This window comes from Rosa rugosa, chromosome 1, assembly GCF_958449725.1.
Source record: "Rosa rugosa chromosome 1, drRosRugo1.1, whole genome shotgun sequence".
In the NCBI taxonomy this organism is placed as follows: Eukaryota; Viridiplantae; Streptophyta; class Magnoliopsida; order Rosales; family Rosaceae; genus Rosa; species Rosa rugosa.
Window position 1 is genome coordinate 58079470 of NC_084820.1, and position 139265 is coordinate 58218734.

Below are 139265 nucleotides of genomic sequence, written 5' to 3' on the forward strand. Positions count from 1 at the left end.
CTTCCACCCAAAATTCCTTTTTACTCCATTGGATCGAGTGCATCTCGACATGGGAAAGCCAAAATCAATACCATATTGGGTTTCCAATCCACCGACCTTCACTAGTTTCATGATGGTTCCGACGTGGGAGAAACCGCCGGCCAAAGCTGATAGGGTCGGGGAGAGAGAAACAGAGAGGAGAGAGAGAGTGGTAGAATTGATCTACTACGGTAAATTTTTGAATATATACTAATTTACCATGAACAGTAACTTTACCTTTTCACTTATAATTTTCACATACGAACTCCGATTTTTACGTACAACATATGCACACGTTCGGTTTAACGTCCTCTACGATTTTCATGAAGAAAATTTTTTCAAATTTTGACCCGAACAAAAAGTCAACTTTTAGGGCCCCCTAAAAGGTCGAAACGGAGCCGAAAATAAAAATAACTCTCGTTTACCGTCCAAAAGACTAGTAAAACGGTAACTTGGATCCGGTACATAACAATGATTTTCTTGCGTCATCATCTTGACCAGAGCCTAAAAGATGAGTACCTTACGGTGAAAGACCCGCTTGAGCTTTTTCAAGCATTGGCTGAACTATTGTTCTATCTAGAACACAGTATGAATGGACGCATTTGCGTCTTCAAGACTTCAGCTCCGCCACTGATTTCAATTTCGCTATGCATTGGATGACCTCCCAATTAAAATTTTGTGGAGAACTTGTCAGTGAAGATAGCAAGCTCAACGTCTCTAATTTTTTTGTGGACAATAGACAACATGCTGACGACATGATCAGCGGCGGTGTTTTTGGCACCGATTAAATTTTCAGCCTATGTTTTGACATTTTTTTCAGTCTCCCTTAATTTTGTTTCATCAATTTCCTTTTCTCATCCAATTTTTTCCTTAGGTATGTTTTCTCAATCTAGAGTTGAATAAAGGATTTTTTTTTATGCTCATATTAATTATATTGATTACCTTATATGATTATGTTTGACTACTTGATTACATTTGATGAAGTATAATAATTATATTTAATTACGTACATTGATTATGTTTATATAAATTTGCTGTTATATGTGTAATCATTATATTTAATGACCATTATTTGTTTGACGGAGCATAGGGCATATATTAGAGTAATCGAATAGGGTTTTTTCTCCCTTTCTGTACCTAGTTGACTTCTGCCGTTCCCAATCCAGATTCGTCCGGTGGTGGCCGACAACAGTGTTGACCTTTGGTCGCGTTGCTGTCCTATGGCTGCTGCTAGACGGGTGATGATGGTTCCTAAGGCTAGGTTCCCAAGATGGCTATGCTCGGAGGACTAACAGTGGTGTTCCGTCTTGAATATATTTTTGCTGCTCTGTGGTAAGTAAAGTCCGGTGTGTTGGTTTTCGATTCGTAACGCGCTTGGGCGAGGCTTTTCCAGGCGTTAGCAGCGGAGCTCCTCTGTTGGTGGCGTCAAGGTGGAGGACGGTGGGGCGCCTTGTTCTGACAGCGGTGACGGCGGATGTAGTCTGGTGTTCTTGACATAGCTGCACGGAGGGTTGAGGCAGGGATAGTTGGGCTTGTTGTTGGGCTTCATTGGGTCTGGGTTGTCCATTGGGCCATTTTGGGCTGCTATTTAGATAGATTTTTTCTTTCTTTCTAACAATTCCCTACTTTTTTAGCGGATAGGCTTGCTTTTTCTAAGTGAGCACTGGTTGCATAATGAGTGGTCTATCCCTATGTATCATTGTGGTACCACAACAACTTCTTGTTTGTCTAACGAATGACAACGGAAGGATATGTAATGGTCATTCTGACTTGAGATCAATATATTGGCTATGCCTTCATTCAAACAAAAAATGACAACAGATTTTTGATTATTTTGTTATAGTGTTATATTAATGCATGTATCAATTATTGGCTCTAAATGAATATCTCTCTGTTTTGGCATACGGTACTCACAAATTGGTATCAACAATATTAATTATGTTTCCAACAGAATCGAGGTATGTATTTTCATGAGTTTGACGACTTCAATTTAATTTCCTCTTATTATCTTATCTGATAATTTGATATAAAATTGTCAATTTATAATGAGATTGAAACTACATGTTTCTTGATTCAATTACATAAGGACTTAACATTCCTTCACTAATTGTTATACAATCAAATAGATCGAAACCTCGTGTTTCTAGATCTCCATTTATGTCAGTATCTTTGTCAATTCTCTTTAGGAGTACATGTGAACCTCTATTCACCCCACTTTTGGAATAAGTTTCTAATTGTGAAGACTCGAGTCCAATGCTTTGAGTACAATATGAAATTTGATGAGGCTGTGATCCTCCATTGTTTTATTATTGGAGTATACGTTTATACCTATATGGACAACTGTCCCAGACTCGAAATTTGAGTATATCATTTTGACATTTTTCAATGTCAAACAATAATGTGAACCACGTGTTCATCAATAATCACTTTGAACTATGAATTTTCATGATAACCATAGTGACAAAAATAGTTGTCTTGTATGCATATAATGCAATTATGGACATGATCCATTGCAATTGTTGATAATTTTTCACAATTGATGCTTCAGAAAGCTAAGGTAACAATCATTTCAAGAGCTGCAGATCTTGATTGATGGCTCCAACTGAGCTCATATTATGTTACCTATATGGAATACCATTGCATATGTTGGTGATGAAATTTCCACCTAATTTAAGTTGTATTAATCAACTATGAGTATACTATTGTATACTATATCATGAACTAAAATTTTCTTTGAGCCAAATAAAATTATTTTGGCATGACCAATGTGTCATTATTTTATACATTATGTCATATAGAGTTATCTACATACTTTACATGGTTTACATTGTTGTATAATACAACAACAGTTGCAAACCTTCCTAACAAGGAAATTATAATTTATCGCATAGTTGCAAGTTGTCACTATAATGGGACAATCCTCCTGCCATTAGGGGGAGACATATCGTATATGAAAAATGTGAATTGGTGTGAGATTTTATCTACCATGTCTCATTTTAATTTTGAGAAAAAATCTCAATTCATTATATTTTTTACCTAAAAATTGGTTTGGGCCTGCCACCCACCATTGGATTTTCAATTCAATATTAATAAACACATATTTTGTGTGGTCAAATCTAATAGTATTGCCGCCGGGGGAGGAAAGACTAATGTAATGACGTGAATTATGTGAAATATATCCACTAAGGGAAGATTATACAAGCCATATATATAACGCTCTTCATGAGGTTATAAGAAGATCCACATTCTTTAATTAATTTGTCCCTTAGAGACAATAGATGCCCTAAAAGAGGCATGGGTACCTAATATGAATAAGCTTATTATATCTATTGCATGCATATATGAATGTGTGGGATCAAAAATTGATGATACATTTTATCTATAGTAGCTACTAAATATCATCAATGGCTGTATACTACCACGTTTCACTATGTCGACAATTTATAAATATTGGCCAAATTGGAAAGAGGCAATTCCAATGAATTTGAATATTATAAACGTGATGATATATTTGGACTTTATAAACCATTAAACCCTAAAAATTACAAAAGGGTGTACTAAAGTTAATTGAGATCACTATGACACAAGTCTCTCTATAGAGACATGGGGGATTACATTCTTCTCAAAGCGACAATTTTTCTATAAATACAGTGTTACATATAGGTGTTATATTGACGAGAGGCTTATGGTATGTTGTCTTGGTTAATATGAAGATCTTAAAGGCAAATTGCTAAATGCAAATCCCCAAATCCTATGTGTCATTATAAGCATATTACTTAACCAAATCCTTAATGGATTCATATTGCCAAAGGCAAGTCCATGAATGAATGAAAGAGCTTAAAGCTCACTCATGGAATCAAAAAGTCTAAAGTTCATATATACTTATTCATTTACGGTCAACCTCATTGAGTATTATGACAAGACTAAGAAATTGAATTCGAATCATGCTCACAATGTTGCAACATATTTTAACTTCCACGAAGTTAAAAAGTTATCTAGAGCTCATATTGAGCGTATATGAAATTATCAATTACACAAATTGATATTTATGGCTAAGTATGCTACCTAAATTTCAATGCTCGGAATATTGTATAAAGGTAAATGTGTCAATTATTTTTCCTTTATATTGTTATTCTTTAACTAATATCTTTATCTATAATTTGAGCATATGAAATTGGTTTTACTGTTATCATTTCAGGTAAGATTCATAATTACGAATATCATAGTTTTATTGGTATTACCCTAACATTTGCAGGAATTGCAATTCATGATGAGTCCCCTTTATGCAAAGCACACATGGTCTCACGTATGTGATTGACACACCATATCCAATATACATGGTGCATGTATTTTGTTACATACATGATTGAAGTTTGTAACAATCAGGGGGACATTCTCATCAGGGGGAGCATTCAAAATTATGCTACATAGGACATATGCGCGTTGCACTCTTTTTCTCCTTCGACCAGGGTTGTTTTTATCTCACTGGGTTTTTGTTACCTGGCAAGGTTTTTGATGAGACAACATTAAGCGCGTCCAACACCATATCATTTAGTGGTGGACATCCAAGGGGGAGTGTTGTAATTATTATATAGGACTAAATACTGTTTAGTCCTTGAGCTTTTGACCATAAAACACTTCAGTCCCTGGCCTTCTAATTTCACACGTTTAGTCCTTGTACTTCAAAATTTCGGACCAATAGATCCTTGCCGTCTAAAACCTCCGTTAAGTCGTGGCGAAATGTCTATTATGCCCTCAGTTTTTTTTTAATTAATTAATTATTTTATTTTTTTAGAAAATGAATTTTTTTTTTCCCTTTCTTTCTTTCTTTCTGTTTGTTTCTTCATCATTCCTTGTAGGGGGTGGAGGAGAAGAGATAAAAAGAAAGAAAAAGAAAAAAAACAATAAAATAAAGAAAAAAGAATAAATAAAAAAAAAGAGAAAGGAATAAATTTATTAAAACAAAAAAAAACTGAGGGCATAATAGACATTTCGCTGCGACTTAACTGAGGTTTTAGATGGCAAAGACCTATTGGTCCGAAATTTTGAAGTACAATGACTAAACGTGTGAAATTAGAAGGCCAAGGACTGAAGTGTTTTATGGTCAAAAGCTCAAGGACTAAACAGTATTTAGTCCTATTATATATATGTGGCTATCCACTGTAAACACTCATTAGTTATGTCCTCATGATGTAAACACTACTCCTATATAAAGGGGTCTAATGAGAATGAAACAGACACTTCTACCTCCTCCTATATTCTGTATTTGTATTCTATCTCCCTTATTCTCTAGTTTATAACATGATAAAAATACATGTGATTGGATATGATTCTTTTAATTATATGTTTAACAGGTGGACTTTGTTGACGACTATTTCGTCGGTAAATGTCTGTTTTTATAGTGATGAAAACTCGTTGTGTAAGATATGTTCCTTTTTAATTTTTGTTTTATAGGAGGTCTTCTCCAACGGATCTTCAATCGGCATTTATTTTATGGCTACAAAAATTCGTCAAATGGTCGAGATGTATTCCTTTTAAATTTTTGTCTTATTGGAGGACTTTGACGACAAAACATATATATATCAACAAAACTTTGAATATCAAAGCAATTTACACTTTTTATCTTTTATTAGAAGATCGATAGCCTGATTAGATATAACGACAATCTGTAATCTCTAGTACGTAGTCAACATTTGGTATTGTCATAACTCGCAAACAAAACAAAACCTATATACAGTATGTACGTACATCATATCAGAGTCTCCGAAGAGGAATTATGGCACACCACTGCTAAAGATGGTGATTGAGATTTCAATAGAAAGCTAAGAGAATGGTTGATTCAATAGAAAGCAACAATAACAGTAAGGTTCTTCTCCAAGTAGAACAAAAGGAAGTGATTTTTCAAGACCGGTACGTCGTTGCTTTATGCTTCAGAAATAGATTACATCCATGCATTCTTCTTATATAAGTCTTCAGTTCATTAGTATATGGATCTGACATTATCTTATCACAGAGCTCCTCAAGTTGAAAGCTTATTATCTAATGGTTAATATTTTTGGTAGCACTTTAGTTAATGGCTTCCCTTTCTCATGTTTTCTCGATTTAGAGATTGAACTCAGTCTATAAATAGTAGCGATTGAACCGTTACTTTTGTATGGGTATTGAATTTGACTTTAGCATCATGTGTAATTTAGTCATTATACATTGTAAAAGTATTTTTACACAATGAATTTACCAAACACATTTAAAATGCTTTTTATATCACACAATTTACCAAACAATTACGTGTGTTATCTTACAACTACTTATTTTGACAGTTTAGTTTTCCCACTGCGATACCGAACTCAGCCTAATATGTGTGCCAAGTTTAATCTGGTTCTAATTTTTCTTTCGAAGAAAATGCCAAAGTTTTTTTAATATTTTAATGTTTCAATGAGTCATTAACAAATGCAATTGAAAATTTCATTTTATTCATCTAGGTCCAGAACAAGTGAATTTTATAAGGATTTCTCTCTGTCCCAGTTGTTCAACTCTCTTTTTCAAGAATTAATAGAAGAAGATAGGGATCAATGAAAAAGAATAAAATGTGGTGTAGATAGAAATAAAAAGGGACAAAATCGGAAGTTAGGGGTAAAAAAAATCAACGGAGGTCCGATATGCGATATCAATTAGGTAGGCAGGGCTAGAATCACCTTGAGAAAAAGTTACATCTGTCGGTCTTTCACTGTTTCAAACTTTGCAGCACAATTAAAATAGCAATTGAAATTATTCTAAAAAAAAAAAAAAACTGAACCCCACTGACGATCTGACACATAATAAACAAAGATTAAACATCACTGGTTTTAGACAGGGTTACAGGTTACTCTAAACATCATTCTAATTAAAAGTCACTATCCCAAGTTCCCAACAACACATTCAAGCTGTAAAATTAAAAAGAACAATGATTCAACCTCCTCCTATGTTCTCTCATATACAAATTTTCTCAGAGACGCATTTTCATCAAAACCCTCATATGTAAAATTGAAACAACTAATGAATTTCATAAAAGCTAATATTTGACTTGGATCATCTTTTTTCTCTGAAGTTTGACCAAGCCCTTCCAGCAAATCTTGAAAATTGAGTGTGTGTATCTCTACATTAGTCGGCCATTTATGATTTTCAAATGAGCTGAACAACAAAAAAAATTCAATCAACAATCAAATAATGTAAAGTTTTGTTGAACCTCAGTAAGAAAATTAAGGAAACCAAGCAACAATAATTGCAACTTACCTCAGATTGCTCTTTGTTCCCTTTGCCTCATCATTCTTTGTGCCCTTTGGTATTCTAACTCCACCGAAGCTCGAAAACACTCCAACAAGTGAGCGTTTGTTGCATCCCAAGTTAATGCTTCACCAAAATATAGCCGAGCAACTTCAAATTCCTGCCCAAAAAACAAGAATTATACTTTGAAAACAATCTACTCAGCTAACAAAAACAAAACAGAAATAATGACTACCTCATTCATGAAAGCTGACATTCCAGGTTGGTAGAAAACTCTGGCATTCTGGTTTACCACACGTTGAACTCCATGATACACTGGATATTGCTGTGCCAAGTTACTAATCCATAATTGATGAGTATAACTGGATGCTGAGGCCCGAAAACCATTGAGAAGTTGCTCATTATTACGATCCATAATGTGGCCCAGGGCAAAGAACCTCATTGCTAGTATATAGCTCTGTACGAAGATTAATAACCATTACAAAAAGTAAACCAAGCAATAAGAACATAGATAAAACATCAGCCAAAAGACTATCTAACCTCAGCATCGAAGCGTTGCTTCCCTAACTGCAAACATTGGGCTGCGCTTAACCATTCCATTTTTCCAAATCCAAAATGCTTTCTCCTACAGAGAAAAGATGAAAGCCACAGATGCAAATATTAAACAAATATCCAAAAAACTTATTCTAGTAAGATGAGGTGGATGTTGCTATTTATGGATGAAACTAGAAGAAAAGGATGAAGCAGGCAGAGAAGAAAAAGATGCTACAAGAAATTAGAAAATGGATGAAACTGAACAATATTGAAAACACAAAATCAAGAACCTTTAAATGGAATTTGAAAATGGATGAAACTTAACAATATTGGAAGACACGATGATAGCACATTACTAACCCAGAGAAAACTGGAAAAAAAAAAAAAAAAAACATGATAGAAATGATCTTAAACCTAGAACTGATCTGATAGAAATGATCTTAAACCCAGAACCCAAGGAATTCTTACCCAGAAAATTATCTTAAACTTATTCTAGTAAGATGAAGTGGATGCTGCTATTTATGGATGAAAGTAGAAGAAAAAGATGAAGCAGGCAGAGAAGAAAAAGATGCTACAAGAAATTAGAAAATGGATGAAACTGAACAATATTGAAAACACAAAATCAAGAACCTTCACCAATGTGAAAAAAGATTGAAGCAATGGAAGATTGGTTTTCTGGAGGATTACCTTTAAGCAGTGAGCACAAGATGACCAGAGAACCCAGAAGAAAAAAGCCAATGTGATGACAGGTGAAAGCCCCTCTGAGAAAGAAACATGATATTGAATGAGAACCCATTCGTAAACACATACCATACCAGAGACCACTCTGTGAAAAAAGATTGAAGCAATGGAAGATTGGTTTTCTTGAGGATTACCTTTAAGCAGTGAGCACAAGATGACCAGAGAACACAGAAGACAAAAGCCAATGTGATGAAAGGTGAAAGCCCTCTGAGGAAGATACGCAGTTGAATGAGAAGTATACAAGACTGCAACAAATGTAAATGAAAATCAAAAAGAAAAAAAATGTAGGAGAACCCAAGCTGCAATCAAAAAATGGAATTCTTACCCAGAAATGATCTTTAACCCAGAACACAGAACACCACCCAGAAAGAAATTCTTAACAGAAATGGAGAGTTTGATCGGGGAGAGAGAGAGAGAGAGGTTTGCAATCTTGATTGAGCGGGAGAGTTTGTTTCAACAGTATATAAAAATTATAATAAAAACGTTTATTTATAGGAATTAGGAAAAGAAAAGGGTTAAAAAAAATCTGGGTTAAAATGTAAATTTACACAAGTCAACAAACTTACCGCCGGACGACCCCGTTTCGCACGGATGAGTGAAGTAAAATTGGGAATTTGGCATGTGTGGTGGATCTGAGTCATCTGACGGTTGAAAATCGTCGCTAGGTCGGGGATCGAAGGAATTAGGGTAGTCCGACGGCGGTTTGGTGGAGGGTGTTTGGCTGCCATTTTAGGGTTTTGGGTGTTTGGTGAATGTAGTGGTGGACTGTGCTCGAAGGATTGAACGATTGAACCGGACAGTCGTGGTTTGGCTGCCATGGCCGGAATTGAATTTGGGGACTTAGGGCTTCGAGGAATGGAGTTGGGGATTCGGATAAAGGAGACGAGAGAGTAAACAATTGAACTGGACAGTCGCGGTTTGGCTGCCATGGCCGGAATTGAAGTTGGGGAGTTAGGACTTGGAGGAATGGAATTGGGGATTCGAAGGAGGGAGACTAGAGAGTAAGCGATTGAACTGGACAGTCGTGGTTTGGCTGCCATGGCCGGAATTGAGGAATTGGGGATTCGGAGGAGGAAGACGAGAGAGTAACAGTAACTCTGATAGTGGGTTTTTTTTTTTCCCTCAAAGGATCTAATCGTGGTTTTATAGGAGACGGGAGAGTGGGTACAAAGCGACGTCGTGTTGCTACAGTGGTTTTGATTAAAAAATATCACTTATTTCAAAATTTTCTTTTCATTTTTGTTTTAAAAAATAGATTGAGCTAGAATTAAAGATAAAGTACTAAAATTCAATCAAAAAGGATAAAAAGGTGGCTATAAAAATTCAAGAGAGGAGATAATCAATTAGTTCTTGAAATGGGCTCTTTTTTTTTTTTTTTTTTTTTTTTTTTTTGTGGAGGATTGGATCGAGATTGTAGAGGACGATCTAGTGACGTGGGTGGAAGTAAATGGACAGCGCAGATGGAGTTCGTACGATTGGAAAACGGCGTGATTAGGCGGGGACTGGGTTTGTCACAGGTGGAGACTAGAGAGTTTGAGAGAAAAGTGGGAGAGACTGAAATAACTAGATAGGCGTGAAGTGAGGAAGATTGAGGAGGTGAAGAAGGAGAGATAAACAGAGAGAGTAGAAAAAAAAAAAAAAGAGGAGGAAAACTGACACGTCATCCAGCTACCAGAAGAATTTGAGGGAATGAACTAGTTTGGACAAAAGTTGTGAGTTCAAGGACTTTTGGGATTAAATTAGAAAGGCAGGGACTGAAACGAGGACGAAGACATACTTCAGGGACTAAACAGTAGTTTATTTGTCATTGACCCAAAACATCAAAATTGGCCAAAATTATCCCACTTACCTCATCAATAGATTTTTTTTTTCCACTAACCCAATTTAGAGAGAAATGACAAATTTACCCTCAGTATAATTAAACAGTTACATCTAATGCCACTTTCCCCTCTCTCTCTCCAGCACGATGCAGGAACTTTGCCTATATACTATGTCTTACTTTTTCATAGTTATAGGCTCGCTTTTAAATAAGTGAGCGATAAGTTCAAATATAGTTGGTCTATCCTATGTATCACTGTGGCTCCCCCACGAATCCTTATTATGTCCATTGTTATGTGACAGCGGGTGGGTATGTAATGGCATTCTTGACATGCGTTCTATATCAATGAAATTATCATTAGTTCAAAATTACAATATATTATATTTTCTTCAAAAAAAGTACTACATTACTCATAAATGTTAACTTGTCTCTTCAACGCGCGCTGTAGTTTGCACATTTTTCCTTTATACTTTATTTTTACTATAGAGCTAATTGCATTTGAAACATAGAAGGCTTCTTGAAAGGCTCTATTTTTCTTCTTTGTTACTTGGTAATAACTCACAGAGAAACGTTGGCAATCAAAAGGTAACTTGTATTATATATAGATATCCAAAATTACATGTTCTTTTTTTTTATTGCATATAAAAATTACAATACTTAATAGACATTCCAGATATATGAAGCAATTTCAAATCTCCTTATCTCAAAATAGCCAGACTAAAACCAATATTCCCAACTAGGGAAATTATCCTAGGTATATATATCATAGAATGTTAGAAATGAATTGCACGCCTACTTCGGGTCGGTACTTTGCCCATAAATCCATAATGGCGCATCATGCTCTTTTTATAAGTGATCTTCTATTTGGCCTGGGTTTAAACCTTTACTTGCATATGTTTGGTCGCAGTGGCGGAGCTAGAAACTTAGGGTTATTGGGGCACAAAAATAAAATAATAATATCAAAACATAAAAAATCTTGAAAAATAACAAGAAATTTTTGATTGAGTTGAGAGTTGCAACTATACTTTTCTATTTTACAAGAGTTTTTCAAATCACTAAAAAATAACAATGAGTGACAGAACTATAACTTCATCCTAGATGAGGATGTTTAGAAACTGAAAAGAAAAAATTTAGAACTCAAATTATATATCAAAATTTTAATGAAGATTCCGATACAAAAATTTGATATATAGAAATATTATAATTTAGAAATACGATTAATTTAAGATAAGAATATTGTTAAAATTATCTCAAGTTTATAATAGCCAGCAACATGAAAAAAATAGTACGCATTAATAATATTTAGTGCTGCAAGCAAGCTAGAATTAAACTTTAAACTTTGGAAAAAACGTAATCAAAAATTACTGTAGTTCGCCAGATTCGAATTCTGGACCTATAATGTAACAATAACATGGGAGACCACTGCACTATAACCATAATAGATGGAACGTATTGCCATCACCATAAGTAGTATCTTCCGCGTAACCTAAGCAGAACACTACAATAATAAGAGCGCAAAATGTGACAGCCATGAATAATAGTATTGTAACAACAAGTAACTTTCTGCAGCTGATTACATGAATAAAATTAGTCAAACAAAGTGTCCCGTATAAATCTTTGAGGTCAGCAACACAAACTGTACCTGAAAATGAAAGACGATTTTTAATCCTTACCGGTAACAGAAAGTAATGGGAACCCAAGACCAAGGTTCAAGAGACATTCCACAAGATAAGTATAAGCAGCTGCAGCACATATCTTACCCAGATTAACCAACTGTAGCTTTCCAGAATGGCCTACTGAGCTATCAGGTCTTTCCAGTGAGCTTGCCCAGCAGACCGCAAGTAGAATAGAATCTTGTTGTTTGTGGGATCAAGGCGCAGAGCTCTAGAAAATGAATGCATGCTGGGGAAGAATTCCTACAAGAATGGAGCATATGTCACTACACCATAAAGCTGCAGTATGTGTATTAAGAGCATTTAATAAACACTATATATTGTTCAATAATAGCGTTTCTGACTCACTATTGAATCGTATACAATAGCGTTTCTGAATCACTATTGAATCGTAGTCTGGTGAAGAAGTACGTTGATCTGTTGATGTGAGAACTAGTAAGAGAGAGTGACGACTATTTACATTTTGGTTCGGGTCGGGTACATGGGGCTTCGGGTTTGTCAACTTCACCGTTTGAAAAAATAGCGGGAATCTTAAAAAGCCCATTCAAAAAAAGGACCAATCAAAGCCTCACATCACCGGTTTTTGTTTTCTGTGTCATGTTGGACATCATCTTATAAGTTCTCCTAGTTCATCTAGGAATTTATTTCGGGGTGACTTTTTCCTGGTGCGATCAGGAAGCTCAAAATGTAGAGAAAACAACGACGCTAAACTTTCATCATCGACATCATTTTTCAATTGGTTCCTCCATCTATGTGAAGTACAATGTAGTTGCATTGGTAAGTTTCGCTATAATTCTGGTGTTAGTAACGAACAAGGCCGAAACTTTCTAAATGCAACTATTCTAGTTGATGGGGATGAAGCTTATACTTCTATTGAGGGATCATCTGTCATCATAATCGAACAATTTAGGTTTTTAATTTTTATTTTATTTTTTATTAATGGTCAAAAAGTTGCATAAATTTCCAGTACTAGAATTATGAAATCACCATATGCAGCTACGTAACCAAATGTGTAAAGTAAATAACCAGGACCCCGTGGACAATGTTTCCAAAAGAATGTTTTTATCCTACTATCTCATCATCCAACACATCAATACCATCTCAAGCAGAGCAATATATCTTCTCAAAAAAAAAAAAAAAAAAAGCAGAGCAATTTAAGGGAACTAGGAAAGTATTATATAAGCAGTGCTAATATAAAAAAATTAAGCATTTATGGCACGTTTACTTACTTGGAATGGAAAATAATCATGAATCGGAGACAAGTGGAATGGGAGAAGAAAGGAATCAGTATTGATTCCGGAGGAATGATTCCTAAACCCATCTCCCCCCTTCGTAATCGAATTCCTGAGTATTCAGGAATCGATTCCTGATAAGGAGGTGGGACCTACATCCATTCCGATTCCTTCATGTGTTAGTAAATGCAGGATTTCTTTTACCCGGAATCATTCCGATTCCTTTATGTGTTAGTAAACGCAGGAATGTTTTTACCCCGTAATTATTCCATTTCCTTCCAAGTAAGTAAACGTGCCCTTAGAAGAGATCATTAGAACCCTTATTTTCATATATATAACACTTTGACTAGTAAAAGATAGTCATTATAAGAAGGTACTTAGGTCAAGGAAACTCATATTTATATCATACTAAATCCATATACACACATACATTAGATCAAAAAACTCTTTTGACAAACAACAATATGTGCTGATGCAATTAGTTAGGCATTCAACATATATAAGAACAACAGTATATGCTGATGCAATTAGTTAGGCATTCAGCAAATATAAGAGCACCACTCTTTCAAGCACATTTCAACCTCCACTGACTAGTAGAACTAAGGACTTCGAGAACCTACATAATCCAGGTTTGCTAGATTTCAAGATGAAAAATCTTAAGCCCTTTCATAGGAGTGAAATGTAGCACAATCCTTGTACCAACGTACGATAGACTCGCGGTAACCGCTTAGGAGATGCTTGTTATCCCTGTCCAACTTCAAGGCCTCAGCATAGTATGTCATTGCTTTTGAGTAATCCTACAAATAAACATTTGTAAAGAGGCTGGGAGAATTCTTTGAATTCTTGGTAGGAACGGAGGAGGAGTATGAAAATATAAACGGAAAAATGTCATTCTCTTTATACTTATATATAAATATAAAGAAAGTAAAAAAGTAAAGTAAAGAGTAAAAAGTAAAAAGGTAAAAAAGTAAAAAATGACAATAACTTACCGACGCTGATCGTTTTGGAGTGTGTCACGAACGATGTCGTTCGGGACACTCCCAAACGACATTGTTTTGAGACCCATCCCAAACTCATCGAATTGGTTCTTCCCAAACGGCGGCGTCCAGCCCTCCAAAACCCTAGAGTCCGCCGTGGACGACCATCCCATACTCATCGAACTGGTCTTCCCAAACAGCGGTGTATAGCCCTCCAAAACCCTAGAGCCCGCCGTGGATGACCAAGGGCCCCAGCTCCTCATTCCGGTGATGGCCATCCCAAACTCATCGAACTGGTCTTCCCAAACGGCGGCGTATAGCCCTCCAAAACCCTAGAGACCGCCGTGGACGGCCAAGGGGGGCCCAGCTCCTCATTCCGGTGATAAGCTTCTCGGCGATGACTGGAGAGAAGGGAGTCGCCGGTGGAGTCTGGAACCATTTTACTCTCTGCAACTGTAAATGCAAATTGAGATCTGAAGAGGACGACTATTTTACATTTGACTTCGGGTCGGGCACATGCTATGTGGAGCTTCAAGTGGCCAAACCCGACCGGTGCATCATTTTTTCTTTTTTTTCTTTTTTATTAGAAGAAAAATTGAACATGGAAATAGTTTAGATGGTTAAACTATTTTTTGGTTCTTTTGACAAAAAAAAATAAAAAAATAAAAAACTATTTTTGGGGTTTTTTTCTTGATAGATTTGGTGTAGTTGATGATTTAGATGGTTGTATTATATACAAGTCTAGCCATGGATTGTATGGGAAATCGATTTTAAGATTATTTGAACTCTAGATATAACGTCTTTCTTTGGCCTTTTTTGTGTTCTTTCTTGTCATAGTGTGATACTAAAGTTAATCTAATATTGACTTGTGCAGTTTTCCGCTTACTAATGTGTTATTTACGATTTTGATTAATAAATTGGTGATACATAACTGATAATCGAGTTGGTATATGGGTCGGGTTGAGTTGAAGCAACATTTGACTACTCAAAATATTTAACCAGTTTTGTAATTGAGATTTGAGAGAAAAATAAATTATAATGTCCTGCTGTGTGTTGACTGGTGAACAACCTCTAGCCAAAAATTTTATCTTAGGTTGGTAAATGACAACTTATTTATGCGACCCACTCTAAAACTAGTCTTGACTGTATGACCATACGAGGTCAGGCTAGACTAGAGTAAGCACATCACCAGAACAGACTAGTTGACGGAGGTGTGGTGAATTACTGAATTACTGAATTTTTATATTTTTTTTAAAGAATTTATTTTTTTTGGATAAATATGAACAAGTATATATGGAAGACGGCTAATGCTAACGTGCGCTTCGGATACCAAGTTGCTTTTTCTCCTGGGATAACAAATGATATCTTTACCAAGGTAAAGCCGTAAACTTTTCTCACAAATCTTACTAATGTGAATTCTCATTTTTAGGTGAATTCAAAATTAAAAAATTGAGACCCATAACATAATTAAATATCATGATTCATGCGTCAATGACCACCGCATTGTTTTTATTTTTCATCAACTTGTGAAATTAGAAGGACTTATATATTTTTTTGGTTCTAGGTTTTTTTTTTCAGGTACGAAATGAGATTGAGAGATGTATCTCAGAGGGTACCTAGAAGGACTCATATTTTGCACAAAAGAATTGGAAGGTTTGCAACAGGGAAAAAAAAAAAGAAATTAACTGTGATCATGCGCCAACGCAAGTAGATCTCATGAAGCATTATCAAAGCTTCTTATATATCCCACAATAGACAAACTATAGTCCCATACAACTCGGGTACGTAATAATCCTAGCTATCGTTTTGAAATGAATTGAACTCATAGCTAGGATGACAGTTGGTCAGTGACTGATATACTAATTCAATTTGGGTAATGATTTTAGAGCCATAGAAAACGGCAGCGAAACGTTTCATCAGAGATGAGAGAGAACCAACTTAATTATCCACACACTTGCAGTGAAAACCAAATTTAGTGTGAGGAAGTCGACAAAGGATTTCAACCAATATAAAGTCGGAGAGATATTAGTGTTCGTCTTGCTTGGCCATGTTGTTTCTGGTTATCTTTTTTATTTTTTTAAGTTGGACTGAGAGTAATCTTTTTGTAGCAGTATCACAACGACTCATGGCAGATGTAGAAACCTGGGGCAAAGAACTGATTGCAGAAAGCATATGCATTGCCCGTATTGGACAATGATTGAAAGAGTAATTTTTTTCTTTTTCTAGTGAGTAATTATACATACATACTTGTTTCGATCGATATAGTCATTTGTTTCGATATAGAGGTCAGAGTGGAGGAATCAACAAACTAATCATAAATCCAAACATTAGACGGTTCCTTTGTCATAAACAAAAATTAGCACATTCTAATTTCTTAATACAGCCAGGAAACAAATATCTGGTTAGGAAAGACACGCTGAAAGGCTCAAAACAACTCATAGACAACACAATGGTTATTAAAAGATGACTTGTATTATATGCCAGCCAAAGAGTAGGGAAAAAAAAACTTGTATAATAGATATCCAAAATTACATGATTTTTTTTTATTGCATATAAAAAATTACAATACTTGATGTGACCTTCTAGATATATGAAGCAATTTCAAAGCTCCTTATCTCACAATAGCCAGACTAAAACCAATATTCCCAACCCATGAAATTATCCTAGTTATCATATCATAGAAATGAATTGCACTAATAGGATGACACAAGGGAAATGACTAAAATGACACGAGGACAGTGACTAAAATGACAACATGCAGTAATTCATGCCCTAATAACCAGGGAAAAGAATAAAGATATGCATAAATTATGAAATAATTATGAAATGGTAATGAGGTGTAGAGGTTCATCAAACACTTAAATGACTTAATTTGCTGCTCCACCAGCAAATGTTTTCTTGTTGGGCTCAAAGACGTATTTAATCAGCGACTCCTTGATTGGCAATAGTTCAGGGAACTCTTTCTTCAACTTAGATGCATCCATCTCATTGTTACTTCTTGGGGCCACAATAACCTTGGCTTGTTCTTCCAATGTAAAATTAACCCACTTGAAACTGGGGTCTATGTACTTCTTGTACATCTCCAGGATCTCATTGTGACTCACAACACCAGGGTTTGTGAAGTTCCAAATGCCCTTCAAGTTCCTCTTGGCCATCTCAACTGAAATCGGTAGAAGTTCATCCAAGATAGTCATGCTGTTTGGAATATCAACCACTTTGTTGTACTTGGAGATCTTTGTGATGAAGTTGCGTGGATTGCTGAGATCAGATGATATAGGCATTCGAACTCTAAGAGTGCAGACATTGTCATATTCTTTCAAAAGCTCTTCCACCTGCAACAAAAAAATGGAAAGTCAGATATTAGTTGGCGGCTATGCTGAAACCTTCTCAAAAGATAACAATAGATAGACACATACCATGGCTTTGGTTTTGGAGTAAAATGAACCAGTGAAATTTGGTGTATCTTCCTCCTTGAACCCAATTCCTGATCTTGATGGATGAGCTGCATCGTACTCGAAGATACAACCAGTAGCATAATTCATCATTAGGAGGTTGTGCTCTCTGCAGACATCAGCCAAGGTCAATGTACCCACAACATTGGTCCGAATTGTTTCTGGTTTATGAGATTCACACCAATCCACATTGGGTCTGCCAGTCACTCCAGCAGCATTGAAAACATGGGTTGGCTTAACCCTCTGAATATCAGCCAAGAGCTGAGAACGTTCCTGGAGCCGCCCTCGTCCATACTCAAACGGTATCCCTTGTTTCTCACAAATCTTCCCAAGAAGGCCTCCAATCCACCCTGTTCTCCCATAAATCAGGAACTTCAGAGATGGCTTCTGAGTAGATGGAATGCCCCTAGGAGCTGGAACAACCACTTGGCTTTGACTAGAATCAGTTGCTGGCACAGGGGAATCAGAATTGCTTGTATCAGGCCCATCAAAGTTTCTTTCAATTCCAGGAACCATGAGCATTCTTGGATGAGGGAGCAGTGCTCCAGAAACATCTCCCCACCAATGAGGATTCTTGACGTACCATTCCATTGTCTTCCTCAAACCTTCCTCCCATGAAGTACTTTCAGACCATCCCAAGTTTTTAAGCTTTTGGTCATCCAGAAAATACCTCTGATCATTAAAAGGTCTATTCTCAACAAAGTTTATATATGTATCTGGGTTCAACGAGAACAGTTGGCAAATTTCCCTAGCGACATCAACTACCCTCCTCTCTTTCTTTGTCCCAATGTTGTAGACATGGCCTACCTCACCCTTATGGAGAATGACCTCAAATGCCTCGGCTACATCCTCACAATAGAGATAACTCCTGACATTTGATCCATCACCGTGAATCGGAAGAGTCTTCCCTTTCATAGCCAAGAGCATGAACTTTGGAATCATCTTTTCAGGGAACTGATTGGGGCCATAAACATTGTTTCCCCTGGTAGTTATCACAGGAAGCCCATATGAACGTCCATATGCCATAACAAGCATCTCTGCTCCAGCTTTAGTCGCAGAGTAGGGGTTTGTGGGAAGAAGCTGAGAAGCCTCATGATTTCCCACCACAGCATCCTCATCTGTCTCCCCATAAACTTCATCTGTGCTAACATGGATGAACCTTTTGATTTGGCCAGTGACTTTGCATGCTTCTAGAAGAACATGCGTGCCATATATGTTGTTTTTAGTGAACTCAAAGCTGTTACCAAATGAGTTGTCAACATGGGTCTGGGCAGCGAAGTGCATTATTGTATCAATGGACTCGGTGAGAAGGATGAAGTTGACAAGGTCAGCGCTTCCAATGTCTCCCTTGATAAATTTGAAGTTTGAGGATGACCTTGAGGGGTGAAGGTTCTTCAAATTTGAACAGTAATCAAGCTTGTCAAGGACGACAATCTTGTATTCAGGGTAGTTCCTGATAAGCCGATTGCAAACATGGGATGCGATGAAGCCAGCAGCTCCAGTAATGAGGATGTTCTTCGGTTTATAGGCGGTACCCATATCTGAAAGAGCTCTGCAGAATCCAGCATATAAATTTTAACAATGAGTCTCCAAATTTCAATTACAAGGAAGAATGGTAAATATGCAGGATAAAGGTAATATGAGTTTCATGCATGCAAGTTTCTAACTAATAGATAAAATTTAGGGAACTGACATATAAGTAGTAGGTAATATGTAGCTCATTAAATCATCAAACAATAGAAATAATAAACAGAAGGAACTGAAATTCAAAATAAATAAATAAATAAAAAACTGAAATTCATGGAAAAAATAATAAACCTCTTACCCAGAGTTTCATCCGTTGTAAGTTGTAACTAATAGTTAAGATTTAGAAGGAACTAAAATGTAACTCATTAAATGATTAAACGATACACACGGTCAACAGAAAGAACTGAAATTCAAAATAAAAAACAGAAATTCATGGGAAAAACAAACCTCTTACTAGGAGTTTCAAGCGTTGTAACTAATGGTAAAGATTTAGGTGACCTTTATCAAGACATTTCATTTTCTAATTCAAAGCTAAAAAGACATATTCCCACGCAGATGAGTAAAGCTGGTTGCTTTGTAAATGCCAATCTAAACTTTAATCTAAAGAGTCTAGCTAAATCAGAATTATCAAATTTGAAGAAACAAAATCTATCCCACCTGATATTCAATTATTCATGTCTTCATGTACAATGTGATACAGTAGAAGCTGTAAAAGATATCTAATCATGATAAAAAGCGAAAATTGACAGACCACCTAATTAATTAAGATAACGGCAGACCAGTTTTTACACCATTCACATTGCTTGTCCTGACTCCATTTTCACAGGGAAACCAAACAGTTCACATTTTCTTAACTTCAAAATTTTCAAAAACAACAAGAACCCAAAATGCAAAAGCACCCAAATCTACCGGATCTATGAAAATGCAGCACAGAACGGACCCAGATCTTACTCCCTCTACCCAAAAATTGAAAAAAGGTTCAAACTTTGCACAGAAGTAAAACCATTATGCATAAGCAGCAAAACCCACATTGACCATAAAACTAAAGGCTTTAATGGGTAAGCAGGAGATCTGGGTCTACAATGAGGGACCAATTCCTTGATCAACAACTGAGATCAAAGAAATTACACAACTTTAAACTCCAAAAATCACAGAAAGACAGAAACTTTACCAGTTACAAGTTCTGGGTGGGGAGTGGATCTTGGTGCCCAAATTGGTTGCAGCCTTTTTGGTTTTTATGGTGGTAAAAATTTTAGGACAATGAAGAAGAAGAAGAGGAGACTAGAAAAGAAGGGATTTGAGTGTGAGGAGGGAAGGTGGTTGGAGTTGGGTATTTATAAATATATCAGAGAGAATTGGAATTTGGGTTTATAAAAATGCTTGGGAATATTTGATGGGGTTTGAGCTAGCAGTGATTGGACGGCTGTAGCACTCAGATTTGGCCGCGTACAAATTGTGGGTTTCTGTTAAATGTGTGAAACTGACCACCCCTGTGACTTACGCGATTAGATTAAGGGGAACACAGATCTAATCAGGGGACTAGTAATTTTCATTAGCAGTTGTTACAATAGGGAGTGACAATCTACCATGGTAAATATTGAATCCGCATGTTTTGGCTAGAATTTAGGGATAATAAAATGGAAAACCGCCGGTAATAAAGTGATTAGAAAAATCCTAACATGCATTCACGTATGGCAGCTGTGGAAAAAATATGTAATATTTTCGGTTATAAAATGATCTCACATTTTCTTTCAAAAGAAACTAAATTGTAAGAAAAATAATGCGCCGGTCAGGAATTAGGTTAGGTGGAATCTTGAAATTGGTTCACTTCTAGATACTATAGAAAGCATGATGATGATATTTAAGGGAGTAATTGGAATGCTCCACAGTTCTTGTTGGGAAGAAAATTAGGTTGGAGATCGGTGCAATGTTCTATATTAATATTATGAAAGATGACGGTGATGTTTACAACAGTAGTATTCCCCTGGTCAGCAGCTGATCATGGGAAATTTAGTCACTCACCGTCCGATTGAAATCGGACGGTTGACAGCTCTCATCTCAGATTTCATCACTTAGCTGTCAACCGTCCGATTTCAATCGGACGGTGAGTGACCAAATTTCCCATGGTCAGCTGCTGACCAGGGGAACACGGCTGTGTTTACAAATGTCATGAAAGTCAAATGTGGTCGATTTTTTTTTTTCTGTTATATTGGATGAGATTGAATTTCGGACTCGTATAATTCTATTCATGTTTTTTTGTAGAGAAAAATGCACCATCAGTGCCTCAACTCTTGTGCACCGGCCAAGTTGATACCCAGACTCTCAGTGCTACCAATGTGATACCTGAACCCATATTTCGCTATCGATGAGATACTTCCGTCAGATTTTGCTAAATGCTCCGTTAAAAAAGTCACGTGTCATGCACGTGGGCTAAAAAATGCCATGAAATGACTTAAATGACCCCATAATTTTTTGAGAAAAATGCACCATTAGTGCCTCAACTTTTGTGCACCAGCCAAGTTGATACCCAGACTCTCAGTGCTACCAATGTGATACCTGAACCCATATTTTGCTATCGAAGAGGTACTTCTGTCAGATTTCACTGACGGCTCAGTTAAAAAGTCACATGTCAAGCACGTGGGCCCCCCAAAAAAGGGCAAACACATCTTTTTGCCTAAAATTCATCCCTAATCGATCAAAACCTCCACTTTTCCTCCATTCTCAGAATCATCCAAAGCAACCAAGTCTTCCAATACCTCCCTACACCAGCAAATCAAAAACCTTAGCAAGCCCATCAGCAATGGCTCTTAGTCTTTTTGGCACCGGCCGACGCAGCAACGCTTCGACCTATTTTCCCTCAACATTTGGGATCCCTTCCAAGGTATAGGCTCGCTGTATGTGACTTGTGGGAGGGTGGGGGATAAACAGAAGGTGTTCGATGAAATATCTAAAAGAGATGTGATTGTTTGGAATTTGATGATTTGTGGGTTTTGCAAGAGTGGCAATGTCGATACTGGGTTGTATTTGTTTAGGAAGATGGGTGAGAGGAATGTTATTTCGTGGAACTCGATGATTTATTGCTTAGCGCACTGTGGGAGGGACAATGAAGCTTTGGGGTTTTTTAATGAGATGCGGGAGCAGGGTTTTGAACCGAATGAGGCTACTGTGGTGTAGGTTTTGCCTGCGTACGCTTGGTTAGGGGATGTTGATGATGGGAAATGGATACGCTCTTATGTACATTCTAAATGGCTTCTGTAAGAAGTTGTGTCTGTGGGGAACCCGCATCTCATTTTTTAATGAGATGCGGGAGCAGGGTTTTGAACCGAATGAGGCTACTGTGGTGTAGGTTTTGCCTGCGTACGCTTGGTTAGGGGATGTTGATGATGAGAAATGGATACGCTCTTATGTAGATTCTAAATGGCTTCTGTAAGAAGTTGTGTCTGTGGGGAACTCGCTTGTGAGTTTTTACTATAAATGTGGAGATTTGGATGCTGCGTCTAGTGTTTTTGAATGAATGGCCTGGAAGAATATTATTTTCTGGAACTCTTTGATTTCGGGGTATGCGTTCAATGAGAGAGGTGTACTTGGGATGTTCGAGGAGATGATGCACATTATGCATCATGGAACAATATTTATTTTGATGGAGAGGGTACTTAACCAATTTGATCAGATTCTTTAATTACTGGAAAATGGACTAATGTGATATTATGTTACTAAAGTTAATTTGGAGGGAAAGTTGTATGGCAAATAAATTTTGGAGGGAAGTCAATTGCTAGGAGAAGCAAAGGGTCATTTAGGTCATTTGCTCTTTTTTTGGGGGCCCACGTGTTTGGCATGTGACTTTTTAACTGAGCCGTCAGCGAAATCTGACAGAAGTACCTCTTCGATAACAAAATATGGGTTCAGGTATCACATTGGTAGCACTGAGAGTCTGGGTATCAACTTGGCCGGTGCACAAAAGTTGAGGCACTGATGGTGCATTTTTCTCAAAAAAATATGGGGTCATTTAAGTCATTTCATGGCATTTTTTAGCCCACGTGCATGACACGTGACTTTTTTAACGGAGTCGTTAGCAAAATCTGACGGAAGTATCTCATCGATAGCGAAATATGAGTTTAGGTATCACGTTGGTAGCACTAAGAGTCTGGGTATCAAATTGGCCGGTGCACAAGAGTTGAGGCACTGATGGTGCATTTTTCTCTTTTTTGTATCATTCCTCACTACTTTTGCTAATTCCAAAGAGTTTAAATGAGATTAACTTATGTATAAGTATATTTTTAGTTTAATTAGTATTTGTACATGAAGTGATGAAACTAACCAGATTCCTTTGGGATCTTAAACAAGGCCTTACCAAAACATAATAAGAAATATATATTTTTTTCTCTTGACAGAGGGTATTTGTGAGTTGTAAAGCTTACTAGGAAGAACTAAAATTGGGACGTGTATGTTACTTGCGATAATAACACAAACTATTAATTATTCCTTTTTAGGACAAACTGCTTCCTCTAGGTATTGCTAGACTTTAAAGAATTGGGAATTTGGGGGAGTACTCTTTCACCTTCAACCTTATTTTCTGTTGGGTACCAATATAGTACTGCACGTTCTCTACACATCGAAGCCATTAGCACACCTAACAAGAGCATCTATTATATGCTGTGCATTTCCTTTTGCTGATTAAATCAATCAAGATCCTCCTTCATCAACTGGGTTGCATTTTTCTTGTGTGATTCATATAATGACCGGTTCGAGTCGATCACATGGAATATGCAGGGATGTCTTTGTTCTGCTCATGAATGCTGTCATTTTCTTTTGGCTGGAGAGAAAGAAAGGAATTAAACGGCAAAAAAGACCCAGGTCCACATGATTCATTCATTTTCTGTAATTATTATATGTGATCGATGCTCAATTTGCTCCTGATTTCATCATAAACTTAAAGAGAAACATAAATAGACCAAACAGAGGAAGGTCCACCGGTCCCTAAAAGTAAATATGTTGAAGCAAATGAGTTGGTGAGGAAAAAAGAGGGGGAAATAGAGCCTGAAAGGTGTTAATATTCTAAGACACCACATCCCAAGTGTATACTTACAATACCTTGTACAGCTATTGGAACAGATGACCTATTTATAATGCTCTTGAAAACACATCAACAAATAATTTTTGAACTTAATGTCTCTTTTGATGAGATGTTTGCGTTCTATATCTTCTATTCTTCCACATTGGGAGTGCTTTTGATTGTGATAATCAATTTTCTTTTTCTGTATTACTAATAAGGTTATTCTCCAGAGTCCACACTTGATGAAGAAATGTGTATCCCGTAAGGGTTGGTGTGAGGGTGAAAGAAGGAGCATCGGTGTCACGCCCCGAATTTTGAATAACAAATTCAAATCCGAAACATGAATTAAACAACTTAAACAAATAAACGTTCTGAATTTTTTTTTCTCAAACAACCTCGCCACTCACGCTCAAATTCAAAACTCGAAGACCTCGAGTTAATTATTACAACTCACTCGTACAAAGTAAATTGTAAAGCTCTAATGAGCATAACAAACCTCACAACTGAAAATCAGAGTATTACAAAGCAGCTACTCTACACGGTTCGATCACCTTCCTGAATTCTCCAGTCCTGTAGGATTATCCGCTACACCGTTTGAATAGTGTACCGGGATTGCAACAACACAAAACCCGGTAAGCTTTTGACAGCCAGTATGAGTAAAAGAAAGAATGGTTGATTTATTATAACACAGTACTTTTAACTCAAGTAACAACCAACAATTTCAACATCCACAAAGAAAACCACAATCTCGATAATCGATCACCAAAATCATTAACTCCAAATCATTTGAAATCACACACAAAGAAATCAAATGAATCACTCATCTCTACTCTTAACAAGATGTCTTTATCCCCACAATACGGAATAATATTTCTCAACTTTCTACAAGTCTCATCCATCACTGCACTTCCCAATTAAACTAATAAGAACATTAATCATGCATAGAAAATTAATTCAGGAAATAACCAACACGCATAAAATCAGAAGTCATAGTAATCCCTGCATATAATTTAGTTCAGGAGATTACATTAAAATCAAACAATAAAATGAAAACGAGAAATAAACGGGAAATCGAACCATAGAAATGATCAAGGAAATAAATAGAGATAATAAACAATATAACCGAAAAAGAAGAAAAGAGAAAAAGAATAGAAATTTAAACAAAAGAATTAACAAGGAAATTAATTAAAAACATCATCAACTCACACTAATAAATCCATCCAAAACTCAACACCTTTTACCAAAAGGACTCTTACAAGTCACATCGTGACAAAATCATAGGAAATGTTAACCTAACAAATCATTATGAAAATCCGGTCCAACCTGGACACGTTGGCAGACAGACTAGAGCTCTAACTGATCGAAATCACTAACCGGGCCAAAGGCGTAATTACGATATATTGCCTGAGGATGCAACCTGCAAACCCCGGATCTTTAGGCCAACCTGACCCTTAGATCAAAACATTTAAGCGAGTCGCACTGGACCCAAAATGTTAAAACAAATCAAACGGAGAAATCACAACCTGTGACTCTCAAATCCTCAGACCACCGGTCGTCAGATTAAAACATTTAAAATGGTCATACCGGACCTGAAAATGTTTCCCAACCCAAAAGGAGAAATCACAACCTGCAACTCCCCAAATCCTCAAACACTTTTCAAAACAATAGAAATACCATTTCCCACGACATATTGTTTCCCGAAAAGTCATACCCAAAAACAATATATGAACTCACTCACAAATATTGTTTGCATCACAACAATTCTACCAATACATATATGTTTCCGACATATGTAAATATTCAATTCAATAATCCACATACCACAATGCCACACCATCCATATATATATTCCACATAAATATATATATACGTAATTATCCGCTCAGGGATAATCACTAATACCAACTATAGTCCACACAATAAAATCGTGAAATTCATTTTTATAGTTTAAATACATTTTACTTACCTATGGACCGTAGTTGATCAAGCCCATATGATTTAAAACAAATATTTATTTCATAAATATTTTCACACAATTACGACAAAATAAAGTAATTAAATTTATTCGGTTCGTAATATGAACCACGTGAGGTTTACTCACCTCTAATCCCGCTGCGTCTTCTTAACAGCTCAAAATACGATTCACAATCGTCCGCCAACTCAAACCGTCAATCACCTAATCAAACATGACCTTAACTTAGCCAATAACTCAAAAACATAATCAAACGACAATCCAATGGTCGGATTGAAATTAAATGATGATCCAACGGTCGGATCCTCACGGATCGCCTTCCTAATCACTGTTTTGCATTTATACGAAGATCCAACGGTCGGATCTTCGCCCATGACCACACAAAGCCACTGGGACAGTCATAAGATCATCATATCAAAACTACAAGTCCATCTGACGGTCCTAACTTCACAGATCACAAATCTAACGATCGAAATCGATCTAAACTTAAAAATTCATAACTTAATCATACGATATCCAAAAATAGCGTATAATATATCGAAATGATCGTATTGAAATATAGAATCTGAAAATGTACAGAAACCATATTTTTGATCCCCGGAGGTGGCCGGAAAGGGCCGCCGGAGTTAGTGGCAGAGCCGCCGCCGACCACCGCCAATGGTGTCGGGGCCGGGCTGCTCTTCTTCCTCTCATCATGCTTAACAATTTTCATAACTACCATGTAAGCTGAAAATGACCGGAAGTGGTTGAAATTACCTAAAACAGTCGAGGTGGCCGGAATTTTTCCAGAAACCGGCGAGAATTTGCAGAAACTGGCGAAGCTCCGATCAACGTAAAAATGTCCTCCTTTCGCTTCGATTCCTTCAGGAGACGTGTTCAGAACTTAAAGACGAACTCACTGGTTCAAGAATCACTCAAAACGAAGCTCTACAGCTCGAGATATCTTGATCGAAAGCGTCGGTGGCCGGAAAATTTCCAGAATCCGGCGAGCTTGAATTCCGACGTAAAAACTTCAATTTCTCGCTTCGATCCCTTCATGAAAGTTGTTCATAACTTTAATCTGAGTTCACCAGCTCAAGAATCACAAGAAATGATGGTCTGTAGCTCGAGATATCCGGATCGATAGCTCCGGTTTCGTTCTTGGTTGGGTTTGACTTGCAGCCACTGCTACGGGCCACGCCGCCGTGTGAGGCTGCTTCTGGGAGCTTCAGGAAGTTGAGGCGAGCTTGTGGATGGATTTTGGTGAGGATTGGTGACCGGTAGCTTGAGATATCAAGCTTGGTTCCAAAACGAGCTCAAACCGGGCGGAGTTTCCCGCCGCCGCTGGTGGCCGTGTCACGGTGCAAGGCTGCCTCTGGCAGCTGCGCAAGGCTGAGACGAAGCAAAAGGAAGTGGTTCGACGCCGTTTGGTGGCCGGTGGAGGTAGAGAGAGACCGAAGAGCCTTTGCTCTGTTCTTCGGTTTCGGTCGAGCGAGAGAGAGAGAGAGAGAATTGTCTGCTTCTTTCAATTATGCAGACATGTATGATGATTAGAACAACCGGCCTTGAATAAAGGTGTTTGCCACCAAATTGTTTTGAATAAAAAAAACAGGTTATTACAATCGGAAACACTAATTTAGGGTCACAAATTTTAGAACCTAGTGGGATGTTATAAAAACTAGTAGCAAGTCGTAAACAAGAGGCTCTCGACTTGAGAGATATATTGTTCATCATATAATAAAGTCAAGCATCTTTTGGTATCAAAAGATTCATCAAATTTTGAAATGGGTAACATCACAAGCATGATTTGAACCTATCACGATCTTTTGGTAACATCACAAGCAAAAAATGGGTATTCAAGAGGTTAGGCTAAATAAACATGAGATGATGAGATGCTCAAAATTCTCTGTGTCATTCATTCTTTACATTTTTTTTTTGGCAAAATAACATTCAATATTTCAGTTTATGCAACGAAATTAAATGATTTACTTATAATGAGTAAATTAATATATCGATGCATCAAGTATATTAGCTATTACGTAATTTCATTATAATCTCAATATTTCAGACTAGCTCAATATAAATTTAGACTAATTCGAGATCAAGTAAATTAGTCTACTAATGTATGGAGTCAGTCTACCTCCATATCATACATAATTTACTTAATGTACCGGTACATTCAAAAAAATCTACTTAATGTATCGTTAAAAAATTAAAAATAGCAACTCAAATTGATAATTCAAAAAAAAAAACACAGAGAAAAGAAAAAAAGTTATGCAAATCGGACGGTTATTTTATTTCAATTTTTTTTTTCCAAGAAAAATAGAAAAACTCAACGGCGCGTACTTCTACGCTACAACTGAAAAGGCCACAGCAAGTTCTGAGAGCTCAGAAATCTGAAAGCTTCGTTCCAGAACTGGATCTAAAGCTATTACAAGTAAGTTTTAGCTCTTCGTATTCTGAATTTGATAATTCCTTCATAAATTGTTTGGATTTTGAATTTCTGAGAAAGAAAACAGAGGAAATCTAAACATAGAACTAAGCTGTTTTGTATTTCTGGGTTCGAATCAAATTAATGATCCCTGTTATCCCCTCCATTTGGTTAAAGGGCTCATTTTGTTATTAAATTTTGAATCTTTATACATCAATGGTACACGTTTAGCCAAGTGTTAGGTAGATTATGTTGAAAATGTAAAATTTCCTCTTATCTATTTTTATTCAGTTGAGACCGGAATTCTGGAATTAGAAGCGTAAATTTTGTATCAGTAACAATTTGATTTACTTTAAAAAATTTACTCTTTAATGGCTTGTATCAGTGGACGTTTATCTGTGGTTAAATGTATGTTCTCCATTTTATTTTATATTTTTTTGATGCTGTGCCATTGAGTTTGGGTCAGCTGGTTGCAATTTTTGTATTATCTGATAATGGAGATGTAAATTTAAGGTTTGAAGGTAACAGAACTGGAACTTTTGAACCTAGTATTCTGAGCAACTGAATGTGGGATGTGTAGAACCTTTTTGAAACACACTTGGTTCATGTTCAACATATATTGTACAACTGCAGTTTCACTTTGCACATTGTCAAATTTCTGTACTATAGAGAGAACTAATCGAAAGATGTTTGATATTTTCACTTTGGTGTTCAGTAATGTGGAATCGTGGAAACAAATCGAAGGCATATAATGGGCCTCAGAACCGTTTCGTTGCATTTCTGGTTGTGTCTGTGACATTAGTTACTCTTGTTTTCATAATGTTGTTTCACAACACTGATCAAAAGCCAAGTTCAGTACTGGGACTTCGGATGGAAAAGTGGAATAGCTTTGAGTCATTGGTGCAACTATCTCCGACCGTAGATTTCCGGAATGGAACAGATGTAATATGGCAAATACCAGATTCACCTAAAGCAGTCCTCTTTCTAGCTCATGGTTGTGATGGTAGAGCTGCTAACTTTTGGGACAAGTCCTCTACCTGCCCAAACTGCGTTGGTTTGCCAGAAGAAAGACTAATTGCTCTTCACGCTCTTGCTCGAAAGTTTGCTGTTCTTACCATATCAAGTAAAGAGAGATGCTGGACTTTTGGGAAGGAAATAGTTATTGTTAAGGATATTCTAACATGGTTGGTTAAGAAAAACAAGCTTGAAAAACTTCCTCTTGTGGCTTTGGGTGCCTCTTCTGGGGGATACTTTGTCTCTGTGCTTGCCACTGAGTTGAAGTTCAGTAGTATTACACTTATGATTGCTGAAGGGATGTTTGATCATATAGATATAAAGGAGAACTATCCGCCTACCCTATTTGTGCACATGCCTAAAGATCTATTTAGGCAGAAAAAGATAGCTGACTATATGGAAGTTTTGAAAAATAATGGTGTTGATGTTGAAGAGATCGAGTGCATGGAGTTTCCCTTGTCACCACATCTCTTAGCCAATAGAATCCCAGGTCTTGATCAGTCTGTTTCTGCTAAGCTCTTTGATCTCTTCCGCCATGAGGGGTTTATTGATGAGAATGGATATATGAAGAATGATGGCCGCAGAACGCATTGGAAAGAGGCTGTGAGAAAGAGTAATATCATTTTTCCAGACAAGCAGCTAGCCCATTACATTCAGGAGGAGTTAAATCTTGCATTCGCGGTCCATGAAATGACAAGCTTACACTCTGACAGGATCTTCAAATGGTTTGAATCTCATATGAGGTGACTGATTGTCAAATTTTCTTGTCCTCTGCCTTGACCAGTTTTGTGGATTGGCCAGAATCTGCAGTAAATGACATGTACGACTTATTTCTAACTCTTCGTTCAAGGTGGGAAGGGACTTGAAACAACAACTCATTTAAGTTTTCTATTGGATCAATTAGCAATGAATTCTGGCTTGAAGAAAAAGGTGCCTTGCAGCAGCTGATGTAGCTCATCAAGCTTGAAAGGTCACATACTGAAGACTATGCCATGGATATACATCTGGTTTAGGTAAATTTGACTGTCCTTGAAAAGAAGAACAATATCATGTGCAAATGAATTTTTCTCCTCTCTTTACATGAAGTGGAAGGAAGAAAGATATAAAAAAGTGGTTTCCTGTTCAATATGATCTTGGTCTTTTGCTTTGTAAGAATGCCAACATAGTATTTTTCAGCTTATGGTAATCCTGCGCTGAATCATAATGAATATGGCAGCTTCATACCCGACTTCTTGTCCTCGTATCTCAAACATATGACCAGTGGAAAAGTAATGACATCAAAACTAAATACTTATTCTACACTTCTATATCGTGTTTGGATACTTGTACAGTTGTACGTACATTTACAAAATGTGACTGAGCATGTAATTGCATCCCACTTAAAATTATTCATTCTGTTTGTTGTATATTCATCTGAAAGTAATATGAAGCATATTTCAGCCCTGAGACTAGCTTCATTACTTGATCCTTCACAATTTTGTTTATAAAAGCTAACAGAGTTGTTCTCTCCTATCACCTTCCAACACCTGAAGCTAGGTTTTCTCCTTATCCCTGCCTTCAGGCATCTTGGAGCTCTGGCCTTAGACAAGAGGTCTTTTTCCGTCATCTTTTTAGCCTCAAGTCGGGGCTATTGACCCCTTGCTTGGGCTGCTCTTTTTGAGGATGGGCTATATCGTTTGTTGTACAGTGTATACCGTGGTCATTGTTTGATAATGGCGGTGTACTTGGTGTTTTTTTGGGTCGATCAGAGCTAGATGGTGGAAGGTTGGATTTAAATCTTAATCAAATGTGTAAGTTGAGTCGTATAGTGCGGCATCTTTTACATATTTTTCTTACTCGAATGAAAATGGTGTGACATCGTAATAGAATTTGCAGTTTATATATATATTTATGTACATTGGCAGGAGTGATGGGGGCTTCAAGTAATCTCATGACCCTATCTTATCATGAATTTTAGTCAACTTTGATTTCTTTATACAAGACCTCTTTTCTTAAAAATATAGATCGAAAATTAGGAAGTAAAAAATGTTATTTTAGCCCTTAAAATATTGTTTAGTACTATGTGGTTTGAGCCCAACATCAATTCAGTTCCTCGATTTTCAATTTCGTCAAAAACACCCTCACACTAATATTTCTCGTTTAGTAGATCCATGAATTCATCCGTCAAATTTAGCCGTTAACCTGCTGACATGGCATTTCCAACTCAGCAAAGTGGGGTCCACATGAAAGCCAATTTCCCAAAGTGACCCTCACTCTATTCTAACCCAAACAACAGCCCCAAATCCTATTACGTCTCCCTCATTGCGAAGCCGGTGACTCTGACGCGGAATCTGACTCTGATGGCTTGCCGGGATAACATCGGAGCTAGACTGCAGTAAATTGGGGTCAGAGAAGTTGAGGTGGAGCGAGGAGAGCCGAGGGAGGCGACGAACAGAGGCCACACTCTCCGGAGTCGGCGGGGTGGGGTAGGTTGCGGCGGTGTCGAACGAGGTAGTTGCGGTGAGGAGGGTGAGAAGAAAGACAGTGGAGATAGAGAGAAGTGGGAAGCCATGTATTTGGGGAATCGGATTATAACAAATCCGATTGGGTTCGTTCGTTCATTGAACTTGGCTTGCGACAAGTTAAGGCCAGCCACCACATCTTCCGGAGACGCTCGGAATCGCACTCAAGCATCATCGCCGCCGTCAGCTAATCAACACTCTTTGGGTTTGGGTTCACTAACCAAAGCTTTAATCCAATTGTCGAGAAATGGTGAAAATTGTAGATTAGATTGATTGATTTAGTTCTAGCCCAGAAGAAGATCTTTATGCTGGAGGTGAGTGATTCAAGACTCAACTGAATTTTGGTTTTCTGTTTGTATGTTGTGATGCAATTTGGGTTTGAATTGTTGGGAATTCCGCGTTGTTTCGATCAATGATAGATGGGTCTATTGATCGAAAGGGTTTTAGTTTGTTTTTGATATTTGTTTACAGTTTTGAGCAATTGTGATTGTGATTGAGGTCGGATCTGATCGTGGAATTTTGGCCAATTTTTGGTTTTGTTGAATTTGGGTTTGATTGTGACTTTTGTGAATGGCGAGAATTATTGGTTTCATTTTTGCATGGAGTCCTTATCTTTGTTGATTTGAGGTGGGAAGCCATGGATTTGGGGCTGTAATCTGAGTTAGAATAGAGACAGGGTCCTTTTTGCATGGAGTTCTTATCTTTGTTGGAGAGAGAGAAGTGGGAAGCCATGAATTTGAGGTTGTAATCTGAGTTAGAATAGAGACACGGTCTTTTTTGCATGGAGTTCTTATCTTTGTTGGAGAGAGAGAAGTGGGAAGCCATGGATTTGGGGCTGTAATCTGAGTTAGAATAGAGACAGGGTCATTTTGGGAATTTCACTTTCATGTGGACCCCACTTTTGCTGAGTTGGAATGCCATGTTAGCAACTTAACATCTGAATTTGTCGGAATCCTGACGGAGGGATCTATTGGACGAGAAGATGATATTGTGGGGGTGTTTTTGATGAAATTGAAAGTCGAAGGACTGAATCGATATTGGGCTCAAACCACAAGGTACTGAACAATATTTAGCCCTTATTTTAAACACCCATTTTAAAAAATTTCAATTTTCTTTTTCTATACTTTATTATTTTTTTTATCTTCATTTTTAAAGAGGATCAAAAGATTTCACTCCTACCCCTATGGTGACTCGAACCCATGACCTCGATCTTAGGTAGTGGGTGCTCTAACCACTGAGCTAACACCACTTCGTCATTTCTATACTTTATTGAGATAATGGAGGAAACCAAAATGATACATGCTTGGAATAAATTGCAATTGTACTCGACTTTCCAAATTCTCTTTTGATGCTCACTTGATCGGATGCTAAATTCATCAGTAGAATAGGTACATTTTAAAAAAAAAAAATTACAATGCTTAGGTGATATTTACTATTTATCATTTGTGTTGCCTTTCTATTTTATTACTTTTACGATATATTGAGACACAACTTTGTTACATGTTGATTGTAATGAAGGCATATGCGTGCAACATTGAGTTCATTGTGGCCATCTTCATATCGTGAAGCAGGAGATTTTCCAAACAATAGGGCTAATAACAATCAAAACTAAAAGATAAAAATGTTGTAAGTAAGAGCAAGTTCACCCGTTGGGTTAATAGGTCAGGGTCACTCGGTCATTAAGTCACTGAGTCAGTACACTGTTCACTATTGCTGGACATCTGTTTTCACCCGTTATGTTTGGGTCACTAGGTCAGTTACTTACTGTTTATTGAATATTCTATTAATTTATTTAGTGTAAATGAGAAATATATGATGTAAATAAATAGTAGTAATGAACATTTTGAAAGACTAACTGACTAACAGATATTAAAAATTTTGTGAATTCTATCCCAATTAAATTAGAATTCTCATCCTTCACAACTATGGTTCTCTTGCAAATTAATTAGGAAACCACTCATCCCAGATATGTAGAAATCATACTATTCTCCTTTTATAAATAACAAACCATTTTCCCAAAAAAAAAAATTGGAAAACACAAACAAACCATTAGCCGTACAGATGAGTTTTCTTCTAGATCAATATGAAAAGCTTTCAAGCGAAACAAGTAGTGCTAGACATAAACCCAGCTACATATGCAAATTGTGTTATACACGCATATGGACCAAAAAAAAAAAAAATCGCATCTGAATTTTATTCCACGCTGGAGACTGACTCGTCTGAGTCACGACCTGGGTCACTTTCCTGAATTGGGCCATGACCAAAGCTCGACCCAGCCCCTTGCATAAAGGCGGGCCAGCCCGCAAGAAGTGCACAGTTGAACTTGCTCTAAAACGGTAAGGTTCTTATAAAAATACAGGTGTGTATTAATTTTTTTAATTTTTGGGTGGAAATTAAAGAACTAATGGATATATGAGCATTTGGAGAGTAATAATAACACCATGTCCCCTCTATTGATCTATTTTCTTTCTTTTCTTGTCCTTGGTAGGTATGCATTTACTATTATTTATACCTTTAGTACTAGTGAGAACATTTAATTCTTTGAGCATACTCATTTGAATCAGGATAGCTGGAACACATGCTTTACAGATTTCATTTATTAGTCATGATCTATGTCATTACTTTTTTTTATTTGTTTACAGTGTCTCTAATTTGTTTTGGCTACTTATGCACTATCTATAAAAATGATAAATGTCATCTTGACATTAATTGATGTCTTAAAGTTGCTAGTCATATTGGTGTCTAGTAATATTGCTACTATTATGCTTGGCATATGCATGGATGAGATATGGAACCAAAATGAACCTCAATTTTAATTCAAAATTAACTGAGACAAACATAAACTTGGCATCTTCATTAAAATGTAGACTGAGTATCCATCTTAACATGCTGCATGTTAAAGACAGCAAATAGAATTAGACACTAAGGACATAACAAATTCTAGGATGAACCACACTCTGAAGTAGTCTGAGATATAAGGTAGTACGTAGTACTCATAAACTATGAACTGAAAGCAAATGTGATGGTGAATCAAGCTCTGGGCTTGAGTTTTCCCTCGTTGGCCAGCCTGAAGAGACGAGCTTGATTTGTTGCTGCCTTGTTCGAACCCAGTGCCCTGACGAAACCATCCCTGACTTGCTTGGTAGTAAAATGGAACCTGTTGTCCACCATAGAGTTGAGCAAGGAAGCAGTTCCTTCTCTGTAGAGTTCCCCAAGTCCATCGGCGCGAGTGTTGGAAAGTGCTTGCTGCAAATTCATGGTGCTTGATCCGAACCCTGGAAGGCTAGTCAGACCAAAAGCATGGCCCAAAGTTCCAAACCAGCCCACAAGACCCCATATCACTGTGGGGTGGTTCCTCCAGTAGCTGCAACAAAAACATGGCTGTTAATTTCTGAAACTTAGAGATGTTATAATTCTTGTGCGGGAGTGATGTAGTTGATGAGTACTTACGTGCATGTGAAGGGAGGGGAGTTGGGATCAGGAAGATAGGGAGGTGTAGGAACACCTGGAGTACCGGGGTCGATTGGTGGAGTTCCGATGAATGGGATTGGGGGGCTTACGGTGACTGGTGTTGGAGGAGTAACAATGATAGGGGGGCTACCGCCTGAGGGTGGAGTTCCGTAGGTTGGAGTTGATGGGGTTGAAGGAGTAGATGGTCTTGATGGTGGGGTACCACAGTTGGAAGGTGGTGATGGTGTAGGGTTGTAGCTTCCATGAGAGGGAGGATTGTAGCTTCCATGAGAGGGAGGGTTGTAGCTTCCATGAGAGGGAGGGTTATGATGAGATGGTGTATGGGAAGGAGGACTTGTATGTGAACCTGCATTTCATGAAGCAAAAGTTTTTGGAGATGAGCATGAAGAAAGTGAGAAGATATAGCATGAACTAAAAAAAAAAAAAAAAAACAAAGGAACAGATACAATGTATATGTGTGAGGAGAGACCTCCGGGAGGGCTTCCACCGTGGCCTGAAGGGGGAGTTCCAGCGCCGGGGTCCGGAGTGTAGTAGTTCTTCTGGTCCTCAAGGGTGGTGGACATGACAGGGATGACCAGGTTGTGGGAGAGCATACCAGCAACCAAAGCCCATATGAACAAAGAAGAAGATGCTTTGTTCATCATCACAGCACCCATTTTTGTTCTGCTTCAAGAAAGGCTGGGAACAGAATTGAAGGATGAAGTGTGAGTTTGGCAGGAGGAAGAAGGGTGAATATATACAGGGTAGATAGAGAGAGGAGTAAATATTAGCAGGTGAATGAGTAATGCAGGTAGTTGATGTGTTGCAGGTGCATTTATTTTTCCTATTTACTCCCTGTGCTCTCTCTGGTCAAGTTTTGGAGTCGCTTAGCTAGAAACACATACACACCATAAACACAAGTCAGAACTCTCTCTCTCTCTCTCTCTCTCTCTCTCTCTCTCACACACACACACACACACACACAAATATGCCATATCATATATGTTTTGAATTCCTTAAGAAGTTGATTGTTTCATGTGGCATGCATGGGGATAATCATGGGGCTCTTGGCATATAATATTTGCTGGTTTTTGGTTGGATCTGGATAAATTGTATTAGTGGGATCAGGGACTAATTCAATTTCATCATATGAAATATAATAGTAATTGTTTTCCTCTTTCTTGATGAAGCCGTTCTTCAAAAGAAATGCCATTTAAATTTTTCAGAAAGCATGATATAATAATATGCAGCATCCAAAGACAAACCTTCCCCTCCCCAGTTCTGTAACCATTGTGGCAATGTATGATTCCCTTAGCAGGGTCAGTGTCAGCAATAATATAAATTGTATTTTCTCTAGGATGCTAAGCTAAATCACATAATATTAAACTTTCATTTCACTAACTGAAGCTGGGAGGGATTACGTACTTAACCAATTCAATCTTACCCTCAACCCCATTTCAGGTTATCCCATAACAATTTCCGATGTCCTTGTCTTTTGGTATACACTTTAAACTTGGGTTAGCTGGTCTTATGATATGACTTTATTAGAGTACTTGATTATATATTAGTTACTGTAACCTAAAATGTTGGATGTATCAATGCATGATGTGGTACATGAAATTGTTTCGATCCTTTTCCAAGATATGGATGCCAGATGTTGACCTCAGAGCTTAGTGGAGCCTAACTCTTAAAGTTGAGTAATTTTTAATGGACCCATATCATCAAAATATGGTTCTCATCTTCTGTCAGGCCCAAGATTCTTGATGTTCTTGTTTAGATAGGGAAAACCAAAACACACTGTAGTACTTGGTCTCACACTTTGCAACTTGCATCATGGGAATTCACCAATTTGGTGTCTATATGAATCTATGTCGCATGGAAACCATATCAAATACACCCTTTCTGCCTTTCAGTTCACCCATTCCCTGAAAACCATAGGGTATACCCCAAGGCTAGGAAAGTATGTTAAGCCAATGACTATTAGTACCGATGTTTACAATTGATATGAATTTATGAGCATATATATATAAAGCTGTCACGTACAAATAAATTAACTAGACCCCAACCCCTGATAGAAAGAGAGAGAGATGGGCCAAACAGTTTCTGATACATGAATTGGGTTTCTGTCTCAAACTTGAATGAGTTTGAAGAGAAGTAGGTGGAGACTGCACAAAAAATGTTGGGAAGAAGTAAAGAAAGACAGCAAAGATGGCTATTGTTTTAGAAAAGCTGTCCCTTCAATTCAAACCTGTCTTTGACTATATCTAATTCCAACCCAAGTTTATGGCTCTCTGCAAGAGACAGCTTGGCCATTGATATTTCCACAGTGCCATTCTGAGTTGTCACAGTTAAGGAATTAGGCCTAAAGAGTTGCAATTTTGCAGTGATGGATGGTGAAGCCTATCATATGCAGTAGATTAGTAGGCCTCTATTAACTAGCATTGCCATCCATGTGAGAGCTTTCATTTCCATTGAAATCAAATTTTGGTGGCAGTTGAAAGCATTAATCGATCAAATTTGATCTTTCAGGGAAGTTGCCAAAATTGTATATATAGTACTCCATAGCATTAAAACTGCACAGACGTGAGTCATTAGATTAGTCAGTAGTTTTTGTGTGTAATACATTTAAAAGTAATCTAACAACGTACTCACATCTCCCGATAGAAAAATAATAAGAGAAAAAAAAATTTCATCCTCAACTGAAGCTCTTTGTAGTTCTGTAGTATGACGAGTGCTAGAATTCTGCAACAGAGAGTCTGGCTAGCTGCAGATCATATAAATGCTACAATACATGTCCCTATAATTCCATCTTTTTTGTCATAGAGATGTGTAATTTTGCAGATAATTTTGTGTGCAAAAGTCCAAAAGGCTCAAACCCCCTTAAATAATCGTAGTTAATAATAACCTGCAACATTTACTGCTACTACTGATGATACCCCTCGAACAGAATGCTTGGCTTACATCTCTTTTCCAGAAAACAAATTACAAATGTATGCCTCTGCATTTTGCATAAACTAGGATACATTGAAATTGGGGAATGATATTCGATACCATCACACCATGCATATATATATATGGGTGCTTGCTTCTCTTAATTTATTTTTGGCGGTTGCATTTGTTAAATTTGTTTGCTGGAAAGATAATGTGGTCACTTATGGCATTCGGTCCACACTGATTTTACTTGCATAATTATTTTTTACCTTAGTTTTAGAAAGTTATCTATCAAACACTTTGTTTGAGTGTTTTTGCGCGCTCCTTACTCTTTCAACATCTCTTGTTCCTATCTAAACTCTTTCAAGCATTTTAACAAACAAATTACTCTCCACGACCTCAAAGTAAATAGTAAATCATATAAATATTTTGATAACAATGGAATGTCAAACATGCCTTGAATCTGTCATTTGTAATCACCTCATAAAGGGACTAATTGACTATCTTGGCAAACATCTAACACATCATCCTATCATATATGAACCTTATCTTCATGAATGATGAATGTTTCACATAGATCCACAAAATTTTCTTCCTAACATGGCTGTGGTAGAAACTCATATTCTTACCAATGAATCCTTATTGCTTTCATCATGTAGTAATAGTAGTATACAACCATACATACGCCGTAGTTCCAAGGTCCTATCTTATCAGATATCAATGTTGTTGAAATCAGCAATCATGCTAAGATTACGGAGATTTCCATCATGTGCTAATCTCCTCTATGAGATTATCAGCAGCCTTACCAGATTTTCTGGGATACTTTTAGTGATTATAAATTCAACAAGATTGATTGGTCGGCAGAGCATGAGATTCTGTACTAATCATGCAATCAATCTCCTCTGGTTCATTCTTTGGTTATGATCCTCAGCACCAGAGCACATGCAGGGTTTCTGCGGTCAATGTTTTGATAAAAATATGGAACTTAACGTTGAATCAAAGTATATAGGATGTCTTGGCGGTTGATTTGTAAATAATAGAGATTCTGGGACGGTCAGGAATTCATTATTAAATGGTTGACTTTTTGAAATATCATCAGGGTGTTTGACTATGAAGGTTTTGCCTTCTATAAAAGCAACAACAATTGCTCACCTGATACCTCATCAATCAAAACTACAAGTTCTAAATTCTTTTCTGTCAATATAGCATCAATGGCTACGGAAATGAGGTACACTCCACTCTGTTTGTTCTGTATATTAGCTGCAACATTAGTCCTCATCATCATTTACTTGAAGCACAAGAAACACTTTGGCACAAGCAAGAGAAAACTACCACCTGGGGAAATGGGGCTTCCCTGGATAGGACAAACAATGGAGTTCTACAGAGCTCAACAGAAAAACAGTTTGTTCGATGACTTTGTTCAGCCCCGGATTGCAAAACATGGCAAAATCTTCACAACACATCTAATGGGATCACCAACTGTGATTGTGAATGGAGCCAATGCTAACAGATTCCTGTTGTCCAATGAGTTCAAGCTGGTGATAAGTTCGTGGCCTTCAGCATCGGTTCAGCTTATGGGGAAGGACTCCATCATGGAAAAGCAAGGGGAGAGGCACCGCTGCCTTCGCGGGCTTATAGGCTCAAGCCTTGGCCAGGCAGGGCTTGAGACTTTAGTGCCTAAAATATGTAACTTAATGAAGTTGCACTTGGACACAAAATGGAAAGGCCAGGATGAGATCAGCCTGTATCATGCAACGAAAGTCTTGACTTTTTCAATAGTGTTTGAGTGCTTGTTGGGGATCAATGTGAAGGCAGATATGTTGGGAACATTTGAGAAGGTTTTGGAAGGAGTTTTTGCAGCACCAATTAATTTTCCGGGGTCCAGGTTTTGGCGAGCAAAGAAAGCGAGGAAGGAGATTGAGAAAATACTGGTTAAAGTAGTAAGAGAGAAGAAGAAGAAGCACATGGAAGAAAGCAAGAAAGAAGAAGAAGAGCAAGGAGGGATGTTGCTGTCTCGATTAGTGGCTGGGATGATTCGAGGAGAAATTACCGAAGAGGAGGTTGTTGATAATGTGGTCTTGCTGGTCTTCGCAGCTCATGATACTACTTCTTTTGCCATTGCCATGACATTCAAAATGTTGGCTCAGCATCCATATTGCCACAGTTTCCTACTTAAAGGTATATTGTATGCTCTTCAATTCAGTCCAAGGTCATCAGTTTCACTTATTAAGAACAGTAGTTAATATCATCGAGTTGCATTTCATTTATGTCAGAACATGCTGAGATAATGAGAAGCAAAAAACCTGGTGATCAAAATCTGACATTGGATGATACGAAGAACATGAAGTACACCTGGCAGGTTGCTCGCGAAAGCATGCGTCTCTTCCCTCCTATCTTCGGCTCTTTCAGGAAAGCCATTGCTGATATTGAATATGAAGGATTCACTATTCCACAAGGATGGAAGGTACATATGTTTTCTGCTATAGACATTACTATTTTAGTTAGATGCTTTACTCACAGTTTTGGGATTAAGTTTTGGTGGTTAATTTTGTGAAGGTGTTGTGGACAACATATGGAACACATTACAATTCAGAATATTTTGAAGATCCTTCGAGTTTCAATCCAAGCCGGTTTGAGGAGCATGTTCCACCATATGCCTTTCTGGCATTCGGAGGAGGGCCAAGAGTTTGTGCAGGGTACCAACTTGCTAAGCTGAACATCCTCATTTTCGTGCATTTCATTGTGACTCGTTATGACTGGTCTTTGCTATATCCTGATGAGCCTATATCCATGGATCCTCTTCCATTTCCTTCATATGGAATGCCTATTAAAATTACTCCAAAGTTGTTTTGAAGTTCACAACCAACTTTTCTTGCCACCCGAACATCAGTCAAAATTGTATATATTGCGGAGAAAACTTTACAGCATTGAAGAGTTGACACAGATTCACATTACAAGCAAGGACAAGTTTCTAATATTTAAGCACCGTCTAACAAAATTGTGTCATTCAAAACAACAACTCCTGGGAAACTTGATGCATGGTTGGTCGAGATTGTGGACTCGTTCGCAAGCATGCAAATGCAAGATTTGCAACTGCGATCACTTTCTCAGCAGCTTGATTGTTAGGAGGCAAGAGGCGTTGGTCCAAGACATCCTTCAGTTGTACACCTTGTGCTGTTGATGTTGATGAAAGTGACAAAAAGTAGGAGATGAGATCTCCAGGATGCTTTCCCATGATCACTTCCAATGCTACCACTCTAAAGCTATAAACATCACATTTCTCATTTGGTTCCACTGTGTATGCCAACTCTGTAAAAACAAAGATTCCATTCATTGAATTTGAAAATTACATTCATGCAATGAAACGTCTAGCTGTAGTGTATTGTTGTGTTATGATAATTAGACATAAAATAAGCAGGAAATAAGTACCTGGAGCACTATATCCAAATGTGCCTGCAAATGTTGTCCAATTAGAAGCATTAGGCTTCAAAAACCTAGCTGTACCAAAATCAGACACATAAGCTCTATACTCTAAATCCAGCAGGATGTTCTTGCTTGATATGTCTCGATGAACTATTGGAGGCGAGCAATCATGGTGCATATATGATAATGCATTTGCAACATCTTTGACAACATTCACCCTCTCCATCCATCCAAAATTACTTGCTTAGTTTTCATCAGTCAATATGTTTTCCAAGCTTCCTCCTTCTATGAACTCGTAAAGCAAAAGAGGGTGCCGCGGATGTGCACAGAAACCATAAAGCTTCAATATGTTGCGGTGACGGATTTCTGCAAGAGTACGAATCTCACTCTCAAAAGCCTTCAGAATTGCTTCTCCACCACTATCCTGCAGCGTGTGAAGTTTCTTTACTGCAACAATCCGACCTGTTTGCAGTTGAGCTTTATAAACACTTGCAGTCCCTCCTACTCCTACACAATGTTTGGAGTTGAATGACTCTGTAGCTTCAACGATGTCTTCATACACAAGTAATCCATCCAAGCTCCAAACTTCAAATTGGTTTTCATTTTGCGGCTCTCGGGTATGGCATATCATATACAGAAGTCCAACTACTACAAATACGAAAAAGACAATACCTAAAACAAGGACTATGATGAAAATAGTAGATTTGTTACTCTTTTTCCCACCCCTTGTTATAGATGGGCAAGCATTCAAACCGGTGGCATTACCACACAACCATTTGTTATTCCCCAAAGCTCCAACTGGAGCCTCTTGGAATGCTTTATTGTTGGGAAGAGGACCCTCCAATTGATTGTAAGATATGTCAACAACTGTCAAGCTCAACATGTTATCAAAAGAGGATGGGATTGAACCCAAGAGCTCATTGTGGGAGAGATTCAATGCTTCTAGCTTTTGCAACCCTCCAAGCTGTGCTGGTATTCTATTCATTAGCAAATTATGACTCAGATCAAGAATTTGTAGAGATTGTATGCTTCCCATCTCAAGAGGAATGCTCTCACGAAATCTATTTCTGCTCAAATTCAAGCTCAACAACTTTCTGCACCCGTCTAATTGCTCTGGAATCAATCCAGTCAAATTGTTTGCTCCTAAGTTAAGATATTGCAGATTGGACAACATTCCAATCTCTAATGGAACACTGCCCGAAAGTCTGTTGTCCGCAAGGCTGAGGTTGAACAAGGATGACAACTTTCCTAGTTCCTTTGGAATTGACCCAATGAGACCGTTTGAAGAGAGGTCAAGTACATGTACGTAGCTCAGATCCCTCAAGATGAGGAATTCTCCCTGAAATTCTGTTGCTACTGAGTCTTAAGCTTTGCAAGTTTTGGCACTTCCCCCAGTTCTCAGAAAGCTCTCCATACAGTCTGTTATAACTCAGATCAATGTAATTCAATTTCGGATAAATGCCAAGCTCTTCACTTATGTTTCCTGATAGTTGGTTTCTTTCAAGTCTCAACCTAGTTAAGCTAGTGCAGTTTCTCAAGCTTCTAGGTATGGGACCTGTCAACTGATTATTATGTGCTGTAAATATTTCAAGCAATCCACCACTGCATACATCTCCGGGAATAGAACCAGACAAGCTGTTGTTGCTCAACCACAAATTCTTCAAATATACAAGGTTGTTTATCTCTAGAGGAATGGTACCATTTAGTTTGTTATTTGCCAATCCTAGATCGGTAAGAAACTTGAGCTTTCCTACTTCATTTGGGATGGCTCCAGATAATTGATTATCCATCAAGTACAACACTTTCAACCTAGTCAGGTTTCCAATACTGGAAGGAATCGATCCTGACAAAGCGTTTTGATGAAGATCTAGAACAATTAAGTTGGACAGGTTTCCTATAGATGCTGGGATTGAACCAGTGATATTGTTGATTGATATGTCAATCACACTAAGTGAACTTAGCTTGTACATTTCTTGAGGAATTTGACCAGAAATTTGATTTTTCTGAAATGAAAAAGTGGATAAGTTGCCTAGCATTGCAAACTCATCAGGAATGGACCCATTAATGTTATTTTGAGAAAGATCAAGGATTTCAAGACTAGACAAGTTACCTAAACTTGGGGGAATGGTTCCAAAAAAGGCGTTATGGCTCAAGTTAAGGCTTATGAGATTTGGGAAAGTCGAGAAACTCAAAGTATGAAGTGTACCTCTCAAACCAGAACCAGTGAGGTTTATATGGTTGATGCTTCCACAGTTGTTGCAGGAAATCCCAACCCAATTGCAAGTGCTGCTGTTGTCTCCAACCCACGAGGACAAGAGAGACAGGCTTGACTTCCAATTCAAAAGAGCTTCTACTTCTGCTTCTGTTGATGCTGAAGATGAAGTTGCCAAGGAAGAAGAAACCACAATCAAAACTAAAAGTAGGAACTGTAAATCAGGACTACAATTTAGTGGTTTCTGTTTCTGGGTTGCCATGAAGTATGTTGAAAGAATGTCTTTGTTACCAGAAACCCATCTGGAAAAGGCAATAGGTTTTGTATGCAAGCAAAATTATGACCTGTGCACTGTACACTGAGCTAGAGGCCAAATGGGAATAGACCTTGTGTTTTACTATATGTAAAAGTTTGAACAGAGAGGTCCAAGTAGTCCAAGCCATTCAAATTAAATGACGGAGCAGCTTCTTCTCGTAGCCAAGTCAAATTTCAGCCGTCTGGGAATTGCATTCGTCATTGGTCCACCCTTGACTTTATGTCAAATTAGGAAGCCAAGTTGGACCCTTTTGTCTTTTAAAATCTTAAAGTTGGGATCGCTTGCACCATCCAAGTTATTATATATCAGTGTGTGGAAAGTGATGGTGTCGATCTTTTTCCCTGGGAAGTTTTTCATAAGAGTCAATAATCACTTGCATTGAAACTTGCACTTAAATCTTTCCACGCTCAACATGCACGAGTCAAGAACCTCCCATTTGGTCCCATATCTGCAAACAGCCTTTGAATTTAGAGCTTGGCCATCACTCCTGGTAGAGTTGTACGCAAAGCCATATGGTATGAAACTGAACTTGACCGTTGTTCAATTCTCGAGTACGAAAAAGTTATCTTTTAGCGAGGAACACATACTTTACGTAGGGCTGTCAATGGGTCGTGTCGAGTCAAAGTATATGTCGTGTCACAAGAGACAAACCCAAACCCAATCCATTTATTAATCGTGTCGAAAATTTAAACTCAAACTCAACCTATTTATTAAACGGGTTACCCGTGTTCAACCATCTTAACCCATTTAATAAATAGGTCGTGTCGTGTTGGACAAAATGACCCATTTAAGGGTTAACACTGCGACCCATTTAACTAAAAACATGCATAAATTGATTAAATTCACTAAAAATTTCATAAGACGAAAAATATAAATAATTATATATAATTCATAAATAATTAAATCCAATAATGATGAAGCAAAATATTTCAAATTGTCCAATCCTATGATCAAATACTCCTAACGTCCAAAATTTCAAGAAAAAGTATAGCATAATCCGGTTATACGGGTTCAATTCTTGTTGGCGGGTTGACCTGTGACCAACCCGTTTATTAAATGGGTCATGACGGGTTGACCCGCTGTCGACCCGCTTTTTAATCGTGCGGGTTCAACCCGCTTTATTTCGTGCGGGTTTCGAGTCGTGTTATCGGGTCGTGTCGAAATTGACAGCCCTAACTTTACCCCATATAATTTGGCGAGTTTGAGAAAACTTCCCACCAAAACTATAGTGATGAGTTAATTATTTCCTCACAAATTGTATCTTTTGGCCACCAGACGTTTTCTCATTTAACACTATCAATTAGCGAGGAACCAAAAGTTTCGTCGCCACTGAATTTGGCAGGTCTTACAAAATTTTCCGCCAAAACTATAGCGAGAAAATTCGTATTTTCTCACTAATTATAGCTTTGGCGATGAAAAGTTTTCTCGCTAAAGTCTCATGTTTCCTCGATAATGACAGAACAATTTATGAGACTGAATTACGACAAGCAACAACCATGATCAATTGAAATTTGTTTGCCATCAACCAACATATTTGCCATATGTCTATCTATGTTAGCAATTCTAACATCCAAAAGTGATATCTTATGCACCCCATGAGTCGAAAAACAGCTACAGCCAAACTCGATCATCTGAACTTCCTTTGTACTTCACATACTTTTGCAGTGAACCAACCTTCTCATTGGCTTGTGAAGCGTCACCAACAGACTTCTGAAAATACTTAACCATCAGTGTCAAAGGAATATCAGTAAACCCATGATCCAAGAGATAAGTTGCAATTTCCCATTGAGTCCCTCCTCCAACCTCCACCACTTTCTTCAGATCATCCGGTAGCACACTCTTTCCCCTAGGGTTATTTATTACCTGTAGGTGGTAGGTTTCATCCATAAAACTTAAAAAGTTCAATATCTAATGATTTGATGTAGTTAAGAGTGTCCGAGGAATAAGGTTGTTGAGCTTGAGGCTAGTAAAGTCAATCAAATGTGCAATCAAACTTCTTACCTACACCACCCATTCCAACATGTTTTCTCAGCTATAATTACAATCAGAGGAGATGGGAGTCCATCGATCATCTGATTCGGCACCATCTCTACTGCCTCTCTTATTCTCTAGATATGCTTCGGCCAAAAAAAAAAAAACTAATTCAACTTCTTTGGGACAAAAATAAAGGTACTACCAATGTTGTAACGATAATGAAAAGATAATCATCCTTGAAAGTGACTCTTGATTGACCTACGAAGGAACTATAAGTAAGTTGTTGTTATATCTTCTTTTCTCAATCTTGCATACTTTATATTTTCAGAAACAGATGTGCAAAAAAAATATGAACGGATAACTTTAAAATAGCCATAATGATTGGAAGTGCAGGTGGATGTGGAAAGATTTGGAAACGCATGCAAGAATATTGTAGTTCGCAAAGAGTTGAGCCACAAACGATTTCTTCCATCCAAATTTGGTAGCGAGATACTTATGAGCGTTGATGATGTTGTGTCATCTGAATGTTTTGTTGTCGGATTGAAAATGATGTAAGTCATCATCTGTTCTATAATATCATATAGTATACTAATTCAACTTTTAATTTTAATGCATAAGCCAACCGTATATCATCTTATAGACATATATGATGAAAAATTAAAAGAGCGTGTAAAAGATTCAAAGAACGTTTCTGATACTTTTTCTGCACTATGATCTGGGAGTAGAATTGCTCTCAATGCATGGAATGAAAAATTGGAGGGATGTAGCCCTCACCTAGATGAAACCTTTGAAGCTGTCTCGTTCGAACTACTTAAAACAGCATTGCACAATTCTGATATTGGTGTAATATTACGGGGTAATGTATGTCCCCCCTAAAAGTCGTGTATTTATGTTTATATAGCCATGAAATAACTTATTAATTGTCTATTTCTATGTTAACAATGGAATTGAGATAGAGTCCAACAAAATTGTTGTTGAACTTTATCGACAATTCTATGATCGCTTTAGAAGGTTGGAGAATATCATTTTTTATATTTTACATTTTGAGTATTAAGAAAAATGATCGATTCGATCGGTATACTTTTCTTCTTTCTATATATGTTAATACAATTTTAAGTTAGAATAGACATTATCCTATATATATTATTATCATGATTTTTGCAGGCAATCAGGAACAATAGAGGAAATTGGTCATCTATTGACAGAACTTTGCGGCCGTTCTTATATGTACCGTGTATTATTCAAGGACGATGTCGCTTCCATGCATCTAGGAGCAAATCGTATTCCTAAGTCGAAATGGCCCAAGTTTACTGATTCACCAACAATGTTAAGGTTCATTACAGTTGCAAGCAAGAAAGTGTTTGTTGCAAGACAATCAGAAAAACTTTTGAAAACTCACTGAAACTTGCAAATCCATAGAGTACGTTCTTAGCCTTTTCAGTTGTTAATGTTCATGATTCAAAGTGTCTTCAATCATGACAAAAGCATTCAATTTCTTTTATCTTTATACACAAACAGTAGCAAACTCTATACACATAGACAACAGAAGGCATAGTTGGTACGATGATCTGAAATTTGAATATGCATGGGCAGTATGTTTTCGGTTGTCAGTGAGTTTGTTTTTCAATGTGATGTTTGTGAACTGGCTAAGAGCCATCGTATTTCATATTCTCCAAGTATTAATAAAAGTCTCATTCTATTTATGAAAATTCACTCTGATGTTTGGGGTCTGCCAAGGTTCCTTCTTTTTCTGGAACTCGTTATTATGTGACTTTTATTGATGATTGTACTCGGATGACATAAGGTTTCATTGTTAAAGAACAAGAGTGATATCACTTGATGTTTATAGTTAATTATTCTCATCAATTTTATATTCGCCGATTAACATATATCATAAAAAAATTGGTCAATGTCTTGATCTATTGTCAATCAATTGAAATTCCATTGTTCACGTTTTCTTTGAACCGTAATATCATTTCGATGAGAATAATTAATAAGACAAAATCCAATATTTCATAGCAACATTGTTCAAGATTTTGGGGGTAGACCACAACCACAATATTTGGGTTTAGGATTTCATAAATCATTTTTATTGCTATTAGAGTTCCAAAGATCACAATTGAAAAAGAAAAAAAATCACACATTCAACAACTACAATGAACTTGTGATGCTCTCTAGATGCTTATTGTAATCAAGGGTTTAGGCTCAATGTCCCCCCCTTGTATTCGACAGTTTCATTAATCAAGGCTTGAGGGCAGCTGCACCAGCCCTTTATTCAAAAAAAAAAAAAAAAAAATCCTTTTGTATATATAATTTTTTTGAGACTCATTTAGGCTCAAGCCTAGTCCGCCTAGCCCAAAGCCGGCTTTGAGTGTGCACTCATCGACAATGTTTAAAAGAGTTAGCGGACTGGGCTTCTCGGAGCTCTTTTCAAAAGAATTCGACAAACCCAGGCCCATCCTTATGTCTATTTTCAGACATGAAAAAACAATTAAAGGTCCATTAATAAAATGTCTCACGTCCGCGCCTTCCTTTTCTTCTTCCCTCATAAAAGACCCTACCTTTTTTCTCTGCACTATCAAAGCTCTTAGTCATTTTCTTTCTGGGCGAAGAAAGAAAGTAACAAAGCAGTCATTGAAATTGTAAAACTTTAGGGTTTTCAAGCTTGTAAATGAAAGCCAAATGTTTTGGTTTTTTGATCTGAAACTATGTGATGCGTTGTGGAATTCGGGGGTTCCGACTTGAAAGAAAATGTTGAAATTGATGGTGAAATGTTGAAATTATTGGTGAAACTAAGGTTGAAATTGTTGCAATAAATCTAAAGGAAAAACAGTGATTCGGAGCCCATATGGAGCTCACCGAGTCACATTCTTCCATTAATCTGAAAAATGTGGGTTTAAAAGTGGCCGATGATGATGACCTCCGAAACTCTCACATCTTGGAGAGATTCGAGTTGAATGGATCAAGCTTCATTGCTCACAGAGACATTGAAGAGCTCTTGCCTCAGGTGAAACTCCAGGCATCTTCGCCGGAAGCCTCCGGTAGAGCGGAGCTGCGGTGGAGTGCGCAACGGCACTGCTAGGCACTGACGCTGCAAGGTGCGAACTTTTGCTCAACAAAGCGACTACGTTTTGCATTGAATATTCATCGATGGTCCTTCCTCTTTTTGTTTTTTCTACTTACATTTACTCTACTCTTTGATTAATAGTAACTTTCCTTTTCATCCAAACGCAACACTATAGTATACTAATTCAACTTATAATATTTAATGTATAAGTCAACCGTATATCATCTTATAGACATATATGATGAAAAATTAAAAGAGCATGTAAAGGACTTGAAGAAGGTTTCAGATACTTTTGCTGCACTAGGATCTAGGAGTAGAATTGCTCTCAGTGCATGGAATAAAAATTAGAGGGATGAAGCATTTGAAACAGTCTCGTTCGAACTACTTAAAGCAGCATTGTACAGTTGTGATATTGGTGGAATATTACGGGGTAATATCCCCCGCGCGCAAAGGTCTTGTATTTATGTTAATATAGCCATAAAGTAACTTATTAATTGTCTATTTCTATGTTAACAATGATACCGTTATACTCAACTGGAATAGAGATAGAGTCCAACAAACTGTTATTGAACTTTATCTACAATTCTATGATCGCTTTAGAATGTTGGAGAATAAATCATTTTTTCTATTTTACATTCCGAGTACTAAGAAAAATGTTCTGCATCAATGGCTTCGATATACTTTTCTTCTTTCTATATATGTTAATAGAATTTTCAGTTAGAACAGACATCATCCTATATATATATGCAAAAATTATAATATATATATATATATATATATATATATATATATATATATATATATAATTTTTGCAGGCAATTAGGAACAATAGCCGAAATTAGTCATCCATTAACATTACTTTGCAGCCGTTCTTTTTTTTTTTTTTATGAAAGGGGGCTGGTGTGGCTGCCCTCAAGCCTTGATTAATGAAATTGCAGCCGTTCTTATATGCACTGCGTTTTATTCAAGGACGATGTAGCTTTCACACATCTAGGAGCAAATCGTACTCCCAAGTCGAAATGGCCCAAGTTTACTGATTCACCAACAACGTTAACGTTCATTACAATTGCAAGCAAGAAAGTGTTTGTTGCAAGACAATCAGAAATTTTTTTGAAAACTCACTGAAACTTGCCAATCCATAGAGTACATTCTTAGCCTTTTCGTTGTTGATGTTCGTGATTCAAATTGTCTTCAGTCAAGACAAAGCGTGCAATTTCATTTCTCTTCATAAACAAACATTAGCAACTCTATATACACAGAGACAGTTGAAGGCAGAGTTGGTATGATGATCTGAAATTTTAATATGCATAGGCAGGAGAATGGTGATTATGGAAAAGATGATGATGAGAGACAATGGTAGATTATTTTGTGGATTTCTGGTTATACATTTATGCTCTTAGAGAGTGTTTGGGTGAGGGAGTTCAAGGTGCCAAGGAATTATAAAGTGATGGAAGTTTAAGATGATGGGAGTTTGAATCAAGAGGTTTAAGTTGTTTGGGTAATTTATTGATTGGTGGGATTTAAGAGAAATTTTATACATCCCTCTAACTACTTAATACACATCCCAACTATTTCACATTTTAAATCAGATTTCATAGATAGGTTAAATGACTAAAATAGACATTTATTTATTAGAAGAAGAAAAAAAATTTGAACGTGCATTTGGTCTCTTCTTCTAAATCTTAAACGCTACAAAACATCTTTTCTTCTCTACACTTCTCCTCAATTTTAACCATTGACATGAATTCTCAAGATGTTGATCAACAACCTTCAATTGAGGTATGTGTTATTCATGTTGTTTCTGATCATTCTCATGTTGTTGCATTGTAGTTAGAACATTGGGATATAAATGAATTTTATAAACATAATATACAGACGTTTAGAGAAGTTGTTCATAATAAAATAGAAGACTTCTTAGTTCAATGCTCATTTTTTGTCTTAATTATCATTGGTTAGTCCATTTTTTAATTCAATACATATAAATGTACAGAATGAGTTTTTTTTTTAACCAAATCATTCATTCATCTCAAGCCAGAATGGCACGGATACATACCTTCCCTTGCCAACTCTAGGACAAGTTTAGGACGTGGTATGCTAGCAACACCCATTAGACAACCAGTACTCACTTATTCAGCGAGCCTATGAACTATGAACATACATAGTAAATAGGCACAAAAAACAAAAACAAAAGTGCATGGGTCCCTAAAAAAATAGGGTATAACTTAGAAAGAAAAATCTATCCAATTTGGAGTCCAAACAGACCCAATAGTAGCCCTAGGACCAACACTTAGCCCAAAAGATAGACAAAGTGAAGGTCCGGGCCTATAAACCGCAGCCCTACAGGATATGCAGCCAAGGCCCAACAGTGAAGCCCAGCCCATCATCTCTCCACAGCGCAGAGCCTTCGAGCCTCACGACGCCATCGCCGCCCGATGCTAGCACCGCTCGACGCGAGAGCCTCCCGACTTCCTCGCCGTCCGATGCCATCGCCGCCTGACACCATCACTTCCGATCTCGCGCCCAACCCAGAAAGCGAGGTACAATCTACTCCATAATTCGACCACTCGAAACCTAGCACAGGCCGCACAACGCCGTCGTCTGGAGCGAAACCTAGCCGACGCCAGTCAGGAGCGAAAAACCAGCCGCCTCCTCGTCATGAACCTCCAGCCCCGAGCTGCCTCGATCCGAATAGGTACAGCTACCACCATCAAAACCTTAAGCAAAGACCCCATAGGGCTAGACCATGTGTCGCCCGTCCGGCAGCATCCCACAACTTCAGGGAGACGCCGGAGAGCCACCGGACGAGGCTGGAGATGCCTTCGCCGCCGCAAAGCTTTAGGGTTCTCAGAGAGAGTTAGTGAGTTAGTCGACGTGGTTGATATTATGTGACATCCACAAATTAATGATCTATAGAATGAGTTCTTTGATAAAGGTGACGGTTAACATATTAGGCAAAGTGATCATCTTCTTAAATACCATTATGGTTTGTTAATATTTGGATTTTAGTTCCTAAATTACAACCATTAGAGTTATGCCACGTATATTCGCACGAAAAGAAAAGAAAAAGGAAAAAAAGATGCGACGAGCATATAAAACAGCCGAGACCCTAATTTACACACAATTTACGGCCATCTCTGCAATTCTGTTTTACTCTTTCATCCAGACCTAGACGACGCCAATGTCACTTGTCGAATCAGAATTCTCCAAGGATCCGAACCCGAACCCGAACCAGAACCAGGTTCCGGAGGAGGAGGACGACAAGATCCAGACTTATGGTATGCTTTTGAATTTTCCTGTTGGTAAACAGTCTCAACTTGAAGTAGGGGAAGAAGAGGAAGAGGATGAAGATAAAGAAGAAGAAGAATATGAGATGTGTAATGTTTGTTTGAAGGACAAGGAACACTGGACGGATGAATGCCCGTACTTGATTCGTATCCCAAACCCAACGGAAGTAACTCTTGGCAAAGGTTATTATATGGTTTGTGCGCACTGTAATGTGAGGGGTGGCCACTCTGATATAGTTGGTACACAATGTAATGTGTGGGGTGGCCACCCTGATAGGAGGTGGAAAGGACGTGCTATTGTCAAGGTCTGTGGTATTTGTGAGGGCGTACGCCACTGGTCTGCAGAGTGCCCAAATAAGCACTTATTACAAAAGCGAAAGAGTCTGTTGGAGTGTGCTACTGAATATCGGTCTTGGTTGGCTACCAAAAAATGTCAAGCTGATTGATTTGATGAATCATAACTTCTAGCACAAACATATGCACTGATTTTAGAGAATCAGTATTAATATATGTGTGTCGGCTAATCATCATTTGGAAGACAAACTTATGCAGCGTTTTTATCTATGAAGTAAAATCAGTATTAATATATGTATGTTGGCTAATCATCACTTGCTGCAGGAACTTATATAAGGATTCTATTTATAAATTAGTAATCTCTCATTCACAGCACTTTGGTGATACTGATTATTTGTGGTTCATGAATAATACTGATTTATTCGAGAGGTTAGCTGATTCTGTATTGGAGATTTGAAGATGGTGATTCCCCAATAAAATCCCATCAAATTATTCTATTTCTCCTATTCCCCAATAAAATCCCCTCAAATTAGGGTAAGAGGCCTAATATATAATTCATAGATAGTGTCTGGGAGGAATTAGCGTACCAACACTTATTCCATCAATCAATTCACTTTTTGGCCAATAAATTCATATTCCATTGGTTCGTTTATGATTATGCATAGCCGACCACATCTAACTATTAATTTGTTGATGACGTGATAGATCTATTGCACATGTTTATGTAACAAAAATTTGTTTGTGTTGGTTACCTTGTTTGATTTGAAAATATTTTCTCAGAAATATCAAGGTTAAAGTTTTGTAATCAACTACAAGTCTTGGCAATCTTTCTTATTTTTTGGTATACATGTACCGTCTTTAAAAGTTGAAACTCAATTTCTGCTGAAGATCCCTTGTTCTGTTCTGTTTTGTTTGGTACCAAGCTATGAATTGTATAGTTTGTAGAAAGTTGGTATACTGTAACTTGAACTACTTTTCTGTTTGCGGTACTTGAATGATACAAGAAAAAGTAAAAGGACCTTTTCATTGCTAGTATGTTATTACTTGCCGGCAGACCTATTATATTTGGAATTTAAGTTTGCTGCCACACAATTTGTTGGTTTCTTATGCTTTTTTCTTTTGGTAAACTGCCAAACAGGAAAGCACAAGGTTGCTGAAGACTCTCTATCTCAACTTGAAGAAGATGAAGATGAAGATGAAGAAGGAGAAGGAGAAGAAGAAGCAGAAGAAGAATTTGAGATGTGTGATGTTTGTTTGAAGGACAAGGAACACTGGACAGATGAATGCCCGTACTTGGTTCGTATCCCAAACCCAATGGAAGTAACTCTTGGCAAAGGCTATGAGTTAGTTTGTGCGCACTGTAATGTGAAGGGTGGCCACTCTGATATAGTCGGTACACAATGTAATTGGTGGGGTGGCAACCCTAATAGGAGGTGGGAAGGACGTGCTATTATCAAGGTTTGTGGTATTTGTGAGGGCGTACTCCACTGGTCTGCAGAGTGCCCAAAGAAGGACTTATTACCAAAGCCAAAGAGTCTGTTGGAGTGTGCTGCTGAGTATCGCTCTTGGTTGGCTACCAAAAAATGTCAAGCTGCTTGATAACCTTGATTTGTTGAATCATAACTTCTAGCACAATATATGCACCGAGTTTTTCTCTAAAATCAGTATTTGTTGATTTAAGGTACATCTCACCCACCTGAGTACGTAGTTTGGATGCTAATTCTTGAGTGGATTATTGCTGAAGGATCCTTATGAAGGGCATGAAATATATACTGAAACAAGCTGTTCATCTGATTTGAGTAGACTTTGCTCGATAAGAGGGTTTCTTACAGAGGTTCTAAGTATCCAGTTTGATATATCAAGGCTAGGGATTTACTGAAATGGCTATTTGGATCATGTAAACAAGGGCGATCATGTTGAGACTACTACTGTGCTTCACCTATGCAACTACTGTGAGAACCCTACAGGCTACAGTTTTTCATTAACTTTCATGTGTCATCTGTATTACGGATCTGTTTGCAACAAATAACCTCACTGTTTGCTATTCTTACGTACCATCCCTTCCTAGCATTATGATCCAATCTTAGTAGAAATGGAGGCCTTATATTGAGAATATTGTATCCGGAAGATCCTTTTAATCGAACAGTTGGACAAACAAGTTCATCCTTTTTTTTAAAGTTATCTATTCCTATATATCTAAGCTTTCTTGGTCAATTAGATGGTCAAGCAAGAATACCCAAGGTCATTCTTGCAAATTATTGCTTCAGATCTTAGTATGGGTCCTTCCTGAGAGATGTCTTCCTTTAGTTTCAGTGACTTGATGATGTTTGAGACTGCATGTGTATGTTGTTTGCTCGTGAAGGTATCTCCTGGCCATTGGTACCAAATTACCAATATATGTTGATGAGTCATTACATAAGTGTGGATGCTGCAGAGTCTCTTTTCTTGAATCCCAAATTCCCAACACAGCTGGTTTCCCTCTCCATTCACAAATCATGATGTTAAAGGAAGCAGTTACTGGAAATCTAATGACTAGTGTATATCTTCTTCTTCTTCTTTTTTATTTATTTATTTTATTAAATTTTTTTTTTTTTGAATTTTTGACATTATATGATTAAATTACTGGAATCCGAAGCTGTCCTTGTCTTGAATAAAACTTTTTAATTTCAGAAACTTTCCAATGATTGTTGAAAATTTAAAAGTTCCAATTTCGGAATGGTATTTCGAAGTTCTGAAATTTTAGGAGCGAAATTGAAAATTTTTTATACCCTAAAGAGCAAGAAACAGACGGTTTCACTTCATCCAATACACGGATTTTCTTTAGTACATAAGCTAGGACAACTTTGGTCTATAAACAAAACACAAACAGTCTAATAAGATGAAATAAGGAATGATTCTCACACAATTTCAGAGAGAAGGACGGGTGCAGATTGATGTCCAGGAATACAAGCATTGTCAAGCAGCTGTGACAAGGTAATCTTGTCAAAGCCGAGAGCTAGTAAAGATCGCCTTTGATGTGATAGCTCCTGGGAAACCTGCTTCATGGTTGGCCAAGATTGCGGATTGGTTTGCAAGCATGAAAATGCAAGCTTCACAATAAACCCCAGTTTCTCTGCAATTTGACCTCTAGGAGCTGAAAGGCGTTGATCCAAAATGTCCCTCAGCGGTGTATCAAGCACAGTATTTGATGTCGATAATGAGGACGAGAGAACTGAGATCATGAGGTCCCCCGGATGCTTTCCCATGATCACTTCTAGAGTTAACACTCCAAAACTATAGACATCACATTTCTCATTCACTTCCATTGTGTATGCAAACTCTGCAAGGTCAAAATGGTTCAACGTTTACTTTGCTAGACAGTGAATCTTGATCACATATTAAGCAAGAATACTTTATTAATGGTATAGATTACATTGACTTTCTAACAATTTAACATGTCACTTTTTCTAGGAAGGTAGTTTCATATATTTTGCCAGTAATATGGAATGAGAAAATTAATGAAACTAAATATAAATAGTTACCTGGAGCAGTGTATCCAAATGTGCCTGCAAATGAAGTCCAATTGGAAGAGTTGGGCTTCAAAATTCTAGCTGTGCCAAAATCAGATATGTAAGCGTTGTATTCTAAATCCAGCAAGATGTTCTTGCTTGATATGTCTCGATGAACAATTGGAGGCGAGCAATCATGGTGCATATAGGATAAAGCATCTGCCACACTCTTGACAAGGTTTACCCTTGCAATCCATTCAAACATAACTATTTCTCTGCCATTGTGTAGCAACTTTTCTAAGCTTCCCCCTTCCAGAAACTGGTAAACCAAGAATGAGTGGCGTGGATGTGTGCAAAAACCATGGAGTTTCACAATGTTTCGATGACGAGTTTCTGAGAGTGCACGGATCTCACTCTGGAAAGCCTTGAGATTTGCTACCCCACTACCATCTTGTACTGTGTGAATTTTCTTCACTGCAACAATCTGGCCTGTTTGCAGCTTAGCTTTATAAACACTTGCATGCCCCCCTGCTCCTACACAATGCTTAGAGTCAAATTCCTCTGTAGATTCAATGATGTCCTCATATACCAATTTCCCATCATAGCTCCATATTGAAAAGAGATTCTCAGTTTGTACTTCTCCTGGCATTTTCTCCTGGCATTCTCATATACCAATTTCCCATCATAGCTCCATATTGAAAAGAGATTCTCAGTTTGTACTTCTCCTGGCATTTTCTGTTTTTCGCTTACAGTCCGGTGACGGCGACTAGTGTAGAGAATGCCAGCTACAATAAACACAAGAAACAGTGTTCCAAAAATGGGGACTGTGATCAAAATGATGTTAACATTATGCTTTACCCCCTTGCTTATTGTAGATGAGCATGCCTTCAGACCTGTAGCATTACCACACAAGCCTTTGTTATTCTCTAAAGCTTCAACCGGAGCCTCAGTGAATGCTTTGTTGTTGGGAAGAGGACCCTCCAATTGATTGTAGGAAATGTCAACAGCGGTTAAACTCAGCATACCGTGAAAAGTGGATGGCAAGGAACCAGAGAGCTCATTGTGGGACAGATTCAATGATTCCAAGTTTTCCATTTCTGCAAACTGTGGCTGTATGCCAGTATCTCTCCTCTCAGTAGATTATGACTAAGATCGAGAACCTGAAGATACTGTAAGCGGCCCATCTCTGAAGGCAGATTCTCTGTGAATCCATTTGTGCTCAAATTCAAGTTCAATAACTTTGAGCACCCATTTAATTGCTCAGGAATTGATCCTGTCAGATTGTTTGCTGCTAAGTTGAGATGTTCAAGATTGGAAAGTCTGCCAATTTCCATAGGAATACTTTCTGAAAGTTTATTACTACCCAGGTTGAGGATGAACAGTGATACTAATCTCCCCAGTTCTTTCGGAACATTCCCAACTACATAATTCGAGGAGAGGTCGAGTACTTGACGAGGAAGCAGTTCCCCAAGCTGTGGAGGAATTCCTCCGGAAATCCTGTTATCAGAGATTTTCAAGCTTTGCAGACTCTGGCACTGCACCCACTTATGAGAAATTTCCCCATAGAAATTGTTATAGCTCAAATCAATATAGTTCAAGTGTGGATAAACTCCAAGATCTTCGGATATATTTCCTGTTAACCTGTTTCTATCAAGCCTCACTCTGTATAAGCTGGAACAGTTCCTGAAACTTTTCGGGATGGAGCCAATGAAGTAATTGTCATTTGCTGTAAAATTTACAAGTACTCCACCATTGCAAATTTCCTGAGGAAGATAGCCTGATAACATGTTGCTAGATACCCCTAAATTTTGCAAGTTTGTAAGGTTGTTTAGCTCTCCAGGAATAGAGCCATTGAGATTGTTTAAAAACAGCCCTAACTTGAATAGCAATATGAGCTTGCCTAATTCTGGTGGGATGAGGCCACTCAATTGATTTTGCTGGATATCTAACCAGGTGAGCTTGGTCAAGTTTCCTAAAGATGAAGGGATGGATCCATAAAATGTATTATTCAGAAGTGCTAAAACAGTCAAATTGGCCAGGTTTCCTATGGATGCCGGAATTGGACCAGTTAGGTTGTTGAATTGCAAGTGGAGCTGATTAAGGGATTTAAGGTTCCCTACTTCTTGAGGGACGGTTCCAGAAAGTTGATTACTCCCCAGATATAGGAAGGTCAAGTTGCCCAAGCTCCATATGGAGGCAGGGATTGGACCTGTCAGGCTGTTTTCACCAAAACGCAGCTCTTTGAGTGACCTAAGTGATCCTATTTCATTCGGAATTGATTCATTCATGTGATTAATTCTCATCCAGATTTAGTATGTTAAGACTTGTCAGAAGCCCTATCTCTGATGGGATTCTTCCAAAGAGTTGATTTGTAGCCAAATCAAGGTAGATGAGCTTAGAAAGGTTACTTAAGCTTGAAGGAATGTTTCCATATAACAAGTTTTGGCTGAGATTTAGGCTTAGGAGAGAAGGGAAGGATGAAAAGCTGAAAGCATAGAAAGTACCTCTTAAGCCAGTGCGAGAAAGGCTAATGTTAGTGATGCTTCTGAATTCATTGCAAGCAATTCCAGTCCAGTTGCAAGGACTATTTCCAACCCATGAAGACATAAGAGCTTGGTTTTGGTTGTCAAGGCTATGCCTCCATTTAAGGAGACCCTCTGCTTCTAGTCCCTCTGTTGATACTGATGATGGAACTGTAAAAGATACAGAAATTGCAACTTTGAAACAAAAAATTGAGACAAGGGACATGACAACAAGGTTGAATAACCCTCGACAGGGAACAATATTATGATAGAGTAGTTTATCTCCCAAATACACCATGATTTAAAGCTCTGAGGATCTTTAGCTGCAACGAAAAGATGGATACACTAGAGGATGAATGTCAAAGACTCACAGTACGGATTTAAGTAGAGGAAATTTTTCAATATTAACCATTCATACTGACGCCATATATATTTGAGGAATGACCCTACTGCCACTCATCCATCTGTCTTTGGTAACCCTCATTCCATTCTTTTTGTTTCTCCTCTACGTGAAGCTTTACTCAATGGATGATATTGTGCAAATCCCTATCCATGCCACAATTGCACCTTGTCTTCTCTAATGTAACCATTTTCTTAAGGGTCCTTGTCCATCAATATCAGTTACTTGTTATGTGCCTTATCACTGCTTAAGAGGTCGAAGAACGCTATTTCCCATGTCATAATCAAGTTTAAAGGGTCATTTTTGTTGTCTTCGTCTATCAGTCATCATAAGAATCCACATGATCAACAAAAAAATAATTTGGGCCGATAGTAACATTATTCTTTTTTACTAGTACAATGCGATTCCCGCCGGCATAAAAAAATTCCATGTTGAAATGTATCTCAGCAGTACAGGTTTTTGATGGAATCCCTCTACTAAACTGATTCCATGCAGTAAGGGTTGTCATTTCTTTGGCATGGCTCCATAGCTAATGTAAATGGTTTGGCCTTTAAACATATACATGTCAGTTAACATGTCATGAATCAAACTCTATATTTCTATAACAAAGATGATAATCATCTAGTAACGTTTGAAATGGGCTGCATGTTACCTTTATTGTTTTGTCTTCCCTCTATTTCTTTGTTTTTTTTTTTTCTCCACCTTCTAAGAAGCCAAATTGTGTGAATTTACTTGATTACCAAGGAACAAAGGTAAAATTTCTCTCATCGCTTTGAACTATAAAATGCAAAACCAATAAAACCATTGGCACAGCTACCTACAAGAATTTTTGTTCCTGAATAAATTAACATTCAACAGTAGTTCTTACAGAGGTGGTGGATGTTTCACACACTGCATGCCATCTGGCAACAACCTATGACTCATGGGTTTTAACCCCTTCCTAGACCAACTATTCACAAGGGCTGTTTCTAGTTTCCTCACCTGCAATTACCGCCAGTAAAGTATTAGAGAGAAATAGAGCAAATCTGGAACTTTAACTGCAAAATAAAAGGCATATATTTTTTTTTTGAAAAGAAACAACTCTTTATTGAAAAAGAGAAAGAAAAAAACAAGGAGGCGGACAAGGAGTCCGCTAAAAAGAACAAAGGACAGCTAGGGCAAGAGGCTTAGCAAGACGACTAAAAGAACAAACACAGCTTAGGGACTTAAACTACAGCTGCTTGTCAATTAAGAATAATAGAAGAAAGACTATAATCCTTGAAATCCTTAGAAATAGAAGCCCATAAGGATGCCCAGAATTTGACTCTCTCCCACATGTCTTCCCTCTCCGAACCTCCATAGTTTTCAAAAATTCTTCTATTTCTTTCCAACCAGACCACCCAACAAACAGCTAGCACCCCACATCCCCAAAGGGTTTTTGCCTTTTTCCCTTTACCAAAAGCTAAAGGTTTTTCTCTTAGCAATTCGCTTCTCTGTAAAGGAGTTGTCCAGTCCACTCTTGCCTCCCTAAAAAGCTTTTTCCATAAGTAAATAGTCACTTCACAATGCACAAAGATGTGATCAGCACTTTCTCCATGGTTTTTGCATAAAATGCACCAGTGAGGAGAAAAACAACTTCCCGGTCTTTTCTTTTGAAGGACATCACAAGTATTCGTCTTCCCCAATACCACAAGCCACCCCAAAATCTTCACCTTTGTAGGGACCTTGACGTTCCAAATAAACTTTGCAGGAACAAAGATTGGATCTGAAGCACCACTAGTTAAAAAGCTATGGAAAGATTTGCAAGAGAATTTCCCAGTAGTCTCAAGCTTCCACCTCCTTTCATCTGGATTGGACTCCACTAATCTGACATTTTCTAGTTTAGTCATCAACGAGGCAACCTCTTCAATCTCTTGGTCATTTAAGTTTCTCCTGAAACCAAAGTCCCAGCTCATCGGAAAGGTGAGAGGGATAGCTAACCTTTCCACCAAAAAGTTAGTGTGTGTTGATAGTCTGAACAACCTTGGAAAGTAGAATTTCAATGGTTGATCCTCTAGCCAAGAGTCTTCCCAAAACCTCACTCTTTTGCCATTGCCTACAAATAGTTTATGACAAAGGGAATATTTGCTAATTCCTGCTGAAACATCCTTCCAAGGACTTCTACTTGATCCACCCGAGATTGGCTTTGTGTCCCACCCATTCGCATCATATCCATATTTGCTCCTTATTACAGCATGCCATAAGGACTCCCTCTCCAAAGGAAATCTCCAAAGCCATTTCCCTAGAAAAGACTTATTTCTTGCTATAAGGTTCCCAATTCCCAGCCCTCCTTTTTCTTTGCTTTTCGACACTATCTCCCAACGAACTAGATGGTCCTTCTTACCCTCTGCGACTCCATTCCAAAAGAAATTTTTCAAAAGAGATTCTAACCTCTTTTTCAAAAGGCATATATTACAGGTAACTCCCAGAATATCTTCATAACGATGTGTAACTACTAAAAATCCATTCATTCTTTTCTAACATCCTTTCCCAGCTTGCCAATACCTAATGCAAGAAGCTCAAGAGCATAACTTTTTTACTAAGATAGTGCTCATTGTTTGAAATTTTAAATCATTTTGTGAGGGGTTGCACATGATTGGGAGTTAAAACTTGTTTGGTTGCATTTTAAGTTTGTAGTTGATTAAGAGCTTGAAATGGAAGGGGCAGAAGGATGGAATGCATCTCGGGAAACAAAGGTATCAGTTTAAATCCCTCTACTTAGATTCTTTGGGTGTACTTATGCGGAGCTGAACACTCAAAATGGTCATACGTGTAAAAGGGGGAGTCATTCTATAAGCTCAAAGCCTACTCTACTTCCTCTTTACTCTTTCACTTGGGGTTTTTCTTTTGATTCTTAGTTTGGTTTCCCCTCCTCCTCTCCTTTATTCTCAGTTTGCCAAAACTTTGGTTTTTCCACCTTTGCTCTACAAGACAGTATGAGAAGAATCTGAACTTTCCTAAACCACAAGGATAAAACCATGGAAACATGGGGCAGCTACAATTATTGACACTAAAAACTAGGCATTTGGCGAATGAAGTTTTTGTGGATTGATTTTAACCAATTTGGGTAAAGATGAACCATTAGCACTAACAGCCTAATCAGATTCTTACAAGATTTTGCATGTTGTTTGAAAGAAAATGGCCTAGCAATCTCTAATAGTGCATGAAAGAAAATCAGTACATGAAAGAAAACCAACCTGCCTGACAATGAATGGCTCCTCAGTAAGACTCAAAGGTCCAGTTAAGATAGTTAGAAAGCCATTTTGATTCCCATAGACAATATCAGTCAAGGGTCGATCACCCACCTACCCAAAAATAAAAATAGGCCATCAGCATTCAGTAATCCAGACAACGATCAAAACAAACAATTCACCAGGTCTATGAATTCTTGTCTTACCATAATAAGATGCGACGACTTACAACCAAAATGCTTCTCGATCTCTTCAGCTGTCCCAGCCGGTTTCTTCAATCCTACAGCATAACCCACTATCAATCACCATATAAACTCTGCAACCCCTAACAAAATTCGCAACTAGGCAACCCCTAGTATCTATAACATAGTGTTTCACATACATAATGCGACAAGTTCAAAACTTTGGAGCAAAACTTATGCTCAAATTGTGACAAACAAGCACTTACTATGCCTTATGACTTTAATTCCAATAGCCCCTTCAAGCTCCCTAGCTTTCGAACCATCATGGTCATATTCATTCAGCCCTAACAATCAAACCAATACCACATCAAAAACAAAAAAACAAACAAACCCAGCAGTAAAAACAAAAACTTTATCAAATGCTGCCAAAATTTACCAGCGGAGTTACTGAAGACCGCAATATCTGGACCGAAAACTGATTTACATTGCTCCAATGAGGACCCAAGAGGACCCCAAAGCGTCAAAGAGTAAGGCACAGTGAGAGTGTTGTCCTTATCAAACACAACGCCCTTGAAGCCCCTCCTGTGAAGCTCAACCCAATCAATGTGCCTTATATCAGGCACCGAAACGTGAGGCAGAGCCAAGTGCTGGTCTTTGGCGAGCACCCTAGCCGAAAACATTATGGCCCCAAAGTTCAGTCTCTGCCCCAATGCGGCTTTCAAGTCTGCCCACCACATGTTCGACGAAACTCCCCTGTGAACTTCGCCTTGATCTTCAAATGGGCTTTCCGGGCCTTCGTCGTTGCTGGTGCTGGTGTCGCCGGAGGAGTTGAATTGGAGGAAGAGTGCGTCGTAGTGATATGGGTCGGAATCGGTGCTCCGGTGGCTGCGTTTGTGGTTCTGGTTTACTGGGTGGTCTCTGCTGCAACTGTTGGTGTGGGATATGGAGAGGGCACAGTGGGTGGTGAAGTGGGTTTGGGGCTTTTGGGGAAGGGAGAGGGTGTTAGGGTTTTTGGAGGGCTGGTGGAAGAAGTGATGAGAAGGGTTGGGGAGAGCGTAAGGGCATTTGGGCAGCGGAGGTGATGAGGTTGACTGCATTTCCAAGTTGCTCTTCCTATTTTAAGTCTTGTTATTTTAGGGATGTGCATTCTTATGGATCTTCAACGTTGTGATTTGGTTAGCGACAAAGCCCAAGAGTCTAGGGGAACCCAGGGCCACATCTTTATTTTGTATTTTCCTTGATATTAATAATTAGTAGATGAATAGGTAAGTCAGCTCGATAAAACTCGTGAAGCTTGATTCTCGAACTGAATTGCTCAAATAAATTGCTACGTTCATAGAACTAATAAATTCAATCTTAAGTTTAGTAATATTTGTATTATATGAGTGACTGATTTGAGTTTAGTACATGCTCAATTTATTGAATAGTCGACGCATATTAAGATCACAGGAGTCGGCGTGTGATATTGTATACACAATTATATTTTAATATCTATTTTTTAAGTATTTCTTTGATAACATTTTTTCAATAGAATTTCGCATATTTGATCATGAAATCGACTAAGTAAAGTCTGCATTGGAGTTCATTCCACAAATGAGTCAAGTCAAACTAAGCTTAAGAGAAAGCCTCCCCAACCTAGGTTCGAACCCCGAAGCTGTCAAAGTGCTCAGGCACTGAGCTGCAATGCACAGTTGGGGCATTTCACATGCGCCGAATGAGTTTATCTTGGGCCTAGGAAGCCTTTGGGTTCCCCTTGACAAAGTCAAAAAAAAAAGCTTAAGAGAAAGCAATCGATGCAAACTAAATATGTCATCGATTTTTTATCGATGTATCCATTTATAGATCCGCACTTTAAATTCTTAACGTTTTTCTAGCATCCACATCATATCAATATATTTGTCTATATGTCTGTATTGTTAGATCCTCGTTGTTTTTCCGATATCCTCGATGTTTTATTCAAAAACCTTTCCAATACTCACCCGGAAATATATATATACACACACCTTATGCATAAAAGGTTGAATATTTACAGAGACCAAGTTTATCCAATGTGTATGATGTCTCAAGTTCAAATTTTGAATTTTAAAGATCCAAAAAAAAAAAAAAAGAGTTGAGTACTTGTTTCTATTTGTGAAAAGTCCCTTCAAATAATTGGTTATGCAATCTCATGATCTCGTCTTGGGTTGAGGCTTCTGGGAATCAGGTGCTAATGCTATTGGAGGAGCATTTATGTTTTGTCTACTTCTGTGGGATGTGTATATATCAAAATATTAAGGGGGGTGTATTCATTTCAGAGTCTACAAGATTTTTTTTTATTTTAAAAGTCCATGGGTATTCAATTGAGATTTTAAACAGTCATTTAAAATCTTGGTGTATTCAATTAAGATTTAAAATTATCCATTCAAATCCAGTGATATTCAAAAGTATATGGATTTTAAGGATTTTATTAAATGTTGGATTTTGGAGGATTTTATAGTGTTTCTTATATATATCAAAACTCAAAAACAATCCAGCCACTTCCTTAGAGATTTTGATGGATTCTTTCTCACTCCAAAAATGAAGAAGCTCTTCCTCACAAAAAAAAAAAAAAACAGCCCTCAATAGATGACACTCATCCATTTTGTCTTCCACACATTTTCCCACTATCCTCCTCTGCATCTGCTCCAATCTAATAATTTTTATATTTTTATCATTATAGCTTTAGAAGTCTTGATCCTTCTAGCTAATTAAACTCACTTTCAATGATATTGTTAAGATGATACATACACACACATACATACACACACATGTTTCGTTTGTAAATTAGATATGAAATAAATTATAGCATTAGTTTACTACTTTATTTTTTGTGTAATATTTTGGCTATAGTATTATACAAAGATGGAAAGATCGATGCCTAAGGTCGAGTTAATGAATACTTGAAAATCAAGCATGCTATACAAATGTGAAAGAATTTGAAGGATATATGAGTCAATAGTTAAGATTGCAAAGGCATACGAATGTCATTGATATAGCATTATAGTTGGATCCATATATCCATTGCTTAATTAAGGAATAAAAAATTAACTTATCAAAAACATCATTAGGACTTGTAAAATCTAAACAAATACTAGTAAATCAACTCATTAGAATCAATCAGAATCTATATGGAATTTAAACAATCCGTGGATTAAGTAAATCCATGAATTATAAAAACTCAAACAGAATCTTTTAAAATCTGAATTGAATACACCCCCCTAAGTCAGGAATGCTATACCCAGTTATTGATGTTAAACAAATTGCATTTTGGTATTTGATTTTATATCAACGTACCCAATAAGAAAGTATGAACTCTATATTTATTTATTAATCAAGTGTTTGATTCTGAATCTCGAATCAGCTTACAATTAATAAAAGAATAAAAAAAATCGTGGGACGGATTAATGTGCTGTTACAGACCTATATTTGCACAAAGAACGAAAGAATTTTGATCATAAATGAAGAGAACAAAGGAATATGTGATCATCTGTCTTCTGGTATCTCTAGAACCTTGATCGCTTGCATTCGACCGGAAGGCCTTGGGGGAATCTTTTGAGGTCAGAGCAGTAGTTGTACACCATGAACTTTTGTTGCACCCATCGAAGCCTATTTCGCCCTGCAGCATCAAGCGTTTGAGTCTGCCATGCACTCTGCTGTGTCTTATCAGTCGATGCAACGGTGGCGACACCGCAGGAGGAGGACGAGGATCCAGCAACACAAGCATTGGCCTTGAAGTTTCGGTACGAAGCAGTGAAAGGAGCTTGCGTCCAGTCAGTCTTCACACGCCCGCCTTGTGTAGCCCAGTCGTCGGCATTCCACAGACTCGAGTAAATCCTCATTGGCTGGTTTTTGGGGAATGGAACACCAAATGATTCCATGTTGTTGAACACTCGGATTGGAATGTTGTCGACAAAGAATCTGCAAATCAAATGGAAGTGAATTTGCATCAGAATAAGTTTTCGACAAATTAATAGGCTAATAGATGGTGCAAGAAAATTTGTAATTGAAGATGAGCTAGTGTTAATAATGGTCACTCACATAATGCGTTGGGAGTTCCAGACAAATGAGTAGGTGTGGAAGGCCGTTGTGGGATCAAACCAAAGATGGAATTGTTGTTCTCTGTCCCCTTTGCCCTGACCGAACACATTGGTGTGGAGAGTGTAGGGATCTCCAGATGAGTTGCCCAAAAACTCGAAGTCGATTTCATCATGAGTTGGACCTTCAGAAGATAACTGCACATATCCATGTGTTTACAAAGTTAATAACCAATAATGCATTTATGCAGCTGTATCTATAAAGTTAATTGAAGCACACAAGTATCACAATGGAAGCTAGAGTACTACTTACATAGTATGTAGTGACAGTGCCAGCCGAGTTACCAGGCACGAGCTTGATTTGCATGTCGATCCTTCCGAATAAGTACTCGTTCTTGGATTTGAAACCAGACCCAGAATACTTGTCGAGGTTGAGCGTGAGAAACTGTCCTCCTTCGAGTATCTTAGCGCGTTGATCGCCGAATGTAATGTCAAAGTCTTGAAAAAAATTACCAGCTGAGGCAGTGATGGCTAGAAGAGAGGTGATGAATAAAGAAAGAAGCAGCATCCTGGAGATGTTACAAGAAGACATTTTTGACTAGCAAGTTGAGAAAGAGCAATGATATGAAGAGTAGTGAGTGAGAAGATGAGGCTGTTGTGTTTGATGGTTGAGTTTGAGCTCTGAAGCCCTTTATATATGTCATAAAGTCAGTAGTGAGACGCGTTGAATTATTACATTATAGAGATGGAGCCATGGATCCGGTGGTGGTATTTGATTTAATAAAGTTGAAACCTGGCGACAGGTTTGCAAAATAGAATAAAGAATAAAGTGAAGATAGCTTTATCTGGGCGAGGTGGTGCAAATATGGCCAGGAATATATTGACTGCTGGGAAAGTCCAACTAGTTTTAGAGCTGGACACAGGTTTGCAAATTAGGCCTATATGCTGAGGAAGCTGCATAGGAAAGCGAGCAAATCCGTGTGTGAGAGCCTAGCCTGTTTAGGTAGCTAGTTTGTGAAGCATTGAAGTGGGTGGTCGATGGTGATGGAACGAGAACAACCTGTACATGCTGGAAGAAGAGACAACGTGCACAAGTATGGGCGATATGCACCTCATATTGCCAATGAGTGGGGTGAGGTGAATCATATATTGCCCTTAGAGACCCAGGTTTAAATCTCCACGTGACATTTTCTTTTTCTTTTTTGGCCAAACAAAGCATAATTTAATAAATAATAAAATTATGGATCCAACAAAGGGTCTAATATTAGACTTAAAACAAAAAACAAACAAATTCAAATTGAACAAACTAAAGAAATATACTGAATGCATAAACTTTTTTTTTTTTTTTTTGAAAGGTGGATTTCATTAAACGCATGTCAAGATAGCCATTACATATCCTTCTGCTGCCTTCAACTAGACCTATCAAGAAGTCGTAGCAAGAGTACTACTGCGATACATAGAGACAGACCATCTATATTCGAACTAACCGCTCACTTATTTAAAAGTGAGCCTATAAACTATGGAAAATAGCAAAGACATAGTAAATAGGCTCCTACCACACTGAACTAGATTTTTTCCTTGCCCTTCAAGCTAGGGCTTGGAGGCTTGCCCGAGTACAAAACAGTTAGGACTTCTTCAGCAGAGACCTTCGATGCTTTAGTAGTTTTATTTTTGGATCCCAAAGGTCTTCCCCTCTTCTTCTTTGCACTTGGTAACTCAAGTGATGATGTGGGCAACATAACTTCAGCCGGCACCAACATACCTCCTGGAGTTTCTACAAGGCCCAAAGACTTAGCGCTAAATTTCGAGGAGAATTCAGGCACCCTAAACTATACTGAATGCATAAACTATGCGAGCCCAAACATAATTTAATAAATCTATAAGTAATTTTATAGCGTACTCTTATCCCCAACTTTGGTTCACAACCAGCTCATTGACTGATGTGGTTAAGCTTCATTTGTTCAACTATGGACGCACTATAAATTTCACTTGGATTTACATACAGACATTCGTAAGTGTAACCAAATACATATTAAATAAAAATGAATCTAACATTTTCTGATTTCTCGAATTTAGTGAAATGAATATGTTCCAGTAAAGTAGTGGAATGATGGCGCTCTAAACCCCTACAAATGTCAATAAACCCTTCGCCTTAGGTTTTCTCTCTACCCACCTTGAGAGTCGGTGGCGCACAACCCCGCCCACCATGGGCACTTTTGCCTAGAGGTTCTCTCCGATCTAAGGCTATGTACCTCTCTTTGCATTTCTCTGTTTTTCCCCTTCTGTTGTGTCTCCTTTGTTTTTCCCTTCCTGTTGGTTTTCTTGGTTTGTTCCTCTTGTTCCTGACCCAATCTTTTCCAGATCTACCTTGTTTCTTCTCAAACCCATTGCTATACATGTGCATCGCTATCTCCGGTGATGCTTATCCTATTCCTTTTGCCATGGCTTGTAAATATGCTCCTTGGATCGAGCTCGTCTCAAAACGTGGTTTGCCCGTTAGTGCACTCGATGATCCTACAAGGAACTGAACACCCTTTGGGTTCTTGTCCCTTCGATCCCTTGCTGGATCTCACCTATCTCTCTTTTCAACTAGGCTATCTGTTGATTTCTTAGCAGATGAAGGTCTTCTTGTTGGAGATGGTTTGAGTTATGTGGTTATGACTTTTGTTTCTGGAAATTTGGCGGATGGGTACTCCGGAATCGCCTTCGATACCCTCAACGATCTCTCGATCCGGTTGGATGTTGCTACTGGTAGTTCTGTTCTACAATGTAGCGGAGTTGCTGGTTCTTCTTCGTTGACGGCAACTGTGTTGGCTAACCAAGACTGTGGGCTTGCCTGGTTTAGACCCACTATATTTCTTTCTTTCTTTTTTCGTTTGGGCCTTTTGGGCCTATGTTATTTACTTGTGTTTCTTTCTGAAAGGTCTAGTTGTCGCAGTTTCTTTTTAATATATCAGTTCTTCTTGATTGCCAAAAAAAAAAGAAAGTAAAAAGTAGTGGAATGATTTAGTTGGGTTCAATTATTACAGATTGGCAAAGTTGTACACTACACATGAGCTAGCTTTCGTGTTACTTAAAGACATAAAGGCTACATTAATGCTGGATATATATGCTCTTTTAGTCTTTCTTTCCTGTTAATCTGACATAATTAGTTAGCCTGGTTCACAAGTTCTTTCTTATTCGTACAGACCCGATAAATTTGAAACTCTCAGTAGACAAGTTTTTCCCCAAGACGGGCTAACAACGTCACTATGTTAGAGTTATAAGAAAGCTTGAAGAAGATGAGGGAAAAACCCAGAAAAAGAGAGAGTTTCGTACATAACTATGATGATGAAAATTACCGTCTGTTTTTGTTTACAACAAGTTATCCTATATTGACTTGACTTGGCGTAATTTACCCCTTTTACCCTTAACATCCCCCCTCAAGCTGATGGGAGGGAACCAGCATCAGATTGCAGCAGATGAAAGAGTAAGATCCATCATATCTTTGACCTTATGCTTGAGTATAGAAACCTGCAGCATGATACATGTGATAGCTATGACTCCACATATTGTTGTAATGTAGATAAAAAGTGATTGACTTGGTGCCTCATTTTCATTATTGCAATAAAACGGCTCACTTCCTTTTCATAATGCTCAGAGTGGTTATTCCGACTAATCAAGTGGACCAGATCCTGCATCTTCAATTGGCACCACACAGCAGTCATTGAAAACAGAGCAAGTTTCACTTGTATCAGGAAACAGAATATCTCAGCATATATTTTCAATGCACCATTTCTAGAATGATCAATCACAGGGAAGCCTTCATACAAGCCTTTGTTGAATGCATCACCTACAACCTTTGAAATAAGAAGAACTAGCATGATAAGAGGCAAAATTTTCAGAAATTTCAGATTATTTGTGATTTCAATCATTCGCATTGAACCTCCAAGAAAAGAAGCTCTTCCAAGTAGTACATATGTCCCCTCTTCTGGACAAAGAATTTTACTACCAACATGGTTCCAAGTAGTGCATATATCTCCGGGCAATTGTTCAGTTCCAGAAGTTCTCGTCTTTGAACCCACTGAAGATTGTCTCAAAGCATTTCCAATTGCACAATGTTCAACTTTTCCACACATAATATCGTAACCTAGGCTTAATCCTCGCCCAACCTGCACGTTCATGTTAATGTTCCTAGATTCTATCCCACAAAATTTAGTTTCTCTGCATTCCACTTTTCCATCAGCAGCATTAGTGTCACATGTATCAGAACCATAATCAACAGGTTCAATTTCTTCAAAATCATTCTCCTCCCAATAAGGCACATCTAATTCCCTCAACTCTCCGTCTTCAGTGTCACATGCCAGATCTATTAGCTCCAAGCAGCTCCCGGAAACCTCTACCTTCTTAGCATATACATTTTCTGAATCACTATGCATCTGAAGATCTCTTTCCTGCCTTGAAGTCTTTTGAGTTTCTTGAGCTAGACAAGTCTGTTCTTCTTTTCCTTCACAAACTTCAACCTCCTGGAGACCAGTATCATTGTTATAATTATGAATGCTGCAAACATTGCCAGCTGCAATACTAGTTCTAGGTGCATCCAGCTTATGAATATAATCAGTGGCCCAAGCATTCTGAGGCATGTCTAAATGCAAATTATCTGCATTATGTTCTGATGCTGAGATGGGGGCAGTCAAAACATAACCATCCACACTCACCAATATAACTTCTGGGTTTAAATTCTGTGATTCCCCAAGAAGCTCAGTATCACAACTATCATATCGAGACCACTCATACTCTGATAACTCAGCATCTCCGTCCAAGCATTCAACAACAGTCTTTGAGTTTTCTCCTTTCCAACCAGAATCGATAAAACTAATGTCGTCCAAAATAAATTTTTCAGAATCAACCGGAACAACTTCAGAACCATCGTCTTCAGCACAACCATTTGAAACACAAGTAGCCAATTTAACATCATCACATATGGAGGCATCAAGTGATTCAAGAATAGCTTCAGGAGCTTCTTTCTGATTCTTTGAACAAAAATTGGATGAATAAACAGAGTTGCCTTGCTGTGAAAAACCTTCACCTCCGGACTGAGAAAAATTTGCATTGTTATTGTAGCTATAGTTCATATTTGGAGAAAAGTTACCATTTTGTTGTGGGAAGCCATTTTGTTGCATGAGACCTCCATTTTGCCGAAAGTTGTGTCTTTGCTGAAATATTCCATTTTGCTGAGTAATACCATAATCAAATGCTCCAAAGTTGTATTGAATTCCACCATCATATTTGGCATTTGTAACATGAGTTGGTGCAGGAGCATACCTATTGAAACTATCACCATGTGCCATCATTTCAGTCTTGAACCTCTCAAACATGGACTTCATAGTTTGTTCAATCTCACTTTCAGCGATCAACAAAAGAGATCTTAATTCTTCCATTGAAACAGAGGAGCTTAGTGTTTTGATTCTTATTATAGTTTTAATGGTAGCAAACTCTAAGGGCAAACCATGAAGAACCGAGTCTACTATGTCTTCATCAGCCATATAAACTCCCATCGTAGCAAGCTGATCACAAATTGACTTGACTTGAAGTAAGTACTTATCAATAGAGTCTGAGCCTTTTTGGATGTTGTATAAGGAGGCCTTGAGATTCATTATGTTATACACTGAATCATCAACATATCTCTTCTTAAGTCGACACCAAATTTCCCTAGAGGTCTTACTTCCAACAATGAAGGAGAGAGCATCACTAGACAGAGTAGCTACAAGAATAAACATAACAGAAGAATCATTCTGCACCCAATCCATGTACTCCTTTGTCATATCAGACGTAACCCCACCTTCTTCTATAACTATGTATTGTGGTGGACGAGGGAATGATCCATCAATATATCTAATGAGGCCACAACCTGAAAACATTGTCTCTACCAGAAATTTCCATAATACATAGTTTGAGTCATCTAGGCGAACTGTAATTAGATTGTAGAAGTTGGATAGCAGACAATTTTGTAACACAGTACTGTTATCCATGATGCAATGCAACACAGAATTGTAAAAGAACCTGAAATAGACTCACAAATCTTCACAATTCAGTTTTTTTTTTCTTGACGATACATCAAAAAGCACTTATTTCTTTCACCAATTTTTCATCGATCAACAACCAAATTCTAGAAGAAACCCCAATTCATAACAAAGAGAACCTCTGAACTAAAATCCCCAAACTTCTAGGGTTTCGAAGTATCAAATGCTAGAACTTGCAGAGATTCTTGTATCTTCAACTATAATTTCCAGTAATCATATACTCAGAACTGAAATCCAAAGCTTCGATAGTATGAACAACAGCTAAAATTTCAACAAAAAAAACTCCCAAATCGATGATGAACTTATCTGAATCTTGAGCCGAAATTAAACGAACAGCTTGCTACTTTGATCAATTGTAGTGATTCTGAAGAGAAACTTGATTCTTGATGACTTTTTCTTAACGAAATCTAGGTCACAGATCGACCTGAGCTCTTGATACCATGTTAGAGTTATAAGAAAGCTTGAAGAAGATGAGGGAAAAACCCAGAAAAAGAGAGAGTTTCGTACATAACTATGATGATGAAAATTACCGTCTGTTTTTGTTTACAACAAGTTATCCTATATTGACTTGACTTGGCGTAATTTACCCCTTTTACCCTTAACACACTAGTCATAAGTTTCTTGACATTTTGACGCACAATCTTCTTCGACATGTGGTATTGAGTTGGCAACAACATTTGTCAAGTATCACCCAAAAATATATATTTTCTCAAACTTTGTTTAAACTTTCCTAAAACACTTTTCGTTCTTTTTCTTCCAAAACTCTGTTATTTTTAAGTTACACTTCTATTTAATATCATCCCAAAGCAGTTAAGAAAAAGGGCAGGCCCAAGGTTAAGTGGCAGTGTCCACCGAGGGGAAGACTTAAAATTAATGTTGATGGGGCTTTTTGCTTAGAGGATGGTCGTGGGGGTATTGGAGTAGTGGTCAGAGATGACTATGGCAAGCGTATTGCTGCTTTAGCTAGACCTTTTGTACATGCACACTCGGTTCTGAATATGGAAGCGGAGGCGTGTAGAGCTGGTCTACTTCTTGGTATTCACCAAGGTTGGGCTGACGTTGACATTGAAAGCGACTCTGCCATCTTGATTGCTGCTTTGAAGAGTGAGGAGAAGAATTTCTCGGAGGTAAGTCGGGTTCTGGATGATTGTAAAGATTACTTTAATGCTTTCCATTCTATCCGAATCCGTCATATTTACCGTGAAGCAAATGGTGTTGCAAATAGGCTTGCACATCTTGCTAGTAGTGATTCATTTGATGATGTTTGGTTAGGGGAAACACCTGCTATTATTCAGGATGTTCTCTATGAGGATTATTGTCATTGTTTATCTGTAGCTCGGGGTTTAGGTGATACGTCCCCCCCGATGCAAAATTTTACTATTAATATACTAAATGGAACCGGGCGTTCCAAACCCTTTTAAAAAAAAAAAAAAAAAAAGTTACACTTCTATTTATGTGAATTTGATGTTTATTTATATTTTACATTCGTCGAGTACTGTTCCTATATCACTGTCTTTCATGTCATCAATATCTGATAGGAACAGCACTCTAGGAATGTAAAATATCTAATATTGTTATTGCTAGTTGCAGCGGAGAAGCTTAATTGCAGAAACATAGTACTTATCAAGATTCAAGAATACTGAGCGAGTGTTGTTATAACTGTATGCCATTATGACGATGAACAAAGTTGCACTCACAAAATGCTAATCATGCCTGCTCATTATTAAGCAAGAGAACATTAAGCATAATGTTGAAGAAACTATTATTCATATATTAATCACGTGTTTGATTCTGAATTTTGAATCAGTTTACAATGAAAGAATAGAAAAATAATGAAGAGGGTTAATTAACAGATGTTACAACTTACATACATTATATCTGCACAAAGAATGAAAGAATATGAATTATAAATGCAAAAGAACAAGGAATATACATGTGATCAATTGGTCTCTGCTGGTATTTCTAGAACCTTGATCGCTTGCACTCGGCTGGTACGCCTTGAGGGAATCGTTTGAGGTCAGAGCAGTAGTTGTACACCATGAACTTGTGTTGCACCCATCGAAGCCTGTTTCGGCCTGCAGCATCAAGCGTTTGAGTCTGCCATGCACTCTGTTGATCTGTTAGGGAATTAGTTGATGCAGTGGTGGAGACAATGCAAGAGGATGATGAGCCAGCAACACAAGCATTGGCCTTGAAATTTCTGTAAGAAGCAGTGAAAGGTGCCTGAGTCCAGTCAGTCTTCACACGCCCGCCTTGGGTAGCCCAGTCATCGGCATTCCACAGACTCGAGTAAATCCTCATTGGTTGGTTTTTGGGGAATGGAACACCAAATGATTCCAAGTTGTTGAACACTCGGATTGGAATGTTGTCGACCAAGAATCTGCAGATCAATTGGAAATGAATTTGCATCAGAATAAGTTTTCGACAAATGAATAGGCTAATATATGGTGCAAGAAAATTGGTAATTGAAGATGAGCTAGTTTTAATGGTCACTTACATAATGCGTTGGGAGTTCCAGACAAATGAGTAGGTGTGGAAGGCCTTTGTGGGATCAAACCAAAGATGGAATTGTTGTTCTCTATCCCCTTTGCCCTGACTGAATACATTGGTGTGGAGAGTGTAGGGATCTCCAGATGAGTTGCCCAAAAACTCGAAGTCGATTTCATCATGAGTTGGACCTTCAGAAGATAACTGCACATATACATGTCCGTTTACTAAGTTAATAACCAATGCATTTATGCAGCTGCATGTATCTATAAAGTTAATTGAAGCACACAAGTATCACAAATGGAAGCTAGAGTACAACTTACATAGTATGTAGTGACAGTGCCAGCTGAGTTTCCAGGTACAAGTTTGATTTGCATGTCGATCCTTCCGAATAAGTACTCGTTCTTGGATTTGAAACCAGAGCCAGAATACTGGTCGAGGTTGAGCATCAGAAATTTTCCTCCTTCGAGTATTTTAACGCGTTGATCGCCAAAAGTGATGTCAAACTCTTGAAAGAAATTGCCAGCTAAGGCAGTCATGGCTAGAATAGAAGCTATGAAAAAAGAAAGAAGAAGCACCATGGAAACCTTAGAAGAAGACATTATGTTAGTACTAGAAGAGAGAGATCAGATGAGTAGTGATGAGATGAGGCTATTATGTTTGATGCTATAGGTTGAGTTCTGAAGGCCTTTATATAAAGTATATTAGTAGTGAAGCGCGTTGAATGTACAAAATAGAGCTGGTAGTATACTATTTGATCTAATAATTAAAGTTGAAAACTGGCGACAGGTTTGCATACTAGCTAGAAAAAAAATGATTAGTTGAGGTAGCTTTTATTTGGGTGAGGTGGTGAGGAAGCTGCTTAGGAAAATGGAAAATATGGGTGTGAAGGCAAACCGTTTTGGCTTGTGAAGCATTCAATTAAGTTGGTGTTTGAAGCACAACATGGATATGATCTGGACCAAAAGGAAAACGTGCACGCGTATGGAAGATATATACGAACCAGCTGGCTATCTATGTAGACTCTTTCCCTAACCTGTTAACATATATGGTATCAAATTCGTTTTAGTGGAATGCGCGCCTTGGTACCTTAAGGACATGGCTAGGTCATGTTATTCAAACTAACCATTTCGTAACCTAAGCTCTGCACATGCATGATGATCACTATGACATGGATAAATTTCCAATTCATTCGTATGTCCTTGTTTTGCATCACAAATGAGTGATCATATAGAGTTATAGATTGAGGTTATATTCATCAACTTTATTTCTTTTCTTAGAGAATTTCAACAATATGCGGAAATTTATTGAAGAGAACAAAATAAATTGGAAGATGAATAGTAAATGTGCTTGTGTATCTGTGCCTGGTATCACAATAAATAGTCACGATCGAGAACAAATAATCATGCATGAACAAAGATTTAACTGTATGAATTACCCAGCCATGTATCGCGCGCGCGCGGCCATGCATATTGCTTTAATACACTGACTGCCAGCTGACTGGTAGCAACAGCATTATCATGCATCCATCTATAAGACTATAAGACGACAGTGGATTACTTGTTTGTAGCTTTATTACAACTCCAACTTGGGAAAGCAAGAAGAAGCATGCATTAGGTATATATGACAAATTATAACTTAATTAATCAACATTATATAAACGAAATCTCTTGCATTTTGTTGCGTGCATTAGGTATATCTGCTAAATTGTAACTAAATTAAGAGCATTTTCATAAGCACATTTACCAAACTAATATAAAAGCGCTTTGGTTGCGCAATTCCAAACAGGTTCATTATAGAATATAATTAAATTTTTTTTTTTGAAGTTAAAAATTTATTAAAAGAATAAGAGAAAATACAAAAAGGGAGAGGGGGACATCAACGTAGAATATAATTCAATTAATGTTAGATAAAAATCAAGAACTTTGTTTACAAAAAAAAAAAATGACATGGCAGAATTTCTATAAAAAAGATGGCAAATTGTGCTACGTACCACTCCGAGCCGAGACCTGATTTGGATAAAACTCTCCCCAAGAGGTGTTTTTCACAAACAGATGATCAAACCTGCTATGGAATGTTTGGAATAAAAAAGAATTTCAATAAAAAAGATGTTGACAAGGTTTGGAATGTTTTGACCTACTATGGTATGTCGATCATGTTAAAACCACTTTTTATTTAAATTTTTCTGTGCCATAATTTCACCATTAGTAAAAAAAAAAAAACGATCTATTCCAAGTGATGGCACTAAAAATTATTGATTTTTTTTTTTAATTTTTTATGAATTTCTCAATATTCCAACTTTAAAAAATTATATAAAAAAAAATTGGGTCAAGATTTGAGTTTTATCAGTTTTAAAATTGCTTAAAAATGTGATCTTTTTTTATAGTTTAGGTGAGAAGATTTTAATAAAAAAATAAAACATGCGATTTTGGCCAAAAAATCATGTGCCGTAATCCCCACAGTTTTTTGGTGAGAAATCAGGCTCTAGGACAATTTTTTTTTTTTTTGAGATAAAGTTTCAGAATTGGTTCTCACGGATTTAAAAGAGCATACCAAATATTTTGATGTGCTTAGCCTCACTCGAGGAGGCACCATTAGTCTCACTTGCATAGTCATGGACATGAACACCGCTAACCTCACTAAAACATGCCAACCTTAATATCAACCTTAATTACGTTCTTAAACTAATCTCAATTATATTTTCAGACTTCTGCATGCATACACGTATATATATAGAGAAAAATTCAACTACCGTCCCCAAGCTATTTTGCCAAGGCCAATTTGATACCCGAACTCTCAAAAGTATCAATGTGATACCCAAAGACCTAAATTGGTATCAACGTGATACTTCCGTCAAAATTTTCAGACGGCGCCGTCTGTTTGCTGACGTGGCAAGCACGTGGGTCCAAAAAAAAAGTGAAATGACCAATTTACCCTTTTTTTTAAAAAAAAGAAAAATTCATCTATCGTCCCAAACTATTTTGCCAAGACCAATTTGATGCCCAAACTCTCAAAAGTATCAATGTGATACCCAAAGACTTAAATTGGTATCAATATGATACTTCCGTCCAAAATTTCTGACAGCGCCGTATGTTTGCTGACATGGCAAGCACGTAGGTCCCAAAAAAAGTGAAATGACCAATTTACCTTTTTTTTTTTTGTTAATTCATTTTTTTCCTTTTCTTTTCATTTCTTTTTCTTCCTTCTTCTTCTGGGATTTCCTTCTTCTTCTTCTTCTTCTTAGGGTTTCGCGGCGCCAAGCAGCTTGGGGCTGAAGCTTCCAATCGAACCCGATACCGGTCGAAGAACCTGCTGGTGCTGAGATGATCAACGACCCGTCGGCGTAAATTAGGGCCGCCGAGTTGTTGAGCGAGACGAGGCGTTCAGCCGGAAGGTACCGTGAGAGAGTGGTCGTCGAGGCGGAGTATGTAAGGTCTCCGAATGGAAGGTGGTCGTCAAACGTCAACATAAATTTCTTTTGAACTTTACATTAGGTGGTCCTTTTCTTCTGTTAATTTCTTCAAAAGTACGTAGCGCGTACTCTTTTTGTTTTTTCTCAATAGCTAAGTTGGTCCAACATGATTGATTATATATAAACAATGGGAAATAGCTACTTCGGGTCTGTGATCGAGGGTTGAAAGGAATTATGGATCTGGTAGATTCATAGGTTCCATTCGAGTCGAGTTACCACGTACTGCTTTGGCTCATGAAGCTTTCTCTGCTTTGGTGAGAGTATTTGGCAAGCAGAGCTATGAAAACTAGGGTTCCCATCACAGTTAAATGAGGATAAAGAAGATCGTCTTGAGTTACAAATCCATGCAGTGTCTCTTGTTAAGTTGTTATTGAAAAATGTCTTCCACCAAGTTGAGCACTGTTATATGCCAGTACCTGACGTGCCTTAACATTGTTGGTGTTTGACCAGATTCACAACTACTCCTGTCACACCCTTTATGATAACTTTCTCCGATTCCGACTCGATCATATTGCTTCACTTTGTGCTTTATAGTAGTCCCGGCAAGAAGAAGAAATCCGATCGAGTACGGTGAAAATTATCCCAAATGCGACAAGAGTACGTAGTTGGACCTGGTGAAATGCTAGCGATGTTAGGCCCATCAAGTTAACACAGTGGGTTACTCTCTGTTGGAGAATGGAGATGCCTTTCCATATTTGGTATCTATTTATTGGGCCGTAGCCTCCCTTTGGGTTTCTTCCATTGGGTTAACCCAACACAGTGGATGCACAGAATGATTTGATTACGATTTAAATAAATATAATAAACTAGCTACTTGACGTTAGCTAGGTGCAGCCTGGGCTTGTGCAAACTAATTTAGGCAGATCAAAAAACCACAGTACCAGTACACACCTTACCACCCAATGCGCATCAGCGCATGCATATACTTCTATTGGTTTCTGCCTTTCTGGCACACATATGATTAGTTTATCACCAATCAACTTGAATGCTTCACAATAAGCTAAGCTAAAACTCTTGGGTTTCCAATGCTGTTCCCTGAATATTCTATTTTTATCCATCATATATAATCTGAATTGCAAACCTGTCTCCAGCTTTAAACACAAGTTGTGCATTGCAATTAAGCGGGTCTGATCCTTGGGGCGCAATGCCCCAGTACCTCACCCAAATAAAGCTAAGCTAGTGTTTTTTTATCTGGAAAGCTAAGCTAATTAGCTTGCATAGCCAGGATAGCCTTATCTAGTTTTGCAAACCTGTCTCCAGCTACTCAAGCTAATACACGCATATATAAAGGGTCTCCCGACTAAATGATGGTCAACTTAATTTCACGTACAGTAAAATGTCTTCTTCTAAGGTCTCCATGATGCTTCTAATGCTTTCTCTGGCCTCAAGTAGTTATCTGTTAATGGCTACCTCATCAGCTGGTGATTTCTTCCGAGACATTGATGTTACTTTTGGCGATCAACGTGCTAAGATAGTCGACGGAGGACAACTACTCACGCTCAACCTTGACAAGATTTCTGGGTCTGGCTTCACTACAACAAAAGTCCTCATTTCCGACGAAAATTTCCGACAGCACATAATTGCCCTTGCAAAAAAACTCCTTTTTCGACCACAAAAAATGGTCGTCGGAAATGTTCTGTCAAAATATATTTTATTTCCGAGGGACAATATGTTGTAGGAAAAGCGTTCCAATTTCGTCGGAAAAACAAAAAAATTGACGGGACCTTTTGGCGCCAGTATTATTTTCGACAAGATTTTGTGTCGTCGGTAATGATAGACCAATTTCCGAGAGGCAGTTGACTTTGTCGGAAATGATTTCTTAATTTCGAGGGCAACAAAGTACCCTCGGTAATGAACAAAATATTTCCGACGGCTAGTGACCCTTGGAAATATTTCTCTAAATTGTATAATTTTTACAAAAATATTATGTCAAAGAGGAGAATTGAACATAGGATCTCTAACTTTTCAAAATTAATTTTACCATTTTTCCACAGGTCACTTGATGACATATTATTAGTTTATTATAATTGATGCATTATATGTTAAAGACAAAACAATTTTATTATATATTGGTTATAAGGTAAGATCGGATAAATCTCATAATATATATATATATATACATATATATTATAAGTCTCATAGTTATATATACATAATACATATGGAAAATTCTAGTATATGTTGACGTATATACATCAAGTTTTTTGAATATTTTAGACCGTTGGATTTAATTAAAAGTTGAATATATCTGATGGTCTGGAATATTCAATTGTGGTAACCTGCTTACCAGGTAACCTGTATCTACTTTTTTTTTTTTTTTTAAGATTCCCAATTACATATCCAAAAAAAAAAATTAGAAAACCCTAAATTGAAAAGGAGAAGAAGAAGATTAAAGGAAGATATTGTCCCCGTCCAGATTACTCGTCCATTATATATATATATATATATATATATATATATATATATATATATATTATAAGTCTCATAGTTATATATACATATGTGTTTTGGATTTATATAAGACTTGATCGATCGATCATGCTAATTGTGCCGAATTTCAAATTTTGGATGAAAAGAATTAGGGGCGAAAACTTTCGTCCCTAATTTTTTCTTTTCTTTTTAACTTCTGGGTAAGGTTTGGCAAATATAAATAGTGTGTAGCAACTAATTGGCATTAAAACGATGTAGTTTCGATCTCACATATAAATAGCCTCTCCATTTATTTCTTTCTTCCCTCGTCTAAGTTCTTCAAATTATATGACGATCACTGCCCTGCAACTTCCACATACAAACCTCTGAACACCAATACCTCCCAGCAACGGTATCTCTATAATTCAATTCCTCTCATCTATCTCTCCTCTCTTAGTTTCTCGATCTTCTCTGCATTTAGTACCCTAAATCTCGAATTAGCTAGGGTTTTCAATGTTGCAAAATTTTAGTCTTTTTTTAGTTTTGGTAATGCTAAATTTTGTTGGTTGAGGTTAGAGGCGTGACTAGAAGACAATTGCATCGCTGATTGCTACTAAGAACCTAAGAGAACTTTTTTGAAAATCTGGATATTAGATAATCTTCTATATTTAGCGTCTTAGGATTCTTTTACTTTAATAATTCCTAATCCTAATAGCGTATTAGGATTCTTTATTTTAATTAATTTATCTATTAAAATAAAAAAGTTTGTTAGCCAAAACAAAGGTGTTTATTACTTTATTTGATCAAAAAAAAAAAAAAAACAAAGGTGTTTACGTAAATACCCCTTATATACATACTAGGAAAACCACGTCGATGAAAAAGGATAAACAAGTAATTTACAAATAACAAAAAAAAAATAAAGATATTAGAGAAATCTCAAACTTTTAGCTTACAAAACAAACAGATATTAGAGAAGATGGCGAAAAAAAAAAAACAAAGCTTTGCTAGGGTTTTGTCTTTCATCGAGCAATTTTGGGGCAGCCAAGGGCTTCCATCACTGGCGATATAGACAACTACCCAATGATCAAGTTTTCAAGCTGTCTTTCAATCAGAAACAAGATAAACCAATTTCTCAATTGTCAGCATTTGGGGAATACGGCTCAAGAATTTTGGGTAATATTCCCTTATCTCGAACGTATTGCGTTCTAGGTCGTGCGATCCGGATCGCGGTTAGGAAGCAAAGTGAGCGAACCAGGTAATCCATCATCTTTATTCTCGTTTATAATTCAAGTGTGAAGATTTAAACTCTGTTTCTTGGTCTCACAACATTTAAGAAAGAGCATATTGTAATTCTTAGCTCAGTAAAGATTCCCTATAAACTGTTCTTGTTTGTTCCTTGGTCTTAGGTTTTAATACGGCTTAGGTTTTAATACGGAGCAAAATTTGTCAAATTTATGGCTGAATGGTGCTGTTTTAGTGATGGGCTTTGTATTGGTATTAGTTAATCGTGGGAGGCCATGTTCAATGCTATTGAAGAAGTTAGGTAAGCTCCTTATCTACAACGAAAGATCGATCAGTTTGATGCATCAATCACATTGATTATAAACTGTTCTTGTTTGTTCTTTGGTCTGAATGAAGATTTGTTTGTTACTCTTGCACTGAAAAAGTTGGGAGTGGTCTCAATGAAGATATGTTTTTTTTTTCTTTCTTCTTTGGTCTGGAATTATGTTTGTTACTCTTACATTAATGGGATGATGAACTGTTACATATGCTACTCTTTTGATGAGTTGTAGTTTTGTCATCGAGTAAGTTTGGCTTACAGCAATTTTTTATCAAAATGATTATAGTTATCTGCACTAATGGCATGTAGAGTCTACTGGCTAATTAAGTAAGAGGAAGGCTTGTCTACTGAATATGAAACTTTTGTTTTTTGTTTCGATATGTATGTTTTATTCTCATCTTCTTATATATCCAGTGGAGCATGTGTATGTTGTACTTTTTTTTTTTTAAGGAAAAAAAACATTAGTATTGTAATACTTATTGATACTTACTGATTATTTTTTTTAATGTTTTGGTTATTAGGATGTTGAAACCGACCAAGGCATCAGCCAACGACAAGAAGAGGAAGTTATCAATGGCAAGTTAGCCACTGCCATACCAACAACCTTCTCTACAACCAGTCATGCAACTAGGGTAGAACACCCATATGATGGTTTACTTGAAATTCTAAAGCAAGAAACTCACATTCTGTGGTACTATTTCTATCTTTAAAATATTTGTATATGTTGCTATTGTTCATGCTATTTACTGCATGTTTTAGCTCTTACTTATTTTGCATTCTAACTTCTTTGTTTTTCTTTTACAATAGGACAATATTGCAACAGATTCAAGTGCACATCATGATGAAGATAGTGATGAAGATGTTGCTGATGAATATGATGCAAACTCTAATGATCGAGGACTTTTATTAGATATATTGTTAGCTTCCTTGCTTAAGAAATGATTATATTATAAAGACCAAATTTTGAATATTTATCTTTGTTTGAACATATGTATGAATGATTAACTATGTTTCTTCTAATGCAATTTTTTTTTATGAAGATTTAATTGTCTCCTTGTATGTTTTTTTTTATTAATCTTGATTCATCTACCTCTTCCAATCAGGTTAATTGAATATTAAATTGAGTGGGAGGAAAAAAAAAATTGTTGACAAATTTCAACGAATAAATCTCGTGGAAAAACATTTCCGACCACTTTTTCCGACCACAATATCATTCTCGGAAATATTAGATTATATTTTTCCGACAGAAAATATCAATTTCCGAGGAAAATATGATCCTCGAAACTTATTCATTTTCGATGCCAAATAGTCGTCGGAATTAAATATTCTTATCAGAAATAGTTTTTTCCGACCACTACTATTCGTCGGAAATAAGTCCTTGGAAAAAAATGGATTGGCTAGCAACCAATTTTTTCCTACAAGCAACGGATTATTTCCAACAAACATCTTTTGTCGGAAATACTATTTGTCGTCGTTGAGGAATAACAATTTCCGACCACCGAAAAATTATTTATGACCACATCTGGTTGTCGGAAATATATCTTTTTCTGAGGGTTGGTCGGAAAAAGACTATTTCCAATGACATTTTTTCCGAGGACCACCGAGGGCACCTAGCTGTCGGAAATAGCTTTTTCCGACGGGGAAAGTGGCTTTTCCGACCAAATCGCACCCTTAGAAATGACTATTATTGTTGTAGTGCTTCAAGTCTAAGAATGAGTACTTGTTTGGTAGGATCGACATGCAAATAAAGCTCGTGCCTGGTAACTCAGCTGGCACTGTCACCACATACTATGTAACTACTCTCAATCTCTAGCTCTCTTGCATTAGCTGGTTTTGATTGTGCCACTCTTAATTTCTTTGCTAAAGTAAGAAACTAGCTAACACATTTATATACATGCAGTTATCTTCTGAAGGTCTAACTCACGATGAGATTGATTTCGAGTTTCTGGGCAACTCAACTGGAAATCCTTACACTGTCCACACCAATGTGTTCAGTCAGGGCAAAGGGGGAAGAGAGCAACAATTCCATCTTTGGTTTGATCCCACAAAAGCCTTCCACACTTACTCCATTCTTTGGAACATCCACCGCATTATGTAAGTTATCAACACTCATATGCATTGGTCATCGATCAACCTTGAAATGATCATCCTTGTGGTGAAGAATATTTGCCATTCACAGTGGCCATATATGAAATACTAAACAACACCCTTGTTATCAGCATCATTAGTCTTTGTCCAAATCCTTAATTCGTTCAATTTTTCAAAAAGAAAAAACGAGCCCATGTTGTAGTCAATACTTTGGCTATTCCGATCCGACACCAATCCAAGCTTTTAATCACCTTTTTCCTCTATCTTAATCGACTATTTGAATCGCATTTGTTTCCCTTTGCATGCATGATGCATGGAAGTGAATCTCACCCTATAGCTCGAGTGTTCTTAGAAATTTGAACTACTAGCCTAATACTTTGAACCACGCACCCCTCAACATGAGGGAAGATTTGTGATTGTTAGATACTTATTTTCCAATATTGATTGTCTAAAGATTATTTTTTTTATCATTATTATTTATTAACACTCGCAATTGTACAGATTTTTCGTGGACAACATTCCAATTAGGGTGTTCAATAATTTGGAATCAATTGGGGTTCCATTCCCCAAAAAGCAACCAATGAGGATTTACTCAAGTTTGTGGAATGCTGACGACTGGGCAACACAAGGTGGTCTTGTGAAGACAGACTGGGCACAAGCTCCTTTCACTGCCTCTTACAGGAACTTAAAGGCCAATGCTTGTCTTGCTGGCTCATCATCGTCATCATCTAGTTGTGTCTCCACTACGGCAGAGGATAAATCATGGCAGAACCAAGCGCTTGGTGCTGCAGGTAGAAAGAGGCTTCGATGGGTGCAAAAGAAGTTCATGGTTTACAACTACTGTTCTGATCGTAAACGATTCCCGCAAGGTTTTCCACTGGAATGCAAGCGGTCAAGGTTCTAGATATGTAATGATGATCATGAGATTTCTATACGTTTATTGTGAATTCAGGAACCAAACCCAATTTCATCCCAACTCGAGTTGGAATAATAACTGATGTAGGACGATAATGGGCCTGATTTAGCCGGAAAATTAGAAAAATAAAGAAGCGGCGTGACATTAAGAAGAGTGATTGGAAAATAGGTAATTCACGCATAATGAGGTTACTAGCCGCTGCAATATCCAAGAAAATTTGGTTTTGGACTTTTCAGGTTTCTCGTGTGAAAAGTCAGGTTTTGATTTTGAATCAGATTTAACTAACTTTTGGCCAGAATGTCCGTTTGAGACGCATGATACCTTTCCAGAATGGGAACGACGAGATCTTCAAGACTCAATTTAGTGAGCCCTATCAGATTTAGGCCAAAATGTATCGTCTTAATTATCCGATTCGTGATTTAATATTTTTAGGCTAGTTTTACATTCTTTTTATTTTAGGTTTTCTAGTTTATTTTGGATTTGTTTTGTTTTAATCCGTGGGATTTAGGGTTTCATTGTTAGTCGTCCTAGGGTTTCTTTTCCCATATATAAGCAACCTTCAACGGCTGCAGAACCTATCTTTTATCATATTATCAATCAAAATTGAGAGTTTTCTCTTTTATCTCTGGTGGACTCCAGAATCTTTATTTTAGGTTTATTGCTTGTAAACCTAGGGTTACTTCCAACTGCGTCAGGTGGTATCAGAACAGGTCTTTCCTGTCTCTCTTATTTACCTCGATTATCCATGGATGACGAATGTACTACCCCAGTTACAAGAGCGGATTTGGATGCCCTTACCGCTCAAATGATTGCTCAGATGACCGCTACCGTGAACGCTCAAATGGCAGCCATGAACGCTCAAATGACAGAAATTTGTGGGTTGTTGGAGGGAACGAACAACAACAACAACTATAACAGAGGCGGAGAAGGACAACGTGGTGATGGAGGTGATATTAATTATGATTCCAAGGATCTCATAACCAACGCTGGTATTCCTTACTTCTCTGGTCACATGAGTGTGGAGGATTTTCTGGATTGACAGGTTGAAGTGGATAGATTCTTTGTGATCATGGAGGTTCCAGAATACAAGCAGGCTAAGATGGTTTCTCAGAAGCTGAAGAAAGATGCTGCTTATTGGTGGGATAAGTTACAGAGGTCTCGTCAGAGGCAAGGAAAAGAGCGTGTTCGGACATGGCGGAAGATGAAAGGTCTTCTTAGCGAAAAATTTCTGCCTAGAGATTTTTCGATCAAGAATTACCCTCCTACGATTTTTGAGAAGAAGTTAAAGTCCAAAGAGTTTCTTTGCCCGTTGAGATTATTAGTTTATCTGAAGAAAAGCCAGAAAATTTTCTAATGGAAGAAGCTCCACAAGAAATCATCCATGATGATCAAGAAGATGTTAAAGCTGAAATTGCTCATGAAGACATGGTTATTTGTAATGATGAAGTCTTGGATCCTGAATTATATCATTCAGAACCTGATGTGATTCAAGAATGCAACCTTGAGAGCCAAGCAAAATCTACTAAGGTTGCCTATGAAAGCCAAAATGCATATGACAGACTCATCTATAGTGTTGGGTTCATGATTGTGCCATTAGAATATGCAGAAGATCCGGCCAATAATCCACAGGTTCAATTGTCTAATTTTTTCTCAAGTCTTTTGTCTACCTATTCTTGTCCTTTATTCAAGAGGAACTCGAGGGTGAGTTCTTTCATAGTGGAGGAGAATGATGTAGGACGAGAATGGGCCTGGTTTAGCCGGAAAATTAGAAAAATAAAGAAGCGGCGTGGAATTAAGAAGAGTGATTGGAAAATAGGTAATTCACGCATAATGAGGTTACTAGCCGCTGCAATATCCAAGAAAATTTGGTTTTGGACTTTTCAGGTTTCTCGTGTGAAAAGTTAGGTTTTGATTTTGAATCAGATTTGACTAACTTTTGGCCTAAATCTAATAGGGCTCACTAAAGTGAGTATTGAAGATCTCGTCGTTCCCATTCTGGAAATGTATCATGCATCTCAAACGGACATTCTGGCCAAAAGCGGGTTTCGCCCGCTTCTTAGCAGACGACGATCCAAGGGAGAAGTTCACTACCACCAACCTCAACGACGCTGGTCGTAGAGTATCTACCAAAGAAAGTTTCGTTGAAGAGGAACATGCCAAGGGATTCGCCCTAGGACAACCTCATCAATCCAAAAAAAAAAAAAAAAGAGAAAAAAAAAGAAACATGGAACGTTGGATATTCACAACGTCGGATTACGACGACTTCCGAACTACATGTGTCATCAAAGATAAGGTATGCTCTGTAATAATTGACAGTGGTCTACGAGAGAACTTTGTAGCAAACAAAGTTGTGGATTATTTTCAATTACCGACAGTGAAGCTGAATGATCCATACTGGATTCCATTTGGGGAGGATGAATATGCACAAGTAACAGAGGTTTGTAAAGTTCCTATCTCTATGGGAAAATTTTATAAAGAAGAGATTACTTGTCATGTGATTGACATGGACGACACTAATGTGCTTTTTGGAAGACCATGGCATGAAAGCGTCAATGGTGGTTATTGCAAGGACAACACATATTTATTTAGGTGGGATGCGCACAAAATTAAAATCAAGCCTAGAAGGAAGAACATCAAGAATGACCATCCTGAGGTGTGTGAAAAGGAACATGAAGAAGCTACTTTGAAGATTGAAGAGAAACTCATTAAGGACAAGGAAGCTGATTCATTGATCACATCGATATCCATGTCATGCGTGCCTAATTGTGTTCAAGATCAACCCAAGGAGAAGTCAATGACCATTCCTTTTCAAGTGGAGGAGTTCAAGTTTCAAGATGTTTATTCTAAACTTGTCTACGGTATTGGATCCATGGTGATACCTTTTAATTTCGAGAATATTGAAGTTGATGGCTTATCATGTTTTATTCCTACTAATGATCAAGCTGCATACAAGAGGAACTCGAAGTCGAGTTCTTATCAAGTGGAGGAGACTGATGTAGGACGAGATTTTAGCCAATTTCAACCAAAAATCTCGAAAAGAAAGAAGCGTCTTCACATTAAGAAGAATAATTTGAATATTGGAAATTGGTATTCAAATAGGCTTCTTAATGATGAAATTAATCATAAATTACTCTTTTGGATATATCGGGATTCTCGAGCAAAATCTTGATTGGGATTCCAAGCGTAATATTCTTTAGTATCTAGGATTTTATTTCTGATTTTTATTTAATGAGGTTTAATTAGGTTTTCTAGCTTTAGTCTATAATAAATTATTCTTTTTGTTTTTTTTTTTTTTTTTTTGAAAAGGGGTTTGGAACCCAGCCTAACTGGGAGGCTCAGCTCCACGCCCGTTATTATTATTATTAATTAATTAAAAGATAATTAGGTTTATGCTATGTGCCTATATATAAGGCACCTCTTAGATTGTAATTATCATCCAAGTTATCAATAAAAAAACCAAATATTAGAGAAGTTTCTCTATCTTTCTTACTGCTGTGCCCGTAATTGCTAGTGGATTCTAGCTCATCTCATATGGCTTTCGACACTTGACGGAGCCTCTTACTATCGTGTTCACGCATTCTCGTCCTACATCAATAACAATTTCATATGTTTTTATTTTTATTTTTTAGAAATAAAGAAATTTTTTTCTTTTTTGGTCTGGAAAGTACTTCAATAAACAGAGCAAAGGTCTCAAACAAAACAAAGCCATCTAACAGTAGATAGGGGAGCATGGGAGAAAAATTTATTGAAGGGAAAAGTGAACATATAAAAGGGGAATATGAGACCAAACCCCTTATGATATATAAAAATACAAAACGCATTACTAAACCATGAATATGTTATAAGATTAACCAATGTCAAAACAATTTAAGTTAAGCACCGTAAGCTAGCGTCCAATTGCTTGCAGGGTACTGCAAACTTGTTTGCCATTGTTTAGATTTCAAATTTTTGTGTCGAGACTTTGGGAGAGTGCAACAAGATTATCATCAAAAGTTGGTTCACCTTCATCAAACCAAGATTCAAAACTAATTTCAAATTGAGCATAGAGCCTATGTCCAAGAGATTCTTCATATATATATGTCCTCAAAACATTAGCTAACAAAAAAATTATCGTTTTTAATAAGATAAATAAGATCCTCAATTATTTATAAAGAAGAGAAATTTGGCCAGTGCAAGTTTGAAAGAAGCAACCATAATTCCATGCATTTTTTTTTTTGATGAAGCCATAATCCCTTGCATACATAATATAAATTTGTTTTTAATTTTTGTAATTCCATGCACGTGTGCTTATATTTATATTTATATACTACTATATTTATCATTAGATATGAATTTTGCTTTTGTAATGATATACGTAAGCTAGCTTTTATTTTTGCTGGTCAAATCCTTAAAAATGTAGCTAGTTTGTCGCTTTACCACTACTCCAACTTGGAAGTTGGAAGTTGGAATTTCACTTGCACAATACTTTCCCAATTTGGATAGTATATACTTTTTCTTCTCCAACTCTGAAATCTCAGATTCGTGTTTTTAGAAAGCTATATAATCCTCGATATCAAATGCCATTTCTATACTTTTTGCAACACATATCACTTACTTTCAAAAGAAAAGACCAATTTAATTTTGCAAACCATATCCCTCAATTTTCAGATCAAATGTCTTCTTGTAATATCATCCTTTCTCTCTCCTTGTTCATAACTTGTGTCACGGTCATTATGGCCTCTGCTAGTAATTTCTATCAGGACTTTCACATTTTATTCGGTGACCAACGTGCTCAAATACTTGATGGAGGACAACTTCTCACCCTCTCCCAGGACCAGACTTCCGGGTCCGGCTTCATTTCTCAGAACCAATACCTATTTGGACGGTTCGACATGCAAATGAAGCTGGCGCCCGGGAACACTGCTGGTACCGTCACCACATTTTATGTAACTCTCAATCCCAATAACTCTTCTCATTATTTACAACAGTGACTCGATTCCTAGTACTATTTTCTTTTCCCTTAACATTTGTTGCTAATTTTTAACATGCATATATGCAGCTATCATCTTCAGGGTACCATCATGATGAGATTGACTTGGAGTTTCTTGGAAACACATCCGGGAATCCCTACACTCTCAGTACTAATATCTACACGCAGGGAATAGGGGGTAGAGAACAACAATTCCATCTTTGGTTTGATCCCTCCAAAGACTTCCACACTTACTCCGTTGTTTGGAATGTTCATCGCATTATGTAAGTAATACTTAATTACTTGGAGGTGAGCCGTCGGGACCAAAGTTTCAGATCAAATTTTGTATAGGGATGTGCATGATTGCATGCATCCTATGTGATCCATTACGATATATTAGAGGAACTTTAATCCTCTTATGGTTGTCCAGACAATCATTTATGAGTTAGTACGTAGCTAGGCCAAGTCGTTAGTCGTCTATATGAGGAGTCCAAGAGTGATTGTTGAATTGCATATCACACGGATTATTGCTTGACATGTGCTTGGTGTCTGAAATTGATATTGGATATTATGGTATATCGAGTTGCTAGAGAATGGGTTTCGAGTTTAACTAACTCCACTAAACCATTGTCACGTAGTGTATCTATCATTCAATTTTATTAAACCTTAACACTAGGGAAAAACAGGCTGGTGACAGACGGCAAAGCCACTACTACAGAAATATCAGATATACATATAAGAGCAGAAGTCATTTTAAGTATTCGGTTTGACGTAGGTTCTCATTTGTTCTGCAGAATCTTGGTGGATAACAGTCCCATTAGGGTTTTCAACAACTTGGAACTACTTCATGTTCCGTTTCCTAAAAGCCAACCCATGACGATTTACGCCAGTTTGTGGGATGGTGATAGCTGGGCTACACAAGGTGGCCGTGTGAAGACTGACTGGTCTCAAGCTCCTTTCACCGCCTCTTATGGAAGATACAACATCAATGCTTGTCTAGGATCACAGCAGCAAGGTTCATCATCATCATCATATCCATACTCATACACAGACTGTGTTCCCACATCTACCAATTCCTCAAATGTCGACAACTCATGGAGGAATCTAGGGCTTAATGCTGCAGGTCGAAACAGGCTTCGATGGGTTCAAACGAAGTTCATGATCTACAACTACTGCACTGACCGTAATAAGTTTCCCGGTGGTCTGCCACGGGAATGCCAGCATTCCAAGTTCTAGAATCCATGTTGAGCATAGCCTCGCGCGCATTTTTATTTTTTTTATTTTCTTTGGTGTTTTTTTTTTTTTGGCTGAAGTCAAAGGTTAAGAGAGGCAAAGAGTCACCTTAACCTTTGAGGTTATATTGAAGAAGAAGGAAAAATACAAGAGGAGGGGGACCACAAAACCAAAACCTCCCATACAAAACAGGAATAAGCTATAGAAAAAAACAAATAACAAAAACGAAAATTCGGCATTCCCAAATGGTCATTCTGAAAATGTCTCTCTCTGCAACCTCACTGCGCGCTGTCAACTTGTTGATGTTATAATTTGGTTCGACAAATACTTTTGACTTTTTAACCCATTCCACGTAGGATGCGTTGAAATGTCAAAGAGTCCACGTAGAACTCTGACCTTTCAACGCACTTAAACCTTTCATCTAGAAAGAAAAGGAATCCTTAGACATAAATAACCATGACTAATGAGATGCCTAACCATTGTATGCCAAGTCTTTAACCTTGGACCTCCACTTCTTAGGTCTTGGACAGTCACCATGTTATTGACTTGTCGTCTTGGACAGCAAGGTCAAAGCATATCGTGACCTGGCTATTAGAATAGCATAGTCTGAAGGAATTAGGAGCCTCAACCCCCAAGGCCAAGAATTCGACTCCCAAGGCTTAGAAGCCTCGACCTCTAAGGATCATGACCATGACTTCCAAGCCCAAAGCCTTGACCTTCAGGCTCACACTAGGACACAGTCAAGGACCACTTCGATCTCACCAACTTTTCCATGTGTCAAGCTCCGACACCCAGTATGGCTCTCTTGTCATGTCAACAGTGATTCGAGGATAGAGGGTGGTTTACGTGGCAACACTTGTCACCAACTCTGTCAAACCCATCCTAGAGTGTCAGTAAGGAGAGAGTGGAGGCTGACACCCCGATTTTATGGGATTGAGCCCATGCCTTTCCCTTTCCACCTCAACCCTCTTCTCCTATAAATACCCAACCTTCACAAGGCTGAAGGGGACTTCAGCTCTCTCTTTTCTCTCAACACTATGCTAAAATATCTATGCTATGAAGCTCTTCCAACTAGAGGCTGAGGTTGTGGACGCCCAACAAAGGGCTTGGAGGCCCAACATCAGGTGAAGGAAGTCCGAAGCGAGGCTATCAGTTTCACCCAACCAAGGAGCGTGGAGGCTCAACACCAGGTGAAGGAAGTCTGAGGCGAGGCTACCAGTTTCACCCAACCAAGGAGCGTGGAGGCCCAACACCGGGTGAGGGAAGTCTGAGGCGAGGCTACCAGTTTCACCCAACCAAAGAGCGTGGACGCCCAACACCAGGTGAAGGAAGTCCGAGGCGAGGCTATCAGTTTCACCCAACTAAGGAGCGTGGACGCCCAACACCAGGTGAAGGAAGTCTGAGGCGAGGCTACCAGTTTCACCCAACCAAGGATCCTGGAGGCCCAACATCAGGTGAAGGAAGCCCAAGGCGAGGCTATCAGTTTCACCCAACCAAATAGCGTGGACGCCCAACACCAGGTGAAGGAAGTCTGAGGCTAGGCTATCAGTTTCACCCAACCAAGGAGTGTGGAGGCCCAACATAAGGTGAAGGAATCTTGTGATGTCAGGTGAAGGGAGTCCGAGACCAAACTATCAGCTTCACCCAACAAGAGAGCTGTTATGATGAACCTCCTCCAACTTCAAATGGTGGACGTCCAACATCATGAAGAAGACGATATAAGCCCAAGCCAGACTATCAGTTTCATCTGACAATGGGGCTGGACACCCAACGCCAGGTGAAGGAAACCCGATGCCAGACTACTAAATTTACCCAACAAGGGAGCTGGACGCCCAACGTCAAGTGGGGGAAGCCCAAGGCGAGTTTATCAGTTTCATCCTACAAGGGAGTAGACAACAAACGGTCATACTTCCATCTATTCTCAAGAAGGAATGATCAAGGCCTTCCTACCTCACTCAAGAAGAACAGAGCGGTGTCCAAGGCCAAGTTTCCAATCTTACTCAAGGAGGTCAAAGGAAGAGGATCATCGAGGTCTTACTTCAGTAGTTCAGTTACAAGAGGTGGACGACCAAGACTAGGCACAGGACCACCAGGGCATACCTTCAGTCACAAGTAGACGACCAAGGCTACTCACGTAGTCAAACTAATCGAAGGAAAAGATAGGCCCACTTGAAGAAAACAACCCCACCACTTTACACTTGGATTTCAACGGAACTTCCGTTGACTCGTTGATGCCGAAATTGGCACCAACACAACTAAAAGATTTAGAAACCATAAACTTATATCAAACCAAATATCAGAATACTTATATGTAATATTCAATCTATAAACCTAATCACTGTAAAAATCAGAGAAAGGAAGATAGAGATCATCACCAAAGAATCATCATCAACCTTAAGGTAAAAGGCTGTATAAGGCAAATCATCACCAAAGGAAGAGGTTGGCATAGAAACTGAAAAGCATTCTTTGCCGTGAGCTCCCCTAAATCAGCAGAATACCAAATTACCTTATCCTCCACCGAATGATCCATAGCTAAAGGGACTTTTATTTTCTTTGGTGATAAAAGTGGCTTATTTAGGATGAGAGATATTCCTTTTCTTTGTGCAAATTAACCTTTGCAAATAAATTTATCTTCTCTTCAGAGATTTGTATCATAAAGTGCATTCTCTGTTTGGATATTTTACCAATTAACTTCTCCTCAGTGGCTTAAGTAATAGAGACAAGTATACAAATTTCTCTTACAATATCAAGGCATTTTAAACTTCGAATTTGAATTTATTGAGATTTCAAATATGATTCATTATGTTTAAATTATCTATGTTTCATAATAACATCATAACATGCATGTTGTGCGCCCTGATAGGACAAAGAAACATATATCTCCCTCAAATTGAAATAGTGATGCACCGTATCACATATACTATAAGGTTTTTTTTAAACGACTTGCTTTTTCTTCTTTCCTTAGTCCTTACTAACCAAATTCAAAACTTTCACATGCATGTTATCAGAAAATGAGTCGGGAGATCGAATATGAAGAGCATTCATTGAACATGGAAGTAGGGGTCGTCAACGGGCCGGGCCCGGCCCGGCCCATTCATAGCGGGTTTGGGCTGGGCTGGGCCTTGCTATATTTTTAAATAATAGAGGGCTGGGCCGGGCCGGGCTTTATTAAAAATAGACGGATCCAAGCCCGTCCATATAAAGCGGGCTTTTTCGGGCCGGGCCGGGCTTGGCCTTGCGGGCTTTTTTGGGCCGGGCCTTGTGGGCTTTATGTATAAATAAATATTTAAAGACACAAATTTTTTTTTTTTAATCAAGCTTTGGAAATTCATTGGATAATGATCAAATACAATCAAAGATAACATATCTATAATTCTATATTGTACCAAAAAAAAATCTTTATTTATATATAGATACTAATTTATTGATAAATAAATTTTTAAAGGCACTAATTTTTTATAAATCTATATTTATACATCATACACTCCAAAGAGCAACATATAGAAATTCAAAGAAAATGAGAAAACTGACCATTGGATTTGATTATTACAATAAAGGGCTAAATACAAATTACTACCCTGTGGTTTAGGTCCAAAATCAATTCAGTCCCTGAACTTCTAATTTCATCAAAAACACCCCTGCACTTTCAATTTTGATCTAATAGGTCCAATTTGTTAGTTTTCCGACAATTGAGTTATTTAACTTGTTAATGTGGCTCATATATGGCCTATGTTTTATGATGTGGTGTCGAGTTGGTCTGCATAGTCAATTTAGGAGTGAGTTCTACTATAAAAAATAAATAGTTTTTCAACAAATAATCCAACTATAACTTGAACCCATAACAGAATATTAATGAATTGGACCTATTAGATCAAAATTGAAAGTGCAGGGGTGTTTTTGATGAAATTAGAAGTCTAGGGACTGAATTGATTTTGGACCTAAACCACAGGGTACTAACTAGTATTTAGCCCTACAATAAAATAAGAGTGTGGTTAAAAATTTAGTCAATTTCACCATAGTTTCAAACCCGATCGGATTGGTCAACTGTAGTCACTTGCATGTTTTCTTGGTTGACCGATGACGTGATGAACGCAAAACTTGCTTATTTTTTTACATCACGTTTGTAAATATTTCATCGATGGATGTGTGTGGACATAAGATAAAAATTTCAATTTTTAATTACAAATACGTTGGCCTATACTAATTTGTCTCCTAAAGTTGTATGACTTATACATTGCATTTAAATTGTTGAGGTCCATTCTAAAACAATCGTGGTGGAAGATGAATTTGGAGAAACCAACTGCTCGATTGAGAGATTGTAATATTTTATAGTGGTTGTAAAAAATCTAGCCAATTTGGTTATCGTTTCGAATTCGATCAACTAGGTCAAACGTAGTTACTCTTATAAACCTATATTTATACATCATACACTCCAAAGAGCAACCCCTATCAATTCAAAGAAAATGAAAAAACCGACCGTTAGATGAGTTTATTACAATAAATTATGAGTGTGATAAAAAATTTAGCCAATTTCACCATATTTTCGAATTCGATCGGATTGGTCAACCGTAGTCACTTATATGTTTTCTTGGTTGACCGATGGCGTGACAACCGCGAAACGTGCTTATTTTTTCACATCACGTTTGTATATATTCCATCGATGGATATGCATGGACATAAGATAAAAAAAATTAATTTTAATTACAAACACATTGGCCTATACCAATTTTCTTCCTAAAGTTGTATGACTTATACATTGCATTTAAATTGTTGAGGTCCATTCTAAAACAACCATGAAGTGGAAGATGAATTTGGAGAAACCAACCGCTCGATTGAGAGATTGTAATATTTTATGGTGGTTGTAAAAAATACAGCCAATTTGGTTTTCGTTTCGAATTCGATCAACTAGGTCAAACCTAGTTACTCTTCTAAACCTATATTTATATATCACACGCTCCAAAGAGCAACCCCTATCAATTCAAAGAAAATGGGAAAACCGACCGTTGGATGTGATTATTACAATAAATTATGAGTGTGGTTAACAATTTAGTCAATTTCACCATAGTTTCGAACTCGATCGGATTGGTCAACTGTAGTCACATGCATGTTTTCTTGGTTGACCTATGGCATGATGAACGCAAAACTTGTTTATTTTTTTACATCACGCTTGTAAATAATTCATCGATGGATGTGTGTGGACATAAGATAAAAATTTCAATTTTTAATTACAAATACGTTGGCCTATACTAATTTGTCTCCTAAAGTTGTATGACTTATACATTGCATTTAAATTGTTGAGGTCCATTCTAAAACAACCATGAAGTGGAAGATGAATTTGGAGAAACCAACCGCTCGATTGAGAGATTGTAATATTTTATGGTGGTTGTAAAAAATCTAGCAAATTTGGTTATCGTTTCGAATTCGATCAACTAGGTCAAACGTAGTTACTCTTATAAACCTATATTTATATATCATACACTCCTAAGAGCAACCCCTATCAATTCAAAGAAAATTGAAAAACCGACCGTTGGATGAGTTTATTACAATAAATTATGAGTGTGGTAAAAAATTTAGCCAATTTCACCATATTTTCGAATCCGATCGAATTGGTCAACCGATATTTAGAATATATATATATATATATATATATATATATATATATATATATAAACACATACACACATACATGATATATTGATATATATATATATATATAAACACACACACACAGATATAGATATATCTATATATAACACACACACACACACATATATATATAAACACACACAAATATATATCTATATGTGTGTGTATATATATTTATAAACACACACACACACACACATATATATATATATATACGGAGGCGTTCCAAAGAGGACGTCCGCACTTTCGTTAAAGTGCGGACGGCGCTGCTGCAGCTCGGCTCGGGGCGCGACGGAGCGGCGGGGGTTGCCGGAAGGACACCAGGGGTCGGGCGGAGAGGTCTGCAGTCGGTGGAGTCGCCGGCGACGTCGTTGCAGCGCTGCCCAGAAAACCTGCAGTTGCAGGTCGGGTTGCTGCCCAGAACCTGCAACTCGGACCTCCTCCGACCTCGAACGCTGCCCAGACCCGTCCGCCAAGCCTCCGGCCTCCGTCCGCCAAGCCCCGAGCCGCCGCCGCCACCTGGAAAGCCTCCGCTACGTCGTCGTCCGCACTTTAGCAAAGTGCGGACGTCCGCTTTGGAACGGGCCTGTATATATATATATATATATATAAACACACACACACACACACACACACACACACACATATATATATATATAATATTTTACGGGCCTTTGGCGGGCCGGGCCGGGCTTTTGCGGGCCGGCCCACTACCCACCCGAGGCGGGCTTTTAGCCCTCAGGGCCGGCGGGCCTCCATCGGCCCACTTGATCCGCGGGCTTTTTGATGAGGCCTACATGGAAACATAATTATGTCATGATTTTGAATACTAGTCTGAAGTCTGATCGAACTAATAAATCACCTACTGGTTCATTTGTGCATGGATATATTTGGATACTTATATTCAAAGCTATGCTCAATCCTTACTCCCTTATATTACTAGCCAGCTCACCAATTCACCATATATAGTCGATACTGGAGTTGGATTTGAACAGGCTTGTTCAAGCTAAACTTCATGGCAGACTCTTCTTGAGGTTGGCTGTAAGGATGTATCGACACTCCTATAGTAGGTTGTTTGTTTGTAGGTTACAATTGAGCCCCTATCAGCTCATGGTGTTTGTAATCGCTGGTTCTATTTTAGGGGTATGAGTGAGTCTTCTTCTCTAATTGGAGTATAGTAGTTGGTATTTACAATGTCATCCATGTTGTTGTAATTTCTTAAATTAATAAATTATCTATTTTTCTCAACAACGTACAAAAAAATAAAAAATAAAAATCTTCCTGGCAGTCTGGCACCCTTGTTTATATATATTGAGGTGGGGGTGATATACCAATTAAACTTAAACTTATCATCTAAACATGCTGGCCGGCCTTTCTTGAAACACAAGGCACACCTTTTACCCTTTTTATAAGAAAATTTCATGCGGAGAAATTATTTCGATCTTAGCATACAATTGAAAAGTAGTGGTCATCCTACAGGCATGTACATGAATATATATATATATATATATATATATATATATATATATATATATATATATATATATATATATATATTGACTGGTACTGGTAGCAAATAGCATTGTATAAGAGGGTGACACGTCATCCTAAGCCAATCCAACCGCTAAAATTAATTTTTTGCAAGAGTCCAGCATTCACATGTAAGCACCAAATTAGTACGTACCCGTCTCTCCTCCCCTCCTCTTTCAAAAACACAGCCATGAGCCATGGCTGAAAGCTCATATTTAAAATCCAACTAAGAGTTGTATAATCACACAACCCAGATGAAATTAAACAAAACGTACCCACATGAAGTTATTTAAGTATTTATTAGAAATGGAATACATAAAGAGCAAATCGGTGATAGATAAGCTTAAATATTGAGGCTCTTGCAGCTCTTTCTGAAGGCCAAGTTAGCTTAATAAGTACCCCTTCTTCTCTATAATTTTTGTCTTATTCTTCAATCTTCATATGCTTAATTGCTATACTTCTTTCTTAATTATCAAAGATGGCCGGGCTATTCCAGTATCCCCAGTAATCCGGTATGAAATGAAATTAGTAAGGAAATCGTTGTTTCAATTGGTTGTTAGTCGTTACCATCGTTGTTTCAAGGTGCATTTTAAATTTTTACAAATAATTCATCTTTAGCCATTAGATCCACTGAATGAAGCTGACCTGTCAGTGTAAGAACCAAATTATAGCTGATCTAGCAATCAAAATCATAGCAGAGAATCCGTGTCCATGCACGATCCGTAAAAGTATAGCTGCTTTGTCGCTTCGCCACAACTCGAAATTGCCCAAAAAAAAAAAAAAAAAATCACAAATAGCGCTTTCAAATTAAACCTCAAAATCACGACATTTAAGCCTAGAAAATGTTCCAAAACTAGGATACCATCTATAAAGTCTGAAAGATCATGAGAGCTTCTGCAATTTGAAATTTTAGATTAATTATTGTTTTGTTTCTACAAACCATTCCATTGAAAACCACTTATACTTTGCAAACGATACATTCTTCAAAACAGAATACAATTTGGTATATAGAAAATCAGAATGTCTTCTTGTAAGCTCTCAATAACGGTGCTTTTTCTCACGTTGTTCATGATGGCCGGCATAGCTGCCTCAGCTAATTTCTGGGAAGACTTTGAACAAACATACGGCGACCAGCGTCTTCAATTACTTGATGGAGGGAAACATTTCACACTCAGCCAGGACGCGAATTCTGGGGCGGGATTCAAATCCAAGAACGAATACCTATTTGGACGTTTCGACATGGATATGAAGCTCGCTCCTGGGAACTCAGCTGGTACTGTCACCACATTTTATGTAATTACTCTCAATCCCTAGCTCTTCCATCAAAATGATTGATTATGTGTCTTGCACTTTAATTTTTCTTTTATATATTAACATGCTAATTATTTGTGACACATGTACCTACATGCATGCATGCAGTTATCTTCTCCTCAAGGGCACGAACACGATGAGATAGACATAGAGTTTTTGGGCAACTCTTCTGGGAGTCCGTACACTCTCCATACCAATGTGTTCAGTAAGGGTAAAGGAAATAAAGAACAACAATTTCATCTTTGGTTTGATCCCACACAAGATTTTCACAACTATACAATTATCTGGAACCCCCATCGTATTATGTAAGTACCACTTACTTAGATCGATGGATCATTCTTTCTGTTCACATTTCTACCTGGTCCTTTTATATATTGAAAAGGAATTTGAATCCTTTCCATTGTTTTGGCAATCACCAGTTAGTTTTCAATTAATCAAAGTCGTCTATTAGGAATTCGATCAACATGTTCATCTATATATTTTTCATTTTCATGTTTGTACAGAACATTATAGGCCAACATAGGGATGATCCACATCTAGGGTTTACTTAAAGGGATTCTGAACTTTACCATCAGTATGTCACAATTTTTGGTTTTTAACCAGTTGAAAATGGTACTATGTTTTATTGTTCGATCTATTGAAGTTCCTAATCAATCAAAACTGGTAAATATGTGCCCAATACCATTTGGTCTAGTGACATAGTCTCTCCTTCGTAAGTAGTCGGTTGTGAGTTCAACTCACGAAAGACTAGTTGTAGTAAATATGTGCAAATTAAGCTACTAGTAAAGAATAAATTTCAGTCTATTAGAATATACGTATAACGACTCACATTTTCATTACATATTTTATCTCGAGTGAGAGATAATATATGTTATATTAATAGCCGATGGATTTAGGATTAATAACTTGATTACATTTAATGATTTCCTCTCGAAACAAAAACAAGTCACTTTGTTTGAGGCTGAAATAACATTTAAATGTATTTTGTGAATGAAGTAAGACCAAATCAAGTCACTTTGTCAGATTAAACATTAACGATAATTTTTTAACTGACAAGCATATATATCTGCGTGTTTCAGATGGATGGTGGATAACAGTCCCATTAGGATTTTCAGCAACGTCGAAGCATCACTTGGTGTTCCATATCCTCATAGCAAACCGATGAGGATTTACTGCAGCTTCTGGAATGCCGATGACTGGGCTACACAAGGTGGAAAAGTAAAGGCCGACTGGTCTCAAGGTTCTAAAACAGTCTCTTACAAAGACCACAAGATCAATGCTTGTCTTCCTTGGGATCAGGGCTGTGCTTCGAACACAGCCGGAAATTCATGGCAGAATATTGATCTTGGTCGTTTAGGTCATGATAGGCTTCGATGGGTACAAGAGAAGTACAGGGTCAGCAACTACTGTGACCCCAGTAAATCTCCCCAAGGTGGCCCGCCACGCGAGTGTATGCACTCCGAGTTTCAGAGCCCCCCAAATCCCAACCCTGCAAATCCCGGCGCTCCCAACATTCCCGACCTTAAAAATCCCGGCAACAAACCCAAATACTAGTAAATGGTCTTGTTCTAGAATATATATAATTTTACATTCAATGTTGATCACCTGGATCTCATTTTTAAGACGAATTATATCATTGTATTCTTTGTGTAAATGAAATTTACAAAATAAACTAAAATAAATTTAAAACGGTTTATTTATAATTGTATCATGTCAATTCCTATTTTTATTTCAATTCTTCCATGCCAATTAGAACTCTTTTTTTTTTCTTTTTTTTTTTGAGAAGAAGAGAAAACTTTTATTCCATGCCAAGAACTCATTGTTGATAGAGCATGATTTTCAAAATGGTATCCAATTGACAAAACTCAAAAATACAACCCGTTTTCTTCTCTCTTTTTCATGATTTTTCTATTATTTACTTACATTTAATCTGAAGTTGTACATAATGTCCAAGAAAGCACCTAAAGCATTGAAGGCGTTCTCAATATTCAAATGCAATTTTTTTTGAATAAAGGGCTGGCTGCCCTCAAGCCTTTACTAATGAAACTGTCGAATACAAGGGGGGGACATTGAGCCTAAACCCCTGATTACAATAAGCACCTAGAGAACATCCTGAAATAATATCATGACTCTCTACTAAACAATTGTATTCAATTACGCACCAACTAGCAAAGAGCGCTCTACAGGCGACTCTATTTGCTTTACAGCGGTGACACAACGAAAAGATAACTCGATCTGCAACTCGATTACAGCATAGCATAATGTCCATACTCACAGCTTTCCCATCATGTTGCCACTGGAAAATACATCCAGTGACACTAAGTTTCACCCTACCACTAGGAGGCAGCGACCATTTGACCAAGCAAGGAACTCGCCGCCTACCTAGAGCAGACAAGGCACTTTGAGTGCACACACGGGTACACAACCCGACTAGCCCCGCACAACAAGTGTTGGGTCTTATTACTCGCGATAATCGCAAACAAACTAAGCAACAGAAGCAAATAAAAACTATAAATAAAATAAAACTTGACGCAGAGCCCACTAAGTGAACCCAGCCCCAAACTGCAGCCCATAACAGGCCCATAGGCAGAGTCCCAGCCCAGGAATCCAAACCAGCAGATGGGTCGTTACCCACCAACCCGGCCCAACTGTGTTGCTGCATCGCACCGCCCCCAATCCTTCCTCCCCTCCACTGGCGCTGGGCCACCGTTACCCCACCGTCTTCGTCCGGCCATCGGAGGGCCGCTCCAACCATTGCAAACCCCACCTGTCCCCAACCGGAGAATGGAAGGCTCGCATCTGGTGTCGAAACCACACCGGCAGACAGACCACAAAACACAAAAACCCTAGGCGGCGTCTGGTCGTCTTGAGAAGTGTATGCCCGGTCCGACGGCACGCCCTCGGGGCGGCGTCGTCGGACGGGCTAGAATGGATATCGTGTCAGGCGGTGGCTGGTACTGGTGTATGCCTTATCGAAGTGAGGGCTATATGGTGCTGAGAACGCGTTCCAGATCTGTTGGAGGCCATGCCGGGGAAGGGCAGCGTCGGGAAGGAGATGGGCGTGCGATGCTGGAGTCGATCTTCCCAAGATCGGAGTACACACGGCGGGAGGAGAGTTTACCTGAGGATGATGGGTGGATGGCGGCGCGGTGGGTTTCCGTTATGCTCAGGCTGCATTGGCGTGTTCCGATCTGGTTTGGGTGTTTTGGAACTGAGTTGGGGACGTGGGTGCTTGGGAGGGGTGGTCTTTCTTACCGGCGTGATGGGGATGATAGAGGGACGGAGAGACGGCCAGTAAGCGGCGTCGGGCTTGCTGCCGACGGCGGGACGGTAAGGGTGGTTCCTAGGAGATGGGGGCGTTGCAGCATCAGTGGCCTGCATTTTCGGCGACCCAAGGCTCGGGCTGGTACAGATGTGGGCTGGGCCCTAATCCGTGGCTGGAATATCCTTGCTTCATGGGTCTATGTTAGGGTTTGGGCCCACTTTTTGGGTCCTGCCCAAGCTATTTTATTTTCTGCAGTTTTCTTACTTTTATATTACTTAGGTTGGATGCGCTTTCTGCGACCAATAAAATCCTACATTTATTGTGTAGGCCTAATCGGGCTATGTGCCTATGTATGCACTCTACGTGCCTTGTCTGCTCTAGGTCGGCGGCGAGTTATTTGTTTCGTCAAATAGGCGCTACCGCCTAGTGGTAGGGTGAGACTAAGTGTCGTCGGATTTCGGCGGCAACATAAGAGGAAAGCTGTGCTAAAGCTGGTAATTATGCTATATATGTTGTACTCAGGGTACATATCGAGTTATCTTTCCGCTATGCCACTGCTATGTTAAAGCAAATGGAGTAGCTATTTGTGCACTCTTTGCTAGTTGGTGCTTGTTAGAATACAAGTCTTCTGTAGAGATTTCTAATATTATTTCAGAAAATACTCTAGATGCTTATTGTAATTAGGGGTTTAGGCTCAATGTCCCCCCCCCTTGTATTCGACAGTTTCATTAATCAAGGCTTAAGGGCAGCCGCACCAGCTCTTTATTCAAAAAAAAAAAAATGACATCCCGAATAACCTTAGGAGCAGACACAAGAATTTAACCAGAGGTGTACTACACTAGCAGGTTGTTAGGTTGTTCATGTACAATAAATCACTGCTCTGAAACACTTATAGGAAACTAGCAAAAACTGAAGGTAAATCTTCTCTCAAGTCAATTACCAACAATACAACCATTGTCACGACCTTGAGATTTGTAGATCAAATCATCAAAATCTGCAATAAATCAGCAGACCAACCCACTCTAGGCCTACATCACACTACTCGCTAATACACGAACTTGTGGTACTCATAATGTGATTACACTGAGATTCTTTATAGAATGTAGAAAGAATTAATCTACCTATAAGTAAACACAACACATCCCGAAGAGTAAAAGCTATAAAATTAAACAAGATACCAATCAAAACCCTTCCTAGGTCCTAAATCCAAATGGTCAAGCCCAACTGAGCTATACCTTAGGCCCAAAAGAGGCCTAGCCATACACCCCAACTTTCTGATCTGGACACCCAGAGGTTGGGCACCCAAGCACCGCTGATCAAACCTAGCCATATCTGCAACACCGCGACAAGCAAGCTGCTGCCATCAAAAGCGTCGCCTCCGGCATAAGCGCCGCCACCATCAGACGTGTAGCCACCAGCAGAAGCATCATCTATAACCACAGGTGCCCGATCACCACCAGAACCTCCAACCTATGTCGTCGAACTACCAACGCAAGTCCACACCGGCCTCTACCAACAACCTCGTCTCCCACGCTTGGCTCAAAGCCAGAAAACCACTCCCAAGGGTTAGTGCCAGGCGCGACCCTTGGCTCGGTGTCGAACACTGCTTCTTGCCTTAAAAGGCGTAGCCAAACAACGCAGCTATATTCAAATCCAAGTATTCAAAACTTTTTATAAATATGAATCCATCTATAATACTCTCTAAGTCTCCATTTTCTTTAAGGAAGTCAAATTTGTACTCCCCAAATTGTAATATGCACTCCCAATATCTAAATTTAATATATATTATGACTTTATGTGTTGCACTTCCTCTTTTGCCCTTATACGAAACACCAAATTGCTCTCACCCATGTACCCACCCATCCTCTTCGTCTTCAACCCCAGCTATGATATTTACCCTAGAAAGGTAAAGAAAGAACTTCAACCTCAATCCTATCACCTAATCCATAAACTCAACTCCCAATTTCCTATCTCTATTTCTCACTATCTTCCTCAAAGTTGAGTCTTTATCTTTTTTATGGTTTTGATTTCTCGTTATAGCCTCCGCCGAGATCAAGTTCCATTGCTTAGTCGGAGGTGGTGTCTACGGAAGTGCTGGTGGCCATTGTGAAGGTGGAAGTGGTGGTGGCTACAACCGTGGAAGTGGAGGTGGAGGCAACGGAGGCAGCGGCTGCGGAGGTGGTGGCTGGGACCATGGATCTGATGGCGGAAGCTGGAGGAGTACTTAGATCTATTAGGGTGATAGTGGCTGTGGGACCTGAAGAAAATGGTGCTTGAGAAATGAAGTATAGACTCTTTGTTAGTGTAATAATATATTCATTAATTCCTGAGATGATTGGCGAGAGAGATTGAAAAGGCAAAATCTAGCATCTACCTAGCAGATATCTACCCACTGCAGAATGTTTTCATTCGAAAAGTCAAAATCTTGAAAGCTCCCAAATTTGATCTTAGCAAGTTGATGAAGGTTCATGAGAAAAAAAAAGGATGTTGATATGAAAAAGATAGACTACTTGAACAAAATTGTAGCCGAGGAGACCACCATTGTTGGAGCATGAAGTTAGCTTTGATTTATCAAGTCATTGTTTGCTTTGCTGGCTAAAGTTTTGATCATATTTTTAGACAGATGCAAACTTGATCTGCTTAGTGGTAGAGTTTTTTAGCAATCTTGTTGATGTTCATTTTTCTTTTAATTTCACTAGTAAACTGGAAATTTATTTAACTTTTAGTACAAAAATAAAAGAGCAAAATGGAAAGTGGGTTTGTAAGAAGCATAAAATAGTAAAGTAGGAAACATTACAAATATGACTCACCCGGACTCCGGGCAACGACAGAAGAGAGCCATGAATGAGTAATCTAGACCCTAGACTACACAAACATAATGTAACCATGAGATGAAGCTCAAATGCTGCAGAACAATTCCGACACTACTAGGATGACCTCCGACGACAATCAAGAGGCCATCCCAATTTATTCATGTTCTCAAACAACACCCTACTCTAGGGCACTCTTGAGAGTGCTATCCTCCAGCTCAGGAACTTTGCTAGAGGACGAGTTCTCCTCCACAACAAGGGTTGGTGCAACTGCGGGGACCTCTTCCATACGACCTTCTCCAAGTGAAGGAGAGAGCTCAATTGCCTTGAAATTCCTCTTCCGACGAGGTTTGGCTTCCTCAGTGTTCAACTTCCTGGGCTTCAAACTAGTAGATTTGGGGTTGTTCTTACGACTCGGAGGGCGGCCAACCTTCGCCTTCTTTGCAGGGGACACCAGAATAATCCCATTATTATTCTTCAAAGCCAGTTCCGGTTCAAAGTCCAAAACAACCTAGGCCGTGGGAGGGGGCACAGTATTTGCTCTCTTACGCTTTGAATATTGCACCAAAGTCACAACAACAGATCTCTTCTTCCTAGTAATGGGATTCTCAACCTTATTATCAACCTGCATAGGCTTCATGATAGGTGCAGTTACCAGAGAGGGAATCTTGGCCAAATATGCAACTAAGGCCGACCCAGAGATACCCGGAAGATTGAGCGATTTGGGCGTAGTAGAAAACAAATTCGGTGCAGGAGATTGAGCCAACACTTCTACTAAACTCGGAACTTGCTGGCTAGCAGATGATGAAATCCTAGCCGAGTTAGGGTTATAACCGACAGAGACCACCACCGCCTCTAGGGCCCCTGTACACCCCGATCGTTGATGCTCCATCATCCCGCAGAAACCAACGAGTCGTTCATACTTGAATCTCACAGTAGCAGATGCTCCAGACGTAAAATCAAAGGTGGAGGGAGGGAATACCTATCGTACTGGAGTCAACAATACATGTCTGATCCGAACCCGCACCGTCGTGCCCTTGCGAATTCCCGGCCTGTTAAGGTGCACAACCTCCCCTAGCGTGGCCCCAATGAGCGCCACCGCTCCCTCAGTGAGAAGAGCAGGAGGGAGCCCCATGATCTCAACCCAAACAGGCACAGAGGGGAGCGGAACATCAGTGACATCCTGCAGTCCATCAAACTCTGCCATAGCAAGCGCCCATTTGCCAAAGAACACGGGCCGCCGTCCACAATCCTTGATCTATCCTCCATTTGAGAAAATTGAAACACAAAACGGTCCTGGTGTGCCCAGACAGACAGGCGATTACCAAGCCCCCAGAGAGAGGTCATGGTGCCCATAAACGCCTTGGGATCGGCGCGACGTTTAGCCTTAACAGAGAGCAATTTACCCACCGCAAAATGACCGGAAGACACAGCAGCAGCGCCCGCCGGGCCAAAGGATGTCCAACCATCCTCCGAGATAGTCAAGGCTGCAGCGAGATGAGCGGTAACGTGATCAACCATGGTGAGGAGGTAGAGAGAGTGTTGAGAGGAAGAAAAGTTTGAGAAAACCCTAGCCAGAAACCCTAGCAGAGAAACCCAAACCCGAAAACCTCTCCTGATCAATTATGTGAATTAATATATTAAATGTTGATGGTGGGTGTGAAAATTACAATTTGGGAAGTGCAGATTTCACTCCCCTTTCTTTATCATCATTCGTTTAGTAATTTGTCATTGCAAGGTCAACGAGGTATTCCTGTATGGGAGCTGTCTGGGCAGATTTGTACGGGTGAGTATTCCGGGGGCAGCTTGGTCGGGGAATAAACTGTTCGAGCTTGAATATGAAAGGTTACCTCACTTTTGTCTGTTCTGTGGGTTAATCTCTCATATTGGTAATGCTTGTACTCGTAGAGCGTCAGGGGAGATCACTGAGCATACTTATGATGTGTTGCTCAATGTTGAAAGAAAGGAGGCTTGGTTAGCTTGGCAGGAGAGGATACTGGAGGAGGAGGTGGTGGGTTCCCACGGAGGAACATGTTTTGGCTTGTACCCGGCGCGCAAAGTGGGGTGGACAATGACAACCCCGGAATTTCTGAATATTGGTCTGATCCGATCCAGGGAGGAATGGGAATCAGAATCTGCTCTGCCGGATAATCATTCGGAGGATGCTATGGAGGTTGAAGACAATGGTGGGGAGGCGGGGAGACCGGAGGAGTCCGCTTCCAAGCGACGGCGATTGGAAGAGCGGCGGTGGCCGGTGAGTACGTGGGAAGAGGGTCGATTGTTGGATGTACCCATTCGAGAAAGTACGGAGATAGCGGCAGCATTGATTCAAAGAGAATTCAGTCACGCAGTCAATTAATGGTTCACCAATTAATGTAGATCCTACATTAGTGGAGAATAATAAGTCAACTCTCATATCTCAAGGAGTCATAGTATTGGGGGAGTCTCTACCAAGAATCCAGCCAGCTGGGTTTTTTCAAAATGGATTGGGCTATCTGATGTTGTGAGGGACGTCCAAAATATGGCCCAGAATGAGAAATTAAATAAGAATCCAAAGGGTGGACAAAAGCAGGCCATTTTGATCTCCAAGGACCAAGGGTGATAGGCCTAATGAACGTGATTCATGCATGCATGGAGAGAAGACTAATTATGTGCAGAGAGAGAAGACTAATTATGTGCATACAAGGGGCTCCGAAGAAAGGGTACGTGATTCATGCATGCATGGGGGTTCCAAGAAAGGGTATGTAGTTGGTAGACAAAATAGTTTGGTGGTGGCTAGAGTTCCAAAATCGAGTCCTGGGCGCACTCCGAAGCATCATACCGTGATGGGTCCGGACCTGGCCCATCACGAGCCATGACGATCCTATGTTGGAACTGCCAAGGGATTGAGAACCCTTGGACAGTTAACGCATTAGTAGGGTTAGTGTCCCTTAATTTTCCCAAGTTGGTGTTTTTATCGGAGACTAGATGTACAGTTGGTGAAATGAATTCTATTCGTAAAAAGCTTGGTTGTCATAATGCTTTTACAGTCAATTGTAAAGTGGTTCCAAAAAAAAAAAAAAAAAGCTAGGGAAGAGGTAGTAGAGTTGGTGGTCTTTGTTTACTATCACTACTAGAATTTTGATCTTAGACATCACGACAATTACATCGGTGATGAATTCACGCGATGTAAAAAAATATTTTTAACATCGATTTCTGAAAATTCGATTTCTACTTATATAATTAACATCGTTTATTACTGTTGACCGATGTCTATATTTTGATTTCAAAATTTTCAAAAACGCGGAAAGACCAAGTTAGAAATTTTCATACACGCGGGGACTAAATTTTCCCACTTTAGCTCATTCACTTTATCTCCAACCTAAACTTGCGACCCATTTTGTCTCTCGCTCTTCCCCGAAACCTGTCCCTCTACTCCCTCCCCTCCCGCTCGCGCTCTCTCTCTCCCTTTCTCCCCCTTCCCTCCAATAGAACCAAAACCACAACCCTAGAAGATGGTGGCCGGCTCATCTCGGAGGTGTAGCCTGGCATTGACTCGTCGGAGGAAGGCGAAGAAGATGGTGGTTACGGTGAGTCCACCCCGGTGGTCAGAGATCGGTGACGGAGGAGAGAGATTCCTCCAGATCCACTTTCTCTCTCCTTTCCCTCTCTCTCGTCTGTGCTTCTCTCTTCTCTCTCGTCTGTACTCTGGTCTCAAGTAAACATTGAGGTAAAAAATTCGGCTAATCCATCCACTTAAATCTTTGGGCCTTTATCAATTTTCACTCTTGAGTACTTGGACTTGGTCGGAATCAGTGATAGGGTTCATTCTATTTTTCAGGCAAAGAAATCCAAGGAGGATCTGAAGGAACCCTGCTGGTATGGGTTTGCTTAATCTCAATTTCAATGCTATTTAGGAATTGTGCGTGTAATCTCAATTTCAGTGTGACAGATCATGCTCAGATGCTCTTGAACATCCTATGAATTTGGGCCGTCTCCTTTTGCAGGTCTTTCTTGTTTCATGATTTTGTGGCAAACTGCTTGACAAAAGAACATCAGGTTTGCAACTACTTTACTTTCATTATGTTTGATATAAACTACCAATGTCTTCTAAAGCCCTTTCATTTGCAAAATATGGACCCTTGTTCTAATGCATAGCATAAATTCAACTTAAAATGAAGAGTTGCACACACATATATATACTTTATAGCTTCCAGAGTTCAAAGACACAGAAATTGCACCAAAGTGATTAGGCTCAGTCTAGGTGACTTCGAATTAAAGGATGGTTCTATTTCTCATTTGAATTGTAGTAAGTTGTTTTTCATTTGTCTGTGCAGGTTTCCAAGTTGGGATTTGGGTGTATGGGACTTAGTGGAATCTATAATGTGCTAGTTTCTGAAGAGTTTGGCATATCAATGATCAAGTACGCATTTGACAGAGGAATAACATTCTTCGATACATCAGATGTTTATGGACCACATGCTAATGAAGTTTTGATCGGAAATGTGAAGTGTTTTCCCTAACAAATAGTTTTGAATTCAAGGTGTGGTTCACATTTATGCATCGTTTTCATATTCTTGCATAATCAACAGACCATTATTACCCCATGAGTGTTTATATGTTTATGTTGAAACCTGCTCTTGTTAGAGCTCTTAAACTTGAAAGTGATAATCCTATGTAAGGGTAGTTCACTAGTCACTAGCTACTGTTAACTTGCTTGCATACGTAAATCAGTTAAATGTTTTCATTTTCGATCATTTTATGTTGTCTTATGAGTCATGACTTGTCAAAGACTTCTATTTACTTATTAGTGTTCAAGTGTTTCAGGCATTGAAGCAGCTGCCTCGAGATAAGGTCTAGGTGGCTACAAAGTTTGGAATTGTAAAGGCTGAGCCTGAGAAAGTTATAATTAATGGCACTCTTGAGTATGTCCACTCCTGCTGCGAGGCTAGCCTGAAGCTTGATGTGGACTACATTGTTCTTTACTATCAGCACCGGATAGATACATTAGTCCCCATAGAGGATACCGTGAGTGTTATTTATTTCCCTGACCTGTAGAGTAATTAATTGCAAGCTTAAGTCTTTCTTTTTCATTTTGTGGTTAGTTTTTCTTTCAATTCTTTCTAAATATCAAACTGAAGTTATATGTTTGCTTCAACCACTTATCATTAGTACTACTGTCGTAAGTCTAGATGGAGGAACTAAAGAAGCTGGTGAAAGAGGGGAAAATAAAGTACATTGGATTATCTGAAGCTAGCCCAGACACAATAAGGAGGGCATATGCAGTTCATCCTATCGTTGCAGTCCAAATGGAGTGGTCTCTTTGGACTCGCGACATTGAGGAACAAATTATCCCACTTTGCAGGTAACCACTTTTATCTTCAAGTTTCAATATCCTGTACAAAATCCACAGTTTTGAAATGCGTCAGGTTCCATGTTATTGTACTTTTGGATAGGAGTTGTTCTGGCTGTTTTGTATGTTGTACTAGCTATTAGCATTTATCTAAAGTTTTCACAGTTTACATGTACTCTTTATACCCCGTTTGTGTAAAAGATGAGTAATGCTAAAACTATTGGGTTGTGTTTTTTGGAACATAGGGAACTTGGAATCAGGATAGTGCCATACAACCCTCTTGGTCAAGGATCTTTTGGTGGCAGGGCAGTTGTGGAAGCTATACCATCAAGTAGTGTTGTGGTAACCTAGCTATTCTTTATAACAATCAAATAGTTTGGTTTCAGTTCCGCTTCTACTAACAGCGGTGTTAATAATGTAGACATTCAAGGAGACTGATTGCAGCTGGAGCAGGAATTGCCTTAATTGATTCAGTGGTGATTTCTCAATTAATGTCTTGCTGATAATCTAGGCTAATTATGTGCCCTGAACTGTTTGGGTGATATGTTTGCATTGAAGTTCAATTGATTGTGAGACTCTTGTTCAAAAAGATCAAAATTTTATATGGTGTAAATCTCGTCTCTTCCAATACATTTTGTTTCTTATCTCAGGTAGAAGAGTCAAAGAACAGCAGGGATCCACCTACTGGTTTTGCTTTAATAAGACCTCCAGGACACCATGCAATTTCAAAAAGTCTGATGGGGTTTTGTGTGTTTGGAAATATTGCAATTGCAGCCCATTATGCTCAACGTGCACATGGCTTGAAGGGTGTCTTTATAATTGATTTTGATGTTCACCACGGGAATGGGACAAATGATGCTTTCTATGAGGATCCGGATATATTCTTCCTTTCAACTCACCAAGTAAGTAACAATTTTAGATACATTGTCTGTTCAAATTTATTTATATGTTCTTGTTATGCTAGTCTAGATTTGAAGTTTACTCCATGATTAATGACTGCTGATGGTAGTGTGAATATAGCCCTTGAAGTATGGATCTAGAAGATTCCAATGCAAATTCATCTGTGGAAGGGATAGCTTGGCATAACTTAATCTCATTTTTATTTTTGTTTTGCAGAAAGTAGTGCAAAGATGGCCTTGCTTATGGAATGGTACACAATGACCGTTTTACTTATTTGCAAGCCTTTTGTTTTGTATATGGAGAAGTTTACGCCATATGTCCCCTTCTCCCTACTCTTTGTACACTTTTTATCAAAAATAGTATTAATGAGAATTTTCTTTTGGTTACCACTTGTATTCTCATTGTGATAATTTTCTAGTGAAGAAACTGATTTATGCACATAAGAAGCAAACCACTTTTAAACTAGAAATTGAAGCAAAAAGAACGAAAACTCAACAACTTAATATAACAAACTGATGTCATAAATGACTAAGAACATCAGTTCTATCTATAGAACAGATGTCTAATATTGATATATAAATCAATTTCTTTCGTAAAACGATGTCACAAGAGGAAACGAAATCAGTTTTTTATAAACCAACCGATGTCTGGAGTCATTTTATACATCGAGACGTTATAAGAAACTGATGTCTAGAGTTATTTTTAACATCGGCTAAAAACCGATGTCTGGGTTTTCATGATCTTTAACATCACCCACTAAGACATCGGACGATTTTTTTTTTAACATCGGTTTCTGGCCGATGTCAAAGACCAAAATTCTAGTAGTGTATGGAATGATGAGGTTAGTGTTTCTCTCAAATCGTACAGCCATAGTCACATTGATGTTTTGGTCAAAGATAGGTCGGAGCAACATGTATGGAGGTTCACGGGGATTTACGGTCAACCCAAAGTGGAAAACCGGCATCTTACATGGTCCTTGATTAAGAACCTTGGGAGGCAAGGTAATGATGCATGGATTCTTGGGGGATATTTTAATGAGATCACTTCATCAATGGAGAAAGAGGGTGGTCCTCTGAGAGGGGAAAGACAGATGGATGATTTTCGTGATGCTCTGAGGGTCTGTGATTTGAAAGGTTTTTCTTGGGTCCTCAATTCACTTGGAGGGGGGGTTAGAAATGGTGAGGAGATTAAAAGCAGACTTGATCGTTTTGTGGCTAACCCTAACTGGTTGAAGCTCTTCCCGGCTGCAAGGGTGATGCATTTAAACCCCAATGAATTTGACCATCTCCCCATTCTCGTGGAGATTAGACGCAAAAGACCAAGAAGGAAAAAACAAAGAAAAAAAAGGGTTTCGTTTTGAAGACTTTTGGCTAAGGGAGGATGATTGCAAAGAAGTGGTTGAATCAGGGTGGGAGAGTGCTACGGGGACGTGTCCGTTTACAAAAGTTTGTAATAAAATTTCAAATACAAGGGAGATGTTGTTATGTCGGAGTAGGTCACGGTTTGGTAAATTGTAGGAAGAGATAAGACTCATTAGAGAAAAGTTGGCAGTTTTTTATGATACTACAATATCCTCTCCATGTTCTGGGGAACGTGTTGCATTAGGAAAATAATTGCAAGAGTTACTGCATAAGGAGCAGATTTTTTGGCAACAACACTCCCAAGTTCTTTGGTTGGCAGAGGGAGACTTAAATACAAAATATTATCATCAGAAGGCAAGCAACCGGAAGAAAAAGAATACTTTAAAGGGCCTCTACAACGAGGAAGGAGTTTGGTGTTGTGAGGAGTCTGAGATGCAGGATATTGTTCTGCGTTATTACAACAATTTGTTCACGACATCAAAGCCTATGCTGGGTGAGGGAGACCTGAGTTTTGTTGCTAGTGTTATTTCTGAGGAGGCAAACCAACGTTTGAATTGTGATATTACGGGACATGAAGTACTCATGGCTTTGAAACAGATGCACCCCTCGAAAGCTCCGGGGCCTGATGGTTTTTCGCCAGCGTTTTACCAACATTTTTGGGATGTTGTAGGCTCTGATGTGGTGGAGGCAGTCAGAAAATTCTTGAATTCAGAAGAACTTCTCAAACAAGTTAATTACACATGGGTAACCCTAATTCCAAAAGTGAAGACTCCGGAGTTTGTTCATCAACTTAGACCGATCAGCTTATGTAATGTTATCTATAAGGTTGGTTCTAAATTTTTAGCTAATAGATTGAAGTCCTTTTTGGATGATATCATCTCCCAACAACAAAGTGCTTTTGTCCCCGGAATATTAATATCTGATAATTCCTTACTTGCCTTTGAAATTTCTCACTGCCTGAAGCGTCGCAGAAGGGGTCATGTAGGTTATGGTGCCCTCAAATTGGATATGAGTAAGTCATATGATCGGGTTGAATGGACATTCTTAGAAGCAGTTCTGTGCAAATTGGGATTTGGGACTACTTGGGTCAGATGGATTATGGCATGTGTGCATACGGTGACTTACTCGTTCCTTGTAAATGGAGAACCTTGCGGTAGTATTACTCCCTTTAGAGGACTCCGACAAGGTGATGTAATTTCACCGTACCTTTTTCTTATATGTGCTGAGATGCTTTCGAGGATGATTATGGAGGCAGAGCGTATTGATCTAGTTCATGGAGTTAAAGTGTGCTCGGGGGCACCTGCAATTAGTCATCTCTTCTTCGCGGATGATTCATTTATTTTTTTCAAAAGCAGATATTACTGATGTGTGCTCGGGGGCACCTGCAGTTAAAGTGTGCTCGGGGGCACCTGCAATTAGTCATCTCTTCTTCGCGGATGATTCATTTATTTTTTTCAAAAGCAGATATTACTGATGTGTTGAGTCTGAGGGATATATTTTAGAGGTATGAACAAATGTGTGGGCAGCAGATTAATTATGAGAAAAGCTGTATTTCATTTAGCAAAAATGTTCCGAGGTGGAAGCAAGATGAGTTGGCTTCTCTGTTGGGTGTAAGAAGGGTGGACAAGCATGATAAATTCTTAGGGTTACCAACGAAACTCAGTTATTCAAAGGATGAGGCCTTCAGGTACCTTGTTGACAGGGTAAGGAAGAGGACTCAAGGCTGGAGAGACAAGACCCTAAGCAAAGCAGGGAAGGAAGTTTTGATCAAGGCTGTGGTGCAATCTATCCCAACGTATGTGATGAGTTGCTTCGAATTACCTAAACATTTGTGTAATGAGATGCATCGGTTGATAGTTCGATTTTGGTGGGGTGAATTTGGTGAGGAAAGGAAGATCCATTGGATGGCTTGGGAGTAGCTTTGTGCTCCAAAAAAAGAGGGATGATTAGGGTTTAGAGATATGCACTTGTTTAATTATATTGCTTTACTTGCCAAGCAAGGGTGGCGATTAATTTGCAGGCCGGACTCTTTACTTGCACAAGTGCTGAACTCACGTTATTTCCCCCAAACTGATTTCATGTAGGCTGAGTTATATAAGGGTGCATCGTTTACATGGAGGAGTATTTTAAAAGGGAAGGATTTGTTGAGAAAAGGTTTGAGGTTTCAGGTGGGTAACGGGGAGAATATTTCAGTTTGGAACGATCCTTGGGTGCCTCTACCCTATCGCTTCAGACCTTTCTCTCTCCCCATGCAGGGTACGGAAGAGTTCAAAGTAGCAGATCTTATTGATTTAGAGGCTGGGTTATGGCAGGAATGATTACTAGAAGAGTTGTTTACACCGATGGAGTTGGTGAATATCTTTAAGATCCCTCTTAGCTTAAATGGGGGTGATGATAAGCTTGTTTGACATTTTGACAAGAAGGGGAGGTACAACGTAAAAAATGGGTACCATATTGCAAGAATTAGTGACAACTTTGAAAAGAAAGCTTCCGGATCAAGCTCGGAGACAAGCTGCGCAAGGTTGTGGGGGAAACTATGGAAAATAAATGTACCACCTAAGGTATGTATGCACGCATGGCGTTTGGTCAAGGGAATCTTACCTACTAGAGCTGCCCTAGCTAAGAGGGTTCAGCTCCCAGACGTGAGATGCATGTGTGTATTGCTCTAATGGCGTGGAAGATAGTTTGCATTTGTTCGAAAACTGTGAAGCATTGAAGGCTTTCTGGATGCATGGCTCGTTGAATTTACAACCTGGTAAGCACCCCACTACTCTTCTTGATATTTGGTTTTGGGACATGATTGACGCACTTGATGGTGAGAAGCTTGAATATTTCTTGATGGCCCTTTGAGTGGTTTGGATGGAACGAAACAACATGGTCTGGAAGGGTTCTTATTTTAACATCATTAACATGCATGCATGGGCTACTTCATTCCTTGATGACTACAAAAATTTACACAAATGTCAAGGATGTAAGGCGAGGAGGGCTCCCATCAAGTGGACTTGTCCACCACGGCGAAGGCTAAAAATTAATTTAGATGGGAGTTTCTGTGTTGAAACAGGCTCTGGAGGTGTGGGTGTTGTGGTTAGAAATTATGAAGGGATGTGCATGGCTACCTTTGCTAGAACGGTCCAATATGCACAGTCTCCAATTCATATGGAAGCAGAAGCCCTTAGAGCAGGGTTGTTGATTGTAATTTACCAGGATTGGAAAGAAATTGATGTTAAAAGTGATTGTGTGAACTTAGTGAGTGCATTACATGTTGATGGAGATGATTTTTCAGACATCAGAAGGATCTTGGATGACTGTAGAAGGTACGTTAATGCATTTAATTTTTTTAAGGATTAAATACTTGTTACTCCTCGTACTTTTCCCTGAAAAACAGTTTGGTCCCTCGCCTTTTAAATTAAACTGAATAGTCCTTATTCTATCAAATTCTCATATAACAAGTCCAAAATGATCCGAAATGACTATTATGCCCCTCATTTCCTATTTTTATTATTATTTTAATTTTTTTCTCTATTTTTTAAATTTTTCTCCCCTTTTTTTTTATATTTTCTCCCTCCCTCCTTCTCTCTCTCCCCTGACCTCTCGCTCCCTCTCTCTCCCTCGACCTCCCTTCTTCTTCTCTTCCTCTGCAACCACCGGAGAACACCAGCGCCGCCCTCTCCTCGGGCTCCCCCTCCTCCACCGCCGAGAAGCTTCAGAACGCCATCCGCCTCCTCGAGTCCCAGCTCCGCTCCGAGGTCCTCTCCCGCCACTCCGACCTCCTCTCCCAGCTCTCCTCCTTCCAGCACGCTCAACCACCGGAGAACACCTGCAACCTGATGGCCATCTCCCCCTGATTCAACCCCTCCATCCCTAGCTCCAACGCCTTCATCTCTCTGACCCAACCGCCTTCACCGCTGCGTTCGCCGCCGAACAATCTAAGCCCGGCTTCCGCTTTCCAATCGGAGCACTCGCGGCTGTCTCCGGCGCAATCTCGTATATCTACTACCCCTTGGCGGTGATGATATCTTTTGTGGACTAGAGTTTATGATCTGGGCTCTTCTCCCAGGACTTGATTACAACCCCTTGGCTGTCTGAGCACCCTTCATCTCTCTTCTCACTCAATCTAGTTTGAAAGTTCTTGTTTTTAAAACTACCCATCTCTGTTTTTGTGTTTTAGCACTTCAAATTCCAAAGCTTTTGATTGTGTTTTAGCACTTCATGGTGTTTCTGGTTACATGAATCTGAGTGGAGCTTATGATGAAAAGTTTAAATTATCTTAGCGGATTTCAGTGAGGTCTTAGGATCAATGATCTGATTGTTACACACACTGAGGCTCAAGTTTTATGTATTTTTTCTATCTTGTTGTGTTTAGAAGCGACAGCCGTGAGTGCTCCAATTGGAAAGCGAAAGCCGGGCTTAGATTGTCCGGCGGCGAACGCAGCGGTGAAGGCGGTTGGGTCAGAGAGATGAAGGCGTTGGAGCTAGGGATGGAGGGGTTGAATCAGGGGGAGGTGGCCATTAGGTTGCAGGTGTTCTCCGGTGGTTGAGCGTGCTGGAGGGAGGAGGCGGGGGAGCCCGAGGAGAGGGCGGCGCTGGTGTTCTCCGGTGGTTGCAGAGGAAGAGAAGAAGAAGAGAGGTCGAGGGAGAGAGAGGGAGCGAGAGGTCAGGGGAGAGAGAGAAGGAGGGAGAGAGAAAATATAAAAAAAAAGGAGAAAAATTAAAAAAATAGAGAAAAAAAATTAAAATAATAATAAAAATAGGAAATGAGGGGCATAATAGTCATTTCGGATCATTTTGGACTTGTTATATGAGAATTTGATAGAATAAGGACTATTCAGTTTAATTTAAAAGGCGATGGACCAAACTGTTTTTCAGAGAAAAGTACGAGGAGTAACAAGTATTTAATCCTTTTTTTAACTTTCAACATATATGTCGCGAAACAAATTGTGTGGCCAATAGATTAACTCACCTTGCTAAATGTGGGAATTTAGATGAATTTTGTTTAGAGGAGACGCATGTTATCATTCAGGACGTTCTCTATGAGGATCAATGTAATCTTTCTTATGTAGCTCGGGGTTCAGGTTATATGTCTCCCCCGATGCAAAATTTTATTTCAATAAATGAAACCGGGCGTGGGGCTGAGCCTCCCAGTTAGGCTGGGTTCCAAACCACTGGCGGATCCACATAGTTGATGGGGAGGGCTCAAGCCCGCCCGAAAGTTTTGAAGAAAAAAAATTGTCTATATATAGTATCATTAAAATGTTGTCGTCTTGATGTTGAAGCCCACCCGAAAATAGTTAGGGACCAGTCACCAGCCTCCTCTTCGTCCATTCCATTACTCATTAGAAATTGAGCCCTCGTTTTCTTCTTCTCTCAGGTTTCTCACTCTCGTTTCTATAGCCTATTCGTCACCGCTTGTTCTCTTCCAAATACTCTTGCCTCCCGGCCTCCGTCGACGTCAATACAACACGATACTTCTTACATTTGTACATAGTTGTACCGGAAAAAAAAAATTGGACTTCGCCCAAAAAAAGACACTTGAATATGTAGCCCACCCCATTTTCGAATCCTAGATCCGCCACTGTTCCAAACCCCTTAAAAAAAATATATATATATATATAGTAGAGAACAATTCTCATGAAGAAAGCTTTTAGCATTTGAAAATTGAAAGTATAGCATCCCATTCATTGAAACAGACTCAGTGACTGGTAGCAAACTAGCAATAGGCACCCAGATTTGAATCATAATGACGTAAACAATATTCTCAAAACATTAACTAAACTCACGGGTTGGAAGTCCAACCAGGAAGATGTACCTAGGTTACTGTGCATTAGGGAGATCAGGAGATGGATGACCACATACACCACTAACAAATAAAGCTCTGAAACATGTCCAAGTTATGCCAGCTTTTGATGATTCAGGCTTTACCTGCACAGTCAACAGCTAACTTTCCAAGGTCTTCATGAAAGCTTCAAACCTCAACTTTCACAGCTCTCTCTTCCAAATCCACACTCTTGTCTTTCTAGCTCGTGTATCAGAAAACAAAACGTATCACCCTCCTCTAATGAACCCTTCACTTATCCTTTGCTTCTGCATTTGTAAGAACTGTTTCCTATCAGACCTGCAAACAGTTAGGGAACAGAGGAGGAGGAGGAGGACCACTTAAACAAGGGACCTTTACAGAATCTTACGGTCTCTCTTCTCTAACACTCACATTACCTTTGGTCAAAGTAGTTGTAGGCTCCCTGACATTTTAATTGCCTGAACAGGTTATTCTTCCTGTAGCTTTAATATAAATGCCTGACAAATCCAGTCTGTATAATTTCCTTCCTTCCTTTCTGTTTTATCTTAATCGGCTACAGTCACTGACTAGTCTTTAACATCAATTTTTTTTTTCCTTTGGACTCCAGTCTTTAACATCAAGCTTGACCTGCAACAATCCCCAGGTAGTCTTTTTGAACAAGTTGAAACTTGAGGGGAAAAAAATGGTTTTCCAATTCTACTTCTTTATCTACACAACATCTCACAACAAAAAGAAATAAAAATGGCATTTTCCTTTTCTGTTGGTTTGAAGCAGTTACTATTCTAAATTCCAAATATAAGCCAAAAGGAAACCAAAATGCGCTTCAGATGCATTGCAGTAGAAACAATTACATAATCAGCCAACAGAATGACTAGAGTTCTACACTAGAGTTTCAGTACAAGAGTTACCGTCCAACAATATATTTCAAGATCAGTCAATCCTACTGCAAGAAACATCAGACTAAAACAATGTTGAAATGCTCAACGGACCAATAGCTTCATTCCCTTCTCCGCATACTACTTAACGTTTTATGCACTACAGCAGTGATGTAGAGCATATCGACTTCATTCTTGTATGACAATTGAACCACTCCAAGTCCATGAAACAAACAGCACTGCTATCTCTGGCATTGAACACAACAATAGAAAAGTTTCAATCACCGCCAATGGAACAAATTACCACTCAAATTTAACAAAGAACCACCTGCACTGTACCCCATCTAACACTGAAAAGCCATATGCTCTCAAATAAAACTTCTCAACAATTAAGAGGGGAACAAATGACACTTTTCCAGTACTGAAATCAACCAAAAAACACTAGGGATCATTCGTTTCACAAGACACCGTGCGCCTCTAAACATAAGCAAAGTTCTTTATCAGGTACCGGAAATATATATCAGATTTGAGGCCATCTATATTTTTGCATTCACCAGTAAATATCAGAGGAACATTGGATAACACCGAATTTCTAACCCAAAAACACTCTGGACCATTCCTTTCACAAAGCACCATGCACTCAAACAGAAGAACCAAAGTGATCTATAAATATCAGATTTGTGGTCATCTGATAAAGCTATGCATGTATGCCATGCCATACTTTTCTCACATTCACATAATATGGGAGGAACATTGTTCTAAATAAAGTTCGATTGTCAGCTCTTACAATAGAGGTAGATGAGAGCAGGAAACTTCCCATTGACCATATGTGCTCACAAAGTAAACAGATCAAGAGTAATATAGAAATCTTCAACAATATTATATATATGTATTTAGAAGACTTAAACAGAGGTTTTTCAGACTCATATTCTCTCGTTTTCTTCTTAACTTCCTTAGCTCATTTTACAGTATAGAGGCTAACATGCGAAAGTCACACTGGAAATTTTTGGCAATCAGGTGCAGCCTGTGGTTTTAATCTCTTACTCTTTTATCTCTACCAGCAAATGGATGACTGGTTCAAAACTGTCTCGCTAATTAATCGAGGTAACAGTGATGATAGTCCTAGTCCAGATGCAATTAGCCTGACAAATTTAATCAGATTATTCAAGGACCCCATCAAGGAAACAAACCTCTCCAGATTGGGAGCTTCAACTTTGTATTTTGCTTCAAAACCTCCCACAGATCTTCAGCCTGTTATTAAGTTCCTGATCCTAAACTATTACTCAACCAACTACCACAAACCACCTGAAAAACAGTAGGGAAGTTCTCTAATCTGACAAGGACACCCAGAAGGTAGCCTCGAGTTCCATTGCATACATCTCTTTCTTTCTCATCTCCTTTGAAAATCAGTTCTCTAACGATCATTACAGGCAAGGTTTGTAGAAGGCTCCAAACACAGGCTTTAATACAAGTAATGAAAAATTACAGACAAGGTGTGTAGAAGGCCCCAAATACATGCTTTAAAACAAGTAATGAAAAAGATCCTCGGTGTTGTCAAGAAATTCATACACCAACGGTAGGTTGCCTAAAGTTTCTGAATTTGATACAAATGAGCATTTCCTTTGCTACATTCATTAGACTACAATATTCAAGTATGGTTCCATGTAGCATATTATTAATTAATAGTAGTATTTGAAGTGTATGTATGCCCCCTCAACTATAAAAGAATACTAACAGAAGCCATCAAGCACCAAGAATTCAGGTTTCATTGCACATTGTTCAGCATTATAATCAAAATTACTTAAGCACATACCCATATGGAACAAGAGAGAAACTTGCTGGACATGTAAATTTTAACACCACAAGAAAACATGAATCTTTGATTCTCCCTGTCCAACATGTGTAAATGGCAAAAGAGACAAAAGGAAATCATCATTTGGGACCTAAGAATGAAACCCATTACTCAATCTGAGACCATGATTACCAATGTTGAGAGATTCAGGTTCAGTAAATTTTCAACTGGGATGGTAAATCGCAACCCAAAAGTTGAAACAGTAACAAAATCAAACCAAAGATTGCTCCTTTAAATGGAAAAACAGAAACCCAAAGGAAATGAAGCACTGAAAATGAAAAGAAAAGGGTTACCTGGAGCAGTGGGAACAATTCTCCGATAAGATGATGGGGCTGGAAAACGAGCCATGAGAAGGAGATTGGGTTGGAGTTGCAGGAACCATTAAGACCTAATGTTGTTTCCCTTTTCGCTTTTCCTGGGTTTAAAGGTTAAACTCTTTCTCACTTTCTCTGATTCTATGCTGTGTCCTTGGGTTTAAGAAGGGCTTTAGGATTTGCACGCATCACGAGAAGGCGTGAACTTTGACTGTTCCTGTTCTGCCCCTCCCGCCAATTTTCTGTTCTTGTCGGTTTGCTTTCAGTCCAGTCCAGTCCGCAGTTATGAGCTCGCTACCTGTCCCAGCTCACATTGCCTTTTTGCTCCTCTTCTTTTTTATGCTATTTTTAACATGTACAGAACCAACAACTAAGAACTAAAACCACCAGAACAGGCTAGTAGGGATGGTCTCGGTTCGGAACTGGCCATTTGAGGTACGGTTTGTGATTTAAACCGATGAGACATCCGGCCTGGTTGGAAAACTGATATCAGTCGATTTCCCAAATTGGGATGCTGAAGTTGGTTAACTACCCTTCACTGTACTATTTGTGATTGAAACAGACATGATATTGGGCGTGGTTGGATTTTACTTCTGGATTGTTTTTCGATGTCCCTATTTTTCCCACCTTTCAGACCCAACTAACCAAGTCAATGAACAGTTTGATCTGAACTCGGAGCCTATTTACTTTTCACTCTTGCATATGAACACACCAAAAAGATTCAAGATATGGAAGAACACTTAGCTAAATTATTATAGAAAAAATGGATGTAATTTTCTGAAGGACCTCAAGAAATGTGAGTCTTGAAATCTCCCTTTTCCAAGTTCTTAAATCAGAAAAAGAGATAAAGAAGTAATCTAAATGAAATTTATTTTGAAACCAGAATGAAACCCATGTACATGAATGGAATACATTACAGGACCTTTTCTTCTCTCCTGCATACGTTGCAAAAACTGTGCCATCCAACTACTTCAAAGTAAACAGAAGATGCAAGGAATTAAAGCTATCACAAGAAAAGTGAAAGCACAATGTTATCAATCTCAACTTAAACTCAAACTTCTGCTTGCTTGCTAAAATTAAGTACATTGCTAAATCAGTAGGTTTTTACAACAGCCAGAAGGTTGACCTAGAAACACCCCACTCATGAACAAGGTCTGATGACTGAAAAGCTCCAATGAACACTTCTGCAATTACTCAAATCTAGGCAGACAAGTCATGCAAGAGGCATGCCAATTCAATCAAATTGAAAGGCTAAAAGGGTTGGACAATATGAAGCTACTTGCAATCAGATAAAAGGATGGCACAGTACATAGAAAGAAATGATTGGTGATCCACTAATCTGAACCATTGCATATCATATCAATAGTTACAGATTAAGCTTCTGGCTAAACTTCTAATAACAAGCTATACGTCCATAACAAAGTGGCCACCGTATGAAGGAATGGATTTGATTTGACAATCCAAACTAAATTCCATGTACACTTGTAAATGATCACCTTTCACCTTAGCTGACAATCCAAACTAAATTCCATTTAGTAGTTTACACCATTTTGGCTAAAAAATTATCCAGAAAGGATTGGAGATGAAATTCATCCAAGATGCAAGTCCATGTGACAGAATGTAAATTCAAATTTAAAGTTATAGAAATGCAGAAAACCACAATGATACCCAACCATTTGTATGCTCTCCATAGTTAAGATATAAATAGGCAATGTCAATTCAACTAACAACACATACCATAATGAAAAACTGAACAATCAAAATTTATGCCAGACAGACTCAAATGGACAGCCATACTTGCTGCGATATATTGAATATCCCTGCAAAGAGCATCCACCGCCTGTGGCCTGCTATGCTGAACTACTTGGCTCCTTACTTACTTCTCTTGGCTTTCTTGAGCTTTGCCTCTTCACTCTTCAACTTCACAGGCTCACTCTTCCTCTTCTCCTTCTTTCCTACAGCCTGTCCGCCTTTGCCAGACAACCCATCTCCTTTCTTCTTTATAACATCTTTTTTCTTGTCTTTCGCAGACAACTCATCATTTTTATGCTTGACAATGGTGCCAGCATCATCTTTCACCTTACCCGACTTCTTCAATGGTTTCTCCCCATTCAAAGCAACATCTTTCGCCTTAGCCGACTTTTTCAACTGTTTCTCAACATCTTCACCTTTCACCTTACCCGACTTAGGATTAACCACCTTCTTCGTACGCTTCTCAGCAACTTCCACATCAAAATCACCATCTTCATCTACCAGCTTAGCTAACTTCTCCATCTGTTCCTTTGACCTCTTAGACTCACCAACAACCTTCTCCTTGTTCCTCTTCGACTTCCTCAACTCACCATCACCATCATTCTCACTAGCTTTACCATTGGACTCACCAACAACCTTGTCCTTCTTCCTCTTCGCCTTCTTCAACTCACCACCACCCAGTTGCTCATCCACATCACTATCCTTACCTGATTTCACCTCATCAACGACCTCACCAGCACTGCTATCCAAATACCTCACTTCATGAATCATCCCCTTCTTCTTCCCCACCTTCTCCTTCTTCAATTCCTTACTCTCACCCTTCCCAGCCTCCACAACTTTCTCAGCCCCCTCCACCTTCACCGCCTCATCCGGCAGAGTCTGGTAAAGCGGCAGCGGAATCGACTCCAATAGCTTCAAATGCAACGACCTCACACCGCCCCAACTCCCGGGCACAATCTCCACAATCCCACTAATCGCCGAAACCACATTCTCCACAATCTCCTCCTCCCTCATCGAAGTCCTCGCCACCCTCACCACACTGCAAGTCCCAGTAGTCAAGAACAACAACGCCGAGCCGCATATCCGATCAATCTGCTCCTTCCAATTCTTGTGCAACAAGTCCACCGGCACCGGAATCTTCTTCTTCTTGAAGAACTGCTTCCCGATCAGCCTCGGCAGCAATGGCACGATCTGCTTATCAGCAAGAAACACATCATACGAGTTGAGCAGCTTCCTTTTCGACTCGAAAGCCTTGTAATCTGATTTCAGCTTGGTGTACTTCAGGATTTTGACTACGGGCAAGTTGTCGGCCTTGATCTTGGCCTGAATTTGGGCCTTGGTGAGCTTGGACTTGGGCCGGTCGTCGTAGATGAGGCAGAACTCGGTGAGCTGGGAGTGGAGGGGAGTCGGGAGGGGGATTTTGTACGCGTTGACGCGGCCCTTGGGTGGGATCTTCTTCAGGCTCACGACGAGGTAGAGTAGTTCGTCGGAGGAGAGGAGGTCGGGTTTCTGGGCCTCCGACTTGGAATTTCGCCATTGCAGAAGGGCATTCACGGCATTTCGGGCCGTCTTGGGGGACACTTTGGTGGGTGTTGGGGTGGAGGATGAAGGAGCTGGGGTGATTGCGGCGGCCATGGAGGCGGAGAAAGAGGGTTGAGGTAGGGTTTAAGGGGAAGAGAGAGAGAGATGTTAGAAAAGAAGGGAGGTTTGGGGGTTTAGGGTTTTCGGGAGGGAGTGAAGAGTTGAAAATGGAGTGATAAGGATTTGGGCTTGATGGTTTGGGCCTGGACAGTAAAGTTGTACTAACCCATCTATTTTGGATTGGGGTTATAACTGCAAAATTGCCAAATTAACAAAACAAAAAATATACAAAGTTGTCGAGAACTTTTACTATACGTATGCCATATATTAAGTCATAAATAGTCTTTTTATTGTTGATTGTAGGGGCTCTTACACCGTTGGATCATCGTATATGCTATACACGCATGTATAGTAGAAATATCGGTGTTCGATCATACAACATGGGCTGAGAGAGGGAAGCAACAAACAAAACTGCAAAAACAAATCCAAACCTTGTAAACCTCAAATTTCAAACAAAAAAACTATACGCAAAACTTATATAAATGGCCAATTTGATTTTGTAATTTCATACCAACAGAGAACAAGAGATCGACAACAGCTATCTGAGCCAAACAAAAACATGGGAGTTCCAAACATGAAGTCACTGATCATCTGCTTGTTCTTCATTAGCTTGGTGATGTTGAACCAAGGTGTCGCAGCAGCCGGAAGACATTTTTCTCCGGGTAGAGTCATTAATCCATGCAGAAAAGGTGGAAGACCACTTCTCGGTTGTCATTTTCTCAAAAACAACGGTATGCCACCTCCTACGAACCCTTATAAACGCGGCTGCTCAAGTGTTCTTCACAAATGCGGGGGCAGTGGAATGCCCCTTGCAAAAAAACAATAGAGGAGCTAAGTTATGTGGGTCGTCATTGTAATGTTAATGAATTGTTGAATTTAGTAAAATTGGGCATTCTATGTAGTAGCATTGCGGCAAAAAATAAGCATCATCAACACTAATATATTTGAGTTTATACTGTACACGAAGAAAAGTCCTTCAAGTTGAAAAGATCTTGGATACTTATATTACTTTGCTCTTATGTTTATCGATCTCATTTTATATATTAATGGATAGTTATTAGAGAACTTTAACGTCTTCTTTTTTGAGAGATAAGGTTTTGTTTTTGTATATATAGTATGTTGTTTTGTTTTTTGAAAGGATCGTATATATTGTATGTTGCTTCGGTTCATTGTTGGACTCATATTTGGTTAAAGACTGACGCGGTGAACTACTTCAAATCACCTAGATTGATTCTTTGGAGATTGTGTTCAATGGTTGCTTCCATTATTTTCTTCCGAAATTGATTCACCTCCCATAATGCTTCTACATAAATCTTGCAACACCGTAGTCTTCTCTTGTTGTATTTAAGTATTTTACTTCATACTGCAACCATTTGCTAAATGAATGGTAATTAGCTTCTCTAGTTTCATTGCATACCTAGATACTTAAAGATCTGCAGTATCTTGGATCATATTAAGTCCTCATCTGCTTCCGCGGTATGGTTACTCAATTGATAGGCCGGCTTTCTGTTGGTGCGAAAAATTTCGGGAGAGAGATTACCCAACATATAATCTCCCACCTTCAATCTTCGAGAAGCCCTAGACGCATCCATCTTGCAATTGATCATGGGGAGAAGGAACCTGCAAAACAGAAAAATACTCCGACGCCCAAGTAAATATCAATTTGAGAAGATTATAAAAAGAAATTGGATTGATATTTCTTACCATTCGTTCTCCATCTCTTTTTCCTCTTTTCTCCATAAGCTTGTCAATTTATAGTCATTGATTCCTTGATCCTTCCTTCATGGTTCTTGGCATTCACTCCACGTTGGTAGTGGGAGGAGTAGTGTTTGCACGTTCTCCACTACCCGATCATCTTTGACTGTCTTTCAATTTAGTAAGTTGTTAGTCATTTTTGGGCTTTGATCAGTGGGCTTGGTTTAATGGGTGAGAGCCCAAAGCCAAAATTTTACACCCCCACAATGCCCCGTTTTTCCTTTCCTTACAAGCTCGGAGTGCGGGAAGGAAAAACGATCAATTATGAAATGCAAATAGAAATTAATTGTTAGTCCATAAGAGTAAAGAAATAGCAACACCAATTTCATGTCTCAAGTAAAAAATTAAACAAGACTTATCGAACATATACAAGAATATTATGATAAAGTTAAGATAACAAGTGAGAATTCAAACCTCTTATTTGCATCTCGAGAGAGTATTGGGCACCTTTAAAGGCACTGTTTAATGTCACAGGGACACACCATTTAAGTCTCGGGAACTCACTGTTTAACGTCACGAAGACAACCCACAACCCATTTAAAGTCTGGAGAATATCTCTTTAACGTCCCGGGGACAACCCATTTAAAGTCCGGAGACTGTCTCTGCTTTAATGTCCCGAGGACAACACATTTAAAGTTCGGAGACTCTCGGTATGCCGCCTCCGAAGAGGGCACAAAACTGAAAATCATGTTAGCGAACATATGCAATAACAAGATATTTATGACAAGCTTTATATAATGCAATAAATCTTATCTCAAGTGATTTTCACCTCATTGTATAAACAAGTTTTTCCTCCTCTCATTCAACCCCATTAAATGCCTTGCTTTGAGTTTGGCTACAACTCCATTGAAACGATGTTGCCCGGTCCTGATTAAACACCATCGAGTGGAGAGCAGTTGAAAAACGAGATGACAGCACTAGACCAAATAGATTTCATTACATAATGTCATATATATGTCTTTTAGCATGGCATAAATAATCAATAACAGCACAAATTTTGTAAATACTCGCTCCAGATTAAAAATATAAGCATTGATTTGGACAGAACCTTTAAACCAATTAATCAATGAGAAGCATATAAGAGGTCCTGTGACATCCACCATAGAATAAGCAAAGAGCTCTAGTTCATTCACTGAGAAAAGTGATATTTCAAGTCTAAGAAGCATATATGATTGCCATTTGAAGTTATAAATCTCATTATTCCATAATTGACTTTGGGTCAGTCTAACAAACATAAACTCATACTTGTCTGGTCGGATAAGAAATCCAGAAAAATAACAGAAAAGTTGTAACAGAAAATGTAAATCAACAACAGGAAACCAGGATAACTAAACAGTCTCCTTTCAGCCAATATATGCACTACAATGACTACATGAAATAACTCACATCACATAGCAAAGGAACGATCCGACTAATCCAGCTATGATCATGCAATTATAACCATATCAGATAAAGGCTACCAGGAATCTAATATTAGTTTAACTCTCACGCCCATAACAAAATATGTCAACAACAAGGAAACCTTCGAGACAAAGCACAAGGAACAGAGAGTATGTATCTAACATTCTCAGTTTCCAACTTGAGAGGTTTATATTACCGCGCAATCGCATTTTTTCTTAATTAATGAAATGAACTTGGATTTCTATGCTGTGGAATACAAGAACATGGTCACCATAATCATGTTGACAAATAATGCATATCAAATAGCCAATAAAAGCCTTGCATACCATGATACCAACAATTCAAAAGCTTTAGTTTTTTTAATGCAGATCATGCATGAACCAATTCTATCAAGCTAACTGCCTTATTAGCTATCAATAGAACCTTTCATGAATCAAAATGAAAAGTAACCCATACGTACCTCTTACCAGTTAACCATTAAAACAAATCGATCAATGGGTTACCAGTTATATATAGGTTGCAAGATTACATGCATTACTGTCAATACGATGTCTCTCGATCATTATCTATTCATTATAAAGCTTCTACTCTAAGGGAAAATGCCCCCAATCCCTCCGGCATCAGTATTCCATTAGCTTTGGTTTGCAGAATTCGACAGACAATCTAATTCTTTGCAGTATTTTCTTTTGGCCGTTGAGATTTTGTCATCTAATCTCAAAAGCACCAGCACATGTAACATCCCCATGGTACAGGCTCACTTGTTTGAGGAAAGTTTACTGCCCAGTAACTTATTCAGATAAATTTTCTGTTTTGCACCTGCTGCACTTCCTTGTTAGAGCCCAAAACCTCGGTTAGACATATTCTTATCAAAAACTTGCAACAGAACAAGCTATGAAATGCAAGAATGCAAGAAAAAGTTTAGTCATTTCCCTCAAGGTTTCTGCAGAGTTAACATATAAGTTTCAGCCGATGCGTTGTAGGGTACCCTTGCTACGTAAGAAGTTTGTTGTCCCGTGATCGTCGTGCCTTGTTGGTGTCGGTGTAGCAGCCACGGGGATGGCGGCCTCATTCCTGCTTGTGCCGCGGGATGACGTCCTCGTCCATATGCTTTATTCCTGTATCGTTTTCCTTTACACGTCTGTGAGCCATACCTCCTGCAACTTGGGTTATTTACTATGATTTGTAACAATTAAATTATACCTTAGAAAGCAGATATACTAGAAGATCAATTAATTAAAGAGAAGAGGGTGAGAAATTATTTATCGATGAGAATGAATTCATTCTTGCCGTAGCGTTGATGGTTGCGTCCGTGGCTTCCCCATTATAATCTCACGGCTTTTTGTTCCTTTCCCACAGATGGCGCCAACTGTTGGTGCGAAAAATTTCGGGAGAGAGATTACCCATCATATAATCTCCCACCTTCAATTTTCGAGAAGCCCTAGACGCATCCATCTTGCAATTGATCATGGGCAGGCACGGAACCAGGAATTAAATTTGAGGTGTGCTAAATTTACCTTATGCTGGCAAGAAAAATTATTCTTAAAAATTTGACAGAGTTTACTATGTTTTGATGGAATATCTCAATTGCATAACACTTGTCAAAATATGATCCACAAGATGCATTTTGTCACCCAAATCTAACAATAGAAAATTGAAACAATTCAAAGTTAAATATTCAATGTCAATACAAATTCAACTACTTAAGTTGTGCTCTTCGGTTACCTGAAGCATAAAACTCATCTATAACCGAATTTGAATCAATAGTATCAACAATTTCTCTCTCAATATGCACTGTCATTAAATCTGCAAGAAAATCATCACTCATCTTGCTTCGAAGTCGGTTCTTAATGAGCTTCATGGCTGAAAATGCTCTCTCTGTTGTAGCCGTAGAAACAGGAAGAGTCATCACTAGACGAACTAGTCTCTCAATCAACAAGAATGGTGTCCTTGTGTTAACAAATTCTTGACATAACTCAGAAAGGGTGCATAAATCTTGAAATTCTGAAAGTTCAGAGAATTGATACTCAAAATGCTCTAACTGGTCTCTTAGATCATTCAAATCAGGCACATCATGAGGATAAAATTTCTCAGCCAAACAACATATTTTGTCAATGTCAAATGATTGAAAATCAAATCGAGGATCCAATGCAGAAGTAAGAATCAAGAGTTCTCTTGTTTGCTCATTGAATCTACTGTTTAGTTCCATCAATTGAAAATCAATTACAGCATTGAATATTTCAACACGATAATAATGCTCAATAGTGATACAATTTTGTTGTTGAGAAAGACGACCCGTACCTTCCATATGGCGAGCACTAAAATCTGGAGCATCAATTGTATGTGCGTCACAAAACGATACAACACTAGCAAAGAAATCAACCCAACCATTTTCTCTCAACTTTTGAAGACGACCCTTCGTACTAGAAACTAGATTCATAGCATTTATGATCTCTTGAGACTGTTCTTGCAATGACTTACAAAGAGCATTTGTGATTCCCATAGTTTTGTCCAACAACAATAAGCAAAACACAAAGTCAAATGATCTTAGAGCTTTAGAAGCACCTAAAGCCTCTCCACGTATTTTTCCATTGAGTCCATTATCTATCATGTTTTTCAAAACTGAACTAGTTGAGTTATACAATTTCATCAAGTTCTTGATAGAATAATACCTTGAACTCCACCTTGTAGCTCCAGCTCTTTGTAAATTGCATGTCTGATTAGCTCCTTTTCCAGTTTCAAGTTCCCCAGCAGCAATTTGTTCCACAACTTCAACTTGTTGAATAGATTTTAACTCAGAAACACGCTTAGCAGATGAGTCAACAACATTAATGATACTAGTCAGCATTTGAAAGAATAAATAGACAACACCCACATCTTTAGCTGCAGCATTTAAAGCTAGTTGTAGGCGATGAGCAAAACAATGTACATAGTATGCATATGGACACTTTTGCAAAAATAGTGCTTGCAACCCATTCCACTCACCACGCATGTTGCTAGCACCATCATATCCTTGACCACGCAAATTTTCAACTTGAAGATTGTATTCAGTAAGAACATTGTCTATCTTACTCTTAAGAGTTGCAGCACAAGTATCGCTAACACTTACAACATGGAAGAATCGTTCACAAACAAACCCATGAGAATCAACAAATCTCAAGATAATTGCCATTTGTTCCTTCTTTGATTCATCAAGTGCTTCATCAACAAGCAGACAAAACTTAGCCTCCCCAACCTCTTCACGAATTTTTCTTCTAACTCTATTGGCAAGAATACTCAGAATTTCTTTTTGAATCTTTGGTGAAGTATAAGTAGCATTTCGAGGGGCATTTTCTAAGGGGACTTTTGCAACTTCCTCATTCATTCTCCCATAGGAATCCACTATCTCAACAACATTTCCACGATTAGATGACTCAGTAGATTCATCATCACCTCTAAATGCAAGTGCTTGCTTTGCTAACAATCTTACAGCCTCTATAGTAGCCTTGAGCCGCAACCGATTTTGCTGTATCAATTCTGGCGGTTGTGGATTCATGACTTTATCAATATGTCTACACACATGTTTTAAGCCCAACATATCTTGCATAGACTTGTGATGTGGGGAGCCGGTCTTCCCTACATGTTTTTTAAAGCAACATTGAACACCACCGATCCTTCTCCAATTGTCAAACCCATAAGAAGTGAACAAAGAATGCCTCGAAGGATCGCTATCAAAAAGAAAGCATGGAAAACAAAATGCCTTATCATTCTCATCAGAGTACTCAAGCCAATGATATTTTTCAAACCACATCCCATTGAATCTGCGATCTTGATCTCCACAAAGATGAGTTGGATACTCTTCTAATTTTGGTTGATAAGGACCATAAAGTATATATTTTCTTCGAACTTCATCACGCTCATTAATAGGATATGACGAGATTGCAGGGCGTTTTCCCGGATCACGTTCAATGTGATTAACATCAATTTCATGAGACTCAACTCGTACAGAACAAGAAGGTTCTTCCACAACCGAACTTGGAATATCACCCATAACAACATCATTTTTCAGAAAATATGAATTTACTTTCTTCTGAACTTTTCGTGGCTTAGGATTTTGAGGTTGATCTGTCATTAAAAACAAAACCTAGAAAAAAGAAAACATGAAAACAACCAATCTTAAGTTGCTGCTTGCTGGCCATGTATAAATTACAAACTTAAGTCAAACTCAAATATACAAGGACCACATCCCTCCCCACCAGGCCACCACATCCCTCCCCACCACAAGGGAAAACAAATTTAACTTACTCAAAAGCTAAAAAACACCCAATCAAAAGTATAATCAACTCAACACAATAAAGAAATTGCCACTATCATGAGCAATTGGGTATTAATAATACAAATTCAATATCTTTTTCTACAAATCAATAGATTTGATTGCTTACATCAAGAAATCTAGAAATACCCAAATTCTAACCTAAATTACATTCTAATTTCGTCAAAAAATTTTATTATAGAAGAGAAGTTAAAGTGTAATACCTGAATAAAGTTGAGAGATGATCGAGACTCATGAGAGCAGATTATTAAGGAGAGGAGATAAGAGTGACTTGGTAGAGAGAGGTGAGAGTCTGAGGCTCTGAGCTTGAGAAACGCAGAACAGAGAAAGGGAGAAAAAGAGGTGAGGACGAGAGGACAGAGAGGATAGAGAAAGGGAGAATTTTGTCTGCTAGTTGGTACATACATTAATTATATATGTTGACTTTTTTTATTTTTAAGGGTACTATGACTTGTCTGTTAGTATACATACATTAATTTTTTTCTCCCCAAAATCTTGAGGTGTGCTGCAGCACACCCCTAGGTCCGTGCCTGATCATGGGGAGAAGGAGCCTGCAAAACAGAAAAATACTCTGACGCCCAAGTAAATATCAATTTGAGAATATTATAAAAAGAAATTGGATTGATACTTCTTACCATTCGTTCTCCATCTCTTTTTCCTCTTTTCTCCATAAGCTTGTCAATTTATAGTCATTGATTCCTTCATCCTTACTTCATGGTTCTTGGCCTTCACTCCACGTTGGTAGTGGGAGGAGTAGTGTTTGCACGTTCTCCACTACCCGATCATCTTTTACTGTTTTCAATTTAGCAAGTTTTTTTTTTTTTTTTGGTTAATGGTTGATTGTATTAGAAGATCCAAAGGATCAAACCAAATACGTACAAGAGGTACAAGACCCCAGCAAAAAGCACATAAGCCTAGAGGCACATAGGCCCAGTAAATGAGGCACAAAGGCCCAGCAAACATGAAATAAAACCTACAATGGGTCTAACCCAGATACAAGACAAAAGCCCAAAGAAAAAACTAGCAAACCCTAGCAACCTATCAATCTGCCACCGAGGGATCTGCAGCCGCAATATCCCCCGCCAAATTCGAGCCATTTCTTGAACAGAAGCAACCATCGTAGAGCCATATCGCACCTCCTCCTCCACTGATTGGAACACACACAGGGCTCAGGAACGCCCAAGAGAAAAGTAACTGTAAAGGGCGTGATTGTCAAGGCAATCTGAACAACCTCTTTTGAGTGGACAAAAATCCGCCAACGGGCGAAAGCTTGCCTAGATATGGTGGAGAAGTAAGTAGATCTAGAAGCCACGGTAGTCAAACCCATCCAAAGAAAGAATGAACAAAACTCAGCTAGATAAAGAAGAATCTGGTGGCTTGAGAGGAAATTTGGTTTGTGGAGATGGAGAAGGAGGAAACGTGGAATGGAGAGAAGGTGAAAGTAGTGATGAACAGAGAACTCTCCATCACTGGAAATCTCATGAGAGGAAAGAGAGGGAGCTGGTAGATGGCGAAGTTGGCAGATCTGGTCGAGCAAAGAGGTTGGGTGAAGGTGGAGATGGAGGTAAAGGTGATGGGGGAAGTGGTGGAGGTGGTGGTGGGTGGGATGGGAGTGGTGGTGTTGGACTCTCAAAATGACAGATCTAGAGAAGATTTCTAAAGAGAAGGAGGAGCCTCTCTCTCTAGAAATATTCTATTTGAAACATGCTACCTTGATGATATCAATAAAATTCAATTTAGCAAGTTATTAGTCATTTTTGGGCTTTGATCAGTGGGCTTGGTTTAATGGGTGGGAGTCTAAAGCTAAAATTTTACACCCCCCACACTTTCACAGACACTTCACGTTTGATCATTGAGTCATTAGTTGTCAACATTTATGCTATATATTCCAGTGTTACCTGGATCGCGGATCGTTGCGGTACAGGTACGCGGTACGCCAGTCTCTATGGTACGCTAGGATATATTAGCTAAAATTTTAATTAAAAATAAATGATATATGATAAATATAATTATGAAAAAAATAATAAATGGATAATCATACTATAAATAAAAATCTCAACAAGAATTATAATATAAAAATAAATTGTCATTACTGCTTAAAAATTAATTAAGTTTTTCAATCTAAAAAAGAAAAAATAAATTTTTTTTTTTCGATGGCTGGAACCAAGTGGGAGGCTTGGCCATCACGCCTGTCTAAGTCCTTAGTTCGAAGGACCACTTGAGTCTCTTGCTCTTGCAAATCTGGATATATGAGTTTGATGTGTTCTTGGCCGAATTGGTTGTGCATTGAGACTAGGTGGAATAGGTCTGCTCGAAGTATTCCTAGTACGCGACGAATCTTCCTCATCTGCATAGTTTCCATCTAACATTCTCCATCGCAAGTCCTCCAATCTCAAAGGCGACTCATCTATATCTGTTGATTTTGGATTAATGTCCCATTTCTTATAAATTCCATTATTGTAGTCTTCAGAGAAACGTGAAAGGAGACGAATATTGGAATAAATATAAACCAATTTATCAGCTCTTTCGGCATTCAACCTATTTCTCTTAACACTGTGAATGTATGAATACGTACTCCAATTCCTTTCGGCAGATGAACTTGATATTGGTTGAGCTAGTACCTATTTATATGTAATATCATGTGAACAAAGCATACATATATCAAGTTAGAATAAAGACGTTAAGTATTCACTTCACATTCATCCTCTAAGCGTATTTTAGAATAACAAAAAAAAATCTTTGAATATCTACCCTGTCAGTTTCAAAAACCCTAAGCGCTGCATGGACACCAAAAACCCTAAGTGTACGACCAAGGCTTCTGCCCAAACTCAACGCACTGCTGCCCCTCCAACCATGGACGACGTCACCGCCTCATTCGCGGCCTCCCTCGCCCTAGCAACCAATGAGGTAGTGGACCTCTCCCGATCAACTAATGAGGCAACGTGTCGTGGCATGCAATCCTTCTTGCTGGCCCGACCGCTTGGTGCGAAACCTGCGCCCGCCTTTGCAAGACCTCCGATCCGGTGTTTCCTCCGTCGGGTTTGGGTCCTTGAAAGAGATTTCAAGATTCAAGAGCGAGGGGAGAATTGTTTTGTGTTGGCCTTTGATCTGAAACGGGACCGTAACAAGGTTTTACGCGGGGGTCCTTGGAGGTTCAACCAAGCACCGATCGTAATGCAGGAATATGACGGGGTTGCTCCACCCCAATCAGTCCCGCTAAATGCTTTGTTCTTTTGGGTTCGGATTACTGATGTGCCCCCTCTCTTTGAAGATAAGGATACCATCAGGGTCATTGCCGGTAAGGTCATCGAAATGGATGACAAGCTCTTGACAACACAGGAAATATCCGGGTTAGGGTTTCGCATGATCTCTCAAAGCCCTTCTTTCTGAAGAAAATGGTGAGGCTTGCGCCGGGAGTTGAGGAAGAAATCTCTTTCTTCTTCGAAAATTTGATTGGTAAGTGCAACTACTGTGAGTTGATTTACCATGAAAATGGAGTGTGTCCAGCAACTGAGATGGGCTTTTGATCTCCAATCTTCTTGATGTCAACATCTCCGTATTGGAAGATCTTCTACTGTCAGAAGGATTGCATGCCACGACGCGTTGCCTCATTAGTTGATCGGGAGTAAACCTGTAAATGGATCGGATTTGGATCGGATCGACCTAAATCCAAATCCGTTTACTTAAAAAAAAATTCGATCCAAACCCGCTTCGTTAACCCGGCGGATCATTGATAGCTCGATCCAAATCCGTATCCGTCGGGTTAACGGATACCCGATTCACTAATCCGACCCGTTTATAATTTCAAATATTTTAAAATTTTAAATAGTAATATTAAATTTATATCATTATACCTCATAAGATATTAATAAAATATTAAAATAACATGAAAACTATCACCAAAAGTAGAATTACGTTATCAAAATTCTTAATGCTTCTTGGAATCTTGGGTGGTGGACTGTCCCTTAGATTTATGCAAAAAATTTGTATTAGAAATTCTTCATATTTTATATTTTTAAAAAATAATAATATATTAATAAAAAATAATATTTTATTATTACAAAAATGGACCGGATCATTAACGGATCGGATCGACCTAAATCCGTATTTGATCCGTTAAATAAACGGATTAACGGATTCGGATCATTAACGGATCAACAGATCAAAATTTTCGATCCAAACCCGTCCAATAGCCATGGATCTGGAGCGGGTCCGGATCAAAATCCGGTCTATTTACAGGTCTAATCTGGAGAGGTCCACTACCTCATTGGTTGCTAGGACGAGGGAGGCCGCGAAGGAGGGTGACGTCGTCCATGGTTGGAGCCTGGAGGGGCAGCAGTGCGTTGAGTTTGGGCAGAAGCCTTGGTCGTACGCTTAGGGTTTCTGGCATCCATGCGGCGCTTAGGGGTTTGCTCTCATTGACTTTTGATCTTATTCATTCAACCTACAGTAATAATTAAGAATACACACGGCAAAGTTTAAATAAAAATAAAAAATACTATCAATAATAATTAAGTATGCAGCACACGGCAAAGCCCCAAAAAAAAAAAACAGCATAATTAAGTATGCACTATGCAGCTTACGGCAAAGCCCAAAAAAAAAATATAGCAATAATAGTTGGGTGCTTCTAAATGTACCCAGCAAAAATCTATGTACACCCAGCAATCTATTTAAATTAAAAATATATAAAACAAATTTGACTAGTTTCCCATTATGCCCCCATTGCTAAACACACACACAAAAAATCTTTCCAATATCTTATACTTAGCACTGAGTCAAGTCGTCTGGAGGAGGTGCTGCTGGGCCTGGAGGAGGTAATGGAACGATGGTGCCACGACGGAGGACGGCGAAGGAGGCGGCGGGGCCTGGGTGTGGAAGGGTAGGTGGCAGACTGGATTTGATGGGTGGTAATGGCAGTGGTGGTGTTGCAGTTGTTGGCATTGTTGTCCATTGGTGGGATTAAAGTTTTGATTTTGCGAACTGGAAATGGGGATTTGATAAGAGGGTGCGGTGAGGTTTGATTTTTGCAGGGAATTTTTGTAGTGGGAATTCAAGAGTTGGAGTTTTATTAGCACAACATCAAGTTCGAGGTTGTTTTGTCTGGGGATGAAGTACTCTTAGTTTCTTCTTCTATGTACTACTGCAATCTAATATTCTTGATTTTGGGTATCAATTCCACCTTTCTTAACTCTTGAGAAAAGTTATTCTGCTTTAATTGAAAATTAATTGAAAATCAGTTAAGCCAAAAACTTAA

The 139265-nt window shown here is 38.6% G+C and overlaps 19 protein-coding genes, 1 long non-coding RNA gene, 1 other non-coding gene and 1 pseudogene across 26 annotated transcripts; 8 read left to right on the top strand and 14 right to left on the bottom strand.

Annotated features, from left to right (window-relative positions):
• Nucleotides 1-6824: 6824 nt before the first annotated feature.
• On the bottom strand, nt 6825-9666 carry LOC133742871 (uncharacterized). Of its 5 annotated transcripts, none has more exons than XR_009862804.1 (7): nt 9120-9666; nt 8688-8760; nt 8500-8573; nt 7819-7903; nt 7514-7735; nt 7288-7438; nt 6825-7185 (listed from the first exon to the last, which is right to left on the bottom strand). XR_009862804.1 is itself a non-coding variant. In XM_062170559.1 (5 exons), the coding sequence occupies exons 2-4, from the start codon at nt 7876-7878 to the stop codon at nt 7289-7291; spliced, it is 432 nt and encodes a 143-aa protein (XP_062026543.1). In that variant the 5' UTR covers nt 7879-7903; nt 9120-9666; the 3' UTR covers nt 6825-7185; nt 7288. The 5 variants fall into 5 exon arrangements, 1 of the variants encoding a protein (XP_062026543.1); XR_009862802.1 differs by having other exon boundaries at nt 8688-8798; XR_009862811.1 differs by lacking the exon at nt 9120-9666 and adding an exon at nt 8879-9113.
• A 7080-nt stretch (nt 9667-16746) lies between these two features.
• Nucleotides 16747-20654, bottom strand: LOC133725676 (trifunctional UDP-glucose 4,6-dehydratase/UDP-4-keto-6-deoxy-D-glucose 3,5-epimerase/UDP-4-keto-L-rhamnose-reductase RHM1-like). Of its 2 annotated transcripts, none has more exons than XM_062153026.1 (3): nt 20405-20654; nt 17671-19258; nt 16747-17586 (listed from the first exon to the last, which is right to left on the bottom strand). In XM_062153026.1, exons 2-3 carry the CDS (start codon nt 19243-19245, stop codon nt 17122-17124), a joined length of 2040 nt encoding a protein of 679 aa, XP_062009010.1. In that variant the 5' UTR covers nt 19246-19258; nt 20405-20654; the 3' UTR covers nt 16747-17121. The 2 variants fall into 2 exon arrangements, with proteins under 2 accessions (XP_062009010.1, XP_062009011.1); XM_062153027.1 differs by lacking the exon at nt 20405-20654 and adding an exon at nt 19681-20345.
• Nucleotides 20655-28562: 7908 nt separating this feature from the next.
• Nucleotides 28563-30810, top strand: LOC133742893 (uncharacterized). The gene is made up of 2 exons (XM_062170591.1): nt 28563-28674; nt 29384-30810. The coding sequence occupies exon 2, from the start codon at nt 29386-29388 to the stop codon at nt 30427-30429; it is 1044 nt and encodes a 347-aa protein (XP_062026575.1). The 5' UTR covers nt 28563-28674; nt 29384-29385; the 3' UTR covers nt 30430-30810.
• A 4201-nt stretch (nt 30811-35011) lies between these two features.
• On the bottom strand, nt 35012-36364 carry LOC133725677 (protodermal factor 1). Its single transcript, XM_062153028.1, has 3 exons — nt 36124-36364; nt 35634-36000; nt 35012-35547 (listed from the first exon to the last, which is right to left on the bottom strand). The coding sequence occupies exons 1-3, from the start codon at nt 36308-36310 to the stop codon at nt 35214-35216; spliced, it is 888 nt and encodes a 295-aa protein (XP_062009012.1). The 5' UTR covers nt 36311-36364; the 3' UTR covers nt 35012-35213.
• Nucleotides 36365-39048: 2684 nt separating this feature from the next.
• LOC133725678 (taxadiene 5-alpha hydroxylase) lies at nt 39049-41420 on the top strand. Its single transcript, XM_062153029.1, has 3 exons — nt 39049-40742; nt 40838-41028; nt 41121-41420. The coding sequence occupies exons 1-3, from the start codon at nt 39776-39778 to the stop codon at nt 41415-41417; spliced, it is 1455 nt and encodes a 484-aa protein (XP_062009013.1). The 5' UTR covers nt 39049-39775; the 3' UTR covers nt 41418-41420.
• Nucleotides 41421-41450: 30 nt separating this feature from the next.
• LOC133725679 (MDIS1-interacting receptor like kinase 2-like) lies at nt 41451-44547 on the bottom strand. The gene is made up of 2 exons (XM_062153030.1): nt 41994-44547; nt 41451-41873 (listed from the first exon to the last, which is right to left on the bottom strand). The coding sequence occupies exon 1, from the start codon at nt 44459-44461 to the stop codon at nt 43280-43282; it is 1182 nt and encodes a 393-aa protein (XP_062009014.1). The 5' UTR covers nt 44462-44547; the 3' UTR covers nt 41451-41873; nt 41994-43279.
• Nucleotides 41572-42213, bottom strand: LOC133731519 (MDIS1-interacting receptor like kinase 2-like). The gene is made up of 2 exons (XM_062158887.1): nt 41994-42213; nt 41572-41873 (listed from the first exon to the last, which is right to left on the bottom strand). Exons 1-2 carry the CDS (start codon nt 42211-42213, stop codon nt 41572-41574), a joined length of 522 nt encoding a protein of 173 aa, XP_062014871.1.
• Nucleotides 42232-43161, bottom strand: LOC133731530 (MDIS1-interacting receptor like kinase 2-like). Its single transcript, XM_062158897.1, has one exon. The coding sequence runs from the start codon at nt 43159-43161 to the stop codon at nt 42232-42234; it is 930 nt and encodes a 309-aa protein (XP_062014881.1).
• Nucleotides 44548-55890: 11343 nt separating the features above from the next.
• On the bottom strand, nt 55891-57283 carry LOC133725681 (probable leucine-rich repeat receptor-like protein kinase At1g35710). The gene is made up of 2 exons (XM_062153032.1): nt 56656-57283; nt 55891-56453 (listed from the first exon to the last, which is right to left on the bottom strand). Exons 1-2 carry the CDS (start codon nt 57269-57271, stop codon nt 56032-56034), a joined length of 1038 nt encoding a protein of 345 aa, XP_062009016.1. The 5' UTR covers nt 57272-57283; the 3' UTR covers nt 55891-56031.
• A 412-nt stretch (nt 57284-57695) lies between these two features.
• Nucleotides 57696-59442, bottom strand: LOC133725682 (MDIS1-interacting receptor like kinase 2-like). The gene is made up of 2 exons (XM_062153033.1): nt 59127-59442; nt 57696-58399 (listed from the first exon to the last, which is right to left on the bottom strand). The coding sequence occupies exons 1-2, from the start codon at nt 59440-59442 to the stop codon at nt 57696-57698; spliced, it is 1020 nt and encodes a 339-aa protein (XP_062009017.1).
• A 920-nt stretch (nt 59443-60362) lies between these two features.
• On the bottom strand, nt 60363-64070 carry LOC133725680 (phosphatidylglycerophosphate phosphatase 1, chloroplastic/mitochondrial). The gene is made up of 5 exons (XM_062153031.1): nt 63372-64070; nt 63202-63279; nt 62960-63033; nt 62760-62867; nt 60363-60525 (listed from the first exon to the last, which is right to left on the bottom strand). Exons 1-5 carry the CDS (start codon nt 64030-64032, stop codon nt 60409-60411), a joined length of 1038 nt encoding a protein of 345 aa, XP_062009015.1. The 5' UTR covers nt 64033-64070; the 3' UTR covers nt 60363-60408.
• A 2181-nt stretch (nt 64071-66251) lies between these two features.
• Nucleotides 66252-67659, bottom strand: LOC133725683 (xyloglucan endotransglucosylase protein 1-like). Its single transcript, XM_062153034.1, has 3 exons — nt 67301-67659; nt 66992-67185; nt 66252-66871 (listed from the first exon to the last, which is right to left on the bottom strand). The coding sequence occupies exons 1-3, from the start codon at nt 67577-67579 to the stop codon at nt 66457-66459; spliced, it is 888 nt and encodes a 295-aa protein (XP_062009018.1). The 5' UTR covers nt 67580-67659; the 3' UTR covers nt 66252-66456.
• Nucleotides 67660-70434: 2775 nt separating this feature from the next.
• Nucleotides 70435-73041, bottom strand: LOC133731538 (uncharacterized). Its single transcript, XM_062158906.1, has 3 exons — nt 71685-73041; nt 70608-71492; nt 70435-70500 (listed from the first exon to the last, which is right to left on the bottom strand). Exons 1-3 carry the CDS (start codon nt 72996-72998, stop codon nt 70435-70437), a joined length of 2265 nt encoding a protein of 754 aa, XP_062014890.1. The 5' UTR covers nt 72999-73041.
• A 1758-nt stretch (nt 73042-74799) lies between these two features.
• On the bottom strand, nt 74800-76206 carry LOC133725684 (xyloglucan endotransglucosylase protein 1-like). Its single transcript, XM_062153035.1, has 3 exons — nt 75860-76206; nt 75547-75740; nt 74800-75429 (listed from the first exon to the last, which is right to left on the bottom strand). Exons 1-3 carry the CDS (start codon nt 76136-76138, stop codon nt 75012-75014), a joined length of 891 nt encoding a protein of 296 aa, XP_062009019.1. The 5' UTR covers nt 76139-76206; the 3' UTR covers nt 74800-75011.
• Nucleotides 76207-80344: 4138 nt separating this feature from the next.
• LOC133742897 (xyloglucan endotransglucosylase protein 1-like) lies at nt 80345-86155 on the top strand. Its single transcript, XM_062170601.1, has 4 exons — nt 80345-80551; nt 84684-84770; nt 84879-85072; nt 85568-86155. Exons 1-4 carry the CDS (start codon nt 80345-80347, stop codon nt 85968-85970), a joined length of 891 nt encoding a protein of 296 aa, XP_062026585.1. The 3' UTR covers nt 85971-86155.
• On the top strand, nt 82415-83592 carry LOC133742906 (uncharacterized). The gene is made up of 3 exons (XR_009862823.1): nt 82415-82672; nt 82824-82960; nt 83500-83592. It is a non-coding gene; the product is annotated as an uncharacterized LOC133742906 (long non-coding RNA).
• A 4390-nt stretch (nt 86156-90545) lies between the features above and the next one.
• On the top strand, nt 90546-92496 carry LOC133725685 (xyloglucan endotransglucosylase protein 1-like). Its single transcript, XM_062153036.1, has 3 exons — nt 90546-90907; nt 91021-91214; nt 91725-92496. Exons 1-3 carry the CDS (start codon nt 90635-90637, stop codon nt 92164-92166), a joined length of 909 nt encoding a protein of 302 aa, XP_062009020.1. The 5' UTR covers nt 90546-90634; the 3' UTR covers nt 92167-92496.
• Nucleotides 92497-100218: 7722 nt separating this feature from the next.
• Nucleotides 100219-102353, top strand: LOC133725686 (xyloglucan endotransglucosylase protein 7-like). The gene is made up of 3 exons (XM_062153037.1): nt 100219-100632; nt 100759-100955; nt 101730-102353. The coding sequence occupies exons 1-3, from the start codon at nt 100360-100362 to the stop codon at nt 102202-102204; spliced, it is 945 nt and encodes a 314-aa protein (XP_062009021.1). The 5' UTR covers nt 100219-100359; the 3' UTR covers nt 102205-102353.
• An 8331-nt stretch (nt 102354-110684) lies between these two features.
• Nucleotides 110685-112568, top strand: LOC133731548 (probable aldo-keto reductase 1; annotated as a pseudogene).
• Nucleotides 112569-118557: 5989 nt separating this feature from the next.
• Nucleotides 118558-118645, top strand: LOC133727581 (small nucleolar RNA R11/Z151). The gene has a single exon (XR_009855262.1). It is a non-coding gene; the product is annotated as a small nucleolar RNA R11/Z151 (small nucleolar RNA).
• A 6119-nt stretch (nt 118646-124764) lies between these two features.
• LOC133725688 (uncharacterized) lies at nt 124765-126641 on the bottom strand. Its single transcript, XM_062153039.1, has one exon. It carries the CDS (start codon nt 126538-126540, stop codon nt 125026-125028), a length of 1515 nt encoding a protein of 504 aa, XP_062009023.1. The 5' UTR covers nt 126541-126641; the 3' UTR covers nt 124765-125025.
• A 195-nt stretch (nt 126642-126836) lies between these two features.
• On the bottom strand, nt 126837-134323 carry LOC133725687 (uncharacterized). The gene is made up of 4 exons (XM_062153038.1): nt 134215-134323; nt 127964-133822; nt 127058-127354; nt 126837-126957 (listed from the first exon to the last, which is right to left on the bottom strand). Exon 2 carries the CDS (start codon nt 133808-133810, stop codon nt 131399-131401), a length of 2412 nt encoding a protein of 803 aa, XP_062009022.1. The 5' UTR covers nt 133811-133822; nt 134215-134323; the 3' UTR covers nt 126837-126957; nt 127058-127354; nt 127964-131398.
• Between the last annotated feature and the right edge of the window lie 4942 nt (nt 134324-139265).

What these genes read in the sequence shown, in the direction of transcription:
- LOC133725685 (XM_062153036.1), top strand. Translation starts at nt 90,635, where the DNA reads ATGTCTTCTTGTAATATCATCCTTTCTCTCTCCTTGTTCATAACTTGT. An exon ending in GTACCGTCACCACATTTTAT is followed by an intron (nt 90,908 to 91,020) that starts GTAACTCTCAAT and finishes GCATATATGCAG; the next exon opens with CTATCATCTTCAGGGTACCA. An exon ending in TGGAATGTTCATCGCATTAT is followed by an intron (nt 91,215 to 91,724) that starts GTAAGTAATACT and finishes TTTGTTCTGCAG; the next exon opens with AATCTTGGTGGATAACAGTC.
- LOC133725680 (XM_062153031.1), bottom strand. Translation starts at nt 64,032, where the DNA reads ATGCAGTCAACCTCATCACCTCCGCTGCCCAAATGCCCTTACGCTCTC. An exon ending in AATTAAAGTCATAAGGCATA is followed by an intron (nt 63,034 to 63,201) that starts GTAAGTGCTTGT and finishes GTTATGCTGTAG; the next exon opens with GATTGAAGAAACCGGCTGGG. An exon ending in AGCCATTCATTGTCAGGCAG is followed by an intron (nt 60,526 to 62,759) that starts GTTGGTTTTCTT and finishes CGGTAATTGCAG; the next exon opens with GTGAGGAAACTAGAAACAGC.
- LOC133725681 (XM_062153032.1), bottom strand. Translation starts at nt 57,271, where the DNA reads ATGCCAGGAGAAGTACAAACTGAGAATCTCTTTTCAATATGGAGCTAT. An exon ending in ATTTGGATACACTGCTCCAG is followed by an intron (nt 56,454 to 56,655) that starts GTAACTATTTAT and finishes TTGACCTTGCAG; the next exon opens with AGTTTGCATACACAATGGAA.
- LOC133731538 (XM_062158906.1), bottom strand. Translation starts at nt 72,998, where the DNA reads ATGGATAACAGTACTGTGTTACAAAATTGTCTGCTATCCAACTTCTAC. An exon ending in TAAACCCAGAAGTTATATTG is followed by an intron (nt 71,493 to 71,684) that starts GTGAGTGTGGAT and finishes ACTGGTCTCCAG; the next exon opens with GAGGTTGAAGTTTGTGAAGG. An exon ending in CTGAGCATTATGAAAAGGAA is followed by an intron (nt 70,501 to 70,607) that starts GTGAGCCGTTTT and finishes ATCATGCTGCAG; the next exon opens with GTTTCTATACTCAAGCATAA.
- LOC133725682 (XM_062153033.1), bottom strand. Translation starts at nt 59,442, where the DNA reads ATGGTGTATTTGGGAGATAAACTACTCTATCATAATATTGTTCCCTGT. An exon ending in TTCTCGCACTGGCTTAAGAG is followed by an intron (nt 58,400 to 59,126) that starts GTACTTTCTATG and finishes ACATGTTATCAG; the next exon opens with GCTATCTTCCTCAGGAAATT.
- LOC133725677 (XM_062153028.1), bottom strand. Translation starts at nt 36,310, where the DNA reads ATGGGTGCTGTGATGATGAACAAAGCATCTTCTTCTTTGTTCATATGG. An exon ending in CGGTGGAAGCCCTCCCGGAG is followed by an intron (nt 36,001 to 36,123) that starts GTCTCTCCTCAC and finishes CATGAAATGCAG; the next exon opens with GTTCACATACAAGTCCTCCT. An exon ending in TCCCCTCCCTTCACATGCAC is followed by an intron (nt 35,548 to 35,633) that starts GTAAGTACTCAT and finishes TTTTTGTTGCAG; the next exon opens with CTACTGGAGGAACCACCCCA.
- LOC133742897 (XM_062170601.1), top strand. Translation starts at nt 80,345, where the DNA reads ATGTCTTCTTCTAAGGTCTCCATGATGCTTCTAATGCTTTCTCTGGCC. An exon ending in CTGGCTTCACTACAACAAAA is followed by an intron (nt 80,552 to 84,683) that starts GTCCTCATTTCC and finishes TAGTGCTTCAAG; the next exon opens with TCTAAGAATGAGTACTTGTT. An exon ending in GCACTGTCACCACATACTAT is followed by an intron (nt 84,771 to 84,878) that starts GTAACTACTCTC and finishes ATATACATGCAG; the next exon opens with TTATCTTCTGAAGGTCTAAC.
- LOC133742893 (XM_062170591.1), top strand. Translation starts at nt 29,386, where the DNA reads ATGTGGAATCGTGGAAACAAATCGAAGGCATATAATGGGCCTCAGAAC.
- LOC133725686 (XM_062153037.1), top strand. Translation starts at nt 100,360, where the DNA reads ATGTCTTCTTGTAAGCTCTCAATAACGGTGCTTTTTCTCACGTTGTTC. An exon ending in GTACTGTCACCACATTTTAT is followed by an intron (nt 100,633 to 100,758) that starts GTAATTACTCTC and finishes GCATGCATGCAG; the next exon opens with TTATCTTCTCCTCAAGGGCA. An exon ending in TGGAACCCCCATCGTATTAT is followed by an intron (nt 100,956 to 101,729) that starts GTAAGTACCACT and finishes TGCGTGTTTCAG; the next exon opens with ATGGATGGTGGATAACAGTC.
- LOC133725679 (XM_062153030.1), bottom strand. Translation starts at nt 44,461, where the DNA reads ATGGCAACCCAGAAACAGAAACCACTAAATTGTAGTCCTGATTTACAG.
- LOC133742871 (XM_062170559.1), bottom strand. Translation starts at nt 7,878, where the DNA reads ATGGAATGGTTAAGCGCAGCCCAATGTTTGCAGTTAGGGAAGCAACGC. An exon ending in AGCAACGCTTCGATGCTGAG is followed by an intron (nt 7,736 to 7,818) that starts GTTAGATAGTCT and finishes ATCTTCGTACAG; the next exon opens with AGCTATATACTAGCAATGAG. An exon ending in TGTCAGCTTTCATGAATGAG is followed by an intron (nt 7,439 to 7,513) that starts GTAGTCATTATT and finishes TTTTTTGGGCAG; the next exon opens with GAATTTGAAGTTGCTCGGCT.
- LOC133725687 (XM_062153038.1), bottom strand. Translation starts at nt 133,810, where the DNA reads ATGACAGATCAACCTCAAAATCCTAAGCCACGAAAAGTTCAGAAGAAA.
- LOC133725684 (XM_062153035.1), bottom strand. Translation starts at nt 76,138, where the DNA reads ATGTCTTCTTCTAAGGTTTCCATGGTGCTTCTTCTTTCTTTTTTCATA. An exon ending in GCACTGTCACTACATACTAT is followed by an intron (nt 75,741 to 75,859) that starts GTAAGTTGTACT and finishes GTATATGTGCAG; the next exon opens with TTATCTTCTGAAGGTCCAAC. An exon ending in TGGAACTCCCAACGCATTAT is followed by an intron (nt 75,430 to 75,546) that starts GTAAGTGACCAT and finishes ATTGATCTGCAG; the next exon opens with ATTCTTGGTCGACAACATTC.
- LOC133725688 (XM_062153039.1), bottom strand. Translation starts at nt 126,540, where the DNA reads ATGGCCGCCGCAATCACCCCAGCTCCTTCATCCTCCACCCCAACACCC.
- LOC133725678 (XM_062153029.1), top strand. Translation starts at nt 39,776, where the DNA reads ATGGCTACGGAAATGAGGTACACTCCACTCTGTTTGTTCTGTATATTA. An exon ending in CCACAGTTTCCTACTTAAAG is followed by an intron (nt 40,743 to 40,837) that starts GTATATTGTATG and finishes CATTTATGTCAG; the next exon opens with AACATGCTGAGATAATGAGA. An exon ending in CTATTCCACAAGGATGGAAG is followed by an intron (nt 41,029 to 41,120) that starts GTACATATGTTT and finishes AATTTTGTGAAG; the next exon opens with GTGTTGTGGACAACATATGG.
- LOC133731519 (XM_062158887.1), bottom strand. Translation starts at nt 42,213, where the DNA reads ATGGAGAGGGTGAATGTTGTCAAAGATGTTGCAAATGCATTATCATAT. An exon ending in ATTTGGATATAGTGCTCCAG is followed by an intron (nt 41,874 to 41,993) that starts GTACTTATTTCC and finishes TTGTTTTTACAG; the next exon opens with AGTTGGCATACACAGTGGAA.
- LOC133731530 (XM_062158897.1), bottom strand. Translation starts at nt 43,161, where the DNA reads ATGTTGTCCAATCTGCAATATCTTAACTTAGGAGCAAACAATTTGACT.
- LOC133725683 (XM_062153034.1), bottom strand. Translation starts at nt 67,579, where the DNA reads ATGTCTTCTTGTAACATCTCCAGGATGCTGCTTCTTTCTTTATTCATC. An exon ending in GCACTGTCACTACATACTAT is followed by an intron (nt 67,186 to 67,300) that starts GTAAGTAGTACT and finishes GGATATGTGCAG; the next exon opens with TTATCTTCTGAAGGTCCAAC. An exon ending in TGGAACTCCCAACGCATTAT is followed by an intron (nt 66,872 to 66,991) that starts GTGAGTGACCAT and finishes TTTGATTTGCAG; the next exon opens with ATTCTTTGTCGACAACATTC.
- LOC133725676 (XM_062153026.1), bottom strand. Translation starts at nt 19,245, where the DNA reads ATGGGTACCGCCTATAAACCGAAGAACATCCTCATTACTGGAGCTGCT. An exon ending in ACTCCAAAACCAAAGCCATG is followed by an intron (nt 17,587 to 17,670) that starts GTATGTGTCTAT and finishes TTTTTGTTGCAG; the next exon opens with GTGGAAGAGCTTTTGAAAGA.